General features: G+C 28.7%; 1 protein-coding gene across 1 annotated transcript; it reads left to right on the forward strand.

Annotated features, from left to right (window-relative positions):
* The first annotated feature begins 34,324 nt into the window (after window positions 1-34,324).
* Window positions 34,325-109,069, forward strand: LOC100201984 (tRNA (guanine(26)-N(2))-dimethyltransferase). The gene is made up of 12 exons (XM_065792036.1): window positions 34,325-35,046; window positions 53,180-53,411; window positions 53,528-53,732; window positions 73,541-73,750; window positions 75,488-75,679; window positions 86,277-86,487; window positions 102,069-102,268; window positions 102,509-102,590; window positions 102,674-102,702; window positions 102,910-103,043; window positions 108,053-108,247; window positions 108,645-109,069. Exons 1-8 carry the CDS (start codon window positions 34,499-34,501, stop codon window positions 102,544-102,546), a joined length of 1,836 nt encoding a protein of 611 aa, XP_065648108.1. The 5' UTR covers window positions 34,325-34,498; the 3' UTR covers window positions 102,547-102,590; window positions 102,674-102,702; window positions 102,910-103,043; window positions 108,053-108,247; window positions 108,645-109,069.
* Window positions 109,070-120,820: the final 11,751 nt, after the last annotated feature.

The raw sequence follows: 120,820 nt of genomic DNA on the forward strand, positions 1-120,820 counted from the left end.
GCTTTAAACACTACTCACATGCTTTAAACACTACTCACATGCTTTAAACACTACTCACATGCTTTAAACACTACTCACATGCTTTAAACACTACTCACATGCTTTAAACACTACTCACATGCTTTAAACACTACTCACATGCTTTAAACACTCCTCGCATGCTTTAAACATTACTCACATGCTTTAAACACTACTCACATGCTTTAAACACTACCCACATGCTTTAAATACTACTCACATGTTTTAAACACTACTCACATGCTTTAAATACTACTCACATGCTTTAAACACTACTTATATGCTTTAAGCCCGGTAATTTTTTGTTTTGTTTCTTTTGTTTAAGTGCGGGTGACGTCCTTATTTGTTCATGAGATTTTTAAGCGCTAATTTATAATTTAACGGTAACTTCTTGATTTGCAAAATCAAAAAAAATAGTTTTTTGCATTCATTCATTTTTTGAAATTTATAACATAATTTAATAATAATTGATATCATAGTTTATAACATAATAAATTTTTTTTTTTCATTAATCAAATATTGAGTACTTTTAACTGGTTTTACGTCCTTGATAACCAATAATCCTTATTTATTGTTCGCTATATATTGTCAGCAATTTGCTAGCCGAGAGCCAGAAGGCTGTATGTTTATTTTTTGTGTTACCGAGAAAATTGAGTTTTAGATTTTAGCATGTAAAGATTTTCTGCCAGCAAGTCCAACTGTGGACATACAATCGTTTGTTTCTCAGCTGGCGAATTGTTATATCAATTTTTTTTTGTTTTTTAATAATAAATATTTCAAGCTCTTATGTATTTAGCTATAAAAAAAGTGATAAAGGTTTTCAAAACTTTTAGAATATAGCAAAAAAAAAAAAAAAAAAATTTGAGTATGAAAAAATATATCACTATGCCACGAATATTTATTGACTATCCTATTTAGCAACTTTTTTTAAATTTCGGTGTTCGGACGAATACCAGATTTTAACAAAGAAAAATATAAAACGGGATTACATGTAACTATTTTTTTTATTTTAAGAAATAATTAGCGTATTTGATATTTAAAATCTATAGGTAAAACATTTTAAATCTATAACAAAAACATTTTCATAGTTGTCATTCCCATTAAAGTTAAACCATGCTTTAAGTTTAGGTTGTAGTAAAGATATCTTTTTAAATAAGTTTGGAGTTCTTTGTGTTATATCTATTTATAGCAACTTCTGAAGTTACCTCAGAAATGCAAGATATACTTGAGCTTGTTAATTTTGTTATCTTTATGAATTGTTTGAAAAGTATGATTCTTTTACATACACAATTTGAGGTAACAGTAAACAATTAATGCGTGCTGTGACACGGTCTAACCACAAATGAAACAAAAACACTCACAGCATAGAAGCATATGCACTCCAATGAAGCAGGTCGGAACCCTCAAAACAAGTGTTGCCAAATATTCGGCAGCCAAATATTCAGTGCTTCGGCCGAGCGTCTAGCCGAATGTTTGGTATTCGGCAAAATCACTGTTCGTGGCATCTCTAATATAAACGGATCCAAAAAGGTTTCAACTGAAAAATCACTCTTTTAAAGTAAAGAAAAACATTTTCAAAGTATTTTTTCTAACTTCCACTAACAATATTTTAACTAAATCTAAATTTATCGACCGATTTCTCTTTGTGAAAATAAAAGATTTAACATAACAAATTTGATGTTTTCAGTTTTAGTGGACATTTGTTTATGCCTAATAACCACGACATATACATTATAAGAAAAAAACATAAAAAAAGTAGAGAGATATTATGAAGTTAATAAAGTAATTGATCTTATTAACATTCCCTTACAATTTCCTGTTACAATTTACTGTGAGTGAAATGTCAATTAAAGCTTTCATTGACTCTGGGACCTACTCGCCCATTATTTCCAAGAGGAGATGCTTAAGCAATGAATCTTATGAATAAAATGTACTAAATGTAACAAAATAATGTTTTCAATCTCAAAATGTCGTAAGATATGAATGAAACATAAAACATTAAATACATTTAATTTGTTACATTAAGTATTCTCGTTTCCATGAAAAATATTCTAGTATGTGAAAATCGATCTGAAAAATTGATTAAACGCATAGCGTGTTTCTGACGGCGGTTAAGACGTTTAACATACTTTTGCCTCTACAACTCCAGAGAGTAACTGCATAGTATATATAACTGTTAACAAATGAGTAATAAAGTTGTATTAAATTTTATAATTTAATTATATTTTCGCCTTGTAAAAAATTCCAATACTTTTAGACACTTTAATGCAAATGTTATAAGTATGTTGTTTCTATGTGACGTTCTCGTCAAGAAAAACACCTAAAAATTTTGTTACTAAATCTTTTTTTATTTCAACATGATCAATAAAAACTTGCGGCATATTTGTGGGTAAGGAACGTTTTTTGGAGAGGGGATCAAAAAGAATTTTATTTTGTTTTGTTTATGTTCAGGTTTAATTTGAACCGATTTTTTTTGCAGTTTATTGTTCATAGTCGATTAGTGGTAAATATTATTATTAGAGAGAAACAAATTGGTATCCTCTGAAAACATTGCAGATTAAATGCAGTATGCATATTGATGGTTTGATAAGGTGACATTATTCCCTTTTAAAGATATTTTTCGTTTACAAAACTAATAAAGCCTATTCAACTGCATTGCCCATCAACCACTCAACAATTATGGATATAAAGAAAACTTTGGTTTTCATTCCGAATTAAAAGCTCCGATTTTGAAATGAAATTGTTTTTGAAATGAATTTGAAATATTGTCATGGCCTGTAGTTACAGTGTCCATTCAAGAAGACCAATCAACTGAATAAATGAATTTCTTAAGAAATACTGTGCAGAGTTAAGTTTCATAAATAAAGCACTTTTCAAGATTTTAGCATTTACTGGAAAAAAAGATTTTTTTTTTTTTTTGGTGTATGTATTTGATAATAAGAAAATAATTTATAATTGTAGTTTATAAAAACAATAATTATAAAGACAATCTTAGTCTTATCACCAAGCCCCAAAGCTTCATGTCCATGTTTAAAAAAATGTTCTACACTTATAAGAAAATACATTTTAAAATTTATGTATATATATTTTAACCTGAACTAACCGTTAAATATATAACATATATAATAGAAAGCTGTTTTAATTTCACTACTACTATTAATTTCATTCGTAGTTCAAAAACTATGAGTGAAATTAATAAATTTCACTTTGACAGCATATACATATTCTTGGTAAATAAATTAAATTATAAATTACAAATCATATAACTCTAGATATTTATCAATGCGAGTTTTGAATAAGTTCAAGCTTTCAGTTTTGATGATAAAATCAGTTAGTTAGTTCCGCATTGATGAGACTCTATTAGTTAAGAATTGATGACAAATATTGCAGTTTTTAACAATTTCTCTTCTGATTTTGAAATTATGTTTTCTTGTTTTGGGCTGATATTACAATCTTGTTCTACAATATTTTTTTTTTAAATAGTTTGTTTTAAATTAAATCGCCTCTTTTACATCTTTTTTGCAGTGTGCTTAAACCAAGTATTTTAATTCTTGTATCGTAACTTTGTTCTCGAATCTGGGGTATCCATTTAGGGACATAACGTTGAACTTTTTCAAGTGCAATAATATCACTTATAAGGTATGGTCACCATGCTTGTATTGCAAATTCAAGACGGAGTCTTAAAAATGTCACGTATAGTATCTTAAACATTTTTTGTTAATGTAATGAAGTATTTTTTTAAACATTCCAAGCATTGAATTAGCTTTTGATATACAACTGGTTATGTGATTTTTCCATTTGAGATTTGATGACATTGTAATTCCAACATCTTTTTCGGTATCAGAGATATTTTTTTACCTAGTTTGTAAATATAGCGAAGTTTATTTTTTCCAAAGTGCATAAAACAACGTTTTTCAATGTTAAATTGTAATTGCCAGATCTCTGATCATTTGCAGACTTGGTTTATGTCATTCTGAAGCAATTGACCATTTTAAGAGCTAGCTAATTACTTGATTAACATATTGTTATCTGAAAAGAGCTTAGAGTGTATTAAAATTTCTGTTAAATCGTTGATATATAAAATGAATAAGAATGAAGAAATTACCGATCCTTGGGGAGCACGGCTTGTTATCATTTCCCAGTTTGAAGCTTTACTGCCTTGAATCACTTTTTGGTGTCGATTAGTTAAAAAGCTGCTAATCCAGTTGCATGTGACATTTGATATTCCATATGACTTAAGTTTGATTAATAATTGTTTATGAGGTACTGTGCCAAAGGCTTTAGTAAAATCAAGATAAGAAATACCGCCTGGAATGCTTTCCGCTAGCGATTTACTGAAAAGGTCCATTATATCAATTAGATTTGTTAAACAAGATTTCCCCTATACAAATCCATGTTTATGTTTATTTAATAGCCCATTATTTGACATATGTTTATATATTGTGGATACTTTCGAGTGCTTTAGAGACTATTGAGGTTAATGAAAATGGTACTGTAGTTGCTAGCAGTTAACCTGTTCCCTTTTTTAAATATTGGGGTTATGTCTGCTAATTTCCATTTCTATTATTGGCTAACAAGGGTAAGACAAAAAGTAATTTTTTAGAATTGGTAAATTATTGGTATTCTCCCAGGTAAAAATTTAAAGTGATCACACTATTTGGTTAGGTTCTTTAATAAGTTCATTATTGGATGCTAAAGCTCAAATGCTAATTTTTCAATTATTTTTTATGTTAATATATTTGAATAGTAGTTTTGGATTGTAGGTTGGTTTACTTACAAGATTCTCTCAATTGAGCGCTTGTAGAACTTTACTCTTTAAGTCTTTGCACACTGCTTTGTATTTTATTTTGGATTTAGCCTATCTATTGTTCTTTGAATATAAATTTAAATTAGCGATGTTTTGATACGCACTAAATCTTTAATTTCTTCTGTGATCCAAAAAGATCTATGAGTTCTAGTTCGTTGTGATATAAAAGATTCTATGATATTTGAGTAAATTAATAAAAATGTATTATACATTTTGTATGCAGCTAAATTCTTAAAATGCATTGTCCAGTTTATTGCTTCAACCACTTCTCTTTGAATTCTTCTTCCCACTTCTTCAACCTCAAACTTCTTTCAACTTATTTCAGAATAGTCACCATTATGATAGTCAAATTATTTGATGTTTTATTTTCGCTTTTAGTAAATAACTAAGAAAAAATTTAAATAACTCAAGTTTAGATATTTTGCATTGAATCACAGATTTCTTCTGAGGTAAGCGCGCTAACCAGAGTTGTTACGACATAATATGTCTGGCAGATCTGTCGACATATTTTCAGACATATTTTCTGCCGACATAAAATATGTCCCACATATTTTCGATTGACATATTTTGACATATTTTTATGTTTGAATTATTTTCTGCTGACATAAAATATGTCAGACATATTTTCTATCGACATATTTTGACATAATTTTATGTCTGAATTATTTTCTGCTGACATAAAATATGTCAGACATATTTTCTGTCGACATATTTTGACATAATTTTATGTCTGAATTATTTTCTGCTGACATAAAATATGTCAGACATATTTTCTGTCGACATATTTTGACATATTTTTATGTCTGAATTATTTTCTGCTGACATAAAATATGTCAGACATATTTTCTGTCGACATATTTTGACATAATTTTATGTCTGAATTATTTTCTGCTGACATAAAATATGTCAGACATATTTTCTATCGACATATTTTGACATAATTTTATATCTGAATTATTAGCTGTTTGATATTCTTGAAGAAAAAATCAATCTAACAATTTTATTGCGCATTTCAACTTAATTTACAGAGTTAAGTAAAAGTAGTTTAACAAATATGTTGCTTTTTTGCAATCAATTATAATTGAAGGTCAACAAAAAAAAATTTTTTTTTCTGGTGCCGAGCAAACAATTTGTTTTTTGGATTGCATTTCACATTTTGATTTTAAATATGCAACTCATTTTTTAACATCACGTCAAGTTGTAAAGATATTTGGGTTCAGATGATCTGAACCCAATACTAAATATAAAAATTTTTTGGCTAAAAAATTATTTGAAAAAATGCTAAAGACTCTTAAAAAATTGTCAACAAAATGTTTTTCAGCAATAATACAAAAAATGCTTATTTTTATTACAAACGAATAACATCTTCAAAATCTCTATGAAAATACGCTTTTTTTGAGACTCAGGTTGACATACTTTTGAACAACTTTTTTTTCAAATATCTTTACAACTTGACGGGATGGTAAAAAATGAGTTGCATATTTGAAATCAAAATAAGAAATCCTTCATAAAAAACAAATTGTTTTCTTGGCACCAGAAAAAAATTTTGTTTTTGTTGACCTGTGTTATGCATCATAAAACTTTTATTTTAAATCCTATAAGCAAATTTCTTTTGTTTCATAAAAGTCTTTTTCAGCCCTTTTTAGCGATGTATCATTTGATAGTATAGACAAAGTATTTTTAGCGATGTATCATTTGAGAGTATCGACTAGTATCGATGCATTATTTGATAGTATTTGATAGTATTGATTAGTATGGATTAGTATTGGCGATTTCCCTTATTAAAATGTAAAAACCATCTCAAGCTGAGTTTTTATTACTAAAAATGGTTTTTATTAATATGACTAAGCTTAAAATTATTCTCTTGATTAAAATAATATTTAAAAAAAAAAAAATTTTAGTTATTTTTAACTAATAGTTGATTCATTCAATAAATTATTCTCCATTTTTGACTTTAAATTGTAAGGAAAACGAAAAAAATAATTATTCCAATATATATTTCACTCAAAACATTTTATGCAAGTTTATGGCAGTTAATTATGCTGTTATAATGCAATTGTCAATAAATTTTATTGTTAAATAAATCATAACTATTATAACTAAAAGTATATTATTCGTAATTAGTTATAAATTTTTACCGGTTAGTCTTCTTAATATGAATTTAATGAGCTGAATATATCTTTTGTGAAATATTTCAAACTCTTCAGCTTAAATGAATTTAATTTGGCACGAATTTTTTGAAATTCTGTGAACCGTTTTTTTCATAGAATCTTTTGAATTCAACTTTTCATAATGAAATCTTTTTCCGGATCAACTAATAATTAAAAATAACTGAAAAAGTTTTTTTTTTGTTATTATTTTAATCAAAGAAATAATTTTAAGTTAAGTCATACTAATAAAAACCACTTTCAGTAATAAAAACTCAGCTTGAGATTTTATATTCTAATAAGGGAAAGCGCCAAAACTAATCAATACTAATCAATACTATCAAATAATATCAAATTATGCCTCGATACTAGTCAATATTAGTCAATACTATCAAATGTCAATATTAGTCAATACTATCAATGTCAATATTAGTCATAATCAATAAATAAGTTATAATCAATAAATAAGTCAATAAATGCCAATATTAGTCAATACTATCAAATGATACATCGCTAAAAAGGGCACAAAAAGACCTTTATGAAACAACTGATGTTTGCTTATAGGGTTCAAAGTAAAAGTTTTATGAACATAATTGATTGCAAAAAAGCAACAAACTTGTTAAACTATTTTCACTTAACTCTGTAAATTAAGTTGAAATGCGCAATAAATTTGTTAGATTGATTTTTTCTTCAAGAATAAAAAATATGTCTGACATATTTTATGTCAGCAGAAAATAATTCAGACATAAAAATATGTCAAAATATGTCAACAGAAAATATGTCTGACATATTTTATGTCAGCAGAAAATAATTCAGACATAAAAATATGTCAAAATATGTCAACAGAAAATATGTCTGACATATTTTATGTCAGCAGAAAATAATTCAGACATAAAATTATGTCAAAATATGTCGACAGAAAATATGTCTGACATATTTTATGTCAGCAGAAAATAATTCAGACATAAAATTATGTCAAAATATGTCGACAGAAAATATGTCTGACATATTTTATGTCAGCAGAAAATAATTCAGACATAAAATTATGTCAAAATATGTCAACAGAAAATATGTCTGACATATTTTATGTCAGCAGAAAATAATTCAGACATAAAATTATGTCAAAATATGTCGACAGAAAATATGTCTGACATATTTTATGTCAGCAGAAAATAATTCAGACATAAAATTATGTCAAAATATGTCAACAGAAAATATGTCTGACATATTTTATGTCAGCAGAAAATAATTCAGACATAAAATTATGTCAAAATATGTCGACAGAAAATATGTCTGACATATTTTATGTCAGCAGAAAATAATTCAGACATAAAATTATGTCAAAATATGTCGGTAGAAAATATGTCTAACATATTTTATGTCAGCAGAAAATAGTTCAAACATAAAATTATGTCAAAATATGTCAATCGAAAATATGTGGGACATATTTTATGTCGGCAGAAAATATGTCTCAGACATATTTGACAGATAACAACCCTGGCGCTAACTACTGCGCTGCGGCTGCTCAAAATAGTTATCACAGTCTATATGCTAATGACAGTCTATATGCTAATGACAGTCTATATGCTAATGACAGTCTATATGCTAATGACAGTCTATATGCTAATGACAGCCTATATGCTAATGACAGTCTATATGCTAATGACAGCCTATATGCTAATGACAGTCTATATGCTAATGACAGCCTATATGCAAATGACAGTCTATATGCTAATGACAGTCTATATGCTAATGACAGTCTATATGCTAATGACAGTCTATATGCTAATGACAGTCTATATGCTAATGACAGTCTATATGCTAATGACAGTCTATATGCTACTCCATTCACATAATTTTCAGACATGTTGTACGTGTTATCGTAAGATTAAGATCTGCAATCTAAAATATTCAAGCCTAAGTCTCCAACCAAAAGATGTACAGTAAAGCCAACTAAATTTCCTTTAGAGTGACCTTCAACTTGAATAAAATTAGGAAATCTCTTTACAGGTTCAAAGGTTATGGAAACAATGTGTTTTAAAACTATAATAAATTGATCCTTATAGTTGACATCTAGAGTAGAGTAGGATATTGACAGATATACATTAATATACTCCTATTTATTGTTATACTTAGAGATGTAACGCAAAAACTACACTGAATTGATCCTTATGGCTGACAGCCAGAATGTAGCATATTAGGGTAAATTGACAGAAATACCATGACATTTTGAATTTTTTTCCTCCTCAGCAATCGAATGCAGGACTTGATTAGCCATTAAAATTATTAACCCCTTACAAGTGGTTTTTGACAAGTATATAGTTTTGCTTTACCCAACATTGCCATAATGCTTAATTTATTCTGTTAGAAATGAATCAAACTTTAAAATTTATTCTAATATACTTAAAAAATTTTTTTCTCCTTCTGCGCCAAATTTTTTGTTAGTTATTTAGGTGCTCCAAGAAGTCCATATGAACTTTTATCTTTTTCCAAAAAAAAACCTTTATGAGCAATAATGATCTCGACCGACATTCCGACTCGACGGAAGTTTTTAAAGATTTAAAATTTTCATCCAAATGCTGAAAATTTACTGGACCCATCTCAACCCAATATTTTATGTCTTATTTTGATAAGCACTTCCAAGCCCCCACATAGACACTCGTGTTGGCTGTTATTTTTAAAGCAATATCATATATTTCTTTCTTTACGTTTAGAGACTTGATTGAATAATTAGTAGGTTTGATTTCATAAAAAGCTGAATTTACTGGATCTGGATGGCATGTTTTGAAAGAAGTAGAGAGTTCATGTTCGCGGTTTTGATAAAGTCTCTATGTAAACTTGTCAAGTTTTAAAATCTAGACCTTCTCAGCTATTTTCCTTCGTTTACGAGATCCTATTTCATAAATTCTAATCATATTTTTATAGTCTGTATTTGTAAAAACATTTATCTAATTTTTTTTAATTTTTTTTTTACAATTCATTAAAGGAAAAATTAGATAAGTCTTTTTACTAATTCGATGTCAAAAATTGTTATGTTCTTACTCTAAAAATTTACTTTGTATCAATTGATAATACTTTTCACCCATGATAACATAAGCATTTGCCTTTAGTATCACTATTTGTAACTAAAAAATGTTTTACTCTTTATTGAAAAATAAATACCCCCAAAATGCAGTTAGAACCTTGTCATATTTAAATAGTCATATCTTTACTAGGACATGGTTCGAACTACGGTAATAACGGTAGTTTGGGACTTACTCCTTTTCATTGCATTCTGTCATTTTGTCATTGAAGAACTACTGGTTAGTAATCTCAGTCCTGGAGAGACACAAGAAAAAATACAGCCTAATATTGTGCATAAATCTTTGGTTTAACATTCAAAACTCAAAAAGTTGATGGGCTTGTGGCGGCATTTTTTCTGTAAGGTTTTTTATTAAATTTGACATTGGCACAAGTCATTGCTTCATTTTATTCATGGATTGATAATTTTAGCACAGCAATGTTAGAAAAAGGAACTAACTTGTAGTTAGCTTTGCTGTTAAGCAACAGTCCTTTAAGTTTTGTGGATTTATTTGAATAACATATTAATAACGATAAGGATTTTTTCCGTTAACTTGTTTTAGTGTGCTTATCAATCCAAGTGGTCTATTAAAATTATTTATCCATGTGAGCTTTTCAATTTAGTTATGCGCATGATCCACTTTCTGGACACATAAATGACGTATTATTGAAAATGACGTAGAAAGTATTTTGTTGTGTTTAAGTTAAAGCTAGGAATCTCCCTTTAAAAATGTAACACACTATTTGATATTATACTGTTACGATTTTGAGGGACGCAGCAGTCAGACCAAGTAACTAAGTTGCTCATGTCGCTTTTCCTTTGCCACAACATCCAATATCTTGCAAAAAGCACTTGAAAAATCTTGCCGGTATTGTCCACCATTGATTCAGTTCATAAATCTAAGTATTAATTTTTTGGTTGTTGTATAATATGCTGCCAAGTTAATCACACTTTGCTTTCTTTCATTAAAAAAAGAGTTTTATTTTCTACATTACTATCTTAATTTACAGTACTTTTAAAAATCTTTTTAAATTATTTAAAAAATCTTTTTTATTTATAATAGAGTATACTTTTTAACATTGCTAATAAATATTTCATTACAAATTGTTCAATCTTTTTAATATTACTAATGTATATAATGTAAAAAATTAAAATTGTATTATTTTGTTCATCAACTATATTCAAAATTATACATTCATTAACTGACCGTTAAAGATGGGTAATAAACATGCATGACTGACCGTAGACACATTAAAACATCCTTAAATTGACTAAAGAAAAGTTTGTGACATGACTGAATTGTCATTATTAGATTTAAAAAAAGTTTTATCTAATAAAAGCCATTTATTTTTGTTTTTAATAGTTGTTTCAACGCTGATAGAAACAAAATAAAAAACGCTGATAGAAACCGTGATTTCTATCTAGAATTTAACGTTTTTAACTAATAAAGCAGGTACGAATTTCCAGAAGAGACTCACGGTACTTTTAACGAGAGACAAATAAGCAATCAAGGAAAAATTATATTTATACTAAAAAGAGTTTTTTATGGATACAAAATATTACGTATCTCATTTGTATCAGCATAGTTTTTTATTATGTCTGAATGCGTCAAACTCCACATTTTCTCATGTTCCACTGACAAGAGAACACGATCTCCAACATGCTCTGATGTCAGCCGATTTGCTAGACGAGTTTTGACAAGTTCAGTTTGCTGAAAACTCTCTCACACTTCGCTGAATTTGTTGGAATTGTACTGAATATCTTGCACAGAACTGCAACAGAGGGGAATACAGCATCTAACATAGTCTTCAGCATAAAATGGTAAATGGTGAGAAAAGAAGGCAAAGTTTTGTTATTCTTCTCAGCAACCTTTCTGTAAATCTCCACAAAATCAACCATTTCAGTAGTGAATTGATTTAAACTGATACCAATTTCTTATTTTTCAAGCACTGATTGAATTTTTTCTTGTGAATTAGAGAAAATTATGACTAATATCTTTACTCATATTCTTCAATAAAAGCTTTTTAAAAATTTCTGCTGTGAAAAAAGTTTGTCAAAAAGAACTGCAGTTGCTGAATCCACTACAGTATAAAACACTTCTGCCAGCCACTGATCTTTAGCCTGAGTAAGCTGCTCATCTTCTGTTTTATCGAAGTCCAGTCGTTTCTTTCTGCGAGTCCTTTTCTCAACAAATGTTTGCTGTTCAAGCTGAGCTTCAGTTGCAATTTTAACAACAGATAAAATAGCATTTTGGTCAGCACTGTCCCTTAGTACTTCAAGCTTTTCCAGTGATACATCGACAGACATTATAGTAATTGAAAAATCAAGTATTTCTCCTTGAAGAATATTATTTAGGGCACCCATGATAGTAAAAATTTCTCTGAAAAGACATAATTTCACAATTGTTTCATAAAATGTTCAAGGCAATCGATTACTGCAAGGTATAGTATCAGCAGTCGGTCTGTAGTACTTTGTAAGACACTGAAACGAACACTGTGGGAAGCAGCCAGTTCAAGAGACTGATTCACATCCTTAAGAAGATATTTGACTTCTCAAATATATTATTTCGTTTCCGTGAGTTTCCGTATAGAAAAGTCTTTAATTTCTGCACCAGGCTTGTTTTTTGTTCCAAAAAGGTTAACAGAAAAAACAGAAGATTTTGCGCAAGCTTTTATAACCAGATTTGTTCCGTGAGATCTACAACAAATATTTATTGCCATGGGAGAACACTGCTTAAATGTGTTGCAATTCCTTTGTTTATTCCTTGCATATTGCTCGCACAATCAAAAAACATACCCACACACTTTTGGATATCTACGTTATTTGATTTGAGTTTATTTTTGATTTTTTCACTTATTCCTCCACCAATAGTTGTTTCAGTTTCAACTATTGAAATGTTCCTTTACAACGGCCTCTTCTGCAGCAAGCGTAACACAATAGACTTGCAGAAAAAAACGACTGGACTTCGATAAAACAGAAGACGAGCAGCTTACTCAGGCTAAAGATCAGTGGCTGGCAGAAGTGTTTTATACTGTAGTGGATTCAGCAACTGCAGTTCTTGTAACGTAATACAATAAAAGTTTGCTCACAGAGTGTAATATCAGTGGTGCCATCAACTGATAGTGAAAAGAATACTGAATTATTTACCTCTTCTGAAATATCCTTCTTGACTATCTGTGTCATAGTATGAATTAGCTTGCTTTGTGTATAATTAGAAAGAAACGTAATTCTAGCACCCCTTCCAGCAGATTGTTTTTAAGTAATGCGAATATTTGAAATTTTTTCATTTAACACCTCATCATACTGGACTGAGTAAATTTAACAAATTTAGAAATTCACCGCACCACATTGAAAGACTTCACTTTTTTCAGAGTCATTGTAAAAGTTGGCTTCCTTATTTCCACGTAAAGAAATCTGAAATCTCTGCGATCAAATACCAAATAGCATCAATAACTCGCATTAGGTATTGATTTCCAAATAGCATCAATAACTCGCATTAGGTATTGATTTCCAAATAGCATCAATAACTCGCATTAGGTATTGATTTCTCCGCTTCTTTATCTTTTTTGTTCATATGTCTCATGGTTTTAATATTTAATGTTTTATCGATTGTGGAGTCTAATAATGCATGAACCATAAATTCAGTAGCATTCCGATGGTTTTTCTGGGTGCAATGTTTTGTTATGATGTAACTTAAGTTTTTTCAATTATCAAACCCATCACGTATAGAATTTGTGTCCTCTCTTAATCCAATGCATAATACAAATTCAGAATAGTGTCGAATATACTAAATAGGCCTAATGTCGCACAAAAAAAAGGAATATTGTAGCAAATGAACTTAATGAATAGTGTCGAAAACAAAAAAAAGAAATAGTGTCACAAATAGTAAAAATGGAATAGTGTCCCGAACAGTTAATTTCAGCAATTCCTTTTTTGTTTTTCTTATCTTTATAGCATACAACTTTTACAGAAAAAACAAAAAAGAAAAAAAACAAAGAATAATGAAAGAAAAGATTGCTGCCCCATGCCAAACCCTCAGTCGATGTAGCAGGACTCCCTTACGGGTCAGGCTATTTGACAGTCGATATACAGTATCGGACAAAACAAGTGCCACCAAATAATGTTAATTTAGTTTCTTTATATAAAAGTGCTGCATTTTTTCAATTTAGAGAAATAACTATGTAACTGTTTAGAGACAAAGTTCTCTAAGTTTTATTCATCACAAAGTTCATTATTTGTACACGAAAATTAATAAATTAATCAAAAGTATTACAAAAAGTTGATTTCCTTCTGGACAAAACAAGTGCAACTCGACAAAATGTTGACCAAGCTGTATTTCGCTATCATTTTTTTGTGGCGAATCCCTTGTTGTCGATCACAGCCTTGCATCTTCGAGGCACAGATTCGATCAGGTGATCAATGAAACTTTGTGGAATCGCTGCCCAGGCCTTTTGGATTTGTTCAAACAGTTGATCCTTATTACGAACACCTTCACAATTAATTCTGCGGTTGACAATCTCCCACAGGTTCTCGATAGGGTTGAGATCCGGAGATTGAGGCGGCCAATCCATCACCGATAGGTGGTTGTCTTGAAACCACTGCTTGACTACTTTTGCAGTGTGTTTCGGATCGTTGTCTTGCTGAAAAACCCATTTGATTGGCATATTCAATTCAGCATGAGGTAACATAACATCTTTCAGGATATTTTTATACATGAAACGGTCCATTATTCCATCGTTTCGATGTATTGGACCTAGACCGTTAGCAGAAAAATACCCCCAGACCATTACATTGCCTCCACCATGCTTCACGGTCTTATGGCAGTAACGTAAATCGAGGCGTTTTCCGGCCGGTCGACGTACACGGCAAATGCCATCGCTCCTAATAATGTTGAACTTTGATTCATCACTGAACAGGACAGTTCGCCATTTCTGAATATTCCAGTCAATATGAGATGTTGCAAACAGGAGTCTTTTCTTCTGGTTTTTTAGTGAAGTTAGCGGTTTCTTCGCAGGGCGTCGAGAAAACAATCCGGCTTCAACAGCACGTTGTCTGATTGTTTGGTCCAATACAGGCAGCTCTAATTGCTTTTGTATCTCAACTGATGATATCCAGGGATCCTTCTTGACGGATCTGACGATCATAGAATCCTCTCTAGAAGTGGTGGAACGCGGTCTTCCACCTTTGTTATCTGCTGCCAACTTCCCCGTAGAACGATATTTGGAACATTAATTGAGACAAGAAATGAATTATTTTAATTGAGACAGGAAAAGAATTATTTTAATCCTACATGTTCTGTCTTTGGCTTATGATTGTATTGAAAATCTAAATAGGCTGTCAATATTTTTAGAAGTTGAAGGTGCACTCATTATGAATTTTAGCAAATCTATTTTTGAAAGTTGCTTGATACTTGTTTGCTATTTGTTAATGTTATTTATTTTTCGTTGTTATTTTTGTTATTTTTTTATTGGTGTGTAGCACTACTAGTATGAATAGCATTAATTTGCAAAAATTTTTTTTTGGTGATTACAATTTGAAACTTTATTTTATACAATTCAATAATGCTAAAGTCAAAAATAACATCCTTTTTTTATATAGGAGGTCTAGAATTTTTGATAAATGAGATTAAATTAGTTTATACTATACATTTTAGGGGCATATCCATAAGGATAAGGGCATTGGGAATTCGCCCCCCCCCACCTTTTACAAAGCTTTAAGTTAGACAAACATCATTAAGTTCTAATTTATAGAATAAAGTACATTCAAGCAGGAAAAAAACTGCGTTTTTATTTTTATTTTTGAGCATGTTTAATAACCTGACCATCTTTCTTTACCAGACCAGCACTAGCCAGCTATCATATTAGTGTTCCATCGTTCTTGATAGCACTTTTCCATGATGTTAATATTTGTATAAAAGCTTGATAAAAGCTTCTCAACCAGATCTTCATACCGTTTTTTGCATTTATTCTGGTGGTTTTTTGCACGAATCTGGTGGTTTTTTCATTTAATCTGGTGGTTTTTTGCATTTAATCTAGCGTTTTTTTGCATTTAATCTGGTGTTTTAAAAGTTATATCAATTTTATAATGTATGCTATGAATTGCTTAAGTAATTTGTAATAAAAAAAATCAAATACTCCATTTAAAATTAAATTTAGGTGTGTAAAAAATTGTATAATCCAATAGCATTGAGTAATAATGATAATAACAATAATAATAATAATATTAATAATAATAGTAATAATAATAATAATAATAACAATAACAATAATAATAATAATAATAATAATAATGATAATACCGTAAACCTTCTAATAAGGGAAAAGTTTTTTCAAATACTTTGAATAACTTGAATAACTTTTAATAACTTTGAATAATTCAAATACTTTGAATACAAATTTTTTTTTTCAAGCTGTAATTATGGCAAGAACTTATATGAATCTGTTCAAACCATAAGCATCAAAGTGTTAAAAATAGTTTATATTTTGATTATTTAAAGTTTTACTTTATTTATTGGTTTTTATTGTTCCTTAAAAAGCGAATTAAATATTTCGGATATTTTTCTCAAAAAGATTAGTCAGAATACTTTTTACACTGCCTCAGCTAGTGTAGCAGCTTGTTGTATAAGTTGCATAATTTTTGTCTATAAATTTATTAGGCATGTAAAATCTAAAGAAGTTTATTAGCCTACTATAGTTATTGTTCCATTATGTTCCTTTAACTCCTACAATTTGACAAAAAACAAAAACAAACCAGTCAAAAAAGTAAATAGATTCAAACTGTCCTGACTTTAATTGTATTGTACATTAGGTGGTCCACTTTTGGTCCTTGTTGTCCATAAATGGTCTGCTTTATAAACATAACCAGAGACAATTTGACTAGAAGCACATTTTTGTATATTTGTATACTATGGACTTTCCATATGTTTTCTGATTAAGTTTTTAAACTTTATTATACAAAAAGCAAAGGTACTTGAATTTACTAAAGAAAACAGTATCTTGTTATATAACTGGTAACTCTACCCATTTACTGCAACCTCTTGATGTTACATTGTATGGATCTCTTTAATAGTATTAGAGGAAAATACTTGATCAATCGAAAACCTCTTGTTCCAAAAAAAGCATCGACAATTACAAAAAATAAATCTCCTTTGTTCTTTCTTTACTTATAAACATTATATTTTTTTCAAATCAAAAGGTAATCAGCAACTTAGTTGCTTAGTGGTTTTGAAAGAAATATGGGATTTACCCATTACATATAAGTATAATCTTCAATCATTTGCCAGATGGTAGTTGTAATTTTAGTAAGCCAAGCAGTAATTAATGTACTTAACAATTGTTTTATGTTGATGTCAAGGAAAAAGCAGGCTCGAAGGAAAGAAAAAAAATTCTTTTGCCCTTTTTAAAAGTTTTTTTTTGAGGATTTTTTGGCAAAATGTAAAGCTTGCATTGTCACTTGCATTGTCTGTCAGTAAAACTGATGTAAATGAGACTATTTTTATGCTAGTCCACTTAAAACTTACCCATTAAAACAAAATAAAATACTAAATGGGTGTTTGTTATGAAATAATATTATTTTTTTTTAGCAAAACCAAATTAAGATGAAACTAGACTGTTGTTTTTATTAAATATTAAAACAAAACAGTGCGTTTTTGAATAGGTTTTGCTTTCACAAAAAAACGCATTTAAAGTTACCCCATTTGTGGGGTAACTTTGAATAACTATTTAAACTAATATAATACAAACTCCTTTTGTTTAAATATTATTTTAATTTTGAATTATGTAAGAGTCAATCTGAGCCCCTATATTCATTTTGTTAAATTTCAAGTATTGTCAATAGTGAAGGAAGAGCAAGTAAAAGTATCTCAAAAACGTTCAAAGTAAAACGCTTTACGGTAACAATAATAATAATAGTAATATATATATATATATATATATATATATATATATATATATATATATATATATATATATATATATATACATATATATATATATACACATACATATATATATATATATATATATATATATATATATATATATATATATATATATATATATTTTAAATATTCATTTGCCTTCAATAAAAAATTACAATTATAGAATAGAAATAAAAGATAACTTCTTTTAATTTTCGTTTGAAAGAAATTAAAGTCCATTTCAAAGACAAATTAAAATTAGGCAAAACTATTTTATTCCATAAATAAGGACCCCAATAAGAAATAAATAGTTGTTCAAATTTAGTTTGGCAGAAAGGTTATTGGTAGGGGTGGTAGGTTAATCGGTATTTTAAATTATTCGATTAAAGATTAACTTTCGAAAAATTATTCGATTAATCGATTAATTTCGATTAATCAAATAATTTAATTTAAACTGTAAGAATTTTATTTTTACAAATAAATTCTTACAGTTTAAAAAAAAGTAAATACAACTTCTTATGATTTTATTTCTCTTTTTTTATTAGATATGATCTTAAAAAACATAAATTATTAACAGTATCATCATTTAAACTAGTTCTTAACTTAATAATAAATAAATCTGCAGCACTAAAACTTCTTTCTGCTTCTACAGAAGATGGTGGAAAGCTAAGCATGGCGTTGTAAACTTTTTGAAGTTTTTGGAAGGAGTTTGGCCTTTTTCAGTGCTTTCAAGTAGGGGAAAGCGTGCACCCTTGATCATAAAATCCAGGGCGCATTATGTTAACAACATTCTCCTAAACTAATGATAATTGTAAAACTAATATTGACTATAAAAAAATATATATATACTTTCTTAAAGTTTATTAAAACCATAAATATAGAAAACTCTAAAATGGTTTTATAATTTTGTTATTCGTAAATTTTTGTTTCATTTTTTCCCCCTGGATTTTAGGATCAAGGGTGCATACTTTCCCCTTCTGCCATTTCTCGTTTAATACAAGTCAAAACCTTTTGAGGAGATGACTTACTAGTTAGTCCTTTATTTCTTAATGTTGTTAAAGTTATATTTGATACCATTTCTGCTAATTCTTCAGCTTTAATTTATTGATCTTACGGGTTCTACATCACGAGTAGATTTAATATCAGACTCAGGTGCTGCTTTTACTTTCTCATGTAGAAGCAAACGTATGAAAACATCTCAAGCTAATTTAGCAATTTCATTTTAACTTGGGTGTTTTCAGAGATTACCTGGTAACTCTGAATTTGATTTAAAGTAATCTGGATTATGCAAATAGCATAGTAAACCAGCAATAACATAATTTTTTCATTTATTAATTCTCTCAGAGACTATATTTAACAGTTTTTGACCAATTTTAGTATTTGATTCTCTAAGATTTTGTAGTAAAAACAAAATAATTTTATCAGATTTTTATTTGATCACAGTCTCCTTTTCTCAACGTCATAACACTTAACTATAAAACATGAAGAGCCTGAACAATATCAGAAATGTGTTTTATTTCTTCTTCTGATAAAATCTATTCTGTTCTGAATATATCTACAAGAGCTTTTCCAATAACATTTTTTAATTCCTAAAATCGTTTTAACACACTGATTAGAGAATTCCATCTTGTTTTAGTATCCAGAATAGGCCTAAGCTCTTTTCCTAAATCTGATCTGCAAATGTTTTAAAGGTTATTATTTTTAAGTTGTAATTTTTTTAAATTTAATTTTGACTGAACAAACTTTGCACTTGTCTTAATCGATTTACCGTTGATGGTTTACCACCCCTAGTTCGTGGAGATTTTTTCCATTACGAAGATTGTATTTGTTTATGGGTTTTACATTATAAAGGTTTATAATTACATCAGGAGATAAATGATTGTTACATTTAAACATGAAACAAAAAATATTATAAACGCTTAGTTCGTATACATTTAAGGCTTTCATTTAACCTGTTTTTCTTAAACCAATATGAGATTTTATTTAATTCTTGCGTCATACTATTAAAAAGTGTACTTATGTTTTGGTGAGATTGGAATAGGTTTGTTTCATCAGCAAAAATTGTAGAGGTTAAGTTAAAGGCTTTGTTAAGGTCATTTATATATATTAAAAATAATATAGGCAAAACTATGGATCCCTGTGGGACACCACATGTTATATTCATTAATACCGGCAAAGAAGAGTCTTGGATAATAACGAACTGCTTACGATTACTAAAACAGCTCTTGAACCAACATAGGAGTTTATCTTTAATGCCATAAAGTTCTAATTTTTTTAATAGAATGTGGTGATCAACAGTATCAAAAGCTTTAGACAAATCTATGAATACTCCTTGTGAATAATGAGAATTTTTAACAGAATCAAAAATGCTACGTGTTAGTTGGAACATGTCTTTATGCGTTATTCATTTTAGAGTTTAAAAAAAATAAAGAAAAATTGGGCATAAATCGTGTTCAAGAAAGTTAAATTAAGTGAAGCAATAAAAGTGAAACTATTTGTTATGATAAGGAAAAACCTCCAGACTAAATGCAAAAAAAAAGGATGGTTCCTCATACTGATAACAATATGCCTCTTCTATGGACGTTTTAACAAGACTTTTTATCCGAAACACGCATTTAAATTTGTTAAACAATAGTTTGCAACAAATCAAACTGAAGTAATGAAGTAAAACTGCTAAACTCTTTTAAGTCTATGTCAAAAGGATGTTTCATGATCCTAAAAAGAAAATGATGTGCCATTAATTATTGATTTCAATATTTAAAATACCAATACATGCTAAACAAAACGTTTATTCATTTTCAGGTAGTTGTAATATGTACAAATCATTTCCTTTTTTGATTTGACTCCTTTTAAGGAATCATTTTTTAAGAAAAACTTCTGTATTTGGAGATTAAAGTTTAAAAAATAAATTTTTTTATTTGTTTGTTTGTTTGTTTGTTTGTTTGATTGTTTTGGAGGACTATGTATGCTGATGTTTAATGTTTTGAACATTTTATTTTTATTTTATACTGTCAAATGTTTTTAAAGTTGTATTTATTGTACTGATCGTATCTTTTATTCTTTAGACAAAGATTAAAAAGAATTTTTTAGGATCAAATCTTTGATTGGTGAGAGATAAAAATATCGAGAAATTTTAAATAAGGTTTTTTAAAAACTTCTGAAATGAATTTGCAAAAAAAAGTATATATGTTCCCATTGGAGTAGGTTAAACAGTGATAGCACCAACCCTTTACCAGATATTTTAGTTCCAGATTATTTAGAAAAACGTTGAAAAATCTTAGCAGTTCGAAAAAAGACTTTGTTGCTGCAATTTTGATAATACAGAAAACAAAAATAAAAAAGTTCAATAGTAACAAATCTATGTTCTTTTATAGGTACAAAGGTGAATAAATTAAAACAAAGGTAACGGCACTAATTTTAAAATGTGAAAAAAAAACTTTAAATTACTGTTATTTTTAAGTTGAGTGTTGTATAGGGAGAACACGTTATTAAAAAGTTTTAAACTATGCTTGGACTTGAAATCAACTAAGTTTAATATATTTAACTTAGCAAATGTTGTGACATATTACAAATATTACTTTCTACAGTTCTTTGAACTAAATGAACTATAAGGGATAATGTCACATTTATTAACATATTAAGTTGTAAATTATTTTTTTCAGTTAAAAAAAGTTCGACTCTAGACTCTGAAAATCCCAGCATGTCGAAATTAATCCCACAATTCAAAGAAACCAAGATATCGGTCCTTGTTTTAACTAGTTATAAAGAAATTTTTTTTGATTTTGTTTTGTTGATGAAACAAGTGATGATAGCTCGTAAAAAATTAAAATTTTGGTATTATTTGTAGAAATGAGAAAGGGTATGCAACTTCATGGCAATGGACAGAGTCTTAAGCTTAGTAGCCTAAAATTTTTTACAATGAGTTTTATACCTTGTCTAAATGAGGCTCTTATTAGAAGAACTAGCCTAAATATGAAAATGGTATTCCATTCAAGGACATTTAAAAGATTCATAGAGATAATCAGGAGTATGAATATATTTAGTAAATTAAAAGTGCTTATCATATTCAACACAGGACAAAGGAAGGAACTTTGTGTTACATCAGTAGTTACTAATGAAGGAGAGTCTTGTCCATCTAGGACAACTTTAATGCTGTGGTTAGAAAAGAATAATTTAACTTCTTATAAAAAATCCCAAATACTCAATATGAAGCGAGCACATGGAGAAGATCTGCATGCCAAGCTTTATCAAAAGCCTTTGATATATCAAAAGCATCAGCCTCACCACTCTAATGCACAATAAAACCTTTTTATTGCGCCGGGTAACAAGTTTGCAGCGTTATGAAAGGATCGGTATTTTTTTTTTTTTTTTTTGTTATTTAGGTGCCCCAAGAAGACCTAATGGTCTTGTCACAGAGCACCGCGGAAGTGCACCAGGAAGTTCACGCCTCCTTCGTTACCGTGACGCGAAAATCCGTATTGATTTTCAGATAGTAAGTTATGATATTTGAGATAAGATATTAGAAGCATTTTATTTAAGGATTGAAAGACTTTGATAATAGTTGTAAGAAGAAACTTCGTTCATACTGACGTAAGTTGTAAGAAAGCTGACGTAAGTTGTAAGAAAACTGACTTAAGCTGTAAGAAAACTGACGTAAGTTGCAAGAAAACTGATTGAGAAGTAGTTAGAGGGGTTTGAGCTCTAAAGTTTTTAAAAATTGGAACCACATCACACAATCTTAAATCTAATTTTTTCTACTCTTTAGTACTTTTCTTTTTTTATTAATTTACAAAATTTATCCCACCGTTTACTATTTTTCTTGTTACGTAATATTTCTACTTTTTATTTCTTTGTGTTGCATCTATATAATAATTCCTATTCGTTTTTTTAGAACTCAAGATATGTCAAAACCGAAATATTATGCGTCAGGATCAGAAGCTGAACATTAGGGTTTTTTTGTTATCTATGAGGATTTTATCTATTATGATTAACATCATAGGAATAGAATCTTTTGTAATTCTTTTGTGCCTTATTTAAAAGTGCTTGCGTACAAGTAAGCTCATGTAGTTTTTTTGTTGGCTTATAATGGCAACACAAAACACTTGAACCAACCAGACTAGGGTATTACAATTTAAATAGTGCTCCATTAAAAAATAAAACAAAAGCAGGTTTGGCATTTTGTTTATAGGATTTTTTTAAATCATTAAATAAAAAACTTTTTACGATTTTTTGAATCATAAAAAAACTTTAGCGTTTATTTTTGTTCTGCTTTAAAAATCAACTTTTTTCTTATTTACAAACACTTTCCTCAACTTTAGTCAACAATTAGTTATTGAACACCCACCTCAAAATAAGAGCGTTGAACACCCACCTCAAAATGAGAGAGTTCAACACCCACCTCAAAACGAGAGGTTTAAACACTTTTTGGACACCAAAATATTATTGAATGAAATTTAAAACCTGTAAATCAAAATGTAAATTTTGAATAATATGATAAAAAATATATTTTATTAACTGATTCCTGTCAGCAAGCATTTTAAGGTAATATTGTCCAAAATCTCCAATCACCTCCATTATTTAAAATAATATAATTTGACCAAAGCATTAGCATAACTTACCTAGTAAACATTGTTTTAGTGAGTTTGCAGTGGACTTATATAGACATTTTTTAGCGGTTCATTGGAGTTTTCCTCATCGGCTACATAGCGGACCATTAGTGGCAGCCGCTATAAGTGGTAAGCCGAAAACTTACCGGCATGTTAATAGTGGCTAGTAGGGATTGCAATCCCACTTACTTATCAATCCCGCGGGATCCGCGCGGAAATTTTTAATTTTTGTGCGGATCCCGCGGGATCCCGCGCGGGATTGATAGATTTCTTATGCACATTATAAAAGGCAAAATGACAATTGTATTTTTCTTTCAAGTATTTCAGAAAAAATATACTCAACTTATTAAATTGATAAGATGAGGTAAATAAAGCTAAAAAACACAATTTATTTGTAAATCAATAAAAGCTCGCTTGGCCTCTACGCTTATTGGTGGTATGGTTATCAAGTAACTATGCGCTATATCTAGAAACTTGCCTCTTACTCCGTTACTTTCATAGACAGACATTTCCTGCTTTAGTAATTTATAAAAGTTTGAAGAATCTAAATTTGGAATCTCCTTTACATTTTCTGTCCAGCTTTTCTTGTCTTTCTGTATTTGAATTTCCAATTCTTTTTTTAGCGATAGAATTGTAGGAGTAAGTATTTGGGAATTGTTAATAGAATCTACAGCTTCTTTTTCTTCGAGTTCATTTTCTTCGTCTTCATTTCTTTCAATTGTATAAACTCTTATCAATACTTTTTATCTATTTCTTGACACATAACGGTTCTTTTTGGCATTGAAAAAGTATTTTCATTTTTAATTTATTTCTTGTTCATATTTTTTAGGATTTTGTAAAGTAAATTAGTAGTCCATTTAAATTCTTATTACGACGTTGTGTAAACCTCTCACGAAATGCCGCAGCTAAATCTATGTTCAAAAGTGATGATTGCTTTTGTAATTTATCTAACATAAGTTGAAAAGTTGTTTCCGCAGTAACAAGGTTCGATTCTCTCCTTCATAATAGTTCGAGACCAAGTTTTAGTGGTGCCAGGCAAATAATTAAGTCATTGATTTGGGACCATTCTTCTTGGGTGAAACGAATTTCTGACCCAACATCAATTAAGGCTTTTTCAATACACACTTTTAGTCTATGAAATCTTTCTAACATATCGAACATACTGTTCCACCTAGTTTTACAATCAAGAATAAACTTAAGTTTTTTCCCGTGTTCTTGTTGGGTATACTTCTGTAAATATGTATCATTTTTGACAGGAGAGTTTATAAATATTTTCACAACCTTTCTCACTTTTTTCATGAGATCTTTGTAATTGCTAACCAATTCTTGAATAAGATATCAATAACTGCAAGTTGTATTCCATGAGCATAACATAGTTGTTAATAACAAGACATCATTTTACTGACTTTCACCATCACACTTTCTCCATCAGTGGTCATGGCGATAATGTCATTTTGGAGGTCAATATCAAAGCTATTTAGCCTTCCTGCAACTAACTTGACGCAATATTCTGCATTACACGATCTATGGATTCGAATCAATCCAAGATTAAAGTGTTTCGCCTCTATATGTACATTTAAGTATCTCTGACTATTTTTGATGTCCATTCGTCAAACGTTATTGATTTTTCTTTTTTAGTGATATGAATTTTTGCATTATATCGGCTTTTACAGAATCTGAGAATTTAACTACCATCGATCTTATAGTATTAGGTGAAGTAGGGAGCCGGAAACCACTCTTTGAAAACAAATTCCGCAAATTTGAAGATGTGCAAAAACTATAAAATGTAAAGCCATCTTTAGCAGCCATGCGCGATACCATTTTTTCCATAGAAATTTCTTTTACGAAAAACGTGTCAATTGTTCTGACCTTTTTCGACAGAATCGCCGTCGATGTATATTTTAGGCTTTAGTTCAACTGATTCATGCTGTTTTCAAGTCGAACCTCCGTCTTGTTGTAAAACGTTTGATTTTAAATCGGTGCCATGTTTAGTTTTTAAATGGATTAATAACCCTTTAATTGATCTTTGTTTAATTTTTAAAATAGCCGAACATAACATGCAGTTTGCATTTTCTTCTTTATCACTTTTTTTAAAATAATTTCATACAGTTTTTATTTGCGACATGCTTAGTTGGTACTTTTGTTTTAAAATCTTGATGTAAATAATTTTTAAAGTCTTTTTAAAAAGTAGTTTTTAAAAGTATAATTTTTATTATTATGCATGCAGGTTTTCAATTTTACGTTTTCAACATATTCATTAACAAAAATTTCAAAATACTCATTAGCGAAAATTTCAACATAATCATTAACTAAACAAAAAAAATTTGAACGAGTTCGACTGATGTTTTGCTAAATAATTGTTTATTTTTGCGGGATTGCAATCCCTAGTGGCTAGTCATTGGCTGGCCACATTTGGCGGCCGCCACTTATGGTCCACTAATTAACCAATGAGCACAACTACAGTGGTCCGCTCAAAATGGCTATATAGGTTCACTAAAATTCCACTAGAATCATTGCTAGGTAAGTTTAGAATTTGCACAATGCCTCAAAGTGTCGTATCTGAAACATCAAAAAAAGAACAAATAATGAATACAGCGCGTGTTTTTAAGCTGTCAGCATAGTAGTGCATCTCTCTACATTAGAATTTTACAAATTTTTATTGCATTAAATATTTAAAATAAAGTTCTAATTTCTGAAAAAAATAAATTCAAATTTAATTGAACCAATATTATCGTAATTGGTTACTTTGCTGCTCATTACACTGAACAGCTTGGCTCTAGCTCGACTAACCTAGGTAATCTAATTAATTCAATGACTAATTCTCTAAAGCTCAGATTTTTTTCTTCATTAACCTCATAGTTAGGTATTTAGCTTTGTGACTTATTTTTCGGACAACTCTAATTACTTCAGCCCTTGATTTTTGTCTTGTTTTTAAGTCTAGTTCACAGTTTAGTCTTGATCTCATTTAATTAGCTCTTTTAATTTTATTTTAATTAACAATTAAAATAAAATTAAAAACAAATATCTGTCACAGTCAAATTGATAATTTTTCTTTTATAGAGAAAAATGGTTTCGGAAGCGTGGAAATACTTTGATAAAGTTGTGGTAAATGATAAGAGATGCGGAGATTGCAAAAAATGCCATAAAAGAATCGCTTGTCCAGGAAGCAGCATAAACGGCCTAATTGGTCACGTCAAAAGTTGCGAGAAAATAGATTTAAAACCATCCAGTTCCAGACCAATTTTGACTAAGTTGTCGTTAAACATTCTTCTTGCCAAGTTGGCAGCTCTTGATGGATATTCGATTAGGTCCATAACTCAATCTGAAACACTTAGAATGTTTTTTGAAAAGTATGGGCATAGTTTGCCCAAGTCAGCGTTCACAATTTCAGAAAAAATTAAGATTCTGAAGCCAAATATTTAATGATCGCTGAATTGGCTACATTGAAAGCATAAGGCGAAAAATTTGGATTAACTGGTGATGAATGGTGTAGCAATAGAGGTAGAAGATACTACAATTTAAATGTTCATCACGACCGAACATATTGTTTAGGAACGGTAAGATTGCCAACTCCTAGTTCTGCCGAAACATTAAACATTTTGATAATGCAAAAATTAAAAGATTTCGGTAAAGATGATGAAGATGCTGCAGGTAAAACTACGGATGGCTTTAGCTGGATGGTGAAATTGGGTACCATATTTAAGTTTCCAAATCAAATCTGCCAGAATCATTCAATTCATTTAAGTGTTTGTGATTTGATATACGCTAAAAAAGGTTGTCGCGAAATTGTGAACAAAGAAACTGAATCGGATATTGAAACAGAAACGGAAACTGATGGAGAGACTGAAGGAGAGTTTCTTATTGAATATTCGGATAATGAGATTGAATATGAAGAAAATATCGAAAAAAATCTACAGAAACTTCGAATACTAATTAAGTTTTTAAAATATTCATCGTTTCGATATAAAGTTCTTAAAAGAATAATACACAAAATTTACGGATCTTCGCATGGCAAAGGACTGTTGCTCGACAACCGCACTTGATGGAGCAGTGTTTTTCAGATGATCAAAAGATTTTTGAATTTCTTAGAAGCTGTGAAAAAAACACTCAAAGAACTAAACTGCTTAAACATGTTAGATGAAATTGACTTATTGGAAGTCATTGCTGACGCTATAGTTCGCTTGGAAAAACCAAATACAACAATTTTTGAGTGTGACATCATAATGGAAACGTTAGTAAGAAAGTTGAAGGTTGTAGAAACTAATATCAGTTCTTATTTTGCAGAGACGCTAATCTCCAGATACGAAAATTGTAAAAACATTATGCTGGTATCATTGAGTCGTTATTTGCACAATCCCGATTTTTTTTAAAACAAAAACCACACATTTTTTCATGCTTCTAAAAAAGATATTCAAGTTTATGCTGCAAAATTATTTGATCAACTATTTGCAACAAATGAAAATAGTCTTCAAACAAAATCAGATAATTGCGCTACAAGCAAACAAGAAGAACCATCCCATTCGACATCTTTTTTTGTCAAAATTCAAGAAGTTTTATATCAAAATCAATCAACAGCTAAAAAGCCAAAAAAAGTCAAGACCTTCACCGATCAGTTAAAAGAATACGAAGTAACTGGTGTGAAATCAGAAGCAGTTCTGAAATTGTAACAAGCCATCCTTAGAATTCAAGCAACTTCCTCTGAAGTAGAAAGAGTTTTCTCCTCGTCTTCCAGATTTGTCACAAAGTTTCGTAATTCGCTTTCTGATGAAATGATAGATGTTTTCATCTTTTTAAAATATTGTTTTAAAAGATCTTCAGAATAAATTCTTTTTTTAAATTTTTTTTCAGTTTTTACTATAGGCACCCCAAGAAGTCTTTGTTACAGAGCACCACGGAAGGGCATTTACCTGAAAGTTCACGCCTTCTTCCTAACTGATGCGGGTTAGAAAGCCATTTATTAGATATAACTTGTTCGTTAAAAGATTATGATAAGAAAAATATATAGCACTAAAAATATAAAAATATAAATTTTTTAAAAACTTATTACCAATTATAAATCGAAATATATAAAATTAAAAAATAAATATAAGAACAATGTTTAATTATCAACTAGATAGTTTAATTTTTTAATTTATAACAAAGTTTTATCGAAACTCCGATTTTTTCTCGACTCCGACGGAGTTTTTTCTCGACTTTGCTCGACTCCGTTTTTTCTCGATTTTGGATCCTTTGCTTGTGAGTTCTTATTAGACACTGAACTACTTAATAATGTGTACTTCTTTAAAACGCACTTGTACAGCTGCCAGACGCACAATAACCTGAAAGTTCATGTCAATATGTATTAAAATTAGAATTATTGGCGCGTGTATGAATACATAGAATCATTATCGTAAAACGGAGTAAATACGGACAAAAACCGGAAAACTTTTTTCAACAAAGTGACAGGGAAAGCTGATAAACCAGTGAAACTTTTTTTTAAATCAAATATGACTCAGGTCAATATAATTAGTAACATTTTTATCTCGGTGTTACATTACCTATTGCAGATCATGTTTAAAAAAAAGCGCGAAAATGTGAAAAAAAGTTAGAATAAAAAATATTTTTGGCACAGAAAAAAGCACTGTAGGTGTAATTGTGAAACTTTACCAAATAGTTGCATAAGCAATTCGATAAATCTGTGAGAAATTACAGAACGTACACCTAACGTTTACTATTACACTATGATTGATTTCAAGTTTCAAAATAAAAGTATTATATCAATATTGCACAGTCGGACAGAGTGTGCCAAAATACCACAAAATCAATACCAGAAATATCTAGTTAAAAAAACATTAAATATTAATTTAAGCTAAATTTTATGCGATTATTTATACGTTAATTTGACGTGTTCCAAAACGGTATTTTTCCACATGTTGAGGACAAATCCAAGTTAAGTTAGTCTTAAACAATAGGGTGTAACAGTTGTAACAATTTTTTTACTAACAAACCCGTACCAACTTTTTTGAACAATATACTGCACTTAAGTTCTATTTCTCATTCCAAAAAATATATGGTGACACAAATGTGCCTCATTTATGGTTTACACAGCCATACTATAATTTATGATTTACATAGTCATACTATAATCTGTAACTTTGATGTTCAGAACTGCACCGTTGCACCACCAACTTTTTAATAAGTTTTTTAATAAAAACTTTAATAATAATTTGTTGTTTTATATTCAACGACGGTTTTGTCCAATCGTGTGCCAATTGTGCATGCCGGTCAGTGTTGAATTTTACTAGTGCGCTTTAGTACATACACATTTTTAAAAATTTTTAACAATGTACCTATTATTTTTTTTTTATTCTGATTCACTCCCAACAAGGCTGCAAGCAACCATTATTAAGTTGGGAGTTACTAGAAAAAAAGAATAGAGTTATGAAGCACGGAAACGGTTGACACAAGACTTAAAAAGTTGATGGTTTTATGAGTCAGGAAAAAATAAAGATAAGAGAGAATTCCAAAGAGTGGGGGGTGAAGTGCGGGGGAAAAAGCTAGACAAATAAAAGTTTTTGCAGCATGCAGGGATAAATACAGTAAAAAAATGACACTTTGATGAATGACGAGTCAAGCGAGATTGAGTTTTGGTTGATGGAACTACAGATGATAGCTCCTTTGAGCAGCAGCTATGATAGTATTTGTAGAAAAGTGAAAGAGATGCAACTTTACAACGATGGGTACGAGGCTCAAGTTTAACAGATTGACCGGGTTCAACTAAGTTTACAATGTGTTTTTTGACCTTGTCTAGAAGAGAAAGAGCATCATTAGATGAACTAGCGCAAATATGACAACAATATTCAATACAGGGACAAATAAGAGATTTGTAGCGGTAGAGAATGAAATCAAGAGAGAGAAAATGGTGAGCACGATAAGCGACGAGAAGCAACCTCATCAGATGCTAATTTAGCAATTGATTATATATACTTGTTTCCATGAAAGGTCAGTAGTAAATGATAATCCAAAAAGAAGTAAAGAAGAGGACTCGGTGAGAGGGTTGTCATTCATCAATATAAGAATGTCGGCAGTACTGCGATAGTCGTTTGCAGTAAACAACTGAGTTTTGTTGGAGTTTTGTTAAAATTTACATGCTACTGTGATCCCCAATCAGTTACAGAAGTGAGATCAGATTCAAGATTGGCTGCCTGTTCTAAGCGATTGAAAAGACTTTTTGTCAAGATAAGAGTATAAAATTGAGTCATCAGCAAAATGAGCTACTTTAGATGTAAGGTTGTCGGATCATTAATGCAGATAAGAAACAAAATAGGACCAAGGATAGAACCTTGAGGGCCCCCAGAAGTTACTAGAAGTAAAGAAAAATGTTAGCCTTTGAGGATAACTTTAATAAAGCGATTAGAAAGAAACGATTTGATAATCTCAAAATTTTTTCCCAGATACGCCATATGAAACAATATAAAAGACCAACATGCCAAACTTTGTCAAAAGCCTCAGATATGTCAAGAGCAATAGTTCTAGCCTCTCCGCCTCCATTTAATGCACGATAAAATCTTTTAGTAACAGCAGTTAGCTATTCAGCCGTAGAACGAGAGGATCGAAAATCGTATTGATTGTCTTACAGCAAGTTATTTAACTTAAGATGGGATGTGAGAAATTTGTTTATCAAAGACTCAAAGACCTTGCCAATAACAGAAAGAAGACTGATTGGGCGATAATTGGAGGGGTCAGAATGTTCACCAGAGTTTTTGAAAATTAGAACAACAGATGCCATTTTATAGCAGGTAGGAAAAAAAGACTCAGTCAAGCGCTTATTAAATAGTTTAGAGAGAATTGAAGAGAGTTGTGGAGAGCAATTTTGTAAGACTGTGAGAGGAATGTTAGCTTAACCAAAAGTCGTAAAAGAGTTCAATTAAAATATGACTTTAGAAACGGAAGCTGGAGTGACTTGAATGTTAACCTGTTTAATTGGAATGGAAGGAAGACAATGGCCATAAGATTCCAAAGTCGAATTAGAAGAAATGTTCTTTGCAAATATTTCAGCCTTTTCCTTGGGAGAGATAATAAGATCAACCCCATTTTTTACATCAATTTCTTGCAACAATAAATAGCTCTTTGTTCTCAAGAGAGTTGTACTTTTGAAAAAGAAGAAAAAAGGATTACGATTAGATATAACAGCTGCTCAAAAGGGTGAAAACCATGGAGTAGAATGAGGCTTGACTTAGAACCGAAGAGAAGGAATAAAAGCATCCATTCCTGTCTGAATCCAGAAAGTTACGTAAGAGGCGCATTTTTCAGCTGAGAGGGAAAAGACATCAGACCAAGGACCGTCACGAAGAAAATCACAAAAAGAGCCCCAGTCAGCTATAGAGTAGTAGTAATTAGTGCAATGATAGTGAGTCCGAAAATGAAGTACGAGATGAAAGATTTAAAGAGATCATTGCATGGTTAGAACCATCTAAGGGAAAAAAAGGAGAAACTGAACACAAGCTAGGATCAGTTGTCAGGAAAACGAGTCCCAAAGTTAACTATGTGAGTAAGAGATTGAGAAATGCAGAAATTATAGGCATTAGTGCCAGCAGGGTCAATGGCGTTAGACCCAAGCCATTCAGTGTGATGAGCATTAAAGTCACCAATAACAACAATATTGGCAGAGGGGTAGAGAGAGAGGGAATGGCCAATTGGATTGGAATTTATATCAAAAGATTGCAGCTCGGAAAGAAGGAAAATGATAACGAACAAAGAGAGCGGTGATAAAGTGAAGAAGTGCTTAGCGAAAGCCCATAATTGAATAAAAGATTTGAACCTAATTTCACAAAAAATAGGTGAATTGATGAGTATGTTTACCCCTAAGCCAAGAGGCAATTGGAGTCTTTACGAATCAAAGGATAGTACCCATCAACACTGAGATCAGAAAACGGAATAGCAGAATTTAAATTAGTTTCCATAAGAGCAAGCAAGTCTGGTGAATTTTGCGAGAGGTAAGATTCAACTGATGGAAGGCTGCTTCGCAGATCAAATTAGTAAAAGACATACTAAAACAGTTAGGTGGTGGGGATGGTTTTTAATGTTTTATATTTTGATTTACTTTTGGCATAATTTAAGCTTAAAGAGAACTTGATTAATTCATAGATAAAACATCCTAAACAGTTGGTGTCTCTATTCACCCAACGTGTGGGGTCAACAATGACACATAGAAAATAAACAAAAAAAATAAAAAGATTTATCGTTAATGGTGGGGCGGAATAGTGTCGCAAATTTTGATTGCCGCAAATTTTTATTGTTGCAAATTTGATTGTCGAATAACAGAATTAGAAATAATGTCGCAAATAAGTTTAAGAATAGTGTCAAAAATAAAATAAAATTTAATGAATAGTGTTGAAAACAAAAAAAAAAGAAATAGTGTCGCAAATAGTAATATTGGAATAGTGTCGAAAACTCAAGCATAAGGGTAAGTTGTGCAATTAAAATATCTCAAAAACTACGCAACACATGACAAAACACCAAATGGATGAAAGTTAGGGAATTAGAATGTTACCACAATGCGCAACAAAGAATTGATGAAAAGCTGTTGAGTAAGATACATGAACACTTTTTCAATTTTGGACCAAAAAAGTAAAAAAAAAATTTTCACTCTTTTTCTTTTGGATGCTCATAAATTTTTTTATCCACCGTCACTTAAGTGTTGATATTTTACCAATTTATCGGAATTTCGATTAAAATTAGCCATTTTTTCCTAAGTATTACTGTTCTCTTTAAAATCTAGTTAATGTGACACCTTGTCTAGTAGGGGTAATTTGACCGGCTTTAAAAAAAAACAAAAAAACTGAAATATCGAACGTAAATAACAACTTGGATAAGAAATAATTTAGCGGTACATTATTTATATTTATTTTTAAAACAAGTATTCTTTAAATCGGGCTTTAAAGTTCAAGGTAGTTGTATAAAATATTATTTTTACATTTTATGACACTTTCTTAACATTTAATTTGTTGTCTTCTCTTACTTACGTCATTAAAGTCTATAAAATGAAAAGTTTATAAATTATTCACATGACTACTGTAAGTGAAAGTTTTATTGAAGATTTATCCAAGTTTCGTACCATGCATATTCATTTATTTGTTCATAGCCCAAATTACCACACACTATTGCTCAACTAATCCCGCAAGGGTAGGTTTAGCAGCTTCGCAAACTTTTGAAAATATCTTTTTAAAAAAAATCAAAAGCTATACTTTTTTGTTAACAAATTTTTAGCAGGTTAAATCATCTTTCAAATATTGAAAAAGTTATGTTAATCCGACGCGCCATTAATGGATCTGTTAGATTTAGTAAAAATTACTTAAATAGCCCCGCCCTACCCTAGTGTCGCAAATGAATTTAATGAATAGTGTAAAAATTGTAAAAAAAAATATTGTCGTAAAGGAGTTTAATGAATAGTAACAAAAATTGCATAAATTTTTTTATTTTCTTTAAAAATTGTTGTTTCATCGTTAAAACGGTTACTTTCTCAAAATAGCATAATTTCATATATCTCAAACATTGTCCCTTTTCAATAAATACTCTAGTCGAGTAAATGAAAATTATTGTTTATCGCTTTTTTTTATTACCCCAATCTTAGCAGGTTAAATTATTTTCTCAATAGTGGAAAAAAATGTAAGCCCGACGCAGCGTTCATGAGATCTGTTAGATTTAGTAATAATTGCTTAACAAGCCCCGCTCTACTCACTAAGTCAAACGCGCGGTTTCCTACATACTAGGTGTCAAACGCGCGGTATGGTTTCGAATGGGTTTAGCTGGACGAAGCCGAAACGAATGGGTTCGCCGTACTATGACACCGGTACAAATGGGTTCAGTCGTACATAGCATAAACGAATGGGTTTAGCCCTACGATGATATACATTTAACCGGTTGTTTTTTTTATTTACATCTTGTACCATTAAAACAAAAATGGTAGAACGCCATGAGGTGAATGTCGAATCAGAAAAATTAGAAGCTAACGATTTTACAGAGGTTGTTGAGGGAAAAGCAAAAATTTTGTTTCCTAAGTCAAATTCTGTTTTTTATAATAACGTGCAAGTATTTAATCGTGATTTAAGTATAGCAGTAATCAAACAATTTTTTAAAATTCGAGACAATGAGTTAAAAGAGCTCGTAAAGAAGACCTCAGAGTCCCGTTCAACCGAAATAAAACACACTGAAGCTAAAACTAAAATTGAAGAAACTGACAACTTGGATAAAGTTAAAAAAATTGTCCTTGAAGAAAATATTTCAACTAGTAATAGTGATATACCTGTTGCCATTGAAAAAAAATCTTATACAATTTTAGAAGCTCTATCTGCAACAGGATTGCGCTCGGTTAGATACGCTCTAGAAATTCCGAACATAAAAAAGATAATTGCCAATGATTTAAGTCATGAAGCTGAAAAAACTATTAGGCGAAATATTGCATATAATAAGGTTGATGCAGTTGTTCAAAGTAGCCTATCAGATGCAAGGTAAATATTTTTTTTTCAGCATTTTAATATATTTTTTTCAAAGACTTCAATTCTGTAATTAAAAATGAAGTTAGTCATTGAAAAATGTTTATTAACCTAATACATATGTAGTATAAAAATGTAATACTACATATTAGGTTAATAAACGTAAATGCTATATATCATTGTAAAGAGCTGCAATAGAGTATTTTAAAGCTGAAAATATTATCAAACAATTTGACAAAAAATTATAACATTTCAAGTACCGAATTTTTGGTATATTTGTTGAAAACACTGTAGTCAAAGTAATAATATCCTTACTAAAACTATGCCAAGTGGTAATTGTTGGCAGTGCTGGCAAATAATTTTGAGATTAATTGCAGGCAGCGTGAATAAAGAAACAATTTAAATGTAATAAATCCTGGCAGTAATTTGGTAGTGTGGAAGTAACAATTTCAATTGTTATAATAATATTTGTTTATTTTATTTTTATAAATTATTTTCCGCCTGTGTTAAAAAAACCAAGACCTTTAGATAAATAGACTGTCTGCCCAAACCAAAACCCTTAAAATGTATGCAGTGTGCTTATCTAATCATATCAAAGTCAGTTGGTGGTACGTACGTTTCACTTTGCCCTTCGCTGTTTAAGTCAGTCTATGTATTTATACTAAGCTGCACCTACTCTTGATTTAGTCGATATATGTATACTCTGCTTCACCTATGGCTATGATGTATGTACACTTTGAGGCACCTAGTAAACTTGAATTATATAAAATAATAGCTAAAATTTGTAACAATTAATAAACACAAATAATGGACAGAGTTGTTAACAAGGCCAAAAGTAGCAAAGCCAATGTCAAGGCCACAAGTTACTGGGCCAAAAGTTACAAGGCCAAGGCCGAGAGTTTTAAGGACAAGGCCAAGATTAAGAGTTTCAAGGCCTATGAAAACATTTTTGAGACCAAAGACTTTTTGCCTTACGTTAAAGCCAATTCTTAAAAAAACTGTTAGTAGCAAGTGCTGTGACAATAAAACCACATTTCGTAAAAATAGACCAAGGTTATGCACAGAATTTAACGAAATGAATAAGAAAATATGTAATTGTTTTTAAGGCCAAGGCCAAGACCAAAATTTTCAAGGCCAAGACCAAGGCCAATATTTTCAAGACGAACTCCAAGGCCTCAGTTTTTAGCCTTAAGGCCAGGCCAAGACCAAGGTCAGGGACTAACAACTCTAATAATGGGTAATACTAATAATGACTATTACTGTTTGAAATAAAATTTCTATTGAAAACACGAAATTCTTTGTTTTCAATTGTTTAATATATATACTGAGCTATGTGAACATTTGAGTATGAAAAATTTTTAACTTTATATTTTTGAATATCTTGCAAGCAATTAACCTTAGAATTATTTGCTGTTACTAAATTTTACATAAAATTATTATAAATTTATAAATTTTTATCTAAATGCATATGACTTGGTATTAAAAGATAAATGTTAGAGCAGGTTACAAATTGGTTTCTAGCCGCTGGATATATCCAGTGGGCTAGAGGGGGTTCCCAATCAGCAGCTTTTTCATACAAATAAAATGCAAATTTTATTCGTATGAGTGCCTTTTATTTAAAATAGTAATTTTTATATCCAAAAAGTAGCTATAATTTGCTTTTAGACCACCACCAAATATGAGAAGTTTATCTTGGAGTTAGGGTAGCTGTAAGGGTATCAGTTTAACACACCCCATAACTAAAAATCTTTCCTATAAATATTTTTAACTTAAATAAATAAATCTAGTATCAAATAAATAAACTTAATTTTACCTTAGCAGTACACGCATCAAGTTTTGGGAAGGGGTGTGTGTCCTCCCCTCGAACCTAAAATAATGAAATCAAAATTTTATAACGCGATTTAGAAAAAGATCTAAAATGCTATTATATAAAATAATAGAAACTAATAAAAAAACATATTTTGTTCCACTGAGTTCCACATTACAAGATGCATCAGAGTATGCATCAATCTTTCTGTAAAAGAAGCACTTTAATCTCCCTACAAAAATAAATTATAATAAAAATGTTTTTAATCAAAACAATTATTAATTTGCATCTTGGCTTTTAATAAATAACTAAAATTTTAAATTCCATAAATGAAACTAAATAGTAATCATTTTTAACAACAGATAAGCCAAGGCCAAGTTTCCTATCAAATACTTTTTTTTTGACAATATTGAAATTTAATTAGTTGTTTTTAATTGGAAGTTTGAATAAAATAATTTTTTTTAATTTGTGGCCCTCGAGTTGTAATCAAAATAAAGTAATGGTCCTGACTGCAAAAAGGTTGGACAACCCTGATTTAAAACTAACATGCAAACATACTTAAGTTTATAAATTAAAACTTACCCAATATATCCAATATTCTTTATAATTGGTTTTAAGGAAACAAAATGGTATAAGTTAAAAGACACTAATTATCATTATATTGCATTATATTGTAAAAATGTTTTATAATTTTTGATCAAGGTGAAGGTCAACGTAATGTAACTAAGTTTTATAGGAAGAGCAATTCAAACTTATTGTACTTTCTGATCTTTGATATAATTTTTTAAAAGTCTTTTAATAATAATTATTATAATTTATAAGATTACATCACATACATGATTACATCACAACTGTCACAAGTTTTAAAAGTCCTCCCAAAACCTTAAAATTAAGTTATGTAGAACTTTACCTCAGCTAACTCAAAATCTTTATTAAAATACAAAATCATAAATGAACTCTGGTAAAAATGACTGACTAATTTTACAAAGTGCTTTATTATCTAAACAATAAGATAAATGAAATAATTTTTTCAAAAACAAATAAAATAAAATGTTGTTTGTAAAATAATAATATTATTTACAACGAGGTATACATGTACTATAGATATACTATAGACTATATACTGTAGACTATAGTATATACAATATATAGTATAGACTTAAATATTGTAATATTATCATTATATACGATATACAGACTGCTTTTAGAGTTTATAGATTATAAGTTACATATTTATAGCATATTAACAATATTTAAAATTATAGAAATTTATATTAATTTATGTAAAATAATTTATTAAAAAATATATATATATATATATATATATATATATATATATATATATATATATATATATATATATATATATATATATATATATGTGTGTGTATATAGGGTTTTAGAATTTTTTTTTTTTAAATTATAAATAAAAAAAGTTACATGAATTTATATATATATATATTTTTTTAGTTTAGTTTAATATTTAATTTTTGATAAAAATGATTAGATAATGACTCAGTAAATAACCAAAATAAAATGTATAATCAAAATAAAATAAGCTGTCATTTTTTTTAAATAGAGTTAATGGTATAATGGAAAGTTTGTTTATTAAGTGAGGGATTTTCCCATTTTATGTGGAGCGCTTCTTTTACTTTTAATTTATATTTAATTGATATCTGGTATCCAAAATCTCAAATGAATTACAAAACCCAGGTTATTACAATTAAGGATGTAATTAAATGTTTATATATATTTATTAATGTTTGCACTTTAGACTCATTCTCATTTATTGAAGAGTTAAAGCAAGTTAATATAAAATTTATTGTTTCATATGGTGTTGAAAGTTTATTTATAAACATACCACTTAAGGAAACCATCAAGATTGCAACTGATTTATTCTTTAAAGAATAAATCAGTTGCTATATATATATATATATATATATATATATATATATATATATATATATATATATATATATATATATATATATATATATATATATATATATATATATATACATATACACACACACATATACAAGGGTATGAAAAATAATAGAATAAGCAACTTAAATAATATAAAACAATGGTTTCCTGAAGAAAAATTTATAAATTTTTTATGTTTAAAACATTTCGTTGATGCACCTTTGAGTTCAACAAACTGTTTTATAGTACTATTTTTAAATTTTGGGCACATTTCCTTGATTTCAGGGTCATTACTTATATATATATATATATATATATATATATATATATATATATATATATATATATATATATATATATATAAATATATATATAAATATATATATAAATATATATATATATATATATATATATATATATATATATATATATATATATATATATATATATATATATATATATATATATATATATATATGTATATGTATATGTATATGTATATGTATATGTATATGTATATGTATATTATATATATATATATATATATATATATATATATATATATATATATATATATATATATATATTAATTAAGGCAAAATCAATGAGATTTTGCAAGCTTATTATACCTCAAGATTTCTGAACGTTGATTATCTTTATGTTTTGAATTGTATTCATATCTGGTGAACTTCTAGGCAATGGAAGATTGAAAAGACAATCATGGACCAGTCAATAGAACATATGTTCTGGATCATTAATATAGCAAACAGTTTGAAATAGTAAATTGCATATAAAAAAGTAAGAAGGAACAAAAAATTATGCAATATAATATTTTGATTTAACTTGATTCGCTCTAAACAGAAGTTTTTGTTAAGCTATGACAAATAATGGTGGTCCTTAGGCTGCTCGAAATGTTTGGCTTTTTGATTATTCAGCAGTGACTACTTGTTTGGTCCCAAAAAGTAAAACCTGTTTTGGTATGATAGAACTTTACATAAATGTCAGAAACATTGATATTATTTTGTTTAAAGTTGATTTTTGTTTGTTTTTCTTGCACTAAATCAATCATATATAGACTAAATATAGACTGATGTTATTGTGACCATAACTTCAACTGAAATTTAAGCATTTTAGGGGCAATTTAGGCTGTATACATTTGGAATGGTATAAACTATTAACAAATGTAATAAGTTCCATTCCTACTTGGTCTCTGGTAGTACAAGGCTCAACTTTTTTCTCTGTGCATTGGCCTTGTTTGTGGAGGTTCGTATTTCAAAGTTATAGAGTTAAAAGATGGTTGTAACCATAACTTAAAGTAGTCTCTTTGAATGTAGTAGCCTTCATGGCCTTAGGGAGGTAAATTAAAAAAGCTCTATTATTTTTGATAATCTTTATCAGAAAAAATGCATTAAGTTTTAATAGGGCTTTAGCTTGATCTCTCTAAATTCTACTTTAACTAAGACATTGTTCATAAAGTTGTATTTGTACTATTTTTCACAAGGTATATATATCATATGTTCAAAATAAAATAAAACACACAAAAGTATGCTGCTTAATATGTAACAAGAAGCATAAGACATCTTGTGAATAAAACATGTCAAAATCACTATCATCAATCTGCAAAAAAAAATTTTAACTGAGACGACGAGAGTTGTCCATATAACTAAGTCTTCTACCTTTAGGAACACCTGATTTATTTTCCCATTATGGTTTTAATAACCTGTTTTCAATGGTTTTTTTCAGATCTTATGATTCCATTTCTTTACCAGGAATCTTTATAGGCAATTGTATTGTTAGTATCTTGTTACTGACTTGTGTTCTTTGTTATGTCTTAATGATTGCGCGCAAACCTCTGAAAAAGTGGTTAAATTTGAACAACTTTAAATAAATAGTTTAAAGTGAATAAAAGACCAAACAGTTTTAACAATTCAAATTAATTTGTTCTTTTCGAATAAATTTTAACTAACGACTTGAGCAACGACTTTATACTTTCATTATTAAACTTTAGTCATTAAAATTTTTATGTTTATTACTTACGAAAAAAGTACGCTTTTAAATTCTATTGATAATATAAATATGCAACCACTAAAAATGTAACATGCAACCCATGTACATTGAAATATTAAAAAAAAAAAATTTATTCTTCTTTAAATACATAGAAAAAGTTTGTAAAATAACTAGTATTTTAATTTTTAAACATTTTAATGCTCAAACAATTTTATTTTGTTCTAATTAATAATAAAAAAATTTAAAACAAACTTGTTGAACAATTTTATTTTCTTTTAATTAATAATAGAAAAAATAGAAAACAAACTAAAAAAAATAAATAAAAGAAACACTGAGACTTGCAAAATATTGTTATACTAATATGTTTGATAGTTAAAAATTAATCTTATAGAGTTAATAGAAAGGAAAGAAAAGAAAAAATTTCCCATTCGAGACTCAATTGCATTTAAATAATATTTGTTGTTTTACTTTTGCTTTTTATTAAAAATAAGAAAAAAGTTTTGGTTTAAAATGCATAAAAATAACTAATTTTTTGTTTATTTTAGCTAGTTCGTTGTTTTTTTTTAGGGCAATAAAATGGATTAAAAAGTAATTACATGCCTTGACTGTTTTAACATTTAAAACTATCTTTCAAACATTGGATTTGAAAAAATTTATTAGGAAGTTCTATTTAAAGACAATAGAATGTATGAAAAAAAATTTTTTAAAAAAAAGTTTTAAAATATTCAGAGTAAAGTTACCTTTTGTTTGTTGGCAATTAAGAGTTAACTGCTTTTAAAAATAAATAGTTTGCAAGTTATGTTAATGTAGAAAAGAAACGCTAAATTTTTTTTTTCTAAATAAACTTACCCAAAAATTTATTCCATGTTAAAAAATAGTTAATGGAAAACTTAAATTATTATTCAAATCTTTATTAACCAAATTAAAGCTTTTAAAGTGATCCTAATATTGTTTACAAGTTGTGTTTATGTGGTAAGAAACTCTAGAAAATATATTTTTTTCAAGTGAGGCATTTAAACTTACCCAAAAATTTATTCCATTTTTTAGGTTAAAAAAATAGTTAATGGAAAACTTAATTTATTATTCAAATAAAAAAATGGTGTTAATATTTTTTGTCACGTCTAAAGATTTTTTTGTAAGTATTATGTATATACAGTGTATATACAGTGTTCCACTCCTCCTTAAAAATCTTAAATATCCTTAAAAAATAAAAAATTCCTTAAATGTCTTTAAATAACCTTAAAAAAAGTTAAAATTTGACTGCTCTCCTTAGTTTCTCCTTATTTTTTTTTAATCATTTAGAAAATTTTATTAAAGAGAAAATTATGCTTATAGGTTATATTAAAGAAGAAATAGTTCTTTGATAGTTAGCAAACCTATTCGTATATTATATATATATATATATATATATATATATATATATATATATATATATATATATATATATATATATATATATATATAAATTAATATGTTAATTTATAATAATTTCTCTGTTAAGATTTATTAAAAAATAAGTAAAAAATAATTATGTTTTATATGTAATCGTTTTCTCCTTAATTCTCCTTACTTTTTCTTTCATAAAGTAATTAGTTACAAACTCAATTATTTAAAAATTTGAAAATTTTCTAATGTCTACAAAGAAAATAAAACATTAAAATAAATTATCAGTTAGTTGGATTTGTACCCTCATCCAATAGAGATATGTCTCATAAATAACACAATTAATAAACCTAAGCACTACATAAATGTGGTGATTTAGGAACAATTATTAGCTTTAAACTATTAATTGAAATGTTTTTAAATTAGATTAAGTTTGAACTATTAATAGAGATGCTTATAAATTAAAGAATATATTAGTTTTGTGCTTTTATTTTCTCTGGTTTATCCTTTATTTATTTTTTTATTCGTTAAGTTCATTTCTCTTTTCAGTTTATGGTTTTTTTATTTTTTATTTTCTCTTTAAATTAGTTTGGTTTTTTCAGCGCATTTTTTAAAAACACGCAAATCATCAATATATGCAAAAAACCATGGCCAAGTTGTCAATATATATATATATATATATATATATATATATATATATATATATATATATATATATATATATATATATATATATATATATATATATAGTTCTATAGTTTGTTGGCTTTAGGAAGAGCGGAAGGAAAAAAGTGATTCTTACGCCAACACATACGTCACTTTTAATTACTTTTGACTTTCGTCCAACATTTCCGTGTTGGACGAAAGTAAAAACCATTAATTTAATTACAAATTAATCGTTTTTTAAAAAAACCACAAAAACGCAAATTTAATTGACCAGAATGTTTTTAAAAACATTCTGAATGTTTTTATAACATTTTGAATGTTTTTAACAATATAAACAATGTTTTTATTTTTATTTTTTTTAATAAAATGTTTTTATTTTTATTTTTTTTAATAAAATGTTTTCATTTTTATTTTTTTTACTGTAAATCATGCGCGGAGTGTTGCTACATCGACTATCTTATAGCCTGACTCGCAAGGGAGTGCTGCTACATCGACTGACAAATAGCCTGACTCGCAAGGGAGTGCTGCTACATCGACTGACAAATAGCCTGACTCGCAAGGGAGTGCTGCTACATTGACTGACAAATAGCCTGACCCGCAAGGGAGTGCTGCTACATCGACTGAGGGTTTGGTTGGGGCAGGCAGTCTATCATTATTAAAAAAAAAAAATTCCGTTCTTGCATTTTAATTTTTACTTTTTGTCAACAAAGTATCGAAAAAACTTTCGGACAACATCTAAGGGTTCTATATATATATATATATATATATATATATATATATATATATATATATATATATATATATATATATATATATATATATATATATATATATATATATATATATATATATATATATATATATATATATATATATATATATATATATATATATATATATATATATATATATATATATATAGTATGCGTCTCCTGAGAAGGCTTTATTTTTTTCTTCTTTTTCTGCAAAAGCTGTATGTTATAAAAATAAGCAAAACTATTAAGCAGTTGCTGATCTATTACTCTATAGTATAAGTATATATATATATATATATATATATATATATATATATATACTCTATATATATATATATATATATATATATATATATATATATATATATATATATATATATATATATATATATATATATATATATATATATAGGGCGCAACAAATTGATGAATGTGCAAATGTTTGTTAAAAAATTCAGAAAAACAAACGTCATGTATCTTTACTTTATTGCTAACAAAGTTTTTCAAACACATTATAATAAAAACACATTAGTTCAGCAACTTTATTTCCAAATAATTAAGTGAAGAAAAACACATTTATAATAAAATCAATTACTAAAATTTAAAACCCATTTCCAAAGACTTTAAAAGAAACCATGCTAAAACGTGATTACTTTCTTCAATAGTGTTACTTTTAAGTAAAATAAGTACGCTATTAAAGAAAGTAATTATGTTTTAGCATGGTTGTTTATTGCTTTTATAAAAGCATGAAAAATTTTGCTTAAAATGAATGCATTTGCAATTGCTTTAAAGAAACCATGGTTAAATATGATTGCTTTCTTCAATAGCATGCTTTTTCCTTTAATTTTCTTCTTTCCCTTAAAGTGAAGTAATGTTTGTTTTCACATTAAAAATACTTTTAGATGTTTTGAAAACAATTTTTGGGTTTTGCTGAAACATATATAATCAAATAAGATATACAGAATTACTATGTCTATTATAGTTTTCATTTTTTATTATGCACTCAACAACGCCAATAGTATGATATTTTTATTAACTTATTAAATACCAAATATGATATTATTTTTAAAGATTTTAAAAAAGAAATGTCAAAACAACTTTTATTTTCAGTTCTTTTCAGGGATGCGGAGTCCCAAAAAGGACTCCGGATTTGAAAGTTACAAAAAGATTACTTTATCTTATCTAAGGAGTTCTAAAAATATAAATAAGTTTATGAACTACTAATAGGAAAAAAATTTAGACTTCTAGATTAGAGGAACAATCGCTTTTTGAACCCGGAGTCCTTAGGTATAATGGTGGCAAGGACTCCGGGACTCAAGGACTCCGGGCTTAAAAACAATAAGTTTCAAGTCATTAAATATCATGAACTTTTTTCTTATAGCAGATCATAAGTCAACAATCATGTTCAAAGCTTCTGGACACTACAGACTTGGAAAAAGTAGAGATATAAAGCCAGAGTCCTTTTGGGACTCCGCATCCCTGGTTCTTTTTATTTAAATTTTTTCAAGTTTATAAGTTTTTTTTATTAGTAAAAAATTGAGAAAAATTCACCATTTTGTATTAATTGATAACAGTTTACAATAGTTAGGTCATTGCTTATTAGTTATTAATTTTGCGCACATTTTGCAAATGCTTGAAAAAAAATTTTTTTTAATAAAAATTGATTTAATAACTTTTATATATTTAATAACTTAATAATTAGAATAAAATCTATTTGAAAATTAAAAATATTTGACATTTAAATTTTTTGAATTTTGAAACAAAAATTCCAAAAGAGCAAAATAGAAACAAAAATTTAATTTGATTCAATCCAAATACAGAAAAATGTTTCAACAAATAATGGTAAAGCATTTTTAAAATTAATAAATAAACATTTTCGTCCCTCTTGTTTGGGAAAATATTAAGTACAAAAAAAAAAGTTGGGGGGGTGGGACTTTGATTTTCCAGTTGCCAAATTTTTTTTTATTTTAATGGACTAATGGTCTAGAAATAATACCTATATATACCAATAAATAACCTAGAAATAATTTGCACAAATAAAAGTAATATTGTTAACTATTGATAACAGGCTCAGTCCGGAAGGCGTATATATAACCACGCAAATAATAATTTTTGTTGACAAATAAAGCACAGCTGTTATCATGTTTTTTAAAAAAAATTTTAAAAAGCTAGACTGAACTAAAAAAATCTTTAAAAAAAAAAAAATATCTTAAAGGGATCCCAAACCTCCGAGACATGTTGTGTTCATATTAAAGAGAATGATAAAAAAAATGTTTAAGCTAAATTTTTTTGATTAAAACAAAATAATAAATGCATACCAAGAAAAACTTTTTTATTTTAGTCGAAGCTTGTCTTCTCCATTTTGTTGAAGGCCAAAAAGTCAGCATAATATACGCCACAATCTACTGGCTTGATAATTTGTTCAAGCGCCTTTCATTCCTAAGAGTTTTAATACATGACATTATTGATTTTTTTGTTTGTGTAAAAGATCGATTATGTAAACAAACATTTTTCATTCTTTTTAATACGAACACAACATGTTAGGTTTTATTTAAAATGAAAAAATGATATTTAAACTTTATTTAAGTTTATTTGGTCAAGTGGTTCGATGGTTTTAAACAGTGCAGGCTATAATTACTATTACAAAGTAGTTACAGTGAGAGAAAAAATGCTGTACAATTACAAAGCATTTCACTTTTGAACAAGTCAAGTTTGATTTAAAATGTGTCCCTGGTATTATCAAATTTAATTTATTTCTTCAAAAAAATTTTTTTTTAACTATTAAATCTAATTTGTTTCTTCAAAAGAGAGATTTTATATTTTTTAACATCTGCATGGCTACACTGAAGCCATAATAATTTAAGAAGTTCAATTTTTTTGAATGTTATTTAACTTCCCAAGATCGAGTGGTTCATTACAGTCAAGGAGACTACTTAATTTATAGTTAAGTCTTATAAACTAGTTTGTTTTGTTTCACTGCGTTTTAGTATCTTTTTTTACATAAGAACCACAACTAGAGTTATATTTTTGTGATGGCATATTGAAGTTTATGCCATTTAAACTTGAACCAATATTAAAAGGTAAAGCTAACACTCTAAACTTTTATTTAAGTCTTGTGTTAAACCCTTTCAGATATTTTCAAAAAACAACAAATAAATGACATCAGGTGAAAAATAAATTTTAACATATAAAATAAGCTGTGTTTACTATCAAAATTTTTACTGATATTGCAGTGTGCAACTGCTAACACCAGTTGATGAAAGCTGTTACTGTTCAATTAATACTGTTATTTACTGTGCAATTTTTGACACCAGTAGTTATGGATATACCTTATCATTTTTGTTATATAAAATACATAGAAATATACTTAACAAGGATTATAATTTTTAAAATTACTTTTTTTTTTTTTGTAAAAATAAAAAAAAAATTAATTTTATGAAAAATTATATATATTTTTGCATAGTAAATGCTATGAGCCAGCTTACCCCTTGAAAATTTTGCCAACTTACCCCAAAAGCTTTTTTTTCAATAAACGATCCTGAAAAATGGCAACTATTAAAAAAAATAGTAAACCAATTGTGACTGAAATTTTTACAATAGTTTTTTTTCATACGACTCATTATTTTCTTTGTAAAGTAAAAAGGAAGCGATGTTGCAAAAGTAGCATTTTTGTCCAAAAAGTGCAGAAATCCTAATATCTCCCATGCGCATGCGCAAATCCTAACAATACTATAGTGAATGATGACATGATCAGTAAGGAAAGTTCTGTGCAATGTTTGTCACTTTCTGATGAAAGGCTCTGAAGATAAATGCAGTTTATCAACTTACCTCTGCTGCCAGCTAGCCCCGCTCTCCCCTACATTGTCATAAGCCTGTTGAAAACTTGTTGAAGGAAAAAATAATATAATTGCTTTAATAAAGTCAAGGTTATATATTGTTTACATTTTTTTTTACACTTATTTTCATGCTTTTATGAATTACAGGGCTCGAAATAACTAACTTTTTTGTGCTGGACAATTTGTCCAATAAAAACACAAGTATGGTGGACATGTCCGATAAAACCTAAAGAAATGCAACCGAACGACATTCCTGACCATGCTTAAAATATTTTGTCTTTACAACTTTCGCAAGTTGTAAAGACAAAGTATTTAAAGCATACTATGCAAAATGCTTTGTAAATTATTATAAATTATAGATATATTAAACACCTAAATTATTAAATTTAATTATTACTTCATTAAATAAAGTAACAAATTAATTCTAATGATTGTTTACAATAGATCTGTTCCCAGTCCAGTTACCGTAAACTTATTGCATTGCATTCTGGTATCGCTTAAGGGGTGATATTGATTGTTTATACTTTTATTAAAAGCTTTTGACTGTAAATTCTTTTCAAATAATGTCTCTGCTTTATTATTCAAATGGTTTAGAAGAAAATAAATTTGATGAAAATTAGTGTGCTAGTAATGGAAATTTAGCTTTAGTTTTTAAAGCAAAGAAATGTTCTTTCAAACAAATTACAGACGCTGACTAAAGATGACTTTTTAAAATGGAATATATTTGACCTACAGAACTTTTTATCAAAAAGATTAATTAATCAAACCAGAAATAAAGCAACTTTACCAGAGAATGCTAACTATGCTTATTGCCTGAACTTGCAAGTTCAAGTGCAAAGTGCTCAGGATGAAGAAAATGAATTTTAAAATGACAAGTTGAATTATCAAAATTAATTTTAGACCCAAGATCATTAACTTATGGTTGGGTTATTGGTCCTTTGCTATTCCCTGATGTAACATACGCAGAAGTTCAGTTATATTTAGACAAAAGAAATGCTAGAAAAACTTTTAGAGGTGGCAAAAGTTTATTTAAATCAGACCATCTTTCCAATATACGGTATCACAATATCAACTCTGACTCTAAATATTGCTATAATGCAGCTTATTGTTTACCTGAACAAAAAAGCAATAAACCTGTTTATAATGTTTGTTATTAACAAAAAGCATGTTTGTTATTAACAAAAAGCATGTTTGTTAAAGTTTATTTTAAAGTAATATGATTTTGCTAAAATAAATTTTTTGGTTTTATGTCAGTCTGAATAACTAACTTTATTTTATTGATAAATAAATATTATTTCAATAAAACATGTACATCGAAACCTCTTGAATGGCTCAAACCATCAAAAAAAGTTCAAAAACTATATGGACCATCAATCCTAAGTGAAATTGAAATAGTAAAACCTCTATTAAAAGATACCTTAGTGTTTACAAGACAAAAACATTCAAATTGTTTAAATTTTGATCCACAAGCCGCAAATCAACGAGATGTTTCCATGACATGGGAAGATGTAGATTCTTTTGCATAAATAACAAATTGTAATTGTGGATATGTCATGCTTATGCAAACAAAAAATGGTCTTCCTATACCTGATATTTCCAATGTTGCTCAAGAAATGGAAGTTAATACTTTCTTGCATCCATCTCTCCTTAAAACACCTTATGAAGTTGTAACTTATTTAGGTTGTAAGATTACATATAAAGTTTTATTGATGCAGTTAGCTACAAGTTTTGACAAAATTTCTGAACTAGAACACTTAACAAAAAAGCAGTCATGTAATAATGATTAGCATAAACACCGCAAAGACAGAGTCACTGCATCAAAAGTTTATAGTGTTGTTCGTAAAGTAAATGACCTAAAGATTTTATGTCCAGAAAAAATAACATTCATTCTCATTAGCGTATTATGTAAGTCAAGAGTTTTTAAAACGAAAGCTACTTCCTGGGGATTACATCGTGAAAAAGATGTACTCGAAGCATACTTAAAAGAAAATTAAAAAAATCATAGATTTATGAAAGTGACTAAGTGTGGTTTATTTGAAAATAAAGATTTACTAATAGTTAGTGCCTCACCTAATTCCCTTGTTCATTGTGATTGTTGTGGCACAGGAAATGACCTTGGACTCATAGAGGTTTAACAATTCCAGAATTTGTCGCTATCAAAGGCACAATATTAATATTTGAAAAAAATGCAATTGTACTTGGTCCTCAACATTCTTATTATAGTCAAGTGCAGTGTCAAATGGCTTCAACAGATTTTTCATATTGTGATTTGGTTGTTGGAACTTTAAAAGACTTATATAGTTATTGTGTTCATTTTTCAATTGATTTTTGGCAAATTTGTGTTAAAAAAATTGAATATCCCCAATACTGTAGAGTCTGTTTTGAATAAAACTTTACTTAAAGTTTGTGACAATCATAAAATTGACAATAAAATTGATTTTTTCATTTCATAACATTTAATATTATTAAAGGTCAAAATAAGGGCTGTAAACTAAAATTATTTTTGTTAATTAGTTAGTTAATTTTAATTAGTTAGGCATGAAATATTTTAATGTTTTAAAATGTCTTGTAAATTAAATATTATTATTCTTGTAATCAACTAAAGGAGGTGCTAAATTAGTAATAGCTGCAGTTATAATAAAGATATGATCTAGCAAATCAATCATACTCAGTGATGAAGGTGTTTTCAGCAATCAGGGATGTTTAGAAGTTAACTTACTGGTAAACTTCCCTTTGCTTTTAAGAAATGGTTGTATTACTAATTTAACTTTCCTTGCAATTAAAAGATCACTGATATTGAATCCTTTATCCAGCATCTCCTTCATTTAATGTCGAGGTAACCTGATGTTTTGACAATATATTGATCTGAAGATGTGTGTACCACCGTATGCTTGAGATATATAGTCAATCATTCTGGAAGGTGTTATGTTAATAGCTTTTTTTCCAAGTGTTTCGGTTTTTGTAACTTGGTTATCTTTGAGCTTGTGCTTTGGCATTACTTGGTTGCTCATCTGTGCAGTCTAGTATTGAGACCATATCACCTCTAAAAGGCTTAAAACATTCTGGGTAATAAGTTTTATTTTACTCCCGAGTAAATGGCTGAATAAATATTTTAAATTTAAGTGCTAAAAAAGGAATCCAAGTACTTAGAGTGCAAGAAACAGTAGCTTTTGAAAGACCAAAACGTGAGTCTTCATGGCTACACCCCATTCAAATCTTCATTAAAGTCAAAAGCATAAGATCTTTACCTATCATTTGCTTCAATGGACCAAACATTTTCATGGTGGTTGATTCATTGTTTAGTGTGCTGTTTGAATAAGAGTCATGGCAGTTTGTGAGAAATGGAACTTTATGTTGAAAGCGCTTGTATAACTAATCATACATTAAACCTGTTTGTATACCCGTCATACTTTTTAGTAATGTATCATTTTACTTATTTCAGAATAGGATAATCTTTGCGGCTTTTTAATTTTTTCTTTAAGCCAATAAAGAAATCTTCATTAAGATTTTTTATTGTTTTATGTGCCGAGTCTAGTTGGTTAAATAAATTGATATATCTTGCTTTTTACGCAAATAAATATCTTGCTTTTTACGTAAAAGTAAACAAATATCTTGTTGAAACATCCTGCAATGAGCTTTCTGCATCAGTAACACAATAATTATGAAAATCATTTGTCTCAGTAGTCCATGTACATACTTCCTGTTCAACATTATCAAAGTTAATAGTGCTGACATAATAGGATGATCTATTGAGTTTTTTCAAATTTTTTTTTGGTGGCTCTTATATAGTCGGTGGTTTACGTTTAACTCTATCATTTGTTTTGTATCCTTAAATGTATAAAGTTGGTACATTGCATTCTGTATTGTAATAACCTGCAGGAAATTGGTTAGAACAGACTTTACTAGATCCTACAAAAGCAACAAAATTGGTGTTTTTGCCATTTCTATCCGCAACAGTTCTATTTATGGATTTGGTCCATAATTTTGCATCTTCAAGATTTTTGGAAGAATGCCTTCTCAGTATGTCTGCATGACTTTTGATAACAAATAAAAAATAATGAGCTTTGAAAAACACTTTTACAACTTTCTGCTTAATTATGTTAGTGATACAAAATCACAATCATTTAACACAACAAAATTTACTGTAAGTATCGTAGTATAATAGTTAGAAAACTGATAATTGTATATATTTACTCATGATTGATGATTCATGATCAATGACAAACATTACAAATAATGAACATTGTCATTTTGAATAAACTTTGAAAATTTATAGTGTATTTTTTTTATAAAACCTATACATTGCTACAATGTTTTAAAAACAAAACATTTTATACAACTTTAATTAACATTTATTTATAAGTTTTTTATTTTAACATGTGTTATTATTCATAATGCCACATAATTTGTTCTCCTTATTATAATATGCTAAGCTTACTTTTCTTCATCCTTTCTCCGATAGTTACGGCATCCAAAAACGGCACAATAATCTCCATTAATCTTTTTTTTTTACTAAAAGCTAACATTTGAATTTACTTAAATTTTTATAATAAGTAACAAAAGTTGTTTTTATCTCAGCATTTGCTATAAAAGCACTGTTTAAAATTTCCCCTTAGGAAGATCCAGAATGCATTGTGGCAAAAAGCATGCGGTTCCACTAGGAACACAGATCTATTAACCTATTTTATTTGATATATCAAAGAATATTGTAGGTAATTACATTTATATAAATGTGTATTTTTTTATAAATCTTTTCAAACTTTGTATGATTACTTTTATAAACACTTATTTTTAAATTACTATGTATAATTATTTTTATAAACACTTTTCATAATTAATAATCTAATAAAAAGCACTGGTTTCTATAAGCATCCAAAAAACTATTGCGTTAATTTTTTTCAACGCAACAGTTTTTTTAATGCTTATAGAAACCAAAAAACCATCGAATGAACAATAATATAAATACTGAAAAAAAATTTTTAATAATCAATTGCAATTAATTTAATAATAATAAATAAAATTTTAATATTAATGATAAAAACCGGGCTGCTTAATTCAGAAAAATTTAATGCTTTGGCGTCTTTTAAAAAATGAATTAGCTCAAAAAAATGACGTATTTTATTAATGTGTTTTCAACTTCATTTTCTGTTGTTAATAAAAAATAAAAAGTTTAAAAAATAAAGTTTATATACAATACTCAATTTATTAATAGTTTTGGAACAACTAAAATACTTATAAAATAAATCCACAAAAAATATGGGTCGGTCAAAATGACTAATAGATGTTGTTTATTACCGGACAAGTGCTGGACAATGTCTGATGTCCGACATCTACTTTGAGCCCTGAAATTATATTAACTGTATTTAATTTTTTTTTGAAATTATCTACTCGAATGTTGTATTAAAAATATCCACAAATTGTTTTGGCTTGTCCATTATGTCATTTTTTGGCAATTGTTATACCCATCTCTTTCTTGTCATTAATTGTAAAGTTATTATATGTTTGTATAGTGATAAGGAGATACAATTCTTGTTTTTTCGGTTTTTTTGTTTTGTTTTGATTGTTAGTTTCCAATCATTGTTTTGGCTTGTCCATTATGTCATTTTTTGGCAATTGTTATACCCATCTCTTTCTTGTCATTAATTGTAAAGTTATTATATGTTTGTATAGTGATAAGGAGATACAATTCTTGTTTTTTCGGTTTTTTTGTTTTGTTTTGATTGTTAGTTTCCAATCATGCACCTTGAAGTTAACAATTTATTGTTTAGCTTATTGATGTACCAACACAGATTTCCGTTATCAAGTCGATTCCAAGTTATTGATCTTGATCCTTTTGGTTCCCCTAGTCAATTTCTTGATGGTGCTGTGCAGGCTATAGACGAAGGTGGACTGCTCTGTGTTACTTGTACAGATATGGCTGGTTTATGTGGAAATCATGGTGAAGCAGCATATGCAAAATATGGTTGCATGCCATTAAAGTCAAAATATTGTCATGAAATGGTTAGTTTTACTTAATTGTAAATGATAATTTTAACAAAATTTAATTAAATTTTTGTAATTTTATATTTAACTTTTTTTAACTTAATATAAGTATTAAATTAAATATTTTTGTATAGGCATTGCGAATTGTACTGTCATGCATAGACTCACATGCTAATCGTTATAAGCGATACATTGAGCCTTTACTGTCTTTAAGTGTAGATTTCTACTTAAGAATCTTTGTTCGTGTTTTCTCAAGTCCATCTGAAGTTAAACGCTCTGCAAGTAAGCGATCTTATGTATTCCATTGTTCTGGTTGTGAAACATTTCATCTCCAGCCAGGTAAATAGTTATATTTATGAATAATTTTTTAAATTTTAATTTAAAATTGTATAGCAATATAAAACAAATGTTACAGCAGTATAAAACAAATGTTTGAATATGTTTATGAAATATTTTATAAAAATGTTTATATGTTATCAGAAACAGTGGAGAATGCTATAGAAATTTTTAACAACTTAAAATCATTAATTGTAAATATAATTTATTTTCTTCATTAAATTATCTAACTAATGATATTAACAAAAGTTTTGAGAATTTTTTTTCGCACTGTGGCATGTTAAAGGTAGTTATATTGTTTCGAGATATGAACAATAATACCAATGTTTTAATTTTATGATAAAAAACAAGTGTCATTATAGCAACATTTTTTCTCAGCAATATGCTATTCTTTCCCAACTTTTATCTCAGCATTATGTTATTCTGATTTAATCAAATAAATTAAAGGATTTGTTTTTGATGACCACATTTGAAATTTTCTTATATAAATTTCATTTAACATCTCACAATTAAATTAAAGAACTCTTAAAGTGATCCTAATATGGTTTAAAAGTTGTGTTTATGTGGTAATGAAACACTACAAAAAAAATTTTTTTTTTGAAATGAATTATTTAAACTTACCCAAAAATTTATTCTATTTTTTGTTAAAAAATAGTTAATGGAAAACTTAATTTATTATTCAAATAAAAAAATTGTGTCAATGGAGTAATATTTTTTTGGCATATCTAAGGAAATTTTTGTATATATTTTGTATATACAGTGCAAATAAAGGTGCAAACCATAATATAAATGTTATGTCCGCTTACTTTAATTGGGGAAATAAAAAAAAATAAAAAAAGGCCCTTAAATTATTCCCCTAAAAAAGTAACTCTTTTTTTGGGGAATATAAGTAAATAGTCCTTCTTTTGGATTTCAGTACACAATGGAAATAATGAAAAAAAATGTCCACCAAAAATAGTTTGCATTTTCGAAACCACAACAAACAACTTTAAACAACTTTAATCTAAGTTTTGAAAGTATTCTGTCAACGTCTTTCAAAAAAAAGGGGGTTAATGGGCAGGTCATAGATTTTTGGTGTTCAAGATAGGTAACTTCCAGAGATGGTGCAAAATTTAAATATTGATACTGGTATCAAATAAGAATGTTTTACAAAAAATTACAGTGATAGAAGTCTGGGAACAATATACACCTGAAAAATCTGGACCCACTGTCCCAGATATGGAAGTAAGAAAAAAATAACTTTTTTTTTGTATTATCTTAAAATCGATTGAAATCATCGGAAAAATTAATCAATCTAAATAAATTTCTTGTTTAAAAATACCAACCAAGTAAAGTTTAAAACCTTATCTATTTGAATGAGTTGTCAACTTTGCGAGGTCATAACTTTTGAATATATTTTTACTAAATGAGAATTTTATAGATGACTTTTAGTGCATTCATAATGGTAGAGTTTTATTTTTAACCCCCTTTCCTAACAAATTTTGTACCTTTGGGCCCTAATTTGAGGATAATATTGTTCCCAAACTCTGATCACTGTGAATTTTTTTTTTTTATATAAAAAAAAAATTATAATTTGTATTAGTGTGAAAGTAAGTATCTGGAGGTTACTTATCTTAACAATTTCGGGAGTTGTTTGTGACAATCGCTATAAGCAGACTTTGCGAATAGTCTTTTAGGCTACTAGAAACTTTTTATCTACTCTCCCAAAACTGTTTAAAATCATAATGAACAGATTCAGAAGCCTGTTCAGACCAAAAATCCAATCCTTTATTTGGATTGGAATTTGACATAAGTGAAAGAAATTCACATGTATGCATGATAAGAGCTTGCACACTCATAGACCATGTTTAACAAAAGTATCTTTATAGTTGTTAATGGTTGACTCATATTAAGTTAACAAACTAGAGACAAGACATGCAATATTAATAGATTTTAAACATTTGAAGAAATTAACTATATATTTTTCCGGTTTTATTAGTTCTTCTAACACATGATTATTTTTTAGCATTTTCAAACATTCTCCACCTTTAAATTGACCACCATGCAGCTTAGGCCTTTGAAAACCTAAAATTTGGTTTCACTGGTTTGCCAATAAAGCGGCATGCATAGATTGTAAATATTTTTCAAGATTATCATAAGTTCTGTTTGTATTTCTACAAAGTAGATGAAGTTGAACTAGTGGAAGATTAACGCAATTAATAAGGTTTTTTATTTTTAATGGAAGATTAACGCAATAAATTGGGTTTTTTTTTTTAGTCTTTAGAGGCGGCTTTGTAAACATTAGCAAACAGATACTTCCTAGAGTTTTTAGCTCACCATAATTTTTGAAATCTTGCATTTTTTTTTTGCTAATGCCAAAAGCAAGGATGTGTTTATGCTGCACTTTTATTTCAAAAAAATATATTGGCCAATTTCATATCAAAGCACAAAAGCATTTCATTTAGCTTTAAGATAGTGATAATTTTCTCAAGATTTGAATGAGATTCAGCCACAATTTCTGTTAAGCCAATAATAAACAATTTGTTTATGCCACCAGCTTTGTATTTTTTATTACCTTTTTCTCCCTCATAGCTAAACTTTTTTTTTTGACATTACATTCTGTCACTTTTTCTATAATATTTAAACAAACTTTTAAAAATCCGCCTCCAATGTCAATGCCCACCTTTAAAATGTAATCTTTTGACAATTTTCTCTCCTTTATTTCTGTCTCAACAAGTCCTTTAATGTTTTTGCAATAAACCATAAAATAAACTGGAATTTTTTTCAAAAATTATTTCTTTTGCATCAAAATAATTATTTAAAAATCTATATTCTTCGCTTAATTTTTATTTGACAGTGCTTTAAAATAAGTCTCTTTCCTTCCAGCTTCTGAATATGCTAAGAACTTTGGCTCCCTGTGTATTACTAAATCCAAAAATGTTTTTAAATTTGTTTATTTTCGAAATTAGGATTTTTTCAACTGGAAAAAGTGCTTTTGAAGTGCTTTTCGATTTTTCAGTAGCAATGGCTTTACCTTTGGCTTCAACCTTGATTTTTGTTCCCTCCTCCTCAAATTTTTTTTTATCACCTTTGAACATTGAAGTTTGGTACCTTGTCTATCTTAATATCAAAAGAAATTTGCATCCATGTTTTCAGTTTTTATATTTCAAATACTTAATATAAATTTCTAAATTTAAAGTTTGAATTATTAAATCAAGAATAAAGAGTTTGCCCTATCTATGTCATGTTCTTCTGTTTAATTTTTTCTTCTCGTTGTGAGAGTGCAAGGGTAGGGTAATCCTCTTTTGATGACAACCCTACACCTTTTGCATATCTTTATTGTTTCAGTTGATGATGCCTTTAGTCTTTCCAACTTGATTCTCCCTATATTTTTAGATGTTGATCCTGGAGTAATTGTAGTTTGAGATGTCACAAACACATAATGATTCTGTTTAGAGACTAATCATTCTATGTTTGTGACATCCTTATTCTTAAAAGGTATTGAATTGATTGATTGATTAGATTGGTTTCTGGTAAGTATACTTACTTTGACTTTTGAGAAATCATAGGGTTTACTCAGAATAATGTTTGTATCTCCTTTTTCAAGTCTTTCCAATGCTTTTTTACATTTAGTACAAATGCCATTAGGAAAGTTTTCATTGTCAAAAGTCAAATGATTTTAAAAAGAACTTATGTATTCTGCTCAATGTCGCACTTCCTTAGTTTCTATTATTCCTGTTCCTTCTGAAAAACAAATTAGACATACTAAGGCTCTATTATCTTTATGAGATTTTTTAATGTTTGGCATTTTGAAACGATATGAGCAATACTAATCAATTTTTTAAAATGTTTTTTTTTTAACTACTACAATACTACTTCATAGTATTTATTAATAACTATTTTGCAGTATACCACAAGGAAGTATACAAAACAGTGGAATTTTCTTTATACATTTAACAGTTGTTGTAAATGTTTTTTACTGTAATTAAGGCATTATTTAAAATTAGCCATAAAATTAAGGCCCCAAGGTCCAAATATTTGTTAGGGAAAAGTGCAATAATAGCACTTAAAAAAAAAACATTATGAACTCGACTAAAATTCATTTGTAAAATTCTCATTGTTGATTTTTATTTTTTTTTAAAAATTTCAACACTCAAAATTTATGACCTTGTAAAGTTGACAACCCCCTCAAATAGATAGGGTTTTAAACTTTTCTTGGTCGCCATTTTTAAACAACAAGAAATTTTTTTAGATTTAATCATTTTCCCAATGAATTTCGATTTTAAGATCATTTTAGGTTGTTTTTTTCTTCTCTCCACATTGGGGACAGTGGATCCTGATTTTTTGGTGTATATTGTTCCCAGGCTATCACTCTAATTTTTTGTGAAACATTCTTATTTGATACCAATATCAATATTACAAAATTTAAGTTTTGCACCATCTCAGGAATTTACCTATCTTGAACACTGTTCATTTCCTTTTCTTTTTTTTGAAAGGCATTGACAGAATACTTTCAAAACTTAGATTAAAGTTGTTCAAAGTATTGTGGTTTCGAAAATGCAAACCATTTTTTCTTAAATAAATCATTTTCACTACAGTGTGAGTAACGATACTTCAAGCAAACTTTACAAGGAAAAGCATGTGTTCGCATGCCTTATAAGACCACATGTTTTTTGCAAATTTTGAAAATCTGAGTGTTTAAAAAATGCACTGAATAAACAAATGTAAACTTAAACTAAAATTAAAAATAAAGAAAACATAACTGAAAAGAGAAATTAAAATTAAAAAAAGAATACAAAACTAAACTAAAAAAATAAAAATCTTTAAGGGTTCCCAAACCTCCAAGACATGTGTTCATATTAAAGAGAATGAAAAAAAAAATGTTTGGGTTGAATTTTTTTGATTAAAACAAAAGAATAAACGCATACCAAGAAAAACTAACTTTTTTATTTTAGTCGAAGCTCACCTTCTCCGTTTTGTTGTAGGCCTAAAAGTCATTGCTTTATCTGAAAGTAGAAAATGAATGCTATCAATAGTTTACAATATTACTTTTATTTATGCAAATTATTTCTAGTGCACTCTTAAGCCTTTGTTTTTTTTTAATTATTTATTTTGTCTAATTATTTCTAGTCAACACTTAGCTAAAGAAAGATGATTAAATATGCGAGAATGCAAGCTTTTTTGTAAAAAATAGCAACAGGTAACTCAAATTGCAGTGGGCGACCAACATTAACTAACTGGTCTCAGTCACCCTTCTAGCGGCTGACCAAAAGTCCCAGTGTACATCCCTGATATATATACATATTTATAAATATGTATACATACATACATACATACATACATACATACATACATAGGAACTAATACCGACTTATCGGCTCCTCCTAAAATACCGCTTTATTGAACCAGGAATGATTTTAATATAATTCAATTAAATAAATTTTTTATAAGTTAATACAATAAAGTAAACTTTAATAATGAACTTGTTTCATGTTTTTATAATTTAATACTTGCATTTGTTGCAGGCCGATAAGTTGGCGTAATTAAATTTTTAAAAGCATGATTTTCCCATTATTGTTTCAAAAAACTACGTCGTAATTTTTCAAAAATTGGTACTTACCAGATCAATATTACAAATTTTGATTGATTTAAAATTTTTAAAAGTTTCTTAATATCTTTTATTTGTTAATATTGTTTAAGTATGTTCTTATTATTTATCTGTATAAAGGCCACTCACGTTTTATGAGATGAAAGAAGAAATGACTATATTAATTGAGGAAGGGTGGCATTTGCAGTGCAGTGGGTAGAATACGACCACCACAACCCTCCCAAAAAAGAGGCCATATATACGGCCTTGATTTTAAAATCAATCAAAAGAAACCGATATATTGACCCCAAATTCCGAAAAATCTTCTGCTATATGGTATTGCTTAAAAATTTTATTCAGGGGGTTTGAGGAAGGTTAACAATTTCTGTGTTAAAACTCATTGAAGTGCGGGTAGAGTTGAAAACTCTAAAGGTCTTTGGAGACCCTGACACATAAATATGCCACCCCTCATAATAATTGTTTGAAATTTTGAAAGTTAAAATTGCCTAAAATAAAATCTAAAAGTGAAGTTGTGAATTTATTTTAATCTGTTATTGACAAAATAGGATTTGTATATCAAACCAGATGATGGGACTCTGCTATCGATACAATCAATAAAATTGTGGATAATATACAAATGATGGTATTGTTATATGTATACAAGAGATACCGTAATCGTAACTGCTGGGGGGGGGGGGGACCTAGGCCCCGAATAATATTTAGAATTATTTTTTTTAAATGAGACAATTTATGAAACATATCATATTGTGTTATATAACAAATGAAGTAAAAATATCTTAATTATCAAATAAGAATGATATTTTCTCCATATTCAAAAATGAATACATTGAGCCTGATATTAGTTTTGAGGTAGTTTTATCTAAACCAAAAACAATGAAAAAAACAAACCAATCCAGTAACCAATAAACTGGATTTAGTACCAAGGGTGGATCCATAGAGGGGCGATGCGGGCAATCACACCCCCTCCCCAACCTTAGACATTTTAGTATTTTTTTAATTTTGTAAATCTTTATATTTAACACACTAATTTGTTTAAAAATGGAAGTAAAATAGGGGGGTTGTCTAAATAAAATCGCATTTTTAATAAAATTGTGTGGTGAAAATTTTAAATTGAGTAATTACTTGCTTACTAATTATTATATCACCACCACCCCACCCCACCCCCACCCTCCATTACTATATGTTCTGGAACCATTAAATCGAAAAAATAATAAAATTGCCCTCCCCCATCCTTACTACATGGTCTGGATTTTCCCTCGTTTAGTCCTAGTGTTGTCTCCGTATCTAAAAGTGACTCTAATATTTGATAGAGTGCATCATTAACATACCGAACTGGTTAAGTCAATTATGTAATTGCGTTACAAGGATTGTTTGATTTTAAATAATAACTCTGACTAAATGAAGACTTAAATTAACAACTCTGAATAAAAAATAGCTGATATCACCTGTTTGTACAAAACCATGGCCGAAATTTATGAAACAGAACTCACGACATACAGACTGTTCAAAATTAAGTAAGAGGTCATGATTTAAGTATGTTAGATAAGCAACAACAATAAATCAACCAAAATGTAATATCTTTACAATAGATCTGCAAATTTACAAAACTTGATGACTTTGGAAATAGTAAAAGTTAAATTAGTAAACTTCTTAAAGCAGGGTTTGTCAGGGATATTGTTAAACAAATAACACTCGATCAAATTGATGGTCACGGTATGGTTAAGACGGTTACTGTTTATTGGTTACTGAATAAATAACAACAGCAGTACGGAAACAACTTAGTGATATCAAGCAAGTTATCATCTCCGAGGATAGCAAGCTAGCATAATGTGGGTGCCTAATAGTATTAAAAATAACATTATTCAAAATTATTCCAAAACGGGTCTCAAATCAATTTTCTTTTTTATTTGTATTTTTTTTTAATGTATAATATAAACCTTTTTTGTAGATATTTTCATAAAATACTATGATTATATACTTCATTTGAGACCCAGGTTGACTTACTTTGAAAGAACCTTATTTTAATAATATTACAAATCCGTGTATCTTTAAGGATCTTTAGCTATCCCCCCAAATAAAAATATTATTATATTAAAATAAAATATTAGGCATATAATAAAAATTTATTGTTAAACTAGTTTGAAATAACCTGACTACTCCGCTTTCAATATAACTAATTTTCATATTTTTTTATTTTTAAGTCATTTTTCCACCTTCCAAACACTTTTTTGATAATTTTTCATATAAAATACTTTTATTTTTATAGTCTTCTAATAATATTGTTTTTGAATACTTTAATGCTTGTTATACAGAATGGCTTGGATAAATTGCGTGCTACATCTGCATTAATTTGTCCTTTATTTAATTTCTTATAGGAATCTGTAAACCTCTTACTTGCTTTTCAGGCAACCAAAAACATTTACTTTCTCTAATTGACTTACGTCTCTACTCTGATCCTAAACAATGCACAGTTTCTCATCATTCACCTTCAAGAAATACCGTACTTTGATCTCTTCAAAACAAAACAAAACTCTTATACCAGTTTCTGTATCTATCAGTGGCGGATCCAGGTCATTGTCCTCGGGAGGGCAGGGGAGAGGTAGACCAATCAAAAAAAAAAAAGGTTTCTTGTTTTCTTAGATAAACCACTATTTCATTTGATCATATACAATGTTTATAAGTTAGTTTACTAATAAATATATTGAATGTGTATATAAATCTTTTTTTTTCGTGCGTAAAAATCTAATTTTGCAACATAATTTTATATATATATATATATATATATATTTTAATTTTATCAATGATATTTTGAAGCTTGAAAGTTCCTAGGGGGGTAGGGGTAATTACCCCATTTCCTTCCCCCTCCGTCCTTTGTATTCGCCACTGGTATCTAAAGTCATATTTAGATATTTTTGTGGCTTTTATAATTTATATTTTTATTAATTTTTGTGGTTTATAATTACTCCTATATAATACCAAAGCCACAACAGTCAAGGAGACTTTTTTTTTTCATTTTTATTATCTCTTCAACAACTTTAAAAAAATGAAAAACTAGATAGCTGCACAGAGCAACAATGTAAACGCGGTACATTCAGAAGCGCAAGGCGAGGGCCGCAAATTTTAAGTTTTCAGTGCAAGCGTTTTAAGATTTCTCTACTGCCCAATAATTCGGCTGTGAAATTATGATACCTTATGATTTGACTTTTCTACAGCTTATCGTCATGGATGCCGAGATAGGGAAGTGAATATTTTCTAAAACTTCATAATAATTTTAATAATTTTTCTATTTTTTGAGACTTTCACAGGGCCCAATGTAAAATTCATGATTCTCTCGACGGCCATGCTTATGGTCCAAAAAAAATAATTTTCAGAGTTGCAAATTTCTTCTCCTGAACTCTTGTCAATCACTATTTAACAAGTGCTTAGTAGAGTATTGAATATTTAGAAAAGATACAGGGATTTCAGTTGCTGGTAAAATTCAACTCAATAATTCTCAGCTCATAAACCTTTATTGCAATAAACTATATTTTGCTTCACTTGTTAAAGCTTGTTAGTCTATGGTTTTAAATCTTATTTAGAAAACCTATAAAGAAAAAATAATTGTAAAGTGCCATATACCTACAGTGGGGTGCAAAAAAAAAGCCACACTAATATTTTTTCTTCATTTTAAGTATAAAAGGTATAATCAAGCAAAACAAAAAAAATTGGGTGTGGCAGTAAAAAATTTAGGACAGAAAAGATATGTTAATATATAAACTAATATTTACATAAATAAAATCTTTAAAAAACGGAATAATATGGACACATTTAATATTTTAAAGAACATCTAACAGATGTAGAAATTGGACGAATTATTGAAGCTGCTGACCAAGGAGAGTCTCACAGAACCATTGGAAAGCGTTTTAAACAAGAAAACTCAACTATTAGTAGATTGGTAAAGAAATATAAACACACTGGTAAAACTGAAAGGTCTGCTGGATCTGGGAGAAAGCCTAAAACTGAGATAAAACTAGATTTGAACCTTACTAATATCTCAAAGTGGACAATATCTCGCAGAATAAAAGCATTGGGTGATTTTTTTTCTGGAAAGCAAATTAAAAAACCCTTTGTTAGTGAAATCAATCAAAAAAATGATTAAAGTGGTGCATTGAGCACAGAGATTGGACATGTGAGCAATGGGCTAAAGTTATCTGGAGCGACGAGTCTCCTTTTGTTTTATAATGGTCGATATCACTGTTGGAAATTAATTGGGGAAAAATTCAACCCCCAAACATGCAAGGCAACAATTAAACATGACAAAAAGATTAATGTTTGGGGTTGAATTAGTGCACACAAAGTTGGAAAACTTTACCGGGTGAAGGGCATCATGGACCAGCATATGTATCATAAAATCTTAGTTAATCAGCTTGGACCAAGTATAAAAGAACTTTTTTTCTAATAGTGACTACATCTTTCAACAGGATAACGATCCTAAACATACAGCACAGTTGAATAAAAGATATTTAAAATCTAAATTGATACCTGTTATGTCTTGGCCAGCAAAGTCTCCTGATTTAAATCCAAAAAACTTTTTGTCTATATTGGATAGAAAATTGAAAGATCAAAGAGCAACAAATGAAGATGATTTGTTCCAAATTCTTCTTGTTGGTTGGAATGCTTTGCCAAACGATTATTAAAAAGACTTGTAGATAGTATGGCTTCTAGATGCGCAAAAGTCATAGAAAACAAAGGATGGCCAATTAAGTACTAAAACAGCTAAAACCTAAGAAATACTTTACAAATCCTAATTTCTTTTTATTATATGTAATATACAATGATGTTATAAACATTTTTATCAAAATTGTCCTATATTACTTTTATTATATGAGTCTTACACATTTTTTGTTGCTGTTTTTATAAAAAGAATTAGTGTGGTTTTTTTTTTGCACCCCCTGTACATATGTCAATAATGCATAAAAATTGACACCAAGTAAACTAACGCGTAAAAACTATAATTGATAACTATCGTTTATAAGCGAGGTTCGATAATGCATCAAAATTGTTAGCTTAATAAATAATAGTTTTTACAGCAGTTTTTCTTGACTAAAATCTAAAATGAATAAAGCTTTATGTTAGTTAACCTATGGCCTTCAGCCTCGTTAAGAAGTTTTTTTTTTCGTATGGGGAAAATTGATTGCAAAGTGCCACATACCTACGTGTGTCAGTAATGCATAAAAATTGATGACAAGCAAACTAACGCGTATAAAATATAATAATAACTATCATTTATAAGCATTAAACATATTGTTTATTATTTTAACATAAGGCAATTTTATTAACATATTAACGTAATGTAAAAATACGTAAAAGAAATAGCAATAGATTCTTATGAGTCTAAAAATCTAACTACCTTAACTAAAACATATTTTTCTAACATGTTTCCTTTATCTTTGCAGTGTTAAGAAATTTATATCGGACCTGCATATGGAATGCCATTTTAAATATTGAATCATATGACCCTAGATCATGTAATAGGATTCTTCAATGAAAATTCTAAATGGTCATTTCATTTTACATATTTTTATTTTGAATTAATCAAATAAGTAAATAAATAAAATAAAACAAAAAAGAAAAGGAAAGACAGTTTCTTTTGTTGAACCTTATATAATATTAATCTAATATTTAATAAAATCTGATAATTATAATCAATAACTCTAGTCTAGGATTAATCTAATAAATAACTCTAGTCTAGTAATTAATCTAATAAATAAATCTAGTCTAGGATAAATCTAATAAATAATTCTAGTCTTGAAATTAATCTAATAAATAACTCTAGTCTTGAAATTAATCTGATAAATAACTCTAGTCTAAGAGTTAATCTAATAATTAAATCTCTAAAATTAGAGAACTGAAATTACGGAAACAATTTATTACAAACTACAAACTATTTTCGCTTATTTAAATGTCATTTAAACACTTTAGATAAAATCTTTACTTTACAGTATAGTTAGTATAAAAAGCTACTTTTTGCATTACTTATTCTACTTTACTTTAATTATTTTACATTAATTTTACATTAACAACCATTTACATTAATTTAATTATTTTACATTACTTTAATTATTTTACCCTTACATTCTTAAAATATTGTTTCTAACTTTATCTTTAATTTTTTTTGTCCTCTTTTTTCCAAAATAGGAAAGTTTTTAATTGCTAGTAGGGGTGCACTGATGCCTACTTTTGGCCGATGCCAATGGGTACAGGCCGATGCAGATGCATCAACCCTGAAATCAAATAAGTATTTATTGGATATATGATGGAATTATATACTGGAATGGAAATGCTAGATTCCATTTCAGTGGCAATTAAAACAACATTTTTTAAGTCTTATGTTGATTTTTTTTTTCCGCCTTTTCTCTTATTAATTAGAGCAAATACTTTTAATGAAAAGCTCGTTTTCTAAATGTTAACTTACGTCATTCTGCTTGAATTAAAACGATTTCGTTTTTTTTTTTTATTATTAAGAAAGTTTTTATAAAGTCATTACTTCTAATAATTAGCAAATTTTAAGCAAATGTTTGAACGAAATTAAATTATATAACATTTCTTATATTAAATGTTTATTTATTAAACGCTTTTGATTTTAATCTTTCAATTCTCATTCATTCAAAGTTTATATAAACTTTTATTTTATATTATTATTCATTAATGGTTAATATTTTGAACAATAAAAATTAGGATTTTTTATTATAGTTTGATTTTTTTATTGACTTTTCTTATTGAGTTGATGAAATAAACTTTTACTTATCACTGCCTAATCTGCATCAAAAAGAATGTCCTTATAAATGGTGGGAAAATTACAAAGACACATGTATAAAGAAACATTCTAGTAGCAATAATGTTTTAGGCCTCTCATACCTAGCAAAAAAATATTTAGGAGCTCCGCCTTCTTCTGTATTCAGCGAAAGATTGTTTAGTACTGGGGAAATATTTATGAATTGATACGGTCCCGACTAACTGCAGAACATGGAGAACATCTAGCTTTTGTGAATGCGAATTGGAAATTTTTTGGAGAAATGAAAAAAAAAAAGATTCACAGCTTTATATAACATATTTTATTACTTTTCATAACATTATAAATATTTATATTTCTTTCTAACATAACACAATTTGTTCAATTATGCTTAAAATATGTTATAATTTATGTTTATATTTTTTAAATTTGCAAATCTTGATTTTGAACTTCTCTCTTTTTATAGTTTGGATCCATAAGTTATATAATTAAATAAAATTCAAGAAATTTTCAAAACAATCAGCATCGGTCGATGGTTATCAAGGCTGATGCCGATGCATCAGCTAAATGGTCAATGCATCGGCAGACTGATGCTGATGCATCTGTGCACCCCTAATTGCTAGCAACACCTTGTGCAATTGAGGTATCTTTTTCTGTAAAAAATGAGCTCAAAAAGATTTATTAATTGCTTCATTTTCCTCCTCAGTCCATTTTTCCCATCCTCAGTCCATTTCCCATTTTCCCTTCCTCAGTCCATTTTTCCCATCTTCAGTCCATTTCCCATTTTTCTATAAATTAAGAAACATATTTTAATAAGTTGCAATTTTTAAAAAAGTTTACAATCTTGAAAACTATTTTCATAACATTACATTTAAACTTAGTTGTGATAGCAATTAATAGCTTTTTAATTGGTTTTAACACGTCCTCACAGTTATTTTTCGGTGTGTACTGTTTTCTTTTTTTTATAGACACACATCAAATAAAATAAGAAAACAGAGTATTGCAGCATAAAGTGTTTGTATTCCTTAACACTTTAGCCATGTAATCATTTAAAAACAATAGAAAATTTTTATTGTTAAATATTACCATTAACTATTACCTGACTGTTTACCCATTGAAACACTAACAACATGAGAGTTATTTTCTAAAACTCTATTATTTTCTTAAAAAACATCATCAATCTTCTTGTTCTTTACAGATTTTCCATCATTAATAGCTACAAGAACTTTTGCTACTTTGGTCAGCTCTATAGTAGCGTCTTCCTTTCTATACTAATTCATGTGAACATCTTTAGTATGACCAAAATGATTTGTAGGCCATGTTAATTCAGCATCGTTTATATCTAGTAGCTGCATCATTGTTGTCGAAAGTTTGTGTGTTCTTGTAGGTGTTATGAGTCTTGGCTTTTGAAGATTTGCAACACTCTTAGTTATGCTTTAAAGAGTATCCCAACCTTTTAAATAAATTTCACCGTATGCAAAAACATAAGGGTTATTATCATGAGCCTCTAGATACAACCTATGTTTTACAATTAACCTTATGGCCTCTATCATTTCACTGGTAAAAAATATAGGCACCAAAGCATTTTTACTTTTCCCTTTTATTTTTCCCTTCAATATAGCAAACCTGCATATGGTCAGCAAGTATTTTTTCTACAGGGTCATCAAGGTTGTTAATATTGGTTCACCTTTTCCATCTTCCATCCTTGACACCTTGCCACTGCAAAAGTTTTAATTTTAATACTTCTCCATCACGTCTAGCATTAAAAGTTAATACTCGTATCAAAGTTAATTTAGCAAGTTGTTTAACATCATTATTTGAAAAACTGGAAGATTCAATGCGATAAACACCTTCTCCAATTTCATCCAAAATGTATTTCCTTAAACTCATTATATCACCCTCCAATGGCAGTTCTTCAGGCTGATTTGCTTTATCAGATTCATAAGTTGACCTTGCATTTCCTGCCATAACTTGCCAGTCACTATCATATAACTCTAAAAAGTTTCTTATTTTTTCGATTTTAATACTACAGTTTTCTCTCAAAGCAAGTGCTCTTATAGTAAGTGCTAGATTGCGTAAACAAAATCCTGCCTTTAGAAAAGTATTCGGTTTCCCTATATCTCTAGGGCCATTATATTGAGAAAGAATTTTGACTGCTGAAGTAATAAGATCAAAATTTTCCGGTAACACCAACAAACTTGCAACGACATTTTCTTGCATATCTTCGTCGTCAAGGTTTTTTTTTTATCAAGTCGAATAATACCACGACTCATCCCCTGTAATAATATCACATAGTCTCCATGGGCCGTTTCTGAAAAGGGCTAAATTTGCCTTATATGCCTCAACTCTATTCTTGCAATTTTGATCAGTTAACTCATGGGGTATCTAACGTGATGTTAATTTTCTTTTTTTAAGTGCGCTGTGAATGATTTCGTTGATTGTAAAACAATTAATCGATGTCAGGGCTTTAATTATATCATGTGTTGCATGCGGATTTTCTTCAATAATGGCTCGCATACGTTCAATACTCTCAGCTGTACTTGGTTTGAGGGTGCCTTGAGCAAGGATCATCTTCAAGACTCTCTCTACCATCTTTAAATAACGCCCACTTGGCAACTGTACTATATTTTGGAGATGGTCACCATGAACTAATACCAATTCATCATTTATGGCTTGTGCTGAAACCCCAAGTAGAGCATGGGTTTAATATATGCTCGATATTCAATCTTTTCCATTTTAATAATTTTTTTTTTTTTAACATATAATAAAATTAAAATAACTTTTTTAATAAACATTCAAAATATTTTAACAAGTACTTAAAATGTTTATAATTAAACACAGTTTAAAATGATATACACTGAGGCATATTCGTTTAGACGCATCAATTTTTTTCTCTTTATCTTAATTTTTTTCTATGTATTGTCAACTGATATGCATGCAAGTTATTATCAAAATAATTGTTGTGTTGTGGGCTAATAAAAACCACAAAAAAAAATTTTCTATGTGTCTTTATTAACATGAGAGTATGTTTGATATACAAAAGCACATTTTTTAATTGGAATATATCTATAGACGCAATCAGAATAATAACGGTAATTATTGATTTTTAATCACTTTTACACAAATAAATTAAAAAATTTTAGTGTAATTTGATCTTTTGCTCTGCCAGTATCATTTTTATTGCATTTTATGAAATGCCTAAAGGAAAGTATTTGACAGATGCTGAAAAAATACAAATTAATTTATATCGTGGCTCAGAAATCTCACCAGCACTTTCTATACGAGAAATAGCAAGAAAAATTGGAAGATCTGACCATGTTGTACGAAACTACAATGCAAAAGGTGACAATTACTGTGTAAAAAAAGCAACAAACGGCAACAAAGTATTAACAAATCGGCAAATTAATCGAATGCGCTTCGAAGCAACCAAAAATAAATTGAATGCACAAATAAAAGATGAATTATTATTGGCTGTCACCAATAAACATGTTGCACATATTCTACGTACAACACCAAACGTAAAGTGGAAGAAACCACACCAAAAACCAATGTTAAAAAAACACCATAAAATTGCTAGATTACAGTTTGCTAAAAACCATATGCATTGGACTCATGAGTGGCAAAACGTAATATTTTCAGATGAAAAAAGTTCAATTTAGATGGTCCTGACTCTTACAGTTGTTATTGGCATAAGAGGAATAAATGACCCACAAACAAAACGAAATTATGGAGGAGGAAGTTTAACGGTTTGGGGTGGATTTTCTTATTCAGGAAAATTGACTCTGTGTTGTGGTTTACCTAAAATGAACTCGATAAAGTATACAGAAATGTTGGATGATTTTCTCATAACTTATATGGATGAAAACATGGACGATAATGCCATATTTCAGCAAGATAATGCTGCAATTCACACATCTAGGCATTCTATGAAATGGTTTAAAGACCACAACATCCCGGTTCTCGAATGGCCAGCTTGTAGCCCGGACTTAAATCCAATCGAGAATGTGTGGGGATGCTATCAAAAGTTTATGACGCTAAAGCAGCCGGACACCAATTTAAAACTGTTACTGAGTTAAAGTGTAAAATCCTTGAAGCATGGTCCGAGTTGGATCAAACTACACTTCAACGACTAGTGGAGTCAATGAAAGGCAGAATTTTTGAGGTGATCCAGTGTAATGAAGGACATGCGCATTACTAATTTCCATCTTTTAATGTCAAAAATATGACTGCGTCTATAGATATATTCCAATTAAAAAATGTACTTTTGTATATCAAACATACTCTCATGTTAATAAAGACACATAGAAAAATTTTTTTTGTGATTTTTGTTAGCCCACAACACAACAATTATTTTGATAATAACTTGCATGCATATCAGTTGACAATACATAGAAAAAAATTAAGATAAAGAGAAAAAAATTGATGCGTCTAAACGAATATGCCTCAGTGTATAAATATTTAATTATTTCCTGTCTCATTGTATCTTTATAGATGAAGTTCTATTAACTTCTTTAACAACCTAAGTACAATTTTGCCTAAATGCTTAAGGTATATTAAAAAAGAAAAGTAATTATATTAATTTAAATACAAAGTTAGGTAAACAAGCTAGCATGTTCTGGTCTTCTTCATTACTATTTTCAACATTATCATCCTGAATTAAAAACATTTGAGTACATTTTTATAAACAATTTTATCTGAGAAATTTAACTTTAACAATTTAACCATTAATAAACTAAAATGCTGTAAATTTTAGTTGACTTGAAAATCAATGATCTAAAATATGGTGCATTGCGTGGCATATAAAGTATAATAGTATATTTTATAAACTAAAAATTGGCCAAGATTTAAATTGATTAACTTTTACATTCTTTAAAAATTCTATAAAGTTTAAATCTTTTACAAAAATATTATTATAAACCTTCTAATACAAAAATTATTTCCAAAACTCAAGTTAAAATGCATGTATAAACTTTTATTTAACAAATTAGTAAAAAATAAGAAAATAATGATTATCATCATCAAAATAAATCATACCTGCAATTTTAAACTGTTAGCACATTTATTAGATCTATAAAATAAAACAATTCATAACACATATCGTAACTTTATGTCGAAGTATTTATGATTATATATTAATTATATATAATATTTCTTTTTTTTTATATAGAGAAATGGAAGAAACAATATATAAATTTATATTTAAATTAATTAAATAAAGGCTCCTTTAACATTTCAAACACTTCTTCATTGCTGGACTCTTTCAATGACATATTCTAAAATTCAAAAGCCATATGACTACAAAATATTTAGTGACTTATATATAGCTATAATGAATAGTAAAGTTATATAGTTATAGTTGCATTAAAAATTTAATTTGAACTATGCTAATTTATCCTAAATTCCATATTTAAATTTCCTAAATTGTTGTGATTAAGTACTTGAAACAAATTAGATACGGTTACCGTTGTTAATTTTTTTAATCTACCAATAATCTAAAAAGTTATAGTTTTTGTAAATCAAAACAAGAAAAAACGTTATTTATAAGTTCATGTAGAACCCTTGGAATTAGAAAAACTGAAGTTGGCAAAAAATTGCTTACCTTAAACTGTTTAAGGTCGGTAAAAACATTTATTCACAAAGGTTTCACCATAAAAAATATAAATGTGGTCTGCAAACAATCGCCAACCTTTAATAAATTTAAGGTACAGTTATGTATGTGTGTGTGTATATATATATATATATATATATATATATATATATATATATATATATATATATATATATATATATATATATATATATATATATATATATATATAAATATATATTTGATTCGATATTCTATTAGAAAAAGACAAATAAGAAATATGTTACAAATAAATACCATTGTAAAAAACAAAGTTGTTTTTTATCTTGAAATTTCAAAATCTTGAAGTTTCAAAAATATAAAGATTCCTGAACACAAGTTAATCGCTCTCTGGATCATTGCACCATCCTCCAATAATAGTTTCAACAAGATGTCTTGTGTCAGACTCCAAATATATTTTAGAAATAATATTTATATCTGGTTTTTCTCCTTTTTCAAGGGCTTGAGTTAAAAAAATATCTTTATATATAGAAAAGTGATTTTGCCACGGTGAGTCTAATCCTGACATTGTTTCAAAAATAGATAATGACATGGCATAAACATCTGATTCTTTCTTGACAATATTTCCCATACAGTTACGAATTTCAGGAGAAAGATAAGCTATTGTTAAACCAGCAAATCCAGCTTTTACCTTAGTCTTTTTTGCCATTGTTTCTTTTATTATAGCAAGGTCACACAAATCAGAAAGTTTTATAATTATGCTACTTAAAGTGCTCTGAAGTAAAATATTTGCAGGCTTAAAATCATGATGCACAATGTTTAAGTCGTGCAAGTATTTCAATCCATTAGCTGCTTGTAAATAGTAATCTAACCGTTCTATATAATTAAAATAAATTTCTTCGTTAAACAAATTTAATAATTCTGGCAATGAATGGCATACTGTATTTTCTACTAGTACACAGCAGTAGTCAAACAAGTGGTGGAGGTATAATACTAAAGCCAATATACGAAACAATATTTGGTAGGTTAAGCTTTTTAAAACGGTTTGACATAAGATACATTTTTGATTTAGGGAATTGATGTTTATAAAGTTTACAAGCAATAACCTTCTTTTTATGAATAAATTTGTAAACTTTTGCAAAAGAACCTTCGCCAATAAAAGCATCTTCAGGCATGTTTAGAGGTAGTTCTACAATAAACTTGTTATTTTCTTGCTCAATCTGATTTAAGTCTTTGGATTTAAGAAAACTGAAGTTCGCCATTTTTAAAATTAATCAATAATAAAATGTTAGCACATTTAAAAATAAACAAAATAGTGAAAAAAGCCGGTATTACCGGTAGCGAAAAGAGTAAAATATATAGTCATTAAAGTATTTATATGCTTCGTCGCTAAAATTAAATATATCATGCTTAAAAATATTGATAACAAATAAATCTTACAGTTCCTTTAAGGGTTCAATAAAGATGGATTTTGCGAAAATTATGTGTAAGTGTAAAAAATACAAACACCAACTTATTGGCTCAATTTAGTTCAGACCACTGTGTTGATATAGAAACAGTAATGATGCAAAATAAGTTAAAAAATTATCGACCACTTGAATGAGCCGATAAATAAAAGCCGATAAGTAGTCAGGTAAAGAAGTGCGTGGTTCGGTAAGCTGGTAATAGTTCCATACATATATACATGCGTACATACATACATACATACATACATACATACATACATACATACATACATACATACATACATAAGAATGAAAACATACATACATACAAACAAACAAACATTCATGCATACATTCATACATACATACATACATACATACATAATTTAAATAATTTCAATTATTTATATAACTATTTAGTTGGAAAAAGCGTTGAAATTGGAAATAGTAAAAAGTACAATCCAGCAACAGGTCCTGTGGTTTCTCAGCTCTGTGATGAATGTAATCATATTTTTAAAATAGGAGGACCAATTTGGTCCAAGTCTATTCATTCTGAAACCTTTGTGACAGCTTTGTTGGTTGATATAGAGAAGGAAAAAGACTGTTATAGTACACAACAAAGAATTCGAGGTAAGAATTGTTTATTTGTCAGGGTTAGGGTTTTGGTTTGCTAGTTTTGATTAAAGCAAGTTCTAGTTTGCTACAAATTGATAGAAAACACATTAATTGACAGACCACTGCAAAGCATGACAAAGCATTAAGAAAAGTAAAAGGTTTCTTTGTAAAGCTGGTAAAGAAAAGTTTAATTTAATCTTTCTATTCAGAATCTAACAAGTCAATTACAGAAAATCAAAAAGTGGACATTATACAATGTATTATAAAAATTAATTATAAAATTATATTTTAATAAGGGAGAACATATATGGCAGCTCATATATGGCAGTGTAACATGACATTTATAGATATGGTAACATAAGACTGATTTAAACTTTGTTCAGTTTTGCACCTCACTTTAAATCAATTTTCATCATTTAATGCCATTGCGTGGTGGTTTAAAAAAAAAAATTAAACAGAATTAAAAATTGCATCCTTCAAAGGTGTAGACATATTTCCACATCTCCACGCACCAGTCTTGTTTGTCAAGGTCTTTATTTTGGAATTATAAGATTGATAAAAATAAGTTTAAAAAAAAAAAAGTAAATCAAGAGTAAAGTCAATATAGGAAGATGAATAAATTTGAAAAAGAATTTCTGCTTTTTGTATTTATTTTTTAGAGGAAGTAGTTTTTTACAAAGAATAGTTTGCAAAGTCGGAGAAAATCTTTGTGAGTTAATTTTTTTAAGGGTTTTGTCAGAGAAAGTCATGAAGTTTATTTTATAGTTACACCAAAAATTGTGTTGATTATGAATCACCTGTAAATCACTTAAAATGTTTCAAGCTTAAAAACCATTTTTGGAAAAGCATTACAGAGTAATAAACTCAAAAAGTCAAAGTTTTAGTATTATTTTTAGTAGAAATTTCCTAAGTACTTGATTTAATTGTGTGAAAAAAAATTATTTTTTTATTTTTCTTTCGCATTTTTTTTGGCATGTTTCCATCTAATCATCTTTAATAGCAGAAATACAGAAATGTAAGAGTTGAGAGATAAAGCATGAAATATTATAGAAATTCTTATAAGAATTTCAAGAATAGTGTTTCCAATTTTTATTTTTTTGTTTTGTTTTGTTTTTTGTCTTTTTTTGCACTATAGTTTCTGAACAGAACAGAACTAGACAGACTAGTTAATGATTTTATTTCAAGAAATAGTTACTCAATGCTATAACAAAATGTCTTGAAAACTACTAAATGTTTTGATAAAAGCTTAGATCTACTTTTAGATAATCTTTTTGATTAAAAGTATGTTTATCAATCTTTTTAATTAGAATAAAAGAGTATAAGTATATGAATAAATGATATATATTATAAGTTTTTTCTGCTCATCTATAGTAGCATAAAATAAAATATAAGATTTAGTCACTTTAAAAAAAAAGGATCATCAGATCCTTTCTGTTCGTTCTGAGGTCCAATAATAGTGTCAGGTTGTCAATTTCAGGTTATCAGCTTCAGGTTGTCTAACCTGCTAAATAAGCTAGAATAGGGGCAGCACAAAAAAAGCAAAAACATTATTTAGAGTTAGTATTTCAGCAGTATTTACCTTTGAAAGAGATTTTTTAGAACATATTAGCACTGGTGTAGAAAACTGAACTGGTAAATAGTTTATAATAAGATTTTTGATTTATGTTTGAGTCATTTTAAATGTGTGAAAAAGTATGTTTTTTATGTGTAGCACTGATTGTACATTTATATTTTATTATTAAATTTTATTAGGTACGCTATCTGTAGTTTTGGAAGAGCTGCCAGATCACCCATTGTATCTTGTAATTGATCATCTTTGTAATGTGCTGCATTCTACAACACCATCACATGCTCAATTTCGATCTGCAGTTATTCATGCAGGCTATGAAATTTCCAGTACCCACGCAAATCAAGCTGGCCTTAAAACCAGTGCACCTGTATCAGGTAATTATCAAGTAGTTTTATCTATTATAATTTTCTAACATGAGTAAAATAATAAATTAAAAAAGGTTGTATTATAATTTATATTATATTTATAAATATTTGTATATATCTTAGGGTAATGACTTCCTGGGTCATAAATCAATAACTATTTTTACAAAAGTAATGAAAAAAACAATTCCATTTTCTTGTTGAAAAAGGTCACCCACAAACCAAAAGTTTGAATTTACCATATTTTTTTAATTGGAGAGTTATTACGTAGTTTTTAAGCATTTAACAGTTTGTTACATCATAACACTCTAAATAACAAGTAAATATAAAATTACAAACTTAAATGACATTTCTACAAGTACAAAAAGCTACTGTACATATCAAAAATAGATGTCAAAAAGATCTTGAAGACACTTGATTGCTTGTTTTGCACACTAATTTGTTTTGGGAATTTCTAGTCTCGATGGTTCCTGATTCCAAAATTTTTTCACTGAATTAAATGCTTTTTTGTGACCATTCAAGCCGCTACATAGCTTCCGATAATCATCTGCATTGTACATTTGGTCCGTAATCAATGGTCCGCCCATATGTACGAGATGCATCTACAAATGTTGATTAGTAAGTCATGCCAAATGAGCTAGTATTGCTCGGAAATTCCATCTTGCATGATTTAATTTGCGTATTTTTTGAAACTTCACTTTAGAAATATTCCAGATTCTTCAAAAAAGAGCATACCCAAGTTAAATAAAATATAAAAATTTCATATCATCACCCCATTTTACTGTTTCAATAATCACTTCTTTACCATTCTTGAAATTCTTCCTGAGCTGTTATTAGTTTTTTTACAAGTTCCGGGATAAATAGATATTTTTTTACAAGTTCCGGGACAACACATCACCCAATATTAGGGTGATGTGTTGTTTCCTCAAAGTTCTTCATCCATTACAACGCAAAGGACTCAGTCAAGAACATGATGAGAACTAATTAATTGCGGTTCTTCCAGGGTTTTTTTCAGTAAAACGGGTTTGTTACTGACTGACAATCCTATTTGTTCTTCCAGTGTTTACATTTGTAGCGTCTGTTACAATCATCTTTATACTCTTCCATAAATTGCATTTATGGAGAATAGCTGTTATACCTTAAACAACAGTATCTGTTTTTCTATCTGGTAGATCTAGTGCTTTTAACTTATTATCTTTTTTATTCTTCAACACTTAATATTCTTGGGGGCTAATACATTTTCCATCAAATTGCAGTAAAAAGTTATCTGAGTGTAGTGTTTTCTTCATTTCTTCCTTAAGTTTAGTAGCTTCTCTAATAGTTGATCTGACTATACAAGACTGTGGAGTCTGGTATATTCAGATCATATGAATATACCAGATGTTCTGAATATACTTTCAGTATATCTGAAGGTATATTCAGAACATCATTCAGAGCATCTCAATGTTTATCCTATTCTGAGATAACTGTCGACAAATGGTTGCTATTTTGCTGGTTGATAAATTTGAAGATTTTACTAATTTGATTGCCGTTTTGGGTTTGATGTATTTTTTGTTGGTACTTGTTCTTCTGAATCTTCAGACTTTTGATATTCTGCCTCAGACTTGGATTCAGAAGTTAACGTTGTTACTGTTGTTGAAGTAGGCTTAAAGGACATTTTTCTTCTTTTGGATGGATGGATAGTTTTTGAACTAGCAGTCTTCCCAGTTGTATACTTGACCTGTTCTTTGCTTTCAATCTGATGCTGATAAAATCTTCTGTCCTCACTGCTGAGCCATTTACCTTATTTTTTTGTGATGACAAAAAAATAAGGAAAATGGCTTTTATCATTTTTCTTCAGCATTTTATCCAATTTTGCCTGTACAACTTAAATTGGTAAATGTGGAAAATTTAGTTTCTTTTGCCATAAACTTGTTACATCTTTCTCAATTTCCTTTATGCATTCTCATCTCCCTTTGATTGATTCTCCCAGAAACAGATAGCAACCATCAATTTGGATATTTTTTATTTATTTAGATTGAGTAGTATCCTACTGTTATCTTCCAGTGATTGTTCTTCTAATGGTACAGTTTTTCTTTTCCTATGTGACTCATAAATCCTCATTCAAATTGTCTTATTTCTTTTAGTAGTGGAAGCCTTTTCCTATAGGACATTATGATTAAAAATAATGCTTGAATATATTTCTAAAAAGCAATATTAATAAATATAAGTGCTATTGTACTCTATATTATTTGACTGCCATCTGGTGAATACAGATTCATATAAAACTTTTATGGTTGCTTATAATCAGGCAGCTTTTAAAGTAGGGTGCAGTAAATTTTAATTTTTTTAGAATTCATTTAACCTGGGTGTGCAAAAGTTGTCCATTCATTTCAGAAATACTCTGGAAAAATATCAATACTCTTGGAAATTATCTTGAGGTGCCCCAAGACCTTTTAAAATTTAATTGGTCCCTAATTTTATAAAAAAAAGTTTTTTAAAAGTATGTTTTATATCTCAAATTATAAAAAGATTTTTTAATAAAAATTTTTCATTTTTAGTAAAAAATCTGATTTTTTATGCAGTAAAATTAAAAAATAATTATTTTTTTGTAAAATGATTATTCTTTTTGAAATTTTTATATAGTTTTGCTTCATGACATTTGAAATCTTTTTTTTATGTTAGGACTCATTAAGTTTTCAAAGGTCTTGAGGCACCTAAAGATAATTTTCAAAAGCATTGATATTTTTCCAGAGTACTTAAGAAATTTTGGACAACTTTTGCACACCCAGGCTAAATGAATTCTAAAAAAAATTAAAGTTCACTGCACCTAATTACATAGTCTAAATCTTGCTTATTTTCTATACACTTCTAGAAGATTCCAAAAAACTCTTAAAAGTTTCAGAGATTTATAAATGTTATATACATTTATATTATACAATACAAATCTTGTAAAGTTCACTAAACCTACTTGCTCTTTGTGAGACTAATTTGAGTTCAGCTGTCTCATCTTGTGATCTTAGTGTTGATGGTTATCTTCCTTTGATTCGTAAAGACTCCAATAGTCACATCCTTGGCCTGGGTTTTTTTATTTGTAAGAATTCGCCCATTTGTTGGGAAACTGGGTTTGAATCTACAGACTATTCTTTTATCGGCTTTCTTTAGCACCACTTCACTTTATCGTCTTTCTCTTTGTTCTAAATCACTCTTCTTCATCTCAAAACTGCACTCTTTTTGATGTTATTTCTGAACAAATTGACCAAGCCCTCTCTCTTTATCCATCAGCCAATATTGTTGTTATTGGTGACTTTAATGCTCATCACACTGAATGGCTTGGCTCTAGTGTCAGTGACTCTGCAGGCGTTAAAGCCCATAACTTTTGCCTTTTTCAATCCTTAACTCAAATAGTCAACTTTCCAACTTGCTTTCCAGACAACCCGAATCATTTACCTTCTCTACTCGACTTATGTTTTGTTTCTGATCATAAACAGTGCTCAGTTTCTCCACATTCATCCTTAGGTGCTTCTGATCACAGCTTGATCTCTCTAAAACTATTATCTCATTCTTCTTCATCATCTGAATCCCATTATTATTACACCTCTTACAACTACCTTAAAGCTGGCTGGGACTCTTTCCGTTATTTTCTTTGTGTAGAAATCTTTCATCTTCCTGCTTACAAATGTGCTTCTAACGTAACTTCTTGGATTAAGGCCGGTATGGAATCCTTTATTTCCTCTTGATGATTCCAGGTCAAGTCTCACTCTTCTCCATGGTTTTCCTCACATTGTGCTGCTGCAATTTCCAATATAAACTGTTACTTCCATATCTATCAGCAAAATAATTCTCCAGAAAACAGACGTCTGTTTATTACTGCTAGAAACCATTGTAAAAAGGTTTTTGTCTTAAGCCAAAGCTTGTTATTCTCAGGTCATATAATCTCGTATTTCATTACAAAAATTAGGCTCTCATGACTTCTGGTGAATCTTTAATAGTATCAATAATAAGGGCAAATCTGTTATTCCATCTCTCTTGTATGGTTCAGACTTTGTCACTTCACCTAAAGGCAAAGCTGAATTGTTTGCTAAGAACTTTTCATTAATATCATCTCTTGATTCCCCCAGTTGCGTTCTAACTGATATAGCCGTCAAACAGGGTGATCCATTGCTTTACATTCCTATCACTCCACCTTCTGTATCTAAAGTGATTTCCTGCTTAGACTCTTCTACAGCTTGTGGTCCGGACAACATACCTGTTATTGTCTTGCAGAAGTGTTCTCTGAAGCTGTCGTCTATACTTTCAAAACTATTCAAAAAGCGCTTATCAGAGTCTTGTTTTCCAGCATGCTGGAAAGCGGCATCTGTTATCCCTATTTTCGAAAATTCTGGAGAGCGATCTGATTCATTTAACTACTGTCCCATTAGTCTTCTTCCTATCATAAGCAAGGTTTTTGAACCTTTAATTAACAAACACTTAATCTAATAGCTTACTTTCTGATCATCAATATGGATTTCGATCTTCTTGTTCTTCAGCTGATTTGCTAACAGTAATAACCAATAGGTTTTATTGTGCATTAGATAAAGGTGGAGAGGTTAAGGCTATCGCTCGTGATAAAGCTTTTGATCAAGTTTGGTCTTCTTCATAAGCTTTCTTTTTACGGTATATCTGGCAACATCTTCAATATTATTGAATCCTTCCTTTCCAATCGTAGTATAAAAGTTGTCCTCAATGGATAACACTCTTCTTCATATCCTGTAACTTCAGGGGCTACTCAAGGTACTATCCATGACCCTATGCTCTTTTTTATTTACATTAATGATCTTCCAGATATTCTCACATCCAAGGTAGCATTGTTTGCTAATGATACTACCATTTATTCTTGTCATGATAAGAAGCCAACACTCTCTGATTGCTTGGAGGGGCATTTGAGCTTGAAAAGGATCTCACTTCTGCTACAGTATGGGGCTCACAGTGGCTGGTGAACTTTAATTCAGACAAAACTCAATTTTTTTCAGCCAATCGTTATCTCAATAATTTAGATCTTCCTATATTTGAGAATGAGACTTAGATGAATGACAAGTCAAGCAAGAATGTGTTTTAGTTGATGGAATTAGAGATAATAGCTCCTTGGGGCAGCGACCATGATAGTATTTGTAGAAAAAAGAAAGAGATGCAACTTATGACAATGGGAAAGAGACTCAAGCTTAGCAGATAGAGCAAGTACAATTACCTTCACAATGCGTTCTTAGACCTTGTCTAGAAAAGAAAGAGCATCAATAGAAGAACCAGCCCAAATATGAAAACAGTATTCTATACAGGGACAAATAAGAAATTTGTATAGGTAAAGAATGGAATTAGGAAAGAGAAAGTGACAAGCACAATAAAGAGAAGCAACCTTAGCAGATGCTAAATAAGCAACAGGACTCAGTGAGAGGATTGCTATTCATTAATATAAGAATGTAAAAAGTACTGTGATAGTTGTTTGCAGTAAATAAATGAGTTTTGTTGGGCCTAAAATTTTCAAACCACTGCAAGCCCCAAAAAAAAAAAAAAGCAGAAATGAGATCAGATTCAAGATCCACTGCCTGTTCTAAGCAATCAAAAGAGAAGGCTTTTTGTCAAGACAAGAGTATAAAGTCACCAGCAAAAAGAGCTACTTTAGATGTAAGGTAAAATCGGAAAAATCATTAATGTAGGTAAGAAACAAAATAGGACTAATGATAGAACCTTGAGATACTTTAGAAGTTACTTGAAATATAGAAGAGTTTTGGCCTTTACTTTATGACTTTAATAAAGCGGTTAGAAAGTAATGATTTAATAATCTCAAAAACTTTCCCAGATACACCATAGGAAACAAGCTTATGGAGAAGACATGCCAAATTGCTTGGCGTATTAAATGTATCAAGCAAGTCTAAACCAAGACACTGGAGTTGGATTTAATAATTTAATTTTCTAAAGATCACAAATTTTTTGCGCAAGAGTTTTAATTATGCAAATGTTTATGCACATTTTTAACTTTGTTGAGTGATTTGACAATTGAAATGGAAATTACAATATTTAAGTAAAAAAGGTGAAGGTTTTTATTAAGGTAATAAATAATCATGTCATGGGACTAAAATAATATATACTTTTAATATATGAATCGGTAAATGTTAAAAGGGCGGAAGTCACATATTTTACAAAATTGACTTTTTTGCAAATTTGTATATTCAAAGGATAGCTCCTTCATTTTGTGTTAAAAAGGTGTCTGTCAAAAGTTTTCTCTAGCCTATACAGTGTCTAAAAGTTTTGGTTTTTTGTTAAAAGGGCTGAAGTCCGGACTTCAGCCCTCTTAACAAAAAACAAGAAACTTTGCGCTAAAGACAGCGGACCAAACGTAACTCACTTTGTTGTTTTGATAGTACAACAGCGTAGTAAATAAAGTTGATTTATTACGTTTAATCATTTTAATAGTGATTTAAATTGATTAACTGCTTTTTTAAATGGGTGATAGTGGTAGTGAGTCCGATCATACAAGTTATAAAAAAAAGATAAGAAACCCAGATGATTATAAAAGGAACAAAATTAAGAAATCTAGGCTTACTGGTGTGGCATATGAAAACCACAGGGGACAAAAAGTTGATGCACAGTCTATCAGAGATCCATGCAGGTAAGAGATAATGCTCAATAATTCTTAATTTCATGACAAGTCTATGCCATATTTTATTTCAAATTTAATTTGTTTAAAATTTGGTCAGATTTAGGCTCTGTACTCTATAGTTGGCCTATAGACCTAGGTTGTTGATTGCTTGTTTAGGTTGTAAATATTTGTAGACCAAAGACAATAAAATGACATTTTTAGGGTAGTCTACAATTACTAATCGTATTTTAACTAAACTCTATTTTGTTTCCAAGACTAGGCTACCTATAATTTTTTTTGTAAAGTAAAATTACATCATGTTTTTTCTTCAGTTGTTCAAGAAAGTGTTTTGAATCTATTGGCAAAGACAACCTTAATGATGCATTTATAAACTTCTACAGCCAGTTCAATACAAAAGATGAGCTGGATTTATTTTTACATGGCTTGATTGACGTTACGGATATTGTGAGGAAGAGGCCTGGTTCAAGAGATAGCAAAGGAAATAGTCGTGATGCCAATGAAGATACTTTAAGAAAAAGAAAAAGTAACGGCGGAAACAAAAAGGAATTTAAGTATCATGTTTTGATCGGAGATGAACGAGTACAGGTATGTGTTGTGGCATTTTTATCAATATTTTCTGTGTCAGAAAAGAGGGTTCGAAGAGTAAGGGGTTTAAAAATGGATGGAAAAGCAGTTAAAGACTTGAGAGGAGTACATACGAGTTACATTACCAGTCATGATATACTAGCTAAGGTATTCACTCACATAGACTCCTTTCCAAAAAAACTGATCCACTATGGCGGAAAGGAAAGGTATTTTTTGAGTGAAGATTTGAATGTGAAATTAATGTATGAACTGTTCATGAAAAAAAATGAAGGGGTAAAGTTCAGTTACACGTCCTATTATAACTACTACAATGAGCACTTTCATTTACGTTTCGGACAACATCAAGTAGACACATGTTGCATATGCAAAGAGTTAAAGCTAAAGATAAAATCACCTCACCTTAATGAAGTTGCTAAGCAAGCAGCAGTAACTGACTTGGCAATACATAAAAGTCCCTAGCCGTAGATTATATGCAAAACATTTCACTGCCCAAAATACAAGAGTCTGTGCAAGAGTTATTTTACCTAAGGCAGTTAACGGTTAGTGTATTTTCTATTCATGATGTGAAGAGAAATGTTGCAACGCTCTACCTTTATCACAAGGGGCAGGCTAGAAAGTCTCCAAATGAAACTTGCTCCTTTCTTTTGCACTACCTGTCTACCTGTCCTCAAGAGTATGATGAACTCAACTTTTATGCCGATAATTGTGGGGGGCAAAATAAAAACCATTGCTTTTCAAAGAAAGTTTTTAGTGGTTGATGTAGAGAGTCCATCTCTAGTTTACGATGTTAAAAGTTGGTGGCCAGTTCACTATAAAAAAAACGTTACCTCAATCGAAACAATAGGTAAACCCAGAAGCCAACAAACTCAGTTTGCAATAAGCAAATTTCACCATTTTCAATACAATTGTGACAACATAGGTCAATGTAAAGCCAGTGAAATTATCAATGGTTTTGTCAAACATACTTTTATGATGAGAAAAAATACTCAAAGCAAAGTGAACTTGCCTGAACAGCTTCTTTACCCTAACGGAAAGGTTCCAATAAAATCTGCTAAATTGAATGACTTAAGAAAGTGTATTAAGTATATCCCACATGACCATATTGACTTTTATAATAAACTACTGCAATGGCCTACAGCAGAAAGCAACGATGGAGAAGCAGAAGATGTTGGGGAAAATGATTAAGCATGGCTGATAAAATTTCTGCAATTGACCTTTATTTCATTATAATTTTTGTTAAAATGTATAAACAATTCATAAATATACACTTTGTAAAGATTTATTGCAGTTTGTGACATTATTTACTATAGACCAAAATTAAAATCTTAATAAAATAAGCAGTAATTATTTGTTCAGTGTTAATTGGTTTGTAGGTTCTTTAAAAATAAATGTAAAAAAATATATGTTTGCTTTTAAGATAAAAAACATTATCCCCTTCAAAAAAAAAGTTGTTAATCCATTAACAAAAATTTACTGAGTAAGTAGTGCTGTTTTTTTTAGTTTCCCGAAAGTTTACATTGTTGGACTTCCGCCCTTTTTAACATTCACCGATTCATATATATACTTTTAAATATACATACTTTAAAATATATATACTTTTGCTTGGTCATCTTTTATCTTTATAAAATGTTAACTTAATGTATTTTTTTAAAAAAAAATTAGAAGGCTAAAAAAAGTTGATAGACAAAAAAAAAAAACACTTTTCAATTGATAGGTTGCTTGCCCAAACCAAAAGCCTCAGTCTAGCAGATAAAGCAGCACTCCTTGCGTTTTCCCATTATTTATCAGTTAATGTAGCAGCACTCCTTGCATGTTCTACCTAATTCTCATTTGATATACGTAAACACTAAAAAAATGAAAGCATTCAGAATGTTTATATTTTTATTAAAAAAATAAAAAACATTCTAGTCTATAAAGTTGTGTTTTTTAGTTTTTTAAAAAACAATAAAATTTAAATAGTTAAATTTAATCATTTTTACAAAAAGCGTACTTGATTTTATCTCTTTTAAAGGCAATATAGAAGCTCTAGCTAGGGATAACTACAGCAGTAATAAAGATAATTTAATAACCAAAATTAAAAATAATAACTGTTATTTATTTAATTAAGAAAATTTCCAACTGAAAAGCTTTTCTGTCTGAAAATTCATGGTAAGCAAATTCAAAGGGTTAAACAATATTTACAATCATGTTCTTTACATTACATTTAAAGATTTTACATTAAAGACATTTAAAGACAAACTGATCATGGTAATCAATGATAAAAACCTCCAAACAAGAGCCAAATAGCATCATAGGCCTAACAAAAACTAATAAAAAGAAAATGGCTGCTTTTGAAGCTGAAGAACTTACAATCACAATTTATGAAATACTAACAAAAGTTAGTTTTTTCAACAAGTGTTCATAAGATCATAAGATTTTAAATCCTTTCTCAAGGTAAGGCTTTCAATTATGCGAATAATGAAGCCATTAATATAATTATATCATATCTGGTCATGTCAGATCACCCATCTACTAGTAAGTTATAATCCAGTAGAACCTACTTTATATGAGCTATGGTGAAAGCAACTTATCTGGGAAGAAAATTTTGATATAAACTCTCCAATTTAATGATGGATAATGGTAGGACGAGCTTATAAACCTTGAATGGTAATCTACCTTGTGGTAATATATTATTAAAATACTAAATAAAATAATAATAAAGTACTAAATAGTATACAATAAAGTAATCTGCAAAACAGTTAACACCAAGGTGTCTGATTGAAAAAATTTTAGTTTTTATAAAAGTTCTAAAAGAATACCATGTATCTAAAATTAACATTAATTTAAACTAAAGTTAATTAAGGATTTAAATTGCATGTTGCTCTAAATGTTTATTAAATTAAAATGAATAAATTAAAATTTATAATATAAATTTATATTCATTTATATTCAGGTTACATAAATTTAGATTTGTTTGTTTACAAAACAGTTTTAAACCTTTATAGCAAATAATTTTAAACCTTTATAGCAAACAATTTTAATTCTTTTTGTTTGACTATTTTTAATAACAACTCTTGGAGTTAATCTTATTAAATTTATTTTTGTTTTAGTAAATGTTTTGATGTGTTAATAAGTGTTTTAAAAGTTTAGTAAGTGTTTTAATGTGTCAATTTATGTTATAGTAATCTATAATTACTATCTATATGTTATTAATAATTTAATCTCCAAATAATCTATATATTATTATTGATAGTGTATTTATTCTGTAAATAATATCTATTTGACATGTAAATGTTTTTAAATAAATTTTAAATTATAACTAATAATTTATATAATGTAACATATTTATAATATATTGTAAATTGTAATATAATGTGTATGTTCTGAAGTCTGAAGACATTGTTTGTTAATGAAACTTTTCTCTTTTAGTTATTTGGGATATTTTGAGAAGTTGGGTAAAGCTGCATCCTGTGAATCAAAAGAAAATATCATCAAACTCCCCTGCTTCTGTTATCCTTAGCAAAGAATCAAAGCGTACTGCTAATTTTGAAATAATTCAAACTGCTGTTCCACAATCAAAGATGATGAAACTGCTGAGATATCCAGAGAATCCTGAAGCAGACTGGGGGCCAAAATCAAAGTAATTTTAATATAGGCTTTGGTAAATTTTTACAGGGAAAAATAGAGTAAGGCAGGTCTATCTACTTTTTACTTTAACAAGAATGAGGCTTGTTAAAGTCATTGATGTTTCTACATAATTTAACCTTGGCATACATGGCTTTATGTAAAATAACCAAGTTAGTAAGCTTTATCCATAAATGCAGGCTCTTTCATTGTCAAGTTTTGTCTTTTAATCTTTGTCCCTATCTTTTCCTACAGAAGTTATTAAACCCCTGCATGATAAAAGTCATCCTATTCTTTTTATTTCCTGACCTATTAGATTTCATGTTACTATCAAGAACATGGTGCTCACTACACTGCTATTGCTATTTAATATCGAATGTTCAAACTAAGTTTAACATATAGACATATTTAGAGCTTTTTATAATTCAAAACTTTCTTAAAAATATCTTGAATAAAAAACAAAAATAAAAACATTTTTTTAATAAAAAAATTATATTTTAGACTTTTAATTAAATTTTTTCTTACAAATTTAATTACAAACCTTTATTTAAGATGTTGTGAAGTCCTCTTTTTTTACTTTTTTTCGTGTTTTTTTATGTATGTATATATATTCAGTTTGTGGAAATTTTCATAATTTTCAAAATAAAAATAAAAACATGCTTCGTGCAAATGTGTAGAAAATAAGTTTTAAAAAATACCTATCATATTTGATCACTCTACATTAAAGTTAATGAGGCCAAGACCAAATGCTTCAAGGCCAAGAGTTTCAAGATCAAGGTCTACACAAGCATTTTCAAAGCCAAAGGCTTAAATTTTGGCCTTATGTTAAGGCCATTTGTAAACAAAACTGCAGGTAACAAGTGGTGTTACAATAAAACCTAATGTTATGAAATTATACCAAGGTTATGTGCAGAATTTGACGAAGTCAGTAAGAAAATATTTTTTTAGATAATATGAAAGCCAAAGATACATAAAAATAAAAACTTTTAGTTCTTTATTTTTATGTGTTTTTGTGCTTAATGCTAACAACTAATATTTACATCTTTTAATTAAAAATATGTTGAAATTAGTTGTTAGCATTAACTTTATGTCAAAAGCATTAACTATCAGTGTATAGCCTATAAGTCTTTGTTACATTTAAGAAACATCACATTATATATTTCTAGTTTTTGAATATGGTTTCATTGTGAACAGTTTGTTTTTAAAGAAAAATCTTTTTTTTAAAATTCTAGTGATTTATTTGTTCGAGTTTGTCAAAACTATTTGGTTTGTAAAACATGATTTTTTTTATAATTTGCAAAAAGGCTTCTTTTTTTTGGTAAAGAGCTTTTAAATCTGAGGTGTAACACTATTTTTAGTAAATGTCATAGTGGTTTCTGGTGTTGTTCTTGAGCAAATCTTTAATAGTTTAGTGACCAAACCATCAAAGAAGGATATTTAATCTATTGCTTATTGCTTCAATGTTGGATTTTATAAATAAAATTATTTAAAAAATACTATTAAAAATACATCACTTACAACATTTTTGAACAGATTTAGATAAGTTAAATAAAACAGTATAAGTAAAAAAAAGATACTATATAATAAATTATAATTTAAATATAATAAAAATTGTTGGTTAACAAGGTTTTCTACTTTATTGTTGGAGTAGATGGATTTACAGAGAAGAGAAGATGCAATTGGTTGATATTTTCTTCATTCTAATGGCAACCTCAATCAAATTACAACCAGTTTTTAGAATATGCAAAAACTTAGATTGTTGTAAACAGTTATGCAGAAAAGAAATGTGGGCATGATGCAGGAAAACAATAAATAAGACTGATAACCATAAACAAAGTCTGTTATGCTATAACAAAGACCTTTAAAAAGCTGCAGCAAGATCCTAACCTCAGAACAACAAGGTTCTAACCCACAATTTTAGCAAAAATGAGATTTTTGTAACAATATTCTTGAAATATGCCAGTCTATAACAAGTATTGATTTGGTATTTGTAAGGACCATATTAAAGAAATTTCTGAGCATCAAAGGTCTATCCTAGATTAAGGTAAATTAAAAAATCACAGCAAGGTTTCAAAAGCTGTTGGATTCTTGTAACCTCAAGATTACAACAAAAATTTTTATATAGGGCAACAAAGTTCTATTCTGCAACTGTAGCCAGCTTTTTGACAAACTGTTGATTTTTGTGTTGTCATGAGTTGTTAAATTTTTTTCTGACTTTCTAAAAGTTTGTTTGTTTCTTGGAGTTTTTTGGTGTGTTTTATGTTCAACAACTTATTGCAATTTTTATTGAAATTGATATTGCTAAAATAAATGATTCAGTAAAAGAACAAAGATGTTAGTAAAAATCTCATTGCCAAAGTTATTTTTATAGAACAGTCTTTGTAGCAGCATACTTTTCAATGGAATACCGCATAGTTATAATCTAAACTTATCCAATCACTTTTTTTTTTAAATTTCAAAAGCAAACAAAGCATGGCAAATAAAAGAAAAATGTGCAGAAAATTGGTATACCAATTTGGAATTATTTTGTTGTTGTATTTTTAAGCAAATGTTGTTAAATGTCTATATTGAGTTAACAAGTGTTATTCCTCTTTACTTTAACAAGTTAAATGTTTATGAACTTCTTCCTTTATAAGAATTATAGTTGGAGTAATGTACATTTTATGATTATATTTTTCAAATTTTACTTTATCAAGCACTGCTGGTAGTATGAATATATTTAAGAAAAACTTGTGTGGTGAATTAGTTAAAGAGGTATACACGCATATAGTATTATATCAAAAAAATTTAAAAATCCTGAAGTATTTATCAAATAATTGAAATATTCTTCTTATGGATTTAGTGAGCAGTGCTATAAGTACATAAGAGCTTCAATTCTCTGCATTCAAATTATTAATGTTATGTTCTCTTTGATACAGGTGTTATCAGTTAGGATATGAATGAAGGGGCCAACAACCACAATATAGAGCCTGCATCAACTAATTTAGGTTTGTTTGTAATCTATTGGATAGGTACATCTAACATTTCATCAAAACTTTGTTGAATGAAATTACTATCAGGATTATCTTATTTTAATTTCCGATAAAAACTTATGTCATTGTAGAAATTGAGCTAAATTTAGACAACTCTTTAAAGTTGAAAAAGAAGATAATTCAAGGTGAGGTTTAAAAATCTTAGAAGAGTTTAGAAATAGCCTGAAATTTGTTTCAAAATTAGATAGAGGTGTTAAAAAAACATATATCTATATCACTTTTGCTTTTAGTGGTGCAATTGCTTATTAAACTAATTGTTTAAATAAATGTTTTTACAATTGTTTAAAAAATATTTCTGAAAGAAAAATGTAATACATTATTCAAATTTTTCATTATCTCGGAATGAAAAACGTGTTTTTCATTATCTCAGAATGAAAAACATATTTTTCATTATCTCAAAATGAAAAACATGTTTATTGCAGCAACAACTGAGAATAAGTTAGTTACTAGAAAATATGTGAATTCTATTTTTAAAAAAATTTGTCACACTTTACATTAAAAAATATAGGAAAAACTTTTTCCTATTTTTTAATGTAAAGAGTGACAAAGTAGGAGTATGTAAGACATTTTATTTAGAAACAGATGATTAGATGCAAATCTGCTGAAAAATAACTTCCTTTTCTCCTTCTATTATCAAAGAAAACTAAACATTCGACTACAATTTGACAGCATTTTTTAGCATGACAAAAACAAAATACTGTGTTTTATGGGTGAAAATAATTTCAGGCAGAACCAAGAATGACTTAGCAAGGATTTTTAGAATAATATTGGACAAGATAGTTGAAGAAAATTATTTTATAAGTTCAAAAGTGGAAAAAATCGCAATGAAATATTTAATTCTTGCAGCTGTAATCACATCTCTCAGTTTAACTAATGTTAAACTATTGGAGAATTTGAGTGTTCATTAATAAAAAAATTCTAAATGAAGATAAATAAATGGTATTCTAATCTTGTTGTTTAGACTCTCTATGATGACCATTCCGATAATTTTTTCAGTTAAAATTCCTCTATTAACCAGCTTTATTACTAGCTGTTTTCTCATGGCATCTAAAATGCGTATTTTGTATATACAAAAACAATATCCCTTTTTGGCATCTGCGATGCCAAAAGGCGATATTGTTTAATTGGTAAATCGCAGCCAGTGATTTTTTAAATAATGGTTGCTGAGTAATTCTTTAAATCAAATTAAAACAAGGTACAATACAAAAAATTTAAGGAGTTTGTAGTTTGTTTTCATCATTCATTTTTTAAAATTTTATGCTTATGCCTCTACACTCTTATGGATTACACATTTTCTCAAAATTCTCTTTATTTTTTAATCTTTATTTTTTTCTATTTAGAAAAAAATAAAGATTAAAAAAATTAGATTAAAAAAATAAAGATTAAAAAAATTAGATTAAAAAAATAAAGATTAAAAAAATTAGATTAAAAAAATAAAGATTAAAAAAAAACGTAAATTACTTTTATTTTTTTATTTTTAAAACGTAAAATTTTATTGTGATACATTTCAAGAACCCATGATCTTCTTTATCGCACCAAAGTACTTTGTAGTGTGTCCTTTCTGTTAAGAAATTAGCAACTAATTAAATTATTCAAAAATTATTTAACTTTTAAAATTAACTTTTCTTTCTTAAATTATCAAAAAATAACTCTTAAATAATATTTAATATAAAGTGCTACACACAAAAAAACATGGATGTTTTTGTAAAAAACTTTACCCAAATTCTTCTAATTATGCTTAGTATGGTTTCAACAGAGAAAGTTTTATGTAACCTCTACAGGGCTTTGTCTTAGAGTATATAGAAAGCTTTATTTCCCACCCAATCCATGTTTTGTTGCTACAGTCCTGTAATACAGGACGGTGTACATATCATACAGTAATGTGATACAATCATACAGTGGATGATTATGTAATTCAAAAACATGGATTTGAAAGACCAAAAACAAATTTGAAATGTCAAAATTGCTTTTTTTAAGTAGCACTTAATATATTTAACTAAAATTTTATCTTTTTAAAATCATCTTTTTGTAAAATAATTATTAGAAGGGTGTAAGAAAAAATCCATGCTGCTACCTTGGCATAGGGATTTAAATATGTACTTGTTATAAAATTTATATTGTTAATTGTTTTGTAAAATTAAAATACAAGTTAAAAAATTTATATATGTTTAGCTTATATCATTTATTATAAAACTAAATGGTAATTTATAAAGCCAAAAAATATTTCATAAGAAAGAATTCAACTTTTTAGTCATTATTATCCAAGGATTTCTAAAATTGGCAACAGTTAAAATAATGAATATATCAATATCCATATATATATGTATATATATATATATATATATATATATATATATATATACATACATACATAAAGACATACATACATACATACATACATACATACATACATACATACATACATACATACATACATACATACATACATACATACATACATATACATACATACATATATATATTGATATAATGTAAACCAATATAAAAGTAAAGGGTATGCCAAACAAAATAATAATAAAATTAATTTTAAAAATTTCTATTTTTTAAAAATGAATTATTTTATTGTTATTATTATTTATAAGATTTACAAATCGAATTTGTATAATCATGAACGCCTGTCAACCTGTCATACAAATAAACTAAACATAAATTGTTTTTTCTTCTTTTAAATAATTATTTGTTTTTAAAATTGCTCAAGGATGACGCATTTGCAACGTCATCTGGAAGGGAGTTCCATTTGTTGACTACTCATAAAGTGAAAAAGTTTTGATGAGAAGCTAGACGAGAATAAGGTTTTTCTAGATTAAATGAATGTCCTCTTGTAATAGAATTTATAATTGTTTTTAGAAAGATGGTTTGACATTTGTAGCATTTGTTTAGCCATTTATAGGCATTTATTAAATCTCCCCGGATTAGTCTGTATCTTATGGTTGTCATATTAATTTTTAATAGTCTTTGGTAATATGTAAAGCTTTGTAATCCATGAACTAATTTAGATCCTCTTTTTAGTATATTTTCAACTTGTCGTTTGTCTTTAAGTAGACAAGGGTTATATACAGATCCACAATATTCTAATTATGGTCAAACTAGTGCTGAAAATAGTCTTTTAAAACAAAATAAATTTAGATAAGAGAAAGATCTTTTTATTAAAAATAGCATTCGCATTGCTTTATTAACTTGTGTTGAGGTATGTTTAGGCAATAGTAAGTTATTATCGATATGTACACCGAGGTCAGTTTCTAAGTTGGTAGATTTGATATCAATCCTTTTTTTCTTCACTGGATCATACATAGAATAACATGTTTGTTTTTGTATCCTAGGTGTAGAACTGAACATTTTTCTATATTAAATTTTATCCCACGTTTAGTTGCCCAGTCAACCGAGATATCAATATCATTTTGAAGTACGTTGTGTGAATGCAAGTTAGTAAGAGGATAAAATATTTTTGTATCGTCAGCAAAAAGTGCTGCATTTGAAGTAATAATATTGCGAATATCATTAACGTATGTAATGAATAATAGAGCTGAGAGAACAGAACCTTGGGGAACTCCACTTTTTACTTTTACCCAATCAGAGTAATTACCATTTATCATTACTCTTTGTCTTCGATTTGTGAGAAAGTTTCTTATCCAATAGAAAATTGGACTATTAATTCCATAGGCTTTTAGTTTCAAAAGAAGGTACTCATGTGGGACTTTGTTGAATGCTTTTTCAAAGTCAAGGTAAACATAATCGACGGGGAGACCTTTATCTAAATTAAATGTCCATGTATTGATTACAGTAAGAAGATTTGTTTCACACGAGCGCCCCGGATAAAAATCGTGTTGACTAGGAGTTATCAGATTATTTTTTAACAGATGAGTAAAAATATGTTTTTGTATAATTTTTTCAAATATTTTGACTATGGTGCATGTTAAACTAATGGGTCTATAGTTTGTAACTAGTTTTTTATCTTCTTTTTTGAAAATTGGTATAATATTTGCATCCTTTCAGATTTGTGGCAATATTCTAGTTTGAAGTACCTTAGTATAATTAATAGAAAAATGGTTAGAGATTTGATGATAGGTTTCATTTAATATTTTGTGATGTATCTTATTTAGGACTGATTTAAATGGCTTTATAGAAAGAAGATGAGATTCAATGTTTTCAGGAAATAGATCAAGATCATTAGAGAGTTGACTGGGACAAACAGAAGATAAGTTAAAACTTGGAACAGTCAATGTATCATTATCAGAGAAATTACTAGCAAAGTAATTGTTGAAACATTGAGTCTTTTTGAGATCGGTGGTAGCAACTATCTTATTGTAAACTATTTTAGGAATTAGGTTTTTTATAAGTTTTTTTGATTTTATATATGAAAAAAAGCTTTAGAATTTTTATTGACAATTTTAGCAATTTCATTTTTGAAATTTATTATAGCATGTCTGCAAGCTACTTGAGTTCTGTTATGTGCTTGGCAATAATCATAGTATGTTTTACCATTCCGTTTATGAATGTAGTCTTGATATTTAATTTGTTTGTTTCTTATTTCTTCTGCTACTTGGGCAGTTTTCCATTGTGAACACTTTTTAGTTTTTGTTGAGGAATTTGGAACTTCTTTTTAATAGTGTTTTTAAGGTTTGTGTTGAATATATGCGGTAGTGGTGTAGTGGTAGAGCGCTCGCTTCATAAGCGAGAGGTTCCGAGTTCGATCCCCACCACGTCCCTGGTAGTACCGCGCTCAACTTGTTTCTCCGCGCAGCGGCCTTGTTCGTCAAGATTCGTGTTTCGGAGTTATAGAGTTGAGAGAGGGTTATAACCACAATTAGGTAGCCTCCTCATCTGTAGTGGCTTTCTGGGCCTTGGGAAGTGAAATAACAAAAAAAAAAAAGAAAGTATCCCAAAGTTGTTCTGAGTTATAATTTTGATTTAATACTAAGGTTGATAAATCTTTATTAATGTTATTATAGTTTTCTTTAGAAAATAAGTGTTCATTATTAGTATAAGTTGGTTTATCGATTCGATTATTAAGGTTAATTATAAAAGGTGGTGATGACTTTTTCCAATTGGAGGAAGGTGGGTTATTGGTGAAATTATATTTTCTATGAATGTTATTATTAGATCAATAGTAGTTGGACTTTGGTTCTTTCTGAATTGGGTTGGTTTAGACATATGTTGCGTGAGAAAACAATTGTGGATTGAATTAATGAATTTTAAGGATTTTGATAAGCGAGATATCAGGTTTTCTTTTTTGTTAGACCAAGTTATATCAGAGTAGATAAAGTCTCCAACAATAAGGATGTTTGTGTATTTTTCAGAAAGATTAGTTATGTGTTGATTTATATTTTTATAATTTTCCTCATTTTACTTTTGATTAATTTGATACTTTTGAGATGAATGAATTGAGAATGTTGTTGAAAAATGTTGTTGTTAGTAGCTTTGAATTTGTTTGTTTGAATCTAATTGATTCTTATGGAATTGTATCAAAGCTAACCAATGATAATTTTAACGATATATGTACAAATATTGCTACATTTCTTTGACATGATTTACTATTGTGATTTGTTAGAGCTATGTAATTTTCTATAGCAATTTCTTGATCATCTCATGTTGATCGGCAATTTTTTTGTAAAGTTTCTGTAAAGACAAATGAGATGTGATTTAAGTTTTTGAACAATGAAATTTAGTTCTTGGCATTTGTTCAAAATCAAATCAATGTTTGTATAAATTAATTTTAGTGTTTTAATTTGTGTGAGCTTATTACTTTTATCAGATTTGAAGGTTAACCATTTATTTATTTTTTTAATATTATTTAATGTGTTTGCTGATGTTGAGTTTAATGGTGTCATTGCGCCTGATGCACCTTCCAAAGGGCGATTTTGGTTCATTTTTTAAAAGCTGATGGTTTCTATTCTTTTTTTCTTTTCTTAATTCAAAATCTATTAGTCTTTCTGCTGGCGTCATATCCAGTTTTAAATAAATTTTTTTGTAGTTGTTGTTATTTTGTAATTGACGCGAATAGAATTTTATTGCGTTCAGTTTTCAGGAAGTACAGCAATAATAAGAGGTGAATTTTTTATTCTTTTTTTTTTTTTAGTCTAATTAATTTAATCAGTTTTTCATTGCTTTTGCCAATATAATCAAATACTTCATTTGCCATTAATTTATCATTATTAATTATATCTGATTCATCTATTTTACTCGATTTGGGAATTCCAAAAATTATGATATTATTTTCTCGCTTTTTTTTATTTCCTGGTTCTAATATTATTGAATATGCGATTGTGTTTACAACAAGCAATTTCTCCTTGGATGTGGTTTTCGCTGAAAATTTCTACCAAAAATTAGCAGATTCTAGGAAAGAAAAACCAGTTTCTGGAAACCGTAAAATTTTTGGAAATCAAAAATGTTTAATGTTTTCAAACCCGGTTTTTGGATATATATCTTTTGTACAAAGTTTACTTGGTTATTTGGCAATTCTAAAACACTATTCTTGATGTGTAGTTGCTCGAAAAAATAAATGAAAACATTCAATTTGCTTCCATTTGAACTTTAACAGTAAGTTACTGCAATTTGTGATGTAAAAAAGTGAAACAAATTTTCAAAAAAACAAAAATGTCATTTTCAAATCCACAAGGATAACACACCAGTTTGGAAACACTTTTTGCACTCAAAAGAACTTGAACTGGCTAAGTGCAAGCTCTGCAACCAAGAAATTAGGTGCAAAGGAGGAACCACAAGCTCCATGAGGAACCAACTGAGGACAAAGCACAACATCAAGTTTGCAGCTGTTGTTACTCCTGAGAGGAAACTCGAAGTCATCAAACCCATTGATTCATTTTTTAAGACAAAGGATCCTGTTGATGTTGTTTTGGGTGAGCTCATTTCATGTGATGGGCTGCCCTTTCGTGTTTTCTCAACTAGTCAACGTTTGAGAACAACTCTAGGGACACAAGGATATAAATTGCCCAAAGATGCTAAATCAATTAAGGCTTTGCTGATGAAACATTATGAAGATATCAAGAAAACAAATCAGCAGCAATTTGCAGAAAAGAAGCTTGTTGGTCACAAATTTAGCTGTAGTGGTAAAGCGCTCGCTTCATAAGCGAGAGGTTCCGAGTTCGATCCCCACCACGTCCCTGGTAGTACCGCGCTCAACTTGTTTCTCCGCGCAGCGGCCTTGTTCGTCAAGATTCGTGTTTCGGAGTTATAGAGTTGAGAGAGGGTTATAACCACAATTAGGTAGCCTCCTCATCTGTAGTGGCTTTCTGGGCCTTGGGAAGTGAAATAACAAAAAAAAAAAAGAAAGTATCCCAAAGTTGTTCTGAGTTATAATTTTGATTTAATACTAAGGTTGATAAATCTTTATTAATGTTATTATAGTTTTCTTTAGAAAATAAGTGTTCATTATTAGTATAAGTTGGTTTATCGATTCGATTATTAAGGTTAATTATAAAAGGTGGTGATGACTTTTTCCAATTGGAGGAAGGTGGGTTATTGGTGAAATTATATTTTCTATGAATGTTATTATTAGATCAATAGTAGTTGGACTTTGGTTCTTTCTGAATCGGGTTGGTTTAGACATATGTTGCGTGAGAAAACAATTGTGGATTGAATTAATGAATTTTAAGGATTTTGATAAGCGAGATATCAGGTTTTCTTTTTTGTTAGACCAAGTTATATCAGAGTAGATAAAGTCTCCAACAATAAGGATGTTTGTGTATTTTTCAGAAAGATTAGTTATGTGTTGATTTATATTTTTATAATTTTCCTCATTTTACTTTTGATTAATTTGATACTTTTGAGATGAATGAATTGAGAATGTTGTTGAAAAATGTTGTTGTTAGTAGCTTTGAATTTGTTTGTTTGAATCTAATTGATTCTTATGGAATTGTATCAAAGCTAACCAATGATAATTTTAACGATATATGTACAAATATTGCTACATTTCTTTGACATGATTTACTATTGTGATTTGTTAGAGCTATGTAATTTTCTATAGCAATTTCTTGATCATCTCATGTTGATCGGCAATTTTTTTGTAAAGTTTCTGTAAAGACAAATGAGATGTGATTTAAGTTTTTGAACAATGAAATTTAGTTCTTGGCATTTGTTCAAAATCAAATCAATGTTTGTATAAATTAATTTTAGTGTTTTAATTTGTGTGAGCTTATTACTTTTATCAGATTTGAAGGTTAACCATTTATTTATTTTTTTAATATTATTTAATGTGTTTGCTGATGTTGAGTTTAATGGTGTCATTGCGCCTGATGCACCTTCCAAAGGGCGATTTTGGTTCATTTTTTAAAAGCTGATGGTTTCTATTCTTTTTTTCTTTTCTTAATTCAAAATCTATTAGTCTTTCTGCTGGCGTCATATCCAGTTTTAAATAAATTTTTTTGTAGTTGTTGTTATTTTGTAATTGACGCGAATAGAATTTTATTGCGTTCAGTTTTCAGGAAGTACAGCAATAATAAGAGGTGAATTTTTTATTCTTTTTTTTTTTTTAGTCTAATTAATTTAATCAGTTTTTCATTGCTTTTGCCAATATAATCAAATACTTCATTTGCCATTAATTTATCATTATTAATTATATCTGATTCATCTATTTTACTCGATTTGGGAATTCCAAAAATTATGATATTATTTTCTTGCTTTTTTTTATTTCCTGGTTCTAATATTATTGAATATGCGATTGTGTTTACAACAAGCAATTTCTCCTTGGATGTGGTTTTCGCTGAAAATTTCTACCAAAAATTGGCAGATTCTAGGAAAGAAAAACCAGTTTCTGGAAACCGTAAAATTTTTGGAAATCAAAAATGTTTAATGTTTTCAAACCCGGTTTTTGGATATATATCTTTTGTACAAAGTTTACTTGGTTATTTGGCAATTCTAAAACACTATTCTTGATGTGTAGTTGCTCGAAAAAATAAATGAAAACATTCAATTTGCTTCCATTTGAACTTTAACAGTAAGTTACTGCAATTTGTGATGTAAAAAAGTGAAACAAATTTTCAAAAAAACAAAAATGTCATTTTCAAATCCACAAGGATAACACACCAGTTTGGAAACACTTTTTGCACTCAAAAGAACTTGAACTGGCTAAGTGCAAGCTCTGCAACCAAGAAATTAGGTGCAAAGGAGGAACCACAAGCTCCATGAGGAACCAACTGAGGACAAAGCACAACATCAAGTTTGCAGCTGTTGTTACTCCTGAGAGGAAACTCGAAGTCATCAAACCCATTGATTCATTTTTTAAGACAAAGGATCCTGTTGATGTTGTTTTGGGTGAGCTCATTTCATGTGATGGGCTGCCCTTTCGTGTTTTCTCAACTAGTCAACGTTTGAGAACAACTCTAGGGACACAAGGATATAAATTGCCCAAAGATGCTAAATCAATTAAGGCTTTGCTGATGAAACATTATGAAGATATCAAGAAAACAAATCAGCAGCAATTTGCAGAAAAGAAGCTTGTTGGTCACAAATTTAGCTGTAGTGGTAAAGCGCTCGCTTCATAAGCTAGAGGTTCCGAGTTCGATCCCCACCACGTCCCTGGTAGTACCGCGCTCAACTTGTTTCTCCGCGCAGCGGCCTTGTTCCTCAAGGTTCATGTTTCGGAGTTATAGAGTTGAGAGTTCATCTGTAGTGGCCTTCTCGGCCTTGAGGAGGTGAATAACAAAAAAAAAAAAAAAAGCTTAACCCTTGATGAGTAAACTTCATTCAGAAACAGAAGATATATGAAAAAAAATGTTCACATGGAAGGTGATTATTGGAACCTTGGAATGATAAGGGTACATGGGTCTATGCTAGCAGAGAAATGTTGTGTAATTGTTGACGAGAAACTGAAAGAATTTGGGCTACATTTTGCCTGTGATATTGTTGCAGTAACCACAGACAGAGCTGCTGTAATGAAAAAATTTGATAGCTCAATTTTACCAGACCATCAGCTCTGCCTTGCACATGGAATCCATGTGGCTGTCTGTGATGTTTTATAATGGAAATCTAGGAAAAAAGATAATGACACACCTGAGCAAGTCACTATTCTAGAAGAGGACCAAGAAGATGATGACAGCAATGAGGAAGTAGGATTAGAAGTTTCAGCAGAAGCAGGTGCATCAGCTCTTCCAATGATCAGGAGGATATCACAGAACTCATCAACAAGGTCAGAAAATGTGTCAGATTGTTTCCAGTTAAAAATGACATGATTCTGCAAATGCATGTCCAGTCTGAGTTTGCAAAGGAGCTGCAGCTAATCTTAGACTCTAAGACATGTTAAAACAGTTTACTAGATAAGATTTCAAGATTTGTTACCCTTAAGAATTGTATTCAAATGTCACTGATTGAGTTGTCAAGCGATATAATGATTTCTGAGTCTGAATTTACCACCTTACAAAATCTAGTTAATGCTTTAGAACCAATCAAGGTTGGTGCTGAAGCACTTTGCAGAAGAGATTCGAACTTGCTCTCATCTGATGGCATTCTGAAGTTCATTTTCAAGCAGCTAAAAAGTTAGGAAAGCACCTTTAGTCAAGAGCTAGTTGGCTCCTTTAGTAAAAGAGTCACTGAGAAGAGAAATGCTATATTAGTAAACTTAGTTAAATATATGAATAATCCTGATGTCATTAATGGAGCAACTCATGACATTTTCGAAAATTCCATGCCAAAGAGAAATGCAATTGTTACTACTGCATCAATCGTTTGTTTGAGTAAAAGAGAAGTGAGTCTATAGATAAGGAAAATTTGTCAGATAATGAAACTAGTCAGGAACAAGTACAACAATTTACTTCCTTGTCAGAAGAGCTCGAGTTCTCCATCAGAGAGACAGTCAAAGGGGTTTCACCAAGGAAACAAAGAATAGAATCAACTTCCAAACTAGGGCTCAAAGAAATGGCAGTATTTGAGCTAACAAAAAAACGAATAAGCAACCTATATTTGTTGCACATGGCTTTGAAGTCAATTCAAGTAACAAGTTTGGAGGCTGAAAGTTCATTTTCTGCAAGTGGTCTATTTGTCACTAAACTAAGGTCAAGGTTAAATGATGAAACACTTAATACTTTATGTTTTTTATGTGCTTATTGTTTTAAGAAACGTAAAAATAATCATTAAAAAGACTTATTTGTTTGCTTCTTAAATGTATTCAATGTAGGTATAAGACAATGTTGCTATATATATTTATGTTTTTGCTGCTGTTGTTCCCCTGAAATATATATAATAAAAAAATACACTAGAAAACCAGAAAACCGGTTTTTAAAACATTGAAAACTGCGGTTTATTCAAAAAATCGGTTTTAGAAAAAACTTAAATATTTTCTTTTTCTAGCAGATTCATTTGTTGGTTGTTTAACTTCAAGGAATTCTATTTTTTTTTATTTTTTTTTTTTTGTTTCTTGCTGTTCTTGTACTATATCAGATAATTCTGAACAGCTAAGTTTTCCTTGTTTCAACATATCGTTTAATAGTAAAAAAACTATTGTTAATGTTTTTTAAACTATTGTTTATAATGTTTAAATTGTAATAATTTTAGCAATATACATAAGGACTAGAGGTCCCAGTGTTTTTTTGTTATTGTTGTTGTTGCAATTTTATTAATATATAATTTTTTTTTTGTAGTTAATATTTTATTTAATATAAATTAAAGTTAAATTCAAGTATAAAAAATTTTATTCTTACAGAAATAATAATCTTGTTGAAAGCGGAAGCAAAAATTCAAAATTATTATTATACAACTTTTATTTTAAAATTTAGCACTAGAGGCTTTTTATAGTTTCATCAGTTGTGCTATTATAAAAAATATTAGAACATTTTTATTTTTGTAAAAAGGAAATTATGTTTATGTTGCTATGAGCTACCATTGTTTGGTGTCTTTTTAAATCGGAAGTGTTAATTAAAGGTATCATGTTTCTGTTCGTGTAAATGGTTTTCATAAGATAATAAATTCTTTTTATTTTTAAGTTCCAGAAAAATAAAATGCTGGAAAAAAAAGTTCCATAGTTCTATTTTTGTAGGAAGGGGGAAGCACAGGCTACCTCTCCCCTCCCCCTCAAGTACCCTCAAGTAGATAACTAGTTGAAATAAAAGTCTCATTTCTAAGCTATGTCTCATTTCTAAACAAATAATATTTTTAATTTACCAGAAAAAATACAATTTTATACTTCATAAGCTTTCTTAGTATAACCACAAAGTTTGTCTATTTTGCAAGTTTTATGGAGATTTTCAATAAAAAATATACTGTAATCAACAAAGAAAACTTTTTAATTGCAAAGTATATGTAGTGAAGGCAAAGTATATGCAGTGAATTTTTTTTTTTAATTTGACTTTTATTTTCAATAAATAGGGATGGTCTAAAATGATCAAAAAATTTTCTAGCGATTTTAGCGTGTTTTAATTTTCACCAATTTTAATACATTTGTAATCTTATTTGTAGAGAGTCTCCTCAAACTGAATAACCCTAATGTAAATATATCTCTATGTCTTTATATGTTATATATATATATATATATATATATATATATATATATATATATATATATACACTCATATCTTTATATAATATGTTTTTTTCATAGAGCAATAAAGAAGGAGTTTTCATCGTTATCTGAGAAACGTCAAACTTTGCAGGGAAAACGAAAAGCAGGGTTTTCTGATCCAGCATTTTATAGACAGTTTCCTTGTAAAAGATTCAAAATAGGTATATGTGACCTTGGCATAAACTGTAAATATTCGCATGAAAGTTCTACCAATCCAACTGATCAATCAAATTCAACAAGTGAAAGCTAATTTTTTTATTTACAAGGATTTTTAACAAACTTTTTTGTTACAAATTTCTCTATCTGTAAATATTTTACATGAAATATATATTAAAAAAATCGTTAAGATTTTTTCATGTAATAATAAATATTGCGAGCAATTTAATTTTGTAATTTAGGGCAAAACTTTAGACTCTTTTTGACGGAAACATAAACATATACTTTTGCTTTTTTTATAGAATTAAAAAAAATTACTTTAGAAAATGCATCGATTTTCATTCTGCATAAAATCTCTTAATGTTTCTAATACATTTTATCGAACTTTCATCATTTCAAATCAAGGTAGATTTTGAGTTATATTATTTTTTTTGATTTTATTTATTATAAATTCTTTGTACTTTTTCAACAATTGTTATCTTGTTCAGGTTTGAACAGCATGAAGATGCAAAATGAGGTGTTTATACTTTTTTTAAATACATAAACAAATTTTTTGTTTTAAATTTTATTTTAATTTTATTATTTATTTAAAGAAACTATTGTTTTTATTTTTATTTGCTATTATTTTTTAATTTTTTAATTTTGTAATATATTTTTGTACTTGTTTTGTAGATAAAATCCCATTCTTTCATTTCCTTATTTTTTTTTGTTTTTATTTTTTCAGGTGCCATTAATTAGCTATGATATATTAGTCAAAAATAGGTTAAAAAAAAGTGATGCTCGCATAGATCCAGGAAGTATCTATAAAACTTACCCTAATGCTGAAAAGGCTTTAATTGGAAAGAATCCCAAATTGAGGTTAGTGAAATTAAAACATTCACCTTAGGGCGGGTTATAACCATGGTCTCCTATTCTACCTGAACTGTTTTTTTGATAATACAGGGTAAAGGTCCTAATGTTTTTTTGTAATTTTTTAATGTTTTTTTTGTTTTTGTTTTTGTTTTATTGTCTTGTTTTAGACTTGAAATGTATTTTAATGTTATTGAACTGTGTTATTAATCTTAAAATACATATATATCTTTACTTATTTAACCTCAAAAGCTAGTGGTGATAACAGCATGGGATTTTGAAGGCCCTGCATGAGAACAACAAATAAATTTTTACGCGTTGTTATTTTGAAATTGCAAGTATTTTGTAATTCTAAATATTTTAAAAAAAGATCAAACACCTAACCTTCACTAGAAAATGTGATTTAAAATGTAAATTTAAAATTTTACTTTTAAAAGATGTAAATTTTTACTTTTAATTTAAATGTTTAAAAATAAATTATTTTGAAATATAATATGCACAAGATTTTCCATTGTTGATTGTAGTGTCCTTTGTCCTCTCCCCTCTGTGCATTATTTCCTTTTGGAATCAAAAAAAATTGCATTGTTCATTTTATAGAGAAGTTTTAAAGTTTTTTTATTAAATCTGTAAGTATGACTTGCTTTTATTACAATAGAAAACTTGCAATTGGAGAAACTTTTTGCCATAGATGGTTGGTTTATTCAGACTCTTAAAACTTTGAATTTTATTTTTGCTGTCAACTTTTTGTTAATAAATCAAAGGTAAAATTAGTCTCTGATGGATGCAATAAATAAAGATACTTGACTGAAATGTTAAAAATAGTGTCTTAAATAAAATATGCTAAATTTCTGACCAAATAACTGGTGGCCTCCTTACTCTCTAGATGTTAATCCTCTGATCTATTCAGTGTGGATCTAGTCAGATGCTTGTGCAAAATTCCACCCACTTGGGCATTTAAGACCTCCTTTGCCAAAGCCTGGGATTGTATTTCCAGTGATTATATCCAGAAGGCGTGCCATGGATTTAGAGGTCAAATTTAAAAAATTGTTAAGAAAGAATCTTTTTTAATTAAATTACTTTAGACATGGTAGGAAACAATTTTTATTTTATAAACTTTTTTGTAATAGGATATTTTTTTCATAATAAAAAATTTGTCTTTTCTTTTCTATTTAGATAGTGTACTGAGTACTACCTGTGATTAAGTCAAGTTTTTAACAAATTTAAAAAATGACCAAAGTATTAAAAACTATAAAACACAAAAAACCATTGTCATAACCAAGTTCTCTAAATCTATTGTTAACTAATATTTGTGGTCTTCAAAATAACTTTTCTTCTGTTAAGTCTTATCTATTGCAAAAATCACCAGACTTATTTGCTCTTTGTGAGACTAATTTGAGTTCAGCTGTTTCATCTTGTGATCTTAGTGGTAATGGTTATCTTTCTTTAATTCATAAAGACTCCAATAGTCACATTCTTGGCCTGGGCATATAAATTCATAGGAATTTGCCCATTATTCACGAAACTAAGTTTGAATCCACAGACTATACTTTTATGTACTTTTGTTTAGCATCACTTTACTCTATCATCTTTCTTTTTGACCTATGTTGCTCTCCTTAATCTCAAGACTACACTCTTTTCAATGTTATTTCTGATCAAATTGACTGAGCTGACTCTTTATCCTTCAGCCAATATTGTTGTTGTTAGTGACTTTAATGCTCATCACACTGAATGGCTTGATTCTAGTGTCAGTGACTGTGCAGGTGTCACAACTTTTGTCAGGCCCACCTCTTTTGCCTTTTTTAATCTCTAACACAAATATTCAATTTTCCAACTCGCTTTCCAGACAAATTCAAATCATTTATCTTCTCTACACGATAGTGTTTTGTTTCTGATCCTAGTCAGTGCTCAATTTCTCCATATTCACCCTTATGTACTTGTGATCACTGTTTGATCTCTCGAAAAACTATTACTTGTGATCACTGTTTGATCTCTCGAAAAACTATTACCTCATTCTTCTTCATCATCAGAATCCCCCTATCATTGTACCTCTTACAACTACCTTAAAGCTTACTGAGACTTTTTTTGTTGTTTTCTTTATGATGTTCTTTGGTAGATATCTTTTGTCTTCTTGCTAACAAATGTGCTTCTTATGTAACTTCTTGGATTCAGGCTGGCATGGAATCTTTTATTCCCTCTCAACAATTCCAAGTCAAGTCTCACTCTTCTCCATTGTTTTCTTTTCATTGTGCTGCTGCAATTTCTAATTATAAGCATTACTTCCATATCTATTGCCAAAACGATCTCCAAAAAGCAGATGTTTGTTTACTGTTTAAAAAGATTTTGTCTTATACCAAAGTCCGCTATTCTCAGGTCACAAAATCTTGTATGTCATCTCAAAAACTAGGCTCTAGAGACTTTTCGAGAATCTTTAACAGTGTTAAAGATTCTTTTATTATAAAGTATTATAAGGACAAATCTGTTATTCCTCCTCTCTTGCGTTGTTTAGATATTGTTAGCTTTTTTTTAGATTTTATCAACTCACCTAAAGACAAAACTGAATTGTTTGTTAAGAACTTTTCATCAATTTCATCTCTTGATTCCACATATCAGATCCTACCTAATATAGCTGACAAACAAGTTGATCAATTGCTTGACACTCGTATCACTCAAGCGTCTGTATCTTGGACGCTTTCCCACTTAGACCAGCATAAAAAGTTATGCCAGAAAACTTTTTAAGTTCAATGATATCAAATTTAACCTCCGAGAGTTTTAAGTTCATTTTTCAAAATAATAAAAAAAGTTTCATTACGCATACAAAAGCTGAAAAAAAAATTTTCATTAAAAATAAAATTTGATATCATCTCATAAAAGTATTCTCTAAAACGTGATTTAAAAATATTTGCAAAAAGATTATACAATAATTCAAAAGAATAAACATTGTCATAACAATTTCATTTTAGTTTCTATGCAATAAAATCTAAAGTAATATTTTTTTTATAAAATGATTATTATTTTTGAAATTTTTATATAATTTCATTTGATTTGCTTCAGTTTCATTTTTTTTTATTAGCGACCAATCGAATTATTTAAGCCCATGTAACACCACTAAATGATGGATTAGTACATCAATAGGATCATAATATGGGATTGTCAGAAAAACAATAGTTATTTTTATTATTATTATTATGGCAAAAATTCTATAATGGATGTCTTTCATACATCTTGTTCTCTTAATTGATGTATGTACTCTGTAATTGATGTAATTGATATAATTGATCTAATTGATGTATGTACTCTGTAATTGATTTAATTGATGTAAGTCACCACAGAGGGATATTTAAATGTTTACAATGATAAAATAATAGGAAAGGGAAAATAGTCTTTAGTTCAATCATAAACAGTTGTAAAAATATAAGTATTTGCATCAAAGAGCAAAGCTGAGCTGTCAAGCCCAGTAGGGGAAGATGGGGCACAGTGGGTCGGATTTCTTTATTTTTAAATTAAGCAAAAATTAAAAAATGTATTTTATTTTTTTCAATGCAAAAAGATTGAGATATATGTCCTTCATGATAATAAATCACTAAAACCCGAATATTTATTATCCAACGGCTCACAGAAAGGTTTAAAGTGAGTTGTGTTATGTTATTCACTGTACCCAGTGCTGGGGCACAGTGAATAAATAAACACAGCCGTGAATTAATGATAATGAATAGGGGCATAGCGAAATAACTTTGAGGCTGAGGGAGTAAGACACTGCACACTATACTTTAGGCATACTTTTATTAATTAGTATATAATTGAAAAAATAGACATTTTGAAAATTGAGAAGAAAAATAAAGAATTTTATTGATAACAAAACTTATAGAAATATTAAAAAAATTAAAAAGTTATTCGAGTATTATATTCATAACTTAAAACTAATAAATTTATTTTCATGTAGTTTGTTAAAAATGCATGAATTTAATTTTTAAGATCATTAATGGGGCATAGTATATATGATATATGAACACATAAAATGATTACATTATCAAGATGAACAAAATTCTAGTCTTTGAGAAAATGCCTCTTATTCATTGTGCCTCTCGATCCACTGTACACCCACTTCCCCTATAGTGAGGAAGAAACTGAGAAAAAGAATAGCAAAGTAAAAGATATGTTGAGCAGATGTTCAGAACAAATTAAATTCACTCTAGTATAACATGTAATTGTAGTTATATGTCAGTAGTGCATAGAATAAAAACACAAAACTCATGCATAGAACATCAATATGTGTATCACATCTGCAGGGTGTATTGCATCTGCAAGGTGTCATTTGTGTACTTAAGTGACAATAGTGTTTTTCAAGGTTGGTTTTTGAAAAACAATGTACATTAAGTTTATTACAATGAATTAAAAAAAAATATTTTTTAATATTCCAATAACGACTAGACAATCAAAAGGTTTCAGGAAAAAACTTTCAACTGATTATTTTGTTTAATATTTTTAATTTTTATTCTTTTTTAATATTACACAGAACAAACATTGATAACAGATGATTTTTTTTTTCTGAAGTTTTATTATCCTGTATAAATATTTTAAATAAGTAAATAAAATATGAAAACACAAAAGTTTCTATAATTTTTTAAAATTGTTGCAAACATTTTTAATTGTGTCAATCAGTCAAAATAAAAAGAAATTGGTTATTATTAATTGCTTTAACGAAATTTTCAGTTATTTTGCTATATATAAAGTTAATAATTGAAAGTAATATAATATATAATTTCTATATTAAAAATTTTATTAATTTTCAGTGAAATAATCTTTAATTTAAACTTTATTATTAATATTTACACATTAATGAATAAAATAAATTACTAATATTGTTATTCTAATGCGAATTTATTTTTCATTCATTTTTGTGATAACCACGGCTACCGCTTCCCAAAATATATACAGGTAGTTTAGGTGATGGATAAAAATAATGTATAACTTAAACTAATCTTTTTGTTTTAAATTTAGTTATTTTTAAAAATTTCCAGGTATGTATGGGATGAACAAGATTGCAGTAACTCATTTCCTTGCACTCCTGAAGAAGCTCGCCTCGATCTACTTAATTTTCTAGAACAGCGTGATATGTGGATGAGGAGAATGAATTTAAAAATTCCTCAGTTTTGTGTCGGAAGTATAATAAAAGTGACAAGAGCAGATCGTTTAGCTCCAGAAGGTTGGACCAGGTTCGGTTTTTTTTTAAATGAAAACATATATTCAAAGTAAAAATCGTAACGTCTAACTCGTGCCAGCGCGTAAACAAGAATGCTAAAACAATAATGATGCTGAGTTCCACAGGGTCTTGACTAACATAATACTTATATTAATGATTTAATGTTAAAAATTAACTTGAATATTCTCTTAAAATCTACGATACCTGTCATAAACTTATGGTTCTTTTACGGATTATAACCAAGTTTTTACAGTTGATACTTGTACTCTTGTCATTACTTCGCAATTTTGAAAAATTTGGATTATTTAGCGCTCGTTAATTTTTTGACTTACATGTCCTTCAAATAATGAAATGTATTTGGAGCATTCTAAAAAAGTCTAATATATGTTTTAGTTTGTATTTTGTTTTAGATTTGTTGGTATATGTATTCACAAAAACTATAAACAAAATATGAAAGGGGCAAACTTTACTTTACGAAATGTCCTATTTGATGAGCCATTAGAAATTCGTTATCCTTTTTACTCGCCTCTTATTCAAAAGATTGAAGTGCTGCGTCATGAAAAATGGGAGAATGAGTTACATTGGAACGGTCTCAAATTTCTTCGTGACTACCCCCCTGCCTATAGTACTATAGATGAGAATATGGAGGCCGAAGAGTATACAACAGAACCGGTTATTAGACGTTGGACGGACGAAGACAAAGATAGAGTTGCATCTTGGTTTAAAGACATTTATAAATCTCGAAAAAGATGATTTTGCATACCATTTATTTTATTTTTCAAAATGTAAAGTTTTACATTAAGTGTAAAATTTTCACAAAATCAAAAGTCATTAAGTATTGGTTTATTTTATTTTAATGTCAATTCATATAATAGTTATTCATTTGTCGAATTAACATTTTTTAACTTTTTTAAATATTTTGTTCCTTTAAATGTTTTATATACTTAGTAGTGCTATAAATATCCTTAAATTAATCTTTAAAATCCTCAAGATGCCCAGTAAGTCAAAATCCAGAAAATATCCTAAATAGAATAATTGGAAGATTTTTTTAAATTGAAATATGATGTGACCACCGAAAGATGATAGTTTTTTAGTTAAATTTCGAGATTCATCATTTTTTGAACCTTTTTCTTGAGACTTTTTGTTTTCTTTTATTATTATTATTGCGAAATTTTTGTACCAAAGTTTTTTTGCGTCACTTTTTTAAAGATGATATGGGTAAAAAGGGAAAGCAGAATAGTATCAAAAAAAATTGCTCGTAAAACGGATTAATATCAAAATTTTTTTGATCGAAACGTTTTTTTGGAATTAATATGAAATATTAATTTTAAAGAACTGATTCGAAAAAAAAGAAATACGGATTCGTTTAGAAGAAATAATATCAAAAATGCCAATACGGATTAATATCAAAATTTGGATTTAGGAATTGTATCGAAAATCTAGCAAAGAGGTAGAACATGCAAGGAGTGTTGCTACATCGATTGAGGGTTTGGCTTAGGCTGGCAGTCTATCAATTAAAAATAACTGAATCATAATCCTTTTTTTTAATTTTTGACGATATTCAATTTTTAATTATTTCGATGTTCATCATTTTCTTTTAATTTCTATCTTATACTACTTTTAGGATTTTCGATTTCTTTTTTGACAATTTGATTTTATTCTTTATTTCGATATTCCGGAGAGTCCCTTTTCGAATTAGTTCAGTTTGTCTGTTTTCAATATTTTCTGTTACTATTACCCGGTAAAAACACATAAGAAACTATAAAAATTATTTTTGACACTCATTTTAATTTTAGACTGTCGCTCTTTAGAACTTGGAAAAAGTACGCAAGAAGAATTTTTTTATTTGCTTAAGGGTACCCCAAGAAATGTACAAAAAAATGTATTGAAACCATAGTAAAAATTTTAAAAACCAAATGTTAATTTTTTTTTAAGTTTTATTACTTTTTATTTTATACTTTGCCTCGATATCCAATTGAAAAGTAAAGATAAGCAAATGTTTGTGAAATGATTACTCAAAATTGACCAATCATTTTATTATGAAATTTGGAACATGTTATAAACATAATACCGAAAAAGAGAGGAAATAAATGAGAATTAAAGCATATTTTAGAAATGAAAAAATAACTAACTCTAACAAATTAGGCGAGTCAAACAATAAGTTCAAGAACTAAAATAAACAAAAACCTCTCAAATGAATTTTTAATTACTGTGAAGAATAAAATGTCAAAATTTCAGCTCTTTTGCACAATTATATATCGAGTAACCGTTTCGGAAACTTTTTAAAAATGTTTTGTTTATATATCAGTTGCTATGGCGTTGTTACGGGATAAAAATACTGATTTGGTAGTCATAATGTTAAGGGTTTTTTAATCTGTGAACAAAAAACCACTTTAAAATTGACTTTTATTTCATTATAGTTTTATTTTATTATAGTGGGGTACCACTTTGAAAATGAGTTTAGTTCAAAAACTAAGAAATACTACTAAATTAGACAGTAGTTCTTTCGACATACAGTACATCGCAGTAGTTCTTCCGACACACAGTACATCGCAGTAGTTATTTCGACATACAGTACATCGCAGTAAATCTTTCGACATACAGTACATCGCAGTAGTTCTAACATCTTTCGATTAATGAGTAAATGTAAGAGCAGTGAAAAAAATTTTCAATTGTAAAATTTATTATTTTTCACGAGTTTTTACACTACAAAATTTCTCTAGCTCTACAAAATTTTTCACTCAAACACCATAATGAAAAAAATCTTTATAGAAATGGCGCTAATTATCAAACCACGAAAACCAAAATTTGGATGATTTGACAGCATATTGTTCAACTTTTACAATTAAAATTTGCGAACAAAATTACGTTCATCGCTAACATTTGTCATGAAAAAAATGCATTTATTTCCTATTATTAAGGAGTTGTGTAAAATTAATCATGATAATTTAGACGAGGCTTTTCTACATTAACTTTTGTAGTCTTTACCGTAAAAGTATTAATAAAACTGAAATAATCTAAAAAAAACTCAATATTTAAGAACCTTCTTAAGACTTTTGGAACATAAGCGAAGTTTGACAAGTAACATGAGGAACATGAGCGAACTTAGACAAAGATATAACATTTGTCAGGTAATACGTTGCAGTAGGTTCAGGTAGAAAGAGCAAGAATTGGAAAGATTTAAACAATAGATCTCAGGTAGTAATATATCGATTAAATTTATACAAATTCAAAAAATAGTTTACTCGCGTAAATGTTAAATATTATTTTGTTTAAAGTTAACAAATTGGTTGAACATTATGCTGAAACCTAACCTACTCAAAAAGATTTTGTTGTTCTCGTAGAAATTCTGACAAAATTAAAAGCATATGAAAATGAAAACCGCAGGTGCCTTGAGCTAAAAAATTAGTATGATCTTTCTGATGAACATTTCAAATTATCAGAAAATCATCCATAATACATAATGCAGATATTTATCCTTTACTTCAAAAAATATAAAAAAAGAAAAGACAGAAATGTTATCCTGAGAGTGCAATTGTGAAACACCTCTCTACAGAATATGTTAAATCATACTAGGTTACTTACTTCAACTGAATGTAAAGACTATGAGAATATTCTCTAAAAGTTTAAAGTGTTTTTTTTTTTTTTACTTTGTATTGCTGGCTCAAATCTTTTGAGTATATTTAATCTTTAGGATACAAAATAGAAATTAAAAAATAGTTTGCCAAATCCTATGTTTAAAAAGTACCAGTAAATAAAAAATATACATATTCAACATTATTTAGTGAATATACTTAGAGAGTACTTAAGTCTTATAGTTGATATGACAACAGTGTTTTAGTAACACAAATCCCATCATTTGTGTTATTAAAACATTTCAAAAGGAGGATTTGAAAATGTTGATAAATGGAATGATTGATTAATCTGTTCAACTAATTTTTTTTCCTCTTTAGCAATTTGTTGTACCTTGAGAGGTCCCAAGATACAGCAAATTAAATATTTTTGATAAAACTCAATGAAAAACATGATAAATCACAAACTTGGTGTAATTTCAATGAGGAAATGCTCTAGTAAACTGAAGAATTGCGTGTTCTGTTGAATTATATTAAATTGCTCATAGATAAATAAATATAAATTTTGTTATATAAAGTTTTCTCCAAGATTTTTGAAAATATGGATAAAATAGGACGATAGTTACTAATATTAGTTTATCCTCCTTTAAATATAAGAATCACCTTCGCGATTTTTAAATTTAAATAGAGGAATCACCTTCGCGATTTTTAGTCGGAAATATTAGAAATTTTTAGTCGGAAATATAGAAAAAAAAGAAAATAGAATAATAGATAATAGATAAGAAAAAAAAAAAATAGAAAATAGAAAAAAAGTTTTTTTACTACTTCAAGTAATTTAACGATATTTACATTAATATAATCCGCACCAACTGATTTGTTGGGTTTTAGCATTTTAAAGGCGCATTTAAACTCTTCAAAAGTTAGTTTAAATGAATTAAACTGTTATGCATCAAGAACTATTACGTTGTTTAATGTATTTATGCTTGAGCAACTTCTTGGATAAATCTGGTTAAGCAGAAACAAAATGCAGTGTGCTTGGCCCATTGGAGTGTCACCAAGAGAATCGCCTTGTTTAATAAAAATTACACGGTCTGGCTCATTTGCTATAATAAGATCGAGTGTGCTAGTAGGCTCGACGCGTCGACTACTACGGTAGGTTGGGAATGTGATAAGCTGAGTTAAGTGACATTTATCAAGGTACTTCTGGAACCTGATGTCGCCTTGACGCTCACCTCTCACGTGAGCAACAGTTGCAATGCCGCCGTTAACTTCAATAGACTCATAAGATGTATGGCTAAAATTGAAATCGCCATACAGTTGCATTGCAGAGCAGTTTATATTTGCAGTATCTGTTGAGTGGTAGTAATCGATGTGATACACTGAGTAAGAGCTTCATCATTTTCGTCGTGTGGACGATGCAGCCGAGGAGAAATGATTCTTGACCAAGTTTTATTTTTCGTCAGATTTGCTCAACTGATGTTGAGTTGAGCTGAGTAGAACTAACTTCGCTGACTATGATATCGTCTCTTGTGTAAATTGCAACTCCACTGCCCCTATTGTCTCTGTCTTTGTGATGTGGTTGGTAACCGGGTACGGCAACGTCTGATAAATCTGTAAACCAAGTTTCCGCAAAAAATATGACGTGTGGCCGGCTGAATATATGTAGAGCCGATAGTCTAGCAAAGAGCTCTTGGCGTTTTTCATTGTTGAGTGAACATGGGTTGTTTGCCCAGTAACAAAGATGACTAGGTGAAACTGTAGAAGCGTTGGATTGTATCGGTTTTATTTTTGCTTCAGTTATTGGTCCAGGACGTCTAGTTGGCAGTGGAGATTTCTGAGTTAGGAGCGGCTGTGCGGCTAGAGTAGTCTGACAGTGCTCTGGCTGAGGATGAAAATATGTAGCACTGATTGGACGTTGATTTGATGACATCGATGCAACAGATGCGACCTGTTCTTCGATGTATAACATTCCAAAACGGATAATCGAGAATGTTAGCCGCGGCAAGTTGGTCGCTAAGCTTTTTGAGTTGGGTGCGTGTGGTGTTAAACTCGGTTTGTTGCTCTGGCATTCTTTCTTCGCGTACGTAGACACCCATGTATATCTCTTGTTTGTGGTGTGCACATTTTTTGAGTATTTCCGCTCGAGATGAAAGATTTGATAACGAAACCTGGATAATGTTCGAGTTTGACAATTTTGTTTTGTTTTTGCTCGATCTGAGGCGGTTAACACGTGCAATACCAGTAGCTAATATTAGTAATTTGATTACAAATATTAGTAAATATATAGTGATAAATTTTCCGTAAATATATTTATTAATTGATAATAAATTTTGGATTTTGTCAAGGCACAAAAATGCAAAAAAAAATAAGAAAAAGGTAGAAAATTTATTCTCAAAACTTATTGAATAGAACAATAGATTAGAAAATATCGTTTACACGCTTAAAAACGTTGGCGGTTAAACTACGAGCAAAAATTGAAAGGTTTACAAAACTCTTTAAAACAAGATAAAAAGAAAAAAAAAATTGTAAACTCTGTAAAAGTATAAGCGAACTAGAGCATAAATAAATATTAGCCACAACTATTTTTATAGTGATAATGTATAAATAAAAATGTATATAATAAAATATAAGAATAGGTATATATAAATATAGGTGCGCGAAGTACGACAAACTGTTATTTTAGACACGAATATAGGCAATATACTATGATTTGAAAGTAGAAAATAATTAATAAGCTAATAGGATGAATCAATAATAGAGAAAGAAATAATGTTAGAAAAAAGAGAATAAGAGGGAAAAGAAATAAAAAGAAGACGAAAAAACATAATAAAAAACATATATAAATAAAATCCTGAAACTTACGCTCGAACAAAAACACGTCTAATCGACTCAAAGGCTAAAGCGCAAAAAAAGCCCAATAAAACATCTTGTTAATTGATAGTTAATTAGTAGCTTTTTCCCCATTTTTCTCATTAATAGGCCTAAATTAATTAATTTTGTCAAAAAAACCTCATATAAATATGACTTACCTGGAATTAGTTCATAATTATTTAATAATAAAACAAAAGTTAGTTTTGCACTAAAAAGACGCGAAAAATGGGCAAAAGATGTATCACTCAATGTGAAAGATGGCAAATTATTGCTCACATCAAAGAAGGAAACAAAAGTAATAGAGAAATTGCCAGGTTAATTGGAGTTTCTGAGAATTGTGTTCGGACAACGAAGCAAAACTTTCTTCACACTGGTGGTACCAGCGAGAAAACAAGGCCAGTTAGACCCTTGACAACCACCAGAAAGGACAACAGTGTCCTTTTTAGAGCTGTCAGAGCTCTAAAAAGGACACTGTTTCTGGTGGTTCTGGGAGTCAACTCTGCTTTGAAGAAACCGCTGCTGCGTCCATATGATAAACAAAGGAGACTAAAATGGTGTCATGAAAGAAGGTATTAGACAATAGAACAATGGAAAAGCATTATGTGGAGTGATGAGAGTAACTTTGAGCTAATCAATCGCAAATCTAACTTAACAGTCAAAAGAATGGCTCACGAAAAGTATTACGCCAAGTACATTAGACCGACTGTACAAAGTGGACGAGGCTCAATAGGAATCTGGTCATCCTTAAATTACAAAGGTGTTGGTATGTGCCAAACATACACCGGAAAAATCAACTCCAAAATATACGTAGAAGTTTTGGAAAACAACCTAATTCCATCAAATGACCTGCTTATGCTCAATGATAAACCATGGAAACTTCAACAAGATGCCGCTACTGTACATACTGCATACTATACAAAGGAGTGATTCAACGATAATAATATCACGACAATACCGTGGCCTCCATACTCACCTGATTTTCACCCGATTGAAAACATTTGGGCTTGGAATGACCGTGAATTGGCAAAGGTTCAAATTTCCACACTTGTCCAGCTGAAGGACGTCTTTAAGGAGACCTGGTATAGAGTCCCAGAAGCGATGTGCAAAAATCTTGTTGAGTCTAAGCCTAGAAGAGTTCTTAGTTGTATTAAAGCAAAAGGCGGATAAACAAAATATTGATTGGTTCATAAATTACGTCTCCTAATGTACGTCTAAATTTATGAATAATTTTTTTTGTCTTATTTTTTTGATACCATGTAGTTGTACCTAATTATTACTTAGTATTTGTATTTTTTTTGTAAATTTTTTTTAAATTTTGCATTTTGTATGTATTTATCTAATAAATGGAAAAAAAAACTAAACCGAAATTTTTTTTCGTTATTGTTTTATCGTTAAAAAACTAAAAGTTTCTATTCTCAAATATCAGTGCGTCTAAATTTATGAAAACCACTGTATCATGGTCATTTCTTTTTCTTATTTTTTTAAATGATCTTAATATGTCTCTAAAATCTTTAACCCTTAAAGGACGGGAAAAAAAAGTTACGTTATGGACGGCTGGGGTATTAAACTACCCTAACTCAAAATATAGGATTTTATACAAAATATGTTGAACTTTTTAAATTAAAATGGGTGCTTTTAACAAAAACATCAATTTTCTCAATGTTTTTTTTTTTAAATAAAAGTGATATTTGATACAATTTATTCAAATAAAAACAAAACATATCTTCTAAATAAGGTAACTATTGCAAACAATTTTTGAGTCTTGCAAACAGAATGGCTACTTGATGCACATTGCAGACGGGTTTTTCTGTCAGGAACACGAGGACACATATAATATCTTTTTATGTGCTGCTCTTGAATTGGTTGACCTTGATTTAATAGATTATTTTTTGCAATTACTTGGCGAAGATTATTATTTGCAACTATTTGTGGAACATTGGCATTTGCAACAAATTTTTTAATAAGACTTTTTGATAATTTTTTAAAAAATTCTCTTCTTCTATGAGAAGCCCCATTTTTATAATTTGGTTGAATTGACAAGAATAAAATCGAAGCATTGTATGCTGCAATATCCAAAATATTACAAAACATTGTAAATGGCCATTGGTTACTCTTTCGGCGACTCAAGTAGCACCTGACAACCTGGTCTAACAACGTGTCAACTCCACCTTTATATTTTTTGTAATCTAGATTAATACGTGATTTTTCATTATGGTCCATAACAATGTCATTACTGTGATGGAAGGTTGATAATAATATTATATATATATATTTTATATTGCTTTGTTTTTCTTAGGTACATAAAAAACTATAGTAGAGTCATTTTGAAAATCAAAAATGCTAGAGTAAACAAGGTAAGACTGGCAATAACTTTTTTAGCATTTCTTCTTCATTTTTTTTATGGTGCCAGTGTATGTCATTTTACGTCCTACCAATGCACGTGCAAGATGAACGTTTGTAAAAAAATTATCAGCTGTTACCACTTCCATTTAAGTGATCAGTTAGTTCAAGAACTACTCGTGTACCTTGTCCAACATCCATTTACTCTACCAATATACGGTTGCAAGTTTATGCAGTAAGAGGTTTCAGCATGACATAATATCCATATCTTTATTCTATACTTTCCTGGCTTAGTAGGTATAAACATCTTAAATGGACAACGTTCCCTAAATATAACTAGTTGCTCATCGACAGTAAGACATGCACTTGGATTGTAGTTGCTCTTACATTTAGTGATAAACATTTCCATTATATTTCTTAAAGGTGCAAATTTGTCTTCAAACCGTCTTTGATTTCTTCAATGCAAAGAGATTGATTTGTTAACTTGCGACGATGCATTCGATTTGATGAGAGAGAAACAAGCAGAAAGTATTGGTATGTCATGTAATCTATTACAAAGTTCTTTAATGCTTTGGTTTTTAGAATGAAAAACTCCTGCTAGGAGAGGAACTCCGATAAAATCATAAATTTCATTTACTGTTGTGTCAAGCCATCCTTCTTATCTTATTCTACGAGCTTCAGCTTTAGTGCAGTTGACAATAATTCTAATCATTTCTGGTGTTATAAAGAGTTTAAAGGCAGTATCCACACTTTGGCCTCAAACCTAAGTTGCAAATCTTGTTGGGCCAGTTGGTTGTTGAATAATATTATGTGCACGTGGCTGAGCAGCAGTTACACATGGAGGTTTACTCCAAAAGTCCTCACCATTCTTTGAAATGATGTTTTGATCTAAAATGTGATTTTCCTGAACAACTTCATCACTTTCATCAGATATGATAGCATCTGATTCATTGTCAGTTGAAATAATATCTTCTTCATCGTCTGTAAGGTTTTCATCAGCTGAGTCATCACTCGAAAATAATTCGTTTAAATCAAAAATAATATTATTAGCCTCGACTGCAGCATTTCTTCTTGGGCGACTCATTATATTATTTATATTTATTCTAAAAAATAATTTCAGTCTTTATCAAACAAAATATGTAAAAAATATATAAAAAATATTTCAGGCATTATTATTTTGTATCAATAATATAAATATTTTTGACATAAAAATAAAATGTATGCGACATGAGCACACTACTCTTGTTACAGTGATTGTATATATATAATGCATATATATGGTATAATTTACTCATAAAAAAGATAATTTATACCCCATACCTGTTAAAAAATAACTAAAACACAAGCAAGTGTTAAACTAAACATGATTCATATAACTATTTATTGATTCACTGACTAAAAAATGAGAAAACTTGCATGGGGTTTAAAAATAACCTAACGTCTTTAACGCAACTAAATTTTCAACTAACAATATTTTTGTCAATGGATAAGTAAAACAAAAACATTTTACACTAACAACTTCCTTAAATGATAATAAAAGATGTTCTAAAGTGGCAGTTCAAATAGACAAAATTTGTTGATGTGGCAGTTAAAAATAATTTCTTCTGGGGTAGTAAAATACCCCGCCGTCCTTTAAGGGTTAACTGCTTACCATTTTGCTGACGAAAAAAACTTATTCATAACGAACAAACCATTAAAAAAAAATTCACCAAACATTTTATTTATAATTTATTTTACTTTAATGGCCTTTGTCTGGAATTATACGTAAACCTTCCCTCATTTTATAATTTTTTACCATTAAAAAAAGTTTTTGTTTTTATTTTTGACCTTTTAGTAATCTTAAATTATTAAAGTATACTTTCATATATACTATAGTTATTAGGTAAAATGAGGTTACTATAGTAACCGCATTTTACTGGTTTATTCTTTCACAAACAACTCAATAAAATAATGGATTAGTTTAAAACATTTTATATTAAGTCACTGCTATTACAAAATTTTTTTCGTCAATTTGTTAGAGAAATACTAATTGCAGAATGTTGGCTTCATTGTAGATTATTTTAATGTGGTGTTAATGACATAATGATGTATGCAGAACTTTTATTTAAAATATCTTTATTTAATTAACTTTATTTAAAATATTTAATTAACTTTATTTAGAATATTTAATTAACTTTATTTAAAATTTTTAATTAATTTTATTTAAAATACAAATTTTAATTTGTTAACAGTTATTATTATCATTATTACTTATAATTGTTTAATATTTAGCTTTGATCAGTATTATTATTACTGCTAATATTTTATCTAACAGTATCATTTAATTATTATAGTTTTACTCGTTAATTTTGTTAATATTATTATTATAAGATTACTATTATTATCCAATAGGTGTTTACTTTAGATTGGTATTAATACCAATAACAATTTTAAAAATTAACAATAACAATAAATATTTTGAAAAAGAGTTGTCATTACATTTCATTCATATTTAAAAATAGTACGAATATTCGTACTATTTTTAAATATGCATGAAATGTAATGAGAACTCTTTTTCAAAATATTTATTGTTATTGTTATTAATAATAGTACGAATATTCGTACTATTTTTAAATATGCATGAAATGTAATGACAACTCTTTTTTAAAATATTTATTGTTATGGTTAATCCTTGTTTTTTTTTCTTATTTTTTTTTTAATGTTACTTTACCTCTCCAAGCCATTACAGTAGACGTCGCATTCTGCATGAGCGGGCCTTATAAAGTAGAAGGCCCGTTCATGCGGAATGTGACGTCACATTAGTAGCCTATTGATATTTGGAGTATTTGTTTTGTTTTATAAAGATTTATTTTTGTTATAAGCTTTTTCAAGATAATTTTATTATATTTCGTTCAATTCAAATCATATGATTACAAAAAAAAAAAAGAAAGTGAATAAAAAAAAAATAATAGTAATTACAATCACATTTTGAAACTTTTTTTTCTTTTTTACAAGTTTTTTTACAAGATTTTTCTTATGAATTAAGTTTTAAAAAATATATCAAAGGTCTCATTAAGACTAATAAATTCTTATTTTTTATATTATTAAAGTAACTTTATTAATATTCTTAAATAATATTTTATGAAAGTTGCCAGCTCCCTAAATACTTTTGAAACTTTTTTATGACATTTTTTTCTACATTTTGAAGGTTATCAGTTCTTTTTGCAATAATTGTTTTTGGTAGTGTACATATGGCAAGTCACGCAATATCATGTATTGTAATACCACAACTACATACACCATCATTCATCTCAAAAAACTCTAAACACTTAATTGATATCGAAATTAGGTTTGTTTTGTGCTTTGGCATCAACAAATACTTGGATTCATATTACGAAGATATCAAGATTTAACAAAAAGTTTGTTTGCCATCAAGCCTGCACGATCTAAATTAAATAGGTACTCATATGCTGAAGCAATATCAAATTCTATTAAAAGTTCTGATACAATTTTTTTTTAAAGCTCACAAAGTTTTTCTATGTAGCAACATACCTTGCAGTATACTCAAGAGAATTGCACTCAAAAGAAAAAACATGTCTACTATCTGATCTTGTCACTAATTTAGAAAAATTATCAATAAAAGCATCTTTCTAAAACAAAAACAGTTTTCTTGTTGAATCATAAGAATTGAACAAATGATTTAAAATCACCACCATAAAAAGCATTAAACATATTTTGATTAATTCAACTATTGTCTGAAATTAAAGAAAGAACTTTGTAACCACAATTTTCTATCATTTCAACCACTTTTATAGTAATGTCTT

This window comes from Hydra vulgaris, chromosome 03 (genome assembly GCF_038396675.1).
Source record: "Hydra vulgaris chromosome 03, alternate assembly HydraT2T_AEP".
Classification (NCBI taxonomy): domain Eukaryota; kingdom Metazoa; phylum Cnidaria; class Hydrozoa; order Anthoathecata; family Hydridae; genus Hydra; species Hydra vulgaris.

Excerpts from the sequence above, each read along its gene's own strand:
- LOC100201984 (XM_065792036.1), top strand. The coding sequence starts at position 34,499 with ATGGTAGAACGCCATGAGGTGAATGTCGAATCAGAAAAATTAGAAGCT. Across the intron at positions 53,412-53,527 it reads CAAAATATTGTCATGAAATG|GCATTGCGAATTGTACTGTC; the intron begins GTTAGTTTTACT and ends ATTTTTGTATAG. Across the intron at positions 102,269-102,508 it reads TGATCAATCAAATTCAACAA|AAAATGCATCGATTTTCATT; the intron begins GTGAAAGCTAAT and ends AAATTACTTTAG.